The 144,179-nt window shown below is 44.4% G+C and overlaps 5 protein-coding genes across 7 annotated transcripts; 2 read left to right on the top strand and 3 right to left on the bottom strand.

The window, feature by feature from the left end:
- The first annotated feature begins 34,967 nt into the window (after positions 1–34,967).
- Positions 34,968–37,754, top strand: marcksl1b (MARCKS-like 1b). The gene is made up of 2 exons (XM_055877361.1): positions 34,968–35,247; positions 36,380–37,754. The coding sequence occupies exons 1-2, from the start codon at positions 35,167–35,169 to the stop codon at positions 36,899–36,901; spliced, it is 603 nt and encodes a 200-aa protein (XP_055733336.1). The 5' UTR covers positions 34,968–35,166; the 3' UTR covers positions 36,902–37,754.
- Positions 37,755–41,464: 3,710 nt separating this feature from the next.
- On the top strand, positions 41,465–56,155 carry hdac1 (histone deacetylase 1). The gene is made up of 14 exons (XM_055877362.1): positions 41,465–41,760; positions 43,008–43,120; positions 44,314–44,431; positions 44,972–45,046; positions 45,155–45,293; positions 47,049–47,190; positions 48,566–48,658; positions 48,754–48,862; positions 49,970–50,110; positions 51,772–51,880; positions 51,970–52,100; positions 52,374–52,529; positions 52,862–52,910; positions 53,409–56,155. The coding sequence occupies exons 1-14, from the start codon at positions 41,706–41,708 to the stop codon at positions 53,434–53,436; spliced, it is 1,458 nt and encodes a 485-aa protein (XP_055733337.1). The 5' UTR covers positions 41,465–41,705; the 3' UTR covers positions 53,437–56,155.
- Positions 56,156–57,631: 1,476 nt separating this feature from the next.
- On the bottom strand, positions 57,632–64,253 carry eif3i (eukaryotic translation initiation factor 3, subunit I). Its single transcript, XM_055877360.1, has 10 exons — positions 64,122–64,253; positions 63,462–63,554; positions 63,263–63,350; positions 62,638–62,703; positions 62,327–62,476; positions 61,965–62,092; positions 59,551–59,661; positions 58,849–58,938; positions 58,603–58,769; positions 57,632–58,158 (listed from the first exon to the last, which is right to left on the bottom strand). Exons 1-10 carry the CDS (start codon positions 64,122–64,124, stop codon positions 58,077–58,079), a joined length of 978 nt encoding a protein of 325 aa, XP_055733335.1. The 5' UTR covers positions 64,125–64,253; the 3' UTR covers positions 57,632–58,076.
- Positions 64,254–64,643: 390 nt separating this feature from the next.
- On the bottom strand, positions 64,644–83,285 carry txlna (taxilin alpha). The gene is made up of 12 exons (XM_055877359.1): positions 83,197–83,285; positions 82,291–82,499; positions 73,294–73,716; positions 72,903–72,994; positions 72,033–72,203; positions 69,813–69,878; positions 69,484–69,612; positions 69,000–69,119; positions 68,319–68,393; positions 68,097–68,189; positions 67,912–68,007; positions 64,644–67,476 (listed from the first exon to the last, which is right to left on the bottom strand). The coding sequence occupies exons 2-12, from the start codon at positions 82,487–82,489 to the stop codon at positions 67,165–67,167; spliced, it is 1,776 nt and encodes a 591-aa protein (XP_055733334.1). The 5' UTR covers positions 82,490–82,499; positions 83,197–83,285; the 3' UTR covers positions 64,644–67,164.
- Positions 83,286–84,269: 984 nt separating this feature from the next.
- LOC129820297 (importin subunit alpha-7-like) lies at positions 84,270–115,728 on the bottom strand. Of its 3 annotated transcripts, none has more exons than XR_008754185.1 (12): positions 108,909–109,082; positions 108,298–108,493; positions 107,118–107,212; positions 106,668–106,799; positions 106,482–106,570; positions 106,287–106,386; positions 103,020–103,183; positions 102,715–102,919; positions 99,296–99,423; positions 97,836–98,026; positions 90,325–93,162; positions 84,270–90,236 (listed from the first exon to the last, which is right to left on the bottom strand). XR_008754185.1 is itself a non-coding variant. In XM_055877364.1 (12 exons), the coding sequence occupies exons 1-12, from the start codon at positions 115,605–115,607 to the stop codon at positions 92,975–92,977; spliced, it is 1,626 nt and encodes a 541-aa protein (XP_055733339.1). In that variant the 5' UTR covers positions 115,608–115,728; the 3' UTR covers positions 84,270–92,974. The 3 variants fall into 3 exon arrangements, 2 of the variants coding, with proteins under 2 accessions (XP_055733339.1, XP_055733338.1); XM_055877364.1 differs by adding an exon at positions 115,604–115,728 and having other exon boundaries at positions 84,270–93,162; positions 108,909–109,042; XM_055877363.1 differs by having other exon boundaries at positions 84,270–93,162.
- Positions 115,729–144,179: the final 28,451 nt, after the last annotated feature.

Consider the following 144,179-nt stretch of genomic DNA (forward strand, 5'->3'; position numbering starts at 1 on the left):
CAGATCCTGTCTGGTTGGCGGCTCTGGCAGATCCCGTCTGGTTGGCGGCTCTGGCAGATCCTGTCTGGTTGGCGGCTCTGGCAGATCCTGTCTGGTTGGCGGCTCTGGCAGATCCTGTCGGGTTGGTGGCTCTGGCAGATCCTGACTGACGACTGGCACTAGCGGCTCCTGACTGACTATCGGCTCTGACGGCTCAGGACAGACGGGCGGCTCTAATGGCTCGGGACAGACGGATGGCTCAGACGGCGCTGGGGAGACGGATGGCTCAGACGGCGCTGGGGAGACGGATGGCTCAGACGGCGCTGGGGAGACGGATGGCTCAGATGGCGCTGCGGAGACGGATGGCTCAGACTGCTCCTGTCTGGCGGAAGGCTTTGGCTGCTCCTGTCTGGCGGAAGGCTCTGTAGGCTCATGGCAGACGGGCAGCTTTGCAGGCTCATGGCAGACAGGCAGCTTTGCAGGCTCATGGCAGACAGACAGTTCATGCGCCGTTGGGCAGATGGCAGACTCTGGCCGGCTGAGACGCACTGTAGGCTTGGTGCGTGGTGCCGGAACTGGAGGCACCTGACTGAGGACAAGCACTTCAAGCCTAGTGCGGGGAGCAGGGACAGGGCACACTTACCTCTCGAAGCGCACTATAGGCCTGGTGCGTGGTACCGGACTGAGGGCACACACCTCAGGACGAGTGCGGGGAGAAACAACTGTGTGCACAGGACTTAGGAGACTCACAGGTGGCTTAGTGCGCGGTGCCGGAACTGGAGGCACTGGGCTGGAGACACGCACCATAGGGACTGTGCGTGGAGGAGGAACAGGACACTGAAAACGCACTGGAAGCCTGGTGCGTAGTGTAGGCACTGGTGGTACTGGGCTGGGGCGGGGAGGTAGTGCCGGAAATACCGGACCGTGCAGGCGTACTGGCTCCCTTGAGCACCGAGCCTGCCCAACCTTACCTGGTTGAATGCTCCCCGTCGCCCGACCAGTGCGGGGAGGTGGAATAACCCGCACCGGGCTATGTAGGCGAACCGGGGACACCATGCGTAAAGCTGGTGCCATGTAAGCCGGCCCGAGGAGACGCACTGGAGACCAGACGTGTTGAGCCGGCCTCATGACACCTGGCTCAACGCCCAGTCTAGCCCTACCAGTGCAGGGAGGTGGAATAACCCGCACCGGGTAATGCACACGTACAGGAGACATCATGCGCTCTACTGCGTAACACGGTGTCTGCCCGTACTCCCGCTCTCCACGGTAAGCCTGGGAAGTGGGCGCAGGTCTCCTACCTGCCCTCGGCCCACTACCTCTTAGCCTCCCCCCAATACATTTTTGGGGTCTCCTCTCGGGCTTCCAGCCACGTCTCCTTGCTGCCTCCTCATACCACCGCTCTTGGGCTCTCGCTGCCTCCATCTCCTCACGAGCGCGGCGATATTCCCCAATGTGAGCCCAGTGTCCTTTACCCTCCAATACTTCCTCCCAAATCCATGATTCCTGTGTAGCAGGCCACTGCTCGACTTCATGCCGCTTGGTTCTGGATCGGTGGGTGGTTCTGTTACGGTTTTCCTCCTCCTCTTCATCCGAAGAGGAGGAGCAGGGATTGAACCAAAATGCAGCGGAGTTTGAAGACATGATTTATTAAAGAAAACACGAAAACACGAACTTGACTAATAAACTAACAAAACAACAAACGGTGTAGACAGACCTGGATGACGAACTCACATAAACACGAAGAATGCACGAACAGGGGAAAATAGCCTACACATAAAAATGACGATGAACAAAACAAACCGAACAGTCCCGTATGGTGCGACAGACACAGACACAGGAGACAACCACCCACAACGAACAGTGTGAAACAACCTACCTAAATATGACTCTTAATTAGAGGAACGCCAAACACCTGCCTCTAATTAAGAGCCATACCAGGCAACCCATAAACCAACATAGAAACAGAAAACATAGAATGCCCACCCAAACTCACGTCCTGACCAACTAACACATACAACAAACTAACAGAAATAGGTCAGGAACGTGACACTGGTGCTACTACAATAAACTGGGCTTTCTTTAAATGTTAACCTTTACTCGCTACTCTCTAATTTGAAATGTTCTTATTTTTTACTGAACACAATACATTGATATTATTCACGTTTAGATATATTGTTTCCTAATAAACAGTTTTATTTAATTAAGACCGTGATTGATGTAAGTACTGTATATTGAGTTGCCACAACGTAATTGGTTTAAAGCGTGTTGAGTTTTCCAGAGGATTAGTGCATTCGGTTTCCTTAAACCAGCTGATCTCCAAGGCATTCATAGTCGATAACAAAACATTTTCTGTAAAAAAATCAACGATTAAGACTTGCTTTCCTATTTTCTTTCTTGATTTTTTGGGGGTTTGTTTTGTGCTGTTGTCGGTAGATGCACTTGATTCAGCAGCCCTAGAGCCGGGAAGGCAGAGTGTTCCCATTTTGAACCATGTAATGTGTCTGAAGGTAGAACTCCGCCCACCTGGCAGGCCCAGAGAACAAATCAAGTGCACCTATAAGTCTATCACTGGCCAATCATATACTGTAGCTCAGCTCAACGTTTTTTGCCCAGTTTTTATTGGACTGTTAAAAAGAAGCCTCGAATGCAGCAAAGTTGATACAATGAGAGTTCAAAACGTTTAAAACCATGACTGGAGAGAGACTCGAATGCAGCAAAGTTGATACAATGAGAGTTCAAAACGTTTAAAACCATGACTGGAGAGAGACTCGAATGCAGCAAAGTTGATACAATGAGAGTTCAAAACGTTTAAAACCATGACTGGAGAGAGACTCGAATGCAGCAAAGAGCTGCTGTTTATATGAGTAAATTCATGTTGAAGTTGTTATACAGAACTGTCAACACTTTGTTCAACACATAAAATTCACATTCTTCCTACTTCCACTCACGCTACAACCAGCACTGCAGCTGTAATGAATAGTTTTGCAAAGTTTTTCCATAAACTTGTGTTGTTATTATAAGAGGCTTGTGTCTTTTTTTTATATCAAGGAATATTTATTTTTCTCTGGTCATAGGAGAATCAACATGAGGCAGAAATAATGCGGTGCGACTTGAGTTTCGCCATCAGCTGGAAGACTGTCCCCCTTTTCTCAGCGCAGGGAGAGAGGAGGGACGGTGAGTCGGATGAGAGGCAGCCTCACTGCTGCTCCCTCCCCTCAGACTGACCATCAGCTGGAAGACTGTCCCCCTTTTCTCAGCGCAGGGAGAGAGGAGGGACGGTGAGTCGGATGAGAGGCAGCCTCACTGCTGCTCCCTCCCCTCAGACTGACCATCAGCTGGAAGACTGTCCCCCTTTTCTCAGCGCAGGGAGAGAGGAGGGACGGTGAGTCGGATGAGAGGCAGCCTCACTGCTGCTCCCTCCCCTCAGACTGACCATCAGCTGGAAGACTGTCCCCCTTTTCTCAGCGCAGGGAGAGAGGAGGGACGGTGAGTCGGATGAGAGGCAGCCTCACTGCTGCTCCCTCCCCTCAGACTGACCATCAGCTGGAAGACTGTCCCCCTTTTCTCAGCGCAGGGAGAGAGGAGGGACGGTGAGTCGGATGAGAGGCAGCCTCACTGCTGCTCCCTCCCCTCAGACTGACCATCAGCTGGAAGACTGTCCCCCTTTTCTCAGCGCAGGGAGAGAGGAGGGACGGTGAGTCGGATGACATGCAGCCTCACTGCTGCTCCCTCCCCTCAGACTGACCATCAGCTGGAAGACTTTCCCCCTTTTCTCAGCGGAGGGAGAGAGGAGGGACGGTGAGTCGGATGACAGGCAGCCTCACTGCAGCTCCCTCCCCTCAGACTGACCATCAGCTGGAAGACTTTCCCCCTTTTCTCAGCGGAGGGAGAGAGGAGGGACGGTGAGTCGGATGACAGGCAGCCTCACTGCTGCTCCCTCCCCTCAGACTGACCATCAGCTGGAAGACTTTCCCCCTTTTCTCAGCGGAGGGAGAGAGGAGGGACGGTGAGTCGGATGAGAGGCAGCCTCACTGCTGCTCCCTCCCCTCAGACTGACCATCAGATTCAGGCCATCAGTTCAGTAAAAATAAAAAATAAAAAGTTATTATTTTGCTCACTCAGCTGTGCCTTGTAATACAACACATGATCTATTACCAGGGTGATCATATACCTAATTTAAAAAAGATATCATTTCTAAATGGTCTCAGAAGAACAACATTGGCAGAGCAATTCAAGCAAAGCCAATATGCAGTGATAATGTATTGGGCCTATAGCTTACTGAGCTTAGCCAAAAAGCAGTGATAATGTATCCTACTGCACAAAACTCATTGCTACAGAACTATTTTTAATTGGTTAGTGTTGCGTAAGCTTATGTAAAATTAAAAAAATATATATATATTCTGAGCCATAGATCTCGGCATTTTGACTCAGAAAAGGTTGGTGACCACTGCCTTAAACCATTTGAGTTGCACCTTTCATGTTTAAGTAAGCTTAACTCATTTGTATGTAAGTCAACTTCACTCTAAAGAGTTAAGTTATAATAACATAGTATATTTAAGTAGAGTCGACAACATAATTTAAGTTAGCTTCACTCAATAATGTTATGTTACATTTACATAGTTTTGTCACGCCCTGGCCATAGAGAGGCTTTTATTCTCTATTTTGGTTAGGCCAGAGTGTGACTAGGGTGGGCATTCTAGATTCTTTATTTCTATGTTTTCTTTTTCTTTGTGTTTGGCCGGGTGTGGTTCCCAATCAGAGGCAGCTGTCTATCGTTGTCTCTGATTGGGAATCATACTTAGGCAACCTTTTCCCACCTGTGTTTGTGGGTAGTTGTTTTCTGTATAGTTTAGTTACCTTACAGAACTATTTGTTTGTCTCGTTGTTATTTTTGTTTCAGTGTTCAGTTTAAATAAATATCATGAACACGTACCACGCTGCGCTTTGGGCCACTCCTTCTTCATCAGACGAGCGTAATAACATATATATTTAAGTAAAGTCGACAACTTCATTTAAGTTAGCTTCACTCAATAATGTTATGTTACATTTACATAGTTTATTCAAGTAAGGTTAACAAGAACACTTGTTGTGTTTACTCAAACATTGACAGGACAGTAGACTAAAATTATTCCTTTTTTTTTTTTTATTCAAATGGTTCAAAGCATTCGGTTTCCTCAAATCAGGTGTTACAGTGTGATGTAAACTGTATATGACTCTGTTTATACCCAGCCAGCACAACGTAAACCAGCATGGTTTAAACTTTATTCCACCGTGGCACAACACAGATCACTGTAGTACACCACAGCCCAACCCATCCTATCCCTGGCAGAGCCATACCAACCCAACGTAAACTAGCATGGTTGTAGTCCATCCTACCCCCCGAGGCCCTAGCAGAGCTCTGCCATTAATTCCAGGAGAGGTGTAAACGTAACCTGTATTTATCAGAGAACAACTCTGCTGACAGATGCAGTCAAAGGTAACACCTCAATTCCACAGGGCTTGTATGCCAGGATAATGGGAAATATCTCTTCCTACCCCCCCCCCCCCCCCCCTCACGAAATAAGTGTGTGTGTGTGTGTGTGTGTGTGTGTGTGTGTGTGTGTGTGTGTGTGTGTGTGTGTGTGTGTGTGTGTGTGTGTGTGTGTGTGTGTGTGTGTGTGTGTGTGTGTGTGTGTGTGTGTGTGTGTGTGTGTGTGTGTGTGTGTGTGTGTGTGTGTGTGTGTAAAGCCCTGTGTCATACCATGGACAAACCGTACCTAATAAGTTCTATATTGCCTTAGCAAACAGTCTCTTACATTTAGCTGTGGTCTAATCAGCTTTTAAGGATGGCAAAGAGACCATTATATAGATTAGAGGGTAGTCTTAGCGATGAGGTTATCAGAGGATCACATCAAATTACATTTTATTGGTCACATACACGTGGTTAGCAGATGCGAGTGTAGCGAAATGCTTGTGCTTCTATTTCCAACAGGGCAATTACCCAACAACTACCTAATACACACAAATCTAAAGGGATGAATGAGAATATGTACATATAAATATAGATGAGCGATGGCCGAGCGGCATAGGCAAGATGCAGTAGATGGTATAAAATACAGTATAGACATATGTTATGAGTAATGTAAGATACGTAGACATTATTAAAGTGACTAGTGATTCATTTTATTAAAGGGATCCAGTCTCAATGTGGGCAGCAGCCTCTCTGACTTAGTGAGTGAGTGAGTGAGTGAGTGAGTTAGTGATGGCTGTTTTAGCAGTCTGATGGCCTTTGAGATAGAAGCTGTTTCTCTCGGTCTCAGCTTTTTGATCCATTGTGAAGCCCGTTCCCGTTATCATACGTAAACACAACCATAGCTTTGGCCATATAGTTCAATAGAAGCTTCTGCTTATTAAACGTTGTCTGAGATAGAGGGGCCATTATAAGCTAATTGATAGCCATTTAGAAGGTGAAGAGCGTTAACGACCAAATGACCCAACGTCAACAAAGGTTTGGACCTGAATCGACATGCTGCAAAGTAAACACAAACTAATCGTACAGAAAAAAGACGGTATTTGAAGTTAGTCCTCTCTTTTAAAACACTGTTGGAAGTGAGGTTGTGTTTAATGGTCGGTTACGTAGTCATTAGTACCTTGTACTAGATGTAAGTTCAAGAAAGTTCAATGAGTCTCGGTCTGAGTCTGTGTTAAGTCTCGGTGTGGATACTGTATCTAAAAAGGGACATTTAACAAGGAATTGTTTTAAGGGGCAATGTTGAGGCCCTATCCTAAAATAGCTCCAGACGCAGACAGCCTCCCAGCTACCAATCTGTCGCTACTATTCAGTCACATGACATAACACCCGTCTCTCCCATTGGAAGATAACTAAGAGACACCCTTCCAGAACAGTCTCAATTCATCGGGTCATGGACTCTACAGGGTGTTGAAAGTGTTTCACAGGGATGCTGGCCCATGTTGACTCCAATGCTTCCCACAGTTGTGTCAAGTTGGCTGGATGTTCTTTGGGTGGTGGACCATGGTTGATACACACAGGAAACTGTTGAGCGTGGGAAAACCCAGCAGCATTGCAGTTCTTGATACACTCAAACCGGTGGTACCTACTACCGTACCCCGTTCAAAGGCACTTAAAGTTTTTGTCTTGCCCATTCACTCCCTGAATGTCACACACACAATCCATGTCTCAATTGTCTCAAGGCTTAAAAATCCTTCTTCAACCATCTCCTCCCCTATCATCTACACTGTTGAAGTGGATTTAACAAGTGACACCAGTAAGGGATCATAGCTTTCACTCAGCGTAGAGATGGAGAGAAACACACTCTGAGTGTAGACAACCCATACAGTCGCTCCTTGACATTGTCTCTCAGCCCTCTCCAACTCTTAACTTTGAGACACTGTGAGGACAGACGCTGGGAGATGAGAAGCAAGTACAGGGAGTGAATATTTAATAAATAACAGACATGAAACAAAACACGGACAGTGTTCTGGACAAGGGGAACAAAACAACATTAATGCTGACACTGGGAACAAACTGAGGAACAGACAGATATAGAGGCAATCAATAAAGTGATGGAGTCCAGGTGAGACCAATGAAGCTCTGATGCGCGTAACGAGGGTGACAGGTGTGCGTAATGATGGGAAGCCTGGCGACCTTGAGCGCCAGAGACGGGGGGAGCGTTAGCAGGTGTGACAGATACTTCATTACACTGCAGAGAGTAGAGGTACTGGAGGGATGCTCTCTGTGCCCCTTTCATGATAGATGCTCACAACAGATACCCAGGGTGAACTTTAGTAATCTTTACACACCACAGAGACAATGTCCTTACATAGGATTACACTAACCCAGTTTCAGCATGGATCACATGCTGCCACGTTCCATTTCACTTCAGCCCTACATAAATAATATGCATGTAGGAGGTTCTAAAAATAGCACTGTGACTAATTTAAACCAGGGGTGCTACTTATGACTGCTTCCTGTGTGCAGTGTGCTACTTCCTGTGTCCTAGAGTAACATCTGGGCTGCTTCCTTTTAGACATGAAAACAATCCACTGAGAAGAAACACATCTGTCTTGACTGGAGGACTTCATCAGCAAACCTCTCATCCTTTTTGACTACTGGAATTGTTAAATCGATGATTTCTACATAATATGCCTGTTAGGCTACAGTAGAGAGGGAGGATAAAGATCTCGAATCAACGATAAGAATATGGATAAGCAGATTAGAGCTGATGGGGGGGGGGGGGGATAAGAGGAGAGTCAGACCTAAGGGTGGTGTGGGTGGGTGGTGTGGGTGGGTGGCTGGGTGGGTGTGTGGTGGTGTGGTTGGGTGAGTGTGTGGTGATATGGGTGGGTGTGTGGGTGGTGTGGTGGTGTGGTTGGGTGTGTGGTGGTGTGGTGGTGTGGGTGGGTGGGTGTGTGGTGGTGTGGTGGTGTGGGTGGGTGGGTGTGTGGTGGTGTGGTTGGGTGTGTGGGGTGTGTGGTGGTGTGGTTGGGTGTGTGGTGGTGTGGTGGTGTGGGTGGGTGGGTGGTTGTGTGGTGATGTGGGTGGGTGTGTGGTGTGGTGGTGGTGTGGGTGGGTAGTGTGGATGGGTGGGTGGGTGGTGTGGTTGGGTGTGGTTGGGTGTGTGGTGGTGTGTGTGTGGGTGGGTGGGTGTGTTTCACTAGGACAGCGTGGGCCCACTGGCAGTGCAGCTGCAGCATTAGTGGGTCAGTGTGCCATCAGCAGCCTATTCATTCATCACTATTCTACACACCCGCTCTCTCCCCCCCCCCCCCCCCCCCCCTCCCCCCCCCCCCCCCCCCTCTCTCTCTCTCTCTCTCTCTCTCTCTCTCTCTCTCTCTCTCTCTCTCTCTCTCTCTGTCTCTGTCTCTCTGTCTCTCTCTCTCTCTCTCTCTGTCTGTCTCTCTCTCTCTGTCTCTCTCTCTCTCTCTCTGTCTCTCTCTCTCTCTCTCTGATTCACCATCCTTCCCTCAGTCCCTCTCTGAGTCACCATTAATCCCTCTCTCTATTTTCCTCTTTCATTTTCTGTTTTTAAAGGCGGCAGGAGAATATGCCACCTCCTCGGGGTTTAGGAGGCAGGGGTGTTTGGCTCTGCTGAATGCTCTTACAGGATTGAAAGAAGAAGTGTTTATTTTAGGGTTCTCGCGTGGGCGAACACACACACACACACACACACACACACACACACACACACACACACACACACACACACACACACACACACACACACACACACACACACACACACACAACAGATACTGTGAGGGGAAGTGAGAACCATCTTAGGAAGTCTAAAAGGCACCTTAATATACAGTACCAGTCAAAAGTTTGGACACACATACTCGCTCCAGGGTTTTTCTCTATTTTGACTATTTTCTACATTGTAGAATAATAGTGAAGACATCAATACTATGAAATATCACATATGGAGTAATGTAGTAACCAACAAAGTGTTCAACAAAGAGTGTGCAAACCGTCATCAAGGCAAAGGGTGGCTACTTTGAAGAATCTGAAATAAAAAAATATCTTTTGATTTGTTTAACACTTTGTTTTGGTTACTGCATGATTCCATGTGTTATTTCATAGTTTTGATGTCTTCACAATGTAGAACATAGTAAAATAAAGACAAACCCTTGAATGAGTACGTGTGTCCAAACTTTTGACTGGTACTGTAAATCTGTGTTTGCATGGTAACATGGTGACAAACATAACACACACGCACACATTCACACATTCTTTCAGTGTGCCCTATATGAAACATTCACAGTATTATATTGACTAATATTGGGTCACTGTTACCCGTGATTCTGTCCTGAGTAAAGCTGTTGTCATGGTAATAAGGTCATTGGCATGCTCATATGTCACAAGGGATTTGTTTTGTGCTGACACCATTTACAATGCTCTGTATGTGCCAGGCGCGCGCGCACGTGCGTGCGTGCGTGCGTGTGCGTGCGTGCGTGTGTGTGTGTGCGTGCGTGTGTGTGTGTGTGTGTGTGTGTGTGTGTGTGTGTGTGTGTGTGTGTGTGTGTGTGTGTGTGTGTGTGTGTGTGTGTGTGTGTGTGTGTGTGAGAGAGAGAGAGAGACACACTCTGTGGTTTGTTAGCTCTTTAAGGTGGATTTTTGTAAAGCCTATTGGTCTGACCTGTTTACTCTCTGATTCCCTAATGGTGGGTCTGTGTCCACTTGATCCCTTCCTCCTGTTTGGCAGCCTGAGACTTGCATCCCAAATGGCACCCTATTCCCTATATAGTGCACTACTTTGACCAGGACCCCATGGGCCCCACATAGGGAATAGGGTGCCATCTGGGATGCATTCTAAGTCTGGGCTGAGGCTCAAGTCATTGTTCTGGTGATCTGGGCGGACAGCAAGGGGGAATATTACAATGAAGAATTAGGCTACCGGTAAAACAGCTTAAGATGTGACCCATGGCAGGACCCATTGTGGCCCAGGACCCATTGTGGCTCAGGACCCATTGTGGCCCAGGACCCATTGTGGCTCAGGACCCATTGTGGCCCAGGACCCATTGTGGCTCAGGACCCATTGTGGCTCAGGACCCATTGAGGCTCAGGACCCATTGAGGCTCAGGACCCATTGTGGCTCAGGACCCATTGTGGCCCAGGACCCATTGAGGCTCAGGACCCATTGAGGCTCAGGACCCATTGTGGCCCAGGACCCATTGAGGCTCAGGACCCATTGTGGCCCAGGACCCATTGTGGCTCAAGACCCATTGAGGCTCAGGACCCATTGTGGCTCAGGACCCATTGAGGCTCAGGACCCATTGAGGCTCAGGACCCATTGAGGCTCAGGACCCATTGTGGCTCAGGACCCATTGAGGCTCAGGACCCATTGTGGCTCAGGACCCATTGAGGCTCAGGACCCATTGAGGCTCAGTACCCATTGAGGCTCAGGACCCATTGTGGCTCAGTACCCATTGTGGCTCAGTACCCATTGTGGCTCAGTACCCATTGTGGCTCAGGACCCATTGAAGCTCAGGACCCATTGAGGCTCAGGACCCATTGTGGCTCAGGACCCATTGAGGCTCCGGACCCATTGAGGCTCAGGACCCATTGAGGCTCAGGACCCATTGAGGCTCAGGACCCATTGTGGCTCAGGACCCATTGTGGCCCAGGACCCATTGAGGCTCAGGACCCATTGAGGCTCAGGACCCATTGTGGCCCAGGACCCATTGAGGCTCAGGACCCATTGAGGCTCAGGACCCATTGTGGCTCAGGACCCATTGAGGCTCAGGACACATTGAGGCTCAGGACGCATTGAGGCTCAGGACCCATTGTGGCTCAGGACCCATTGAGGCTGGCCACCTCACAATGCCTTCTGTTGCTGGTGCTTATTGTCTATTTATTGTTTGTTTAATTCATTGTTTGTTTGTAGTTTATCTTTCACTTCCTGTCACTGGGTTCCATGAGGCTCATGTCTGTCACCACCACAAAGTCTTGCTGCCCCAACCACAACCCCTCTCTCTCAATTAAGTTTCAATTTCAATTTAAGGGGCTTTATTGGCATGGGAAACATATGTTTGTTTACATTGCCAAAGCAAGTGAAGTAAACAATAAACAAAAGTCAAATAAACAATAACAAATGAACAGTAAACATTACACTCACAGAAGTTACAAAAGAATAAAGACATTTCAAATGTCATAGTATTTCTGTATACAGTGTTGTAATGATGTGCAAATAGTTAAAGTACAAAAGGGAAAATAAATAAGCATAAATATGGGTTGTATTTACAATGGTGTTTGTTCTTCACTCGTTGACCTTTTCTTGTGGCAACAGGTCACAAATCTTGCTGTTGTGATGGAACTGTGGTATTTCACCCAATCTGAGGGAGATGTGTGTCTCTAATATGGTTATACATCAGGAGGTTAGGAAGTGCAGCTCAGTTTCCACCTCATTTTGTGGGCAGTGAGCACATAGCCTGTCTTCTCTTGAGAGCCATGTCTGCCTACGGCGACCTTTCTCAATAGTAAGGCTATGCTCACTGAGTCTGTACATAGTCAAATCTTTCCTTAATTTTGGGTCAGTCACAGTGGTCAGGTATTCTGTCACTGTGTACTCTCTGTTTAGGGCCAAAGAGCATCCTAGTTTACTCTGTATTTTGTTGATTCTTCCAAAGTGTCAAGTAATTCTCTTTTTGTTTTGTCATGATTTGGTTGGGTCTAATTGTGTTGCTGTCCTGGGGCTCTGTGGGTTGTGTTTCTGTTTGTGAACAGAGCCCCAGGACCAGCTTGCTTAGAGGACTCATTTCTAGATCAATCTCTCTGTAGGTGATGGCTTTGTTATGGAAGGTTTGGGAATCGCTTCCTTTTAGGTGGTTGTAGAATCCAGAAAGGTGGTTGTAGAATCCGGAAATCCCCGAAGTGCGCATTTCTGAGAAGCGCCGAAGTTCCCTCGAGAATCATTGGTGACGAGTGAGACGGTTATTCCTGAGCCTATGCAACTCGGCAGAGCTAGATTGTCACCTAGGGAAAGTTCACGTAGGGTGAGCTCCATCTGTTGTCTTTACTGTGGGGCTGCGGGACATTATATAGCCGCCTGCCCTGTTAAGAGACCTATTTCTTTAGTAGGAACAAGTACTCTGGTAAGCCATCACCCACACTCCTTTTTTTGTGGTACTGCTGTTGGGAGACCAGTCTAAGTCTCTCCGGGTGCTCATTGACACTGAGAGTTTTATGGATGCTACCCTAGTTTATGAATTAGGTATCCCCATCAACTCCTCTCTGTTCCCATGGACGCTAGAGCACTGGACTTCCGCTTCATTGAAGGAGATACCCACAGTACTGTTCCTGTTCATCTGGGGGTTTCAGGAAATCACAGTGAGTCAATACAGCTTCCCCTCATCGATTCCCCTCATGTTCCTGTTGTGTTGGGATTTTCCTGGCTCCAAAAACACAACCCAGTCATGGGCTGGACCACAAATTCCATCCTGGGTTGGAGCCCGTTCTGTTATTCTCATTGCCTTAAAGTGGCTCAGCCTTCCCCGAGACGTCCTCCTCGGGGCTTAACTTCTTGCGACTATAGGGGGTGCTGTTTTCTCATTAGCATAATTAGCATTACAGATTAAACGGCTTCCTACTCAATTCTTGCTCGTACAATATGCATATTATTACTATTATTGGATAGAAAACACTCTCTAGTTTCTATAGCCGTTGGAATTTTGTCTCTGAGTGAAACAGAACTCAATCTACAGCACTTTTCATGATAGGGAGTCAGATTTCAAACATTTTGGCCACTGATCTGGAGTCAGTTTAAAGCTCACTGTAAATGCTATGGAGAAACAGACACTGCTTAGGCCTTCTCAGAATTCTTCAGATGACACTCCTGTAACATCATATTACAACATACATATACAGTTTGTTCGAAAATGTGCATATTTAGCCATAAAAAAACGTGGTTATACAATGAAAATAGTAGCAAAAAAAGCCTGGAAATGTCGGTCGCCATCTTTGAGTGATCTAGTTTAATCAATAGCTAATCATATACTTGACTAAAAAATACAGGGTTGACAGGAATCGAAAGACAAATTAGTTCTTAATGCAATCGCTGATATGCATTTTTTAAATTATCCTTACTTTTCAATACAGGTTGCGCCAAGCGAAGCTATACAAAACAAAATGGCGGCGTAAGCGTTTAACCTGTCTAGGATGAGGGTGCCGCTAGCGGCACTCCCCCCCCACCCCCACTGAAAAACCAGTGCCGCGAAATTCCAAAAAAATATTTTTTTTAAATATTTAACCTGTTGGGGATGGGGGCGCTGTTTAGACTATTTATGCTAATGTGGCTAATTTTTTAAACGGCTTCCCACAAAATCCTTGATCGTACAATATGCATATTATTATTATTATTGGATAGAAAACAGTCTATAGTTTCTATAGGAGTTGAAATTTTGTCTCTAAGTGGAACAGAGCCCATTCTACAGCAATTTCCCTGACATGGAGTCAGATTTGAGAAACGTTGGCCACTTTTCTGAAGTCATTTAAACGGGCACTGTCGTTGCTATGACTATACGGACACTTCTTACGTCTTCCCCTGGATGCCTTTACGTGATGACGATTCCAACGGGCTCGATTGCTCGTTCACAGGCACTACAAATGAAAAAAACCTTTAGCTAGCAAGTCTTTTCTTGCTGCGTAACGCGCGTGGAAGACACCGACCCTCTCCTGTTCCAAGCATTAGTTTAGCCTGTTATATTTCTCCGGTCATCTTTTCACTCGTTATAGGAGTTACAAACATCACAAAGTAGTTAATTTAAAGCGTTTTATAGCAATTTATATCCGTTTAGTGCGATTTTGGGACATTTATTTTTGCAACGATGTGAAAAGTTGGGAACGCTTTTCAGTTCATCCCGAACGTAGTTGACATTTCCACATGGCAAGAGGACAGCTTTCCACCAAAAGACGATTTCTCCCAAGAAAGGATCCTTTGCCCAAGATACTGATGGAAGAACAGCTCAAGGTAGGACATTTTTATTATGATAAATCGTGTTTCTGTCGAAACATTTTAGTGGCTTAGGACGCCATGTTTTTTGACGTAGCTTCGCTTGGCGCAAACTGTATTGAAAAGTAAGGATAAATTAAAAAATGTAATAACGCAATTGTATTAAGAATTAAATTGTCTATCAATCCCTGTCCACCCTATATTTTTTAGTCACGTTTATGAGTATTTATGTATAAGAGTAGATCACTGTCTAAGTGGCGCAAGGACGTTTTCTTTACCAGCTTGTCTACATTTCACATTGTCTAACCATGATTTTGGTGGCTAAATATAAACATTTTCGATCAAACTGTATATGCATGTTGTAATGTGATGTTACAGGAGTGTCATCGGAAGAATTCTGAGAAGGTTAGTGAAAAAATTAATATCTTTTGGCGATGTTGACTTTTATCGCTCACTTTGGCTAGAATCAATGCTGGGCTGCTATGTGCTATGTGCTACGCTAATATAACGATTTATTGTGTTTTCGCTGTAAGACACTTAGAAAATCTGAAATATTGTCTGTATTCACAGGATCTGTGTCTTTCGATTCGTGTATGCTGTGTATTTTTACGAAATGTTTGATGATTAGTAGTTAGGTAAACACGTTGCTCATTGTAATTATTCTAGTCCATTTGTGATGGTGGGTGCAATTGTAAACTATGCCATATACCTGAAATATGCACTTTTTTCTAACAAAACCTATCCCATACCATAAATATGTTATCAGACTGTCATCTAATGAGTTTTTTTGTTGGTTAGGGGCTATAAATATCTTAGTTTAGCCGAATTGGTGATGGCTACTGGTGTTGGTGGACAAATAAAAGATGGTGGAATATGCTAATGTGTTTTTAGGTAATAGATGTACATCTTTACATATTGTGTCTTCCCTGTAAAACATTTTAAAAATCGGAAATGTTGACTGGATTCATAAGATCTGTGTCTTTCATTAGCTGTATTGGACTTTAATGTGTGAAAGTTAAATATTTTAAAAAAATATTTTTTTTGAATTTCGCGGCACTGGTTTTTCAGTGGGGGGGGGGGGGGGTGTGCCGCTAGCGCCACGCTGATCCTAGACAGGTTAACTTTCACACATTAAAGTCCAATACAGCTAATGAAAGACACAGATCTTGTGAATCCAGCCAACATGTCCGATTTTTAAAATGTTTTACAGGGAAGACACAATATGTAAAGATGTACATCTATTACCTAAAAACACATTAGCATAATCCACCATCTTTTATTTGTCCACCAACACCAGTAGCTATCACCAATTCGGCTAAACTAAGATATTTATAGCCCCTAACCAAGAAAAAAACTCATCAGATGACAGTCTGATAACATATTTATGGTATGGGATAGGTTTTGTTAGAAAAAAGTGCATATTTCAGGTAGATGGCATAGGTTACAATTGCACCCACCGTCACAAATGGACTAGAATAACTACATAGAGCAACGTGTTTACCTACTTACTAATCATCAAACATTTCGTAAAAATACACAGCATACACTAATCGAAAGACACAGATCCTGTGAATACAGACAATATTTCAGATTTTCTAAGTGTCTTACAGCGAAAACACAATAAATCGTTATATTAGCATAGCACATAGCACATAGCAGCCCAGCATTGATTCTAGCCAAAGTGAGCGATAACGTCAACATCGCCAAAATATATTAATTTTTTCACTAACCTTCTCAGAATTCTTCAGATGACACTCCTGTAACATCATATTACACAATCCATATAGAGTTTGATCGAAAATGTTTATATTTAGCCACCAAAATCATGGTTAGACAATGTGAAATGTAGCCCAGCTGGTGAGAAAATGTCCGTGCGCCATATTAGACAGTGATCTACTCTTATACATAAATACTCATAAACGTGACTAAAAAATATAGGGTGGACAGGGATTGATAGACAATTTAATTCTTAATACAATCGCGGAATTAAATTTTTTAAATTATCCTTACTTTTCAATACAGTTTGCGCCAAGCGAAGCTACGTCAAAAAACATGGCGTCCTAAGCCACTAACATTTTTCGACAGAAACACGATTTATCATAATAAAAATGTCCTACTTTGAGCTGTTCTTCCATCAGTATCTTGGGCAAAGGATCCTTTCTTGGGTCTAATCGTCTTTTGGTGGAAAGCTGTCCTCTTGCCATGTGGAAATGCCAACTGCGTTCGGGATGAACTGGAAGCGTGCCCAGCAATTCACAGCGTTTCAGAAATAAATGTCCCAAAATCGCACTAAACGGTTATAAATTGCTATAAAACGCTTTAAATTAACTACCTTATGATGTTTTTAACTCCCATAACGAGTAGAAACATGACCAGAGTAATATTACTCCCTCCACTAATGCTTGGAACAAGTGCGGGTCGATGTCCTCCAGGCGCATTACGCAGCAAGAAAAGAGTTCCTAGCTACAGGGTTTTTTAATTTGTAGTGCCTGTGAACGCGCAATCGACCCCATTCAAATCGTCATCACGTAAAGGCATCCAGGGGAAGACGTAAGCAGTGTCCGTATACTATAGCAATAACTGCGGCCTTTTAACTGACTCCAGATCAGGGGCCAAAATTTCTGAAATCTGACTCCATGTCAGGGAAATTGCTGTAGAATGACTTCTGTTCCACTTAGAGACAAAATTTCAACTCCTATGGAAACTATAGACTGTTTTCTATCCAATAATAATAATAATATGCATATTGTACGATCAAGAAGTTTGTGGGAAGCCGTTTCAAAAATTACACGATTAGCATAAATAGTGACAACAGCGCCCCCATCCTCAACAGGTTAACATTTTTCGACAGAAACACGATTTATCATCATAAATTGTTCTTACTGTGAGCTGTTCTTCCATCAGAATCTTGGGCAAAGAATCCTTTATTGGGTCTAATCTTCTTTTGGTCGAAAGATGTCCACTTGTCCGTCGAAATGCCCACTAACGTACGACCGGGACCCCGAAATGTGCCCAGCGCGTCAAAGTGCACAACAAAGCAATGCCTCAAAATCGCACTAAAAGGATATAAATTGCTATACAACGGTTCAAATTAACTACCTTATGATGCTGTTAACACCTATAACGGGTAAAAACATGACCGGAGAAATATTACTGGCTAAACTAACCTTGGAAGGAGGCGAGTCCGATGTCCTTCGCGCAAGGCGCAGGCAGCAAAGGGAAGCTACTTCCGCTATTTGGTGTCTTATAGAGAAACTGATTGCGCAATCGACACCATTCAAAGCGTCATCACGCACTGACATCCAGGGGGAGACGTAAGCCGTGTCTGTTTCTCCATAGCATTTACAGTGAGCTTTAAACTGACTCCAGATCAGTGGCCAAAATGTTTGAAATCTGACTCCCTATCATGAAAAGTGCTGTAGATTGAGTTCTGTTTCACTCAGAGACAAAATTCCAACGGCTATAGAAACTAGAGAATGTTTTCTATCCAATAATAGTAATAATATGCATATTGTACGAGCAAGAATTGAGTAGGAAGCCGTTTAATCTGTAATTCTAATTATGCTAATGAGAAAACAGCACCCCCTATAGTCGCAAGAAGTTAACACGAGTGATAGATGTGCAGATGATGATGTGCAGGTAGAGATACTGGGGTGCAAAAGAGCAAGAGGGTAAGTAATACTATGGGGATGAGGTAGTTGGGTGTACTATTTACAGGTTGGCTGTGTACAGGTACAGTGATCGGTAAGCTGCTCTGACAGCTGATGCTTAAAGTTAGAGAGGGATATATAAGACTCCAGCTTCAGTGATTTTTGCAATTCATTCCAGTGATTGGCAGCAGAGAACTGGAAGGAAAGGCGGCCAAAGGAAGTGTTGGCTTTGGGGATGACCAGTGAGATATACTTGCTTGAGCACGTGCTACGGGTGGGTGTTGCTATGGTGACCAGTGAGCTGAGATAAGGCGGGCCTTTACCTAGCAAAGACTTGTAGATGACCTGGAGCCAGTGGGTTTGGTAACGAATATGAGCAAGGGCCAGTCAGCGAGAGCATACAGGTCGCAGTGGTGGGTAGTATATGGGGCTTTGGTGACAAAACGGATGGCACTGTGATAGACTACATCCAGTTTGCTGAGTAGAGTGTTGGGGGCTATTTTGTAAATGACATCGCCGAAGTCAAGGATCGGTAGGATAGTCAGTTTTACGAGGGTATATTTGGCAGCGTGAGTGAAGGAGGCTTTGTTGCGAAAAAGGAAGGCGATTCTGGATGTAATTTTGGATTGGAGATGCTTAATGTGAGTCTGGAAGGAGAGTTTACAGTCTAACCAGACACCTAGGTATTTGTAGTTGTCCACATATTCTAGGTCAGAACCGTCCAGAGTAGTGAACCCTGGCCTTCATCCGACAACGTTTCTGGTGGGCCACAATGGATCCTGACGCCTCTGTCTTCGTCGTAGCATGCACTGTTTGTGCTCAGAATAAGACTCAGCGGCAAGCTCCGTCTGGTCTCCTTCAGCCACTACCTGTCCCTCATCATCCCTGGTCCCATATTTCCCTGGACTTCGTCACTGGGCTCCCTCCATCTGATGGCAACACCATTCTGACGGTAGTGGACGGTTCTCCAAGGCTGCCCATTTCATTCCCCTCCCCAAACTACCCTCTGCCAAAGAAATGGCCCAGCTCATGGTGCAGCACGTCCCTGGATTCATGGACTCCCGGTGGACATGGTCTCCAACCGGGGTCCTTAGTTCTCGTCTCGGTTATGGAAGGTGTTCTGCACCCTTATTGGGTCGTCGGCCAGCCTGTCTATCGGATTCCATCCCCAAACAACCTTAAGATGCCTCGTCTCAACCAACCCCACTACCTGGAGTCGACAACTGGTCTCAACCAACCCCACTACCTGGAGTCGTCAACTGGTCTCAACCAACCCCACTACCTGGAGTCGACAACTGGTCTCAACCAACCCCACTACCTGGAGTCGATAACTGGTCTCAACCAACCCCACTACCTGGAGTCGACAACTGGTCTCAACCAACCCCACTACCTGGAGTCGTCAACTGGTCTCAACCAACCCCACTACCTGGAGTCGACAACTGGTCTCAGTCACACCCTGATCTGTTTCACCTGTCCTTATCTCCACCCCCCCTCCAGGTGTCACCCATCTTATCCCCTGTGTATTTATACCTGTGTTTTCTGTCTGTGCCAGTTTGTCTTGTGTGCAAAGTCAACCAGTGTTTTTCTCGTAGCTCCTGTTTTTCTCAGTCTCTGTTTTTCTCGTCCTCATGGTTCTGACCCTTGCCTGTCCTGACTCTGTGCCCGCCTGCCTGACCATTCTGCCTGCCCCTGACCTCGAGCCTGCCACCCTGTACCGCTTTGGACTCTGACCTGGTTATGAACTCTTGCCTGTCCCCGACCTGCATTTTGCCTACTCCTTGGACTATAATAAATAGCAGAGCTCAAACCATCTGCCTCCCGTGTCTGTATCTGGGTCTCGCCTTGTGTCGTTATAGTTATGATCCTTTTGATGTCATAGAAGGCCCTTCTTGCCTTCTCTCTCAGATCGTTCCCAACTTTGCGGAAGTTACCTGTGGTGCTGATGTTTATGCCCCTTCATTCTCACTCTCACTCTCACTCACACACAGTTTTGTGATGTGATGCGAAACTTAAAATCTGTTTTACCTCATTTCTACCAGAGCATGTTACATGTGCAACCACAGGAGAAAAAAAAACTCTAGACCACCTTTACGCCACACACCAGAGCATGTTACATGTGCAACCACAGGAGAAAAAAAACTCTAGACCACAAAGCTCTCCCTTGCCTACCATTTGGCAAATCTGACCATAATTCTATCCTCCTGATTCCTGCTTACTAGCAAAAAATTCAAGCAGGAAGTACCAGTAACACGCGCAATATGGAAGTGGTCTGATGACGCAGGAGGCTAAGCTGCAGGACTGTTTTACTAGCACAGACTGGAATATGTTCCAGGATTCATCCGATGGCATTGAGGTGGATACCACATAAGTGCAGAAGCCATGGATTGCATGCAACATCCGCACTGAGTTAAAGGCTAGCTTACCAGACGATCTAAATGCCTTCTATGCTTGTTTCATGGCAAGCAACACTGAATAATGCATGAGAGCACCAGCTGTTCTGGATGAATGTGTAATCTCTGTAGCCGATGTGCCACCGTGCTTCTACATCTGCATTGCTTGCTGTTTGGTGTTTTAGGCTGGGTTTCTGTACAGCACTTTGTGACATCTGCTGATGTAAAAAGGGCTTTATATAAATACATTTGATTGATTGATTAATTGGTTAATGGCTTGTAAGTAAGCATTTCACGGTAAGTTCTACACCTGTTGAGGTTGTGGTGGCAAGAGGAGGGGGTTTAGTATAATGAAGATGTCTGATTAAAGTAAGACAAAAAGTCAAAGTATCTATCTCTCTCTCTCTCTCTCTCTCTCTCTCTCTCTCTCTCTCTATTTCTCTGTTCTTTTCATCAACTCCGTCAGGAGTGACGCCAACATGCATGCGCCCGTACGCGCACACACACACACACACACACACACACACACACACACACACACACACACACACACACACACACACACACACACACACACACACACACACACACACACACACACACACACACACACACACATAAAAACACACAGTTTGTTAATTGAAGTGACGTGGAGAAACATAGTCCATAGAGAATAGCCTTACCTTACCTGCTCTGACAATCTGTTTTTCTCTCCCTGGTTACTTCACAAATGACACCCTTTTCCCTACATGGAGCCCTATATTCCCTGGTGAAAAGTAGGGCAATGTACAGGGACTAGGGTGGCATTTTTTGGGACATATCCCCTGTGGTAAACAAACCATTTGTCTCATTAGCTCATTACTGATAGACACAAGCCATGTTTTCAGTGATAAGACTTAACGGGTAGCAGTGTGTGGCTTGTTATCTAGACAGAGAATGGCGTGTGTGTGCGTGTGTGCGTGCGTGCGTGCGTGCGTGTGTGTGCGTGCGTGCGTGCGTGCGTGCGTGTGTGTGTGTGTGTGTGTGCGTGCGTGTGCGTGTGTGCGTGTGTGTGTGATGCCGCAGTTATCTGACAAGATCTTGATCCACAACCACAGTAAAGTTATATGTAGTTAGATTGAATTTAACATAAAGCCACAAATAACATGCGCTTTTATGCCGTGCACACACACACACACACACACACACACACACGCACACACACACACACACACACACACGAATACACACTCAAACACATACACACACTCACTCACACACTGACCTCTCTCCGAGGAATTTCCTGAGATTCGACAAATGAGAGAACGAGAAAGATAGATTTTTTTTATTTTTTTATAAATAAATCAAACACATGGTTTGCTTACTGGAAGGGATTAGCATTATACTGATGTGTGTAATCTACTCTGTATTCACTGTGGAAAACACCCCCCCCCCCCTCCCCCCCCACCCCCCCACACAGAAAGCCCTCTGTTCTGCTAGAGAGACAGAGCGACAGGGAACAGACCTGCCCTGTAAGACGTATGGAGCAGGGAACTCTGGGCATTGAGGTGGTTTCCAGTTATGTTACTACAGAAAAAAAGGAAGCATAAAATTAGCTCTAATACTTCTGTGGTGCATTATTGGAGATGGATCCCAATCTCCCCCACTTCCTGTCTGGCTCAAACTACCGCTTAGGAATAGATACACTATACGGCGCATTAGGAAAGTATTCAGACCCCTTTGACTTTTTCCACGTTTTATTACGTTACAGCTGTATTCTAAATGGATTAAATAAATAAAAAATGTAAATCCTCATCAATCTACAAACAATAACCCATAATGACAAAGCGAAAACAGGTTTTTAGAATTCTTTTCGTATGTTTTACAACTAAAAACAAAAATACCTTATTTACATAAGTATTCAGACCCTTTGATATGGTTACCATGGCCGAGCAGCCGCACACAAGCCAATGACAAGCGTCGGCTGGAGTGGTGTAAAGCTCGCCGCCATTGGACTCTGGAGCAGTGGAAACGCATTCTCTGGACTGATGAATCACGCTTTCACCATCTGGCAGTCCGATGGGCGAATCTGGGTTTTGGCGGATGCTAGGAAAACGCTACCTGTGCAAATGCATAGTGCCAACTGTGAAAGTTTGACAGAGGAGGGATAATGGTCTTTTTCATGGTTCAAGCTAGGACCCTTAGTTCCAGTGAGGGACAATCTTAACGCTACACATACAATCACATTCTAGATGATTCTGTGCTTCCAACTTTGTGGCAACAGTTTGGGGAAGGCCTGATTCACCGTGACAACGTACCCGTGCACAAAGCGAGGTCCATACAGAAATGGTTGGGATGAATTGGAAGGCCAAATGCGAGCCAGGCCTAATCTCCCAACATCAGCGCCTGACCTCACTAATGCTCTTGTGGCTGAATGGAAGCAAGTCCCCCACAGCAATGTTCCAACATCTAGTGGAAAGCCTTCCCAGAAGAGTGGAGTCTGTTACAGCAGCAAAGGGTGGACCAACTCCATATTAATGCCCATGATTTTGGAATGAAATATTCAACGAGCAGGTGTTTATATGCCTATGATTATGATGAGTTTATAGATGTCAAGATTACCCTCACCAAATTCTAGCCTTAACCTTTGGTGGAGAAACACACAACTATTCATCCCCGACACCCCCACTGTGCTGTTCAACATGTGAGCCTTTGCTCTGACCTCTTGACCCTGGGCTTGACCCCAAGCTTGATCCCGCCAGCGCTCAGAGCTAAAGTCATAATTATTTTCCTTCTGATGTGTATTTGTCTGGTGAGTGACATCTGTTATCTCAGAGACCACAAAACTAGGCCATATGTTTGTTATTGACTCAGAGACCATGAAGCTAGGCCATATGTTTGTTATTGACTCAGAGACCATGAAGCTAGGCCATATGTCTGTAATTGTCTCAGAGACCACAAAACTAGGCCATATGTTTGTTATTGACTCAGAGACCATGAAGCTAGGCCATATGTTTGTTATTGACTCAGAGACCATGAAGCTAGGCCATATGTCTGTAATTGTCTCAGAGACCATGAAGCTAGGCCATATGTTTGTTATGGACTCAGAGACCATGAAGCTAGGCCAAACGTTTGTTATTGTCTCAGAGAACATGAAGCTAGGCCATATGTCTGTAATTGTCTCAGAGACCATGATGGTAGGCCATATGTCTGTAATTGTCTCAGAGACCATGACGCTAGGCCATATGTCTGTAATTGTCTCAGAGACCATGACGCTAGGCCATATGTCTGTAATTGTCTCAGAGACCATGACGCTAGGCCATATGTCTGTAATTGTCTCAGAGACCATGACGCTAGGCCATATGTCTGTAATTGTCTCAGAGACCATGAAGCTAGGCCATATGTCTGTAATTGTCTCAGAGACCATGAAGCTAGGCCATATGTGTCACGCCCTGACCTAAGAGAACCTTTTTAATTCTCTATTTGGTTTGGTCAGGGTGTGATTAGTGTGGGTATTCTAGTTTTCCGTTTTCTATGTTGGCCTGGTATGGTTCCCAATCAGAGGCAGCTGTCTATCGTTGTCTCTGATTGGGTGGATCATATTTAGGCAGCCATTTCCCAACTGTTGTTTGTGGGATCTTGTTTTTGTGTAGCTGCCTGTGAGCAGCCCAGAACGTCACGTTTTGTTTGGTGAGTTTCTTATTTATTAAACATGTGGAATTCTACACGTGCTGCGCCTTGGTCCAATCATTCAAACGATCATGACAATATGTTTGTTATTTTCTCAGAGACCATGAAGCTAGGCCATATGTTTGTTATTGACTCAGAGACCATGAAGCTAGGCCATATGTTTGTTATTGTCTCAGAGACCATGAAGCTAGGCCATATGTTTGTTATTGACTCAGAGACCATGAAGCTAGGCCATATGTTTGTTATTGTCTCAGAGACCATGAAACTAGGCCATATGTTTGTTATTGTCTCAGAGACCATGAAGCTAGGCCATATGTTTGTTATTGTCTCAGAGACCATGAAGCTAGGCCATATGTTTGTTATTGACTCAGAGACCATGAAACTAGGCCATATGTTTGTTATTGACTCAGAGACCATAAAACTAGGCCATATGTTTGTTATTGACTCAGAGACCATGAAACTAGGCCATATGTTTGTTATTGACTCAGAGACCATGAAGCTAGGCCATATGTTTGTTATTGACTCAGAGACCATGAAACTAGGCCATATGTTTGTTATTGTCTCAGAGACCATGAAGCTAGGCCATATCCTGTCTAGGATGAGGGTGCCGCTAGCGGCACTCCCCCCCCCCCCCCCCCCCCCACTGAAAAGGCAGAGCCGCGAAATTCAAAAAATATATTTTTTTTAAATATTTAACTTTCACACATTAAAGTCCAATACAGCTAATGAAAGACACAGATCTTGTGAATCCAGCCAACATGTCCGATTTTTAAAATGTTTTACAGGGAAGACACAATATGTAAAGATGTACATCTATTACCTAAAAACACATTAGCATAATCCACCATCTTTTATTTGTCCACCAACACCAGTAGCTATCACCAATTCGGCTAAACTAAGATATTTATAGCCCCTAACCAAGAAAAAAACTCATCAGATGACAGTCTGATAACATATTTATGGTATGGGATAGGTTTTGTTAGAAAAAAGTGCATATTTCAGGTAGATGGCATAGGTTACAATTGCACCCACCGTCACAAATGGACTAGAATAATTACAATGAGCAACGTGTTTACCTAACTACTAATCATCAAACATTTCGTAAAAATACACAGCATACACTAATCGAAAGACACAGATCCTGTGAATACAGACAATATTTCAGATTTTCTAAGTGTCTTACAGCGAAAACACAATAAATCGTTATATTAGCATAGCACATAGCACATAGCAGCCCAGCATTGATTCTAGCCAAAGTGAGCGATAAAAGTCAACATTGCCAAAATGTATTAATTTTTTCACTAACCTTCTCAGAATTCTTCAGATGACACTCCTGTAACATCATATTACACAATCCATATAGAGTTTGATCGAAAATAATTATATTTAGCCACCAAAATCATGGTTAGACAATGTGAAATGTAGCCAAGCTGGTGAGAAAATGTCCGTGCGCCACTTAGACAGTGATCTACTCTTATACATAAATACTCATAAACGTGACTAAAAAATATAGGGTGGACAGGGATTGATAGACAATTTAATTCTTAACACAATCGCGGAATTACATTTTTAAATTTATCCTTACTTTTCAATACAGTTTGCGCCAAGCGAAGCTACGTCAAAAAACATGGCGTCCTAAGCCACTAACATTTTTCGACAGAAACACGATTTATCATAATAAAAATGTCCTACTTTGAGCTGTTCTTCCATCAGTATCTTGGGCAAAGGATCCTTTCTTGGGAGTAATCATCTTTTGGTGGAAAGCTGTCCTCTTGCCATGTGGAAATGCCAACTGCGTTCGGGATGAACTGGAAGCGTGCCCAGCAATTCACAGCGTTTCAGAAATAAATGTACCAAAATCGCACTAAACGGATATAAATTGCTATAAAACGCTTTAAATTAACTACCTTATGATGTTTTTAACTTCTATAACGAGTAGAAACATGACCCGAGTAATATTACTCCCTCCACTAATGCTTGGAACAGGTGCGGGTTGGTGTCCTCTAGGCGCATGACGCAGCAAGAAAAGAGTGACTAGCCTCAGGGTTTTTTAATTTGTAGTGCCTGTGAACGCGCAATCGACCCCATTCAAATCGTCATCACGTAAAGGCATCCAGGGGAAGACGTAAGCAGTGTCCGTATACTCATAGCAATAACAGTGTCCTTTTAACTGACTCCAGATCAGGGGCCAAAATTTCTGAAATCTGACTCCATGTCAGGGAAATTGCTGTAGAATGGGCTCTGTTCCACTTAGAGACAAAATTTCAACTCCTATAGAAACTATAGACTATTATTATTATTGGATAGAAAACAATATGCATATTGTACGATCAAGGATTTTGTGGGAAGCCGTTTCAAAAATTACACGATTAGCATAAATAGTCACAACAGCGCCCCCATCCTCAACAGGTTTAAGTCTGTAATTGTCTCAGAGACCATGAAGCTAGGCCATATGTTTGTTATTGTCTCAGAGACCATGAAACTAGGCCATATGTCTGTAATTGTCTCAGAGACCATGAAGCTAGGCCATATGTCTGTAATTGTCTCAGAGAACATGAAACTAGGCCATATGTTTGTTATTGTCTCAGAGACCATGAAGCTAGGCCATGCGTTTGTTATTGTCTCAGAGACCATGAAACTAGGCCATGCGTTTGTTATTGTCTCAGAGACCATGAAACTAGGCCATATGTCTGTTTTTGTCTCAGAGACCATGAAGCTAGGCCATATGTCTGTTATTGTCTCAGAGACCATGAAGCTAGGCCATATGTTTGTTATTGACTCAGACACCATGAAGCTAGGCCATATGTTTGTTATGGACTCAGAGACCATGAAACTAGGCCATATGTTTGTTATTGTCTCAGAGACCATGAAACTAGGCCATATGTTTGTTTTTGACTCAGAGACCATGAAGCTAGGCCATATGTTTGTTATTGACTGAGAGACCATGACGCTAGGCCATATGTTTGTTATTGTCTCAGAGACCATGAAGCTAGGCCATATGTTTGTTATTGTCTCAGAGACCATGACGCTAGGCCATATGTTTGTAATTGACTCAGAGACCATGAAACTAGGCCATATGTTTGTTATTGTCTCAAAGACCATGAAGCTAGGCCATATGTTTGTTATTGTCTCAGAGACCATGACGCTAGGCCATATGTTTGTTATTGTCTCAGAGACCATGACGCTAGGCCATATGTTTGTAATTGACTCAGAGACCATGAAACTAGGCCATATGTTTGTAATTGACTCAGAGACCATGAAACTAGGCCATGTGTTTGTTATTGTCTCAGAGACCATGAAGCTAGGCCATATGTTTGTTATTGTCTCAGAGACCATGACGCTAGGCCATATGTTTGTTATTGTCTCAGAGACCATGAAGGTAGGCCATGCGTTTGTTATTGTCTCAGAGACCATGAAACTAGGCCATATGTTTGTTATTGTCTCAGAGACCATGAAGCTAGGCCATGCGTTTGTTATTGTCTCAGAGACCATGAAGCTAGGCCATATGTCTGTAATTGTCTCAGAGACCATGAAGCTAGGCCATATGTCTGTTATTGACTCAGAGACCATGAAACTAGGCCATATGTTTGTTATTGACTCAGAGACCATGAAGCTAGGCCATATGTTTGTAATTGTCTCAGAGACCATGAAACTAGGCCATATGTCTGTAATTGACTCAGAGACCATGAAGCTAGGCCATATGTTTGTTATTGTCTCAGAGACCATGAAGCTAGGCCATATGTCTGTAATTGACTCAGAGACCATGAAGCTAGGCCATATGTCTGTAATTGTCTCAGAGACCATGAAACTAGGCCATATGTCTGTAATTGACTCAGAGACCATGAAATTAGGCCATATGTTTGTTATTGACTCAGAGGAGTTACTGTTAGAGGATGCATAGCTTCTAATTAGTGGCCAATATGAAAGGGGCCCATGTTGATGGGATTCAGAAGATTATCATTGAAAATGTTACTCCATTTTTGCTCAACAAAAAACAACCATAATACTCAAGAGTATTTAGTGGTGTTTACGTGGCATTTGTCTTAAGTTTAGGTTGATTTTTACAGGTTTGGAAACAAAACAAAACTACATTTCTCCCTTTCCATACCACCTTCCCAAGGCTCCTTATCTACTGTCTTTTTCCTTCCTCTCTCCCCCTTGCTACCCCTTCTTTCGCCTGCCAATCCCTCCCTCCTTCTCCCTCCCCCATCTCCCTTACCACCCTTCCTCCCCCTCTCCCTCTCCTTCCTTCCTCACCTCCTTCTCCCTCCCCCTCTCCCTCCATCTCCCTTACCACCCTTCCTCTCCCTCTCCTTCCTTCCCCCGCTCCCTCACCTCCCTCTCCCTCCCCCTCTCCCTCGCTTCCTCCCCCCTCTCCCCATCTCCCTCCCCATCTCCCTCCCTATCTCCCTCTCCCTCCCTCCTCCTAACTTGTGATCCCCATCCGTAGGGTATTACTGCAGATAACTCTCACTGTGTTCAGGCATGACACACACACACACACACACACACACACACACAAACAGACACACAGAGTCATTAACTCCAGGAGAGAGGGGGGGAGAAGGATATGGTTGAAGGAAGGAGAGAGAGAAACCCCACATTCTGGGGGTGGAATACATAGATGGTTAAAAGTAGAGAGGTATAAACCCTGCAGTACTTTGAAATGGGTGAAATATTTAGAGAGGGGATGGTGCAGTAGCCTGACCACCCGCCCACGAGGCTCTGGCCAAACGGCCAGGCCGACTAGCGTTTCCTGTCCACCCGTCCACGAGGCTCTGGCCAAACGGCCAGGCCGACTAGCGTTTCCTGACCACCCGCCCACGAGGCTCTGGCCAAACGGCCAGGCCGACTAGCGTTTCCTGTCCACCCGCCCACGAGGCTCTGGCCAAACGGCCAGGCTGACTGGCGTTTCCTGTCCACCCGTCCACGAGGCTCTGGCCAAACGGCCAGGCCGACTAGCGTTTCCTGTCCACCCGCCCACGAGGCTCTGGCCAAACGGCCAGGCCGACTAGCGTTTCCTGTCCACCCGTCCACGAGGCTCTGGCCAAACGGCCAGGCCGACTAGCGTTTCCTGTCCACCCGTCCACGAGGCTCTGGCCAAACGGCCAGGCCGACTAGCGTTTCCTGTCCACCCGTCCACGAGGCTCTGGCCAAACGGCCAGGCTGACTGGCGTTTCCTGTCCACCCGTCCACGAGGCTCTGGCCAAACGGCCAGGCCGACTAGCGTTTCCTGTCCACCCGTCCACGAGACTCTGGCCAAACGGCCACGCCCACTAGCGTTTCTTCTCCATCTGAGGCTGCATTTGCTTTCCTCCCTGTCGTCTCGTAGAATGTGAACACCTTCTGACCGTTTTGATTGGTCCCAGATACCCCAAGAGGTCAGTGGCACCTTATTTGAGAAGGATGGGTTCGTGGTAATGGCTGGAGTGGAATAAGTGGTATGGTATCAAACACAGTACACCAAGCACATAGTTTCCAGGTGTCTGATGCCATTCCATTCACTCCGTCCCAGTCATTATCATGAGCCGTCCTCCACTCACCAACCTTCACTGCCAGATACTGATGTGTTGGGACAGAACCGGGGAACAGAGCCGTCATTGGCTTTTATCGTCACTGGCTGGACTCAATCAATTTCTAAAATGTCTGTTTCAAACTGAATGTATGTAGCGATTGAGAAGGCAGCGGAATTAAATTCAGGAGGTGTCGTCAGACAGAGTGTACAGACAACCCTTTGACAGCGTTTCAAACCCATGTATGTCTGATACCACAACCACAGAGCTAACGGACACTATGAACTAGCAGGAATATGGAGCCTTAGACAATCTCTACTCGCATGACAAAGGGTGAAAGGTCAGCCTTGCTCTCCCTCCTCTGCATCCAACCCACCTTCACCCCTGTCCAGTTCTAACCTAACCCTTCACCCCAGTCCTGTTCTAACCTAACCCTTCACCCCAGTCCTGTTCTAACCTAACCCTTCACCCCAGTCCTGTTCTAATCTAACCCTTCACCCCTGTCCTGTTCTAACCCTTCACTCTGTCCTGTTCTAACCTAACCCTTCACCCCAGTCCTGTTCTAACCTAACCCTTCACCCCAGTCCTGTTCTAACCTAACCCTTCACCCCTGTCCTGTTCTAACCTAAACCTTCACCCCTGTCCTGTTCTAACCTAACCCTTCACACCAGTCCTGTTCTAACCTAACCCTTCACCCTGTCCTGTTCTAACCTAACCCTTCACCCCAGTCCTGTTCTAACCTAACCCTTCACCCCAGTCCTGTTCTAACCTAACCCTTCACCCCAGTCCTGTTCTAATCTAACCCTTCACCCCTGTCCTGTTCTAACCCTTCACTCTGTCCTGTTCTAACCTAACCCTTCACCCCAGTCCTGTTCTAACCTAACCCTTCACCCCTGTCCTGTTCTAACCTAAACCTTCACCCCTGTCCTGTTCTAACCTAACCCTTCACCCTGTCCTGTTCTAACCTAACCCTTCACCCCAGTCCTGTTCTAACCCGTCACTCTGTCCTGTTCTAACCTAACCCTTCACCCCAGTCCTGTTCTAACCTAACCCTTCACCCTGTCCTGTTCTAACCTAACCCTTCACCCCAGTCCTGTTCTAACCCGTCACTCTGTCCTGTTCTAACCTAACCCTTCACCCCAGTCCTGTTCTAACCTAACCCTTCACCCCAGTCCTGTTCTAACCTAACCCTTCACCCTGTCCTGTTCTAACCTAACTCTTCACCCCTGTCCTGTTCTAACCCGTCACTCTGTCCTGTTCTAACCTAACCCTTCACTCTGTCCTGTTCTAACCTAACCCTTCACCCCTGTCCTGTTCTAACCTAACCCTTCACCCCTGTCCTGTTCTAACCTAACCCTTCACCCCTGTCCTGTTCTAACCTAACCCTTCACTCTGTCCTGTTCTAACCTAACCCTTCACCCCAGTCCTGTTCTAACCTAACCCTTCACCCCTGTCCTGTTCTAACCTAACCCTTCACTCTGTCCTGTTCTAACCTAACCCTTCACCCCAGTCCTGTTCTAACCTAACCCTTCACTGTCCTGATCTAACCCTTCACCCCGGTCCTGTTCTAACCTAACCCTTCACCCTGTCCTGTTCTAACCTAACCCTTCACCCCTGTCCTGTTCTAACCTAACCCTTCACCCCTGTCCTGTTCTAACCTAACCCTTCACCCCTGTCCTGTTCTAACCTAACCCTTCACCCCAGTCCTGTTCTAACCTAACTCTTCACCTCAGTCCTGTTCTAACCTAACCCTTCACCCCTGTCCTGTTCTAACCTAACCCTTTACCCCAGTCCTGTTCTAACCTAACCCTTCACCCCAGTCCTGTTCTAACCTAACTCTTCACCCCAGTCCTGTTCTAACCTAACCCTTCACCCCAGTCCTGTTCTAACCTAACCCTTCACCCCAGTCCTGTTCTAACCTAACTCTTCACCCCAGTCCTGTTCTAACCTAACCCTTCACCCCAGTCCTGTTCTAACCTAACTCTTCACCCCAGTCCTGTTCTAACCTAACCCTTCACTCTGTCCTGTTCTAACCTAACCCTTCACCCCAGTCCTGTTCTAACCTAACTCTTCACCCCAGTCCTGTTCTAACCTAACCCTTCACTCTGTCCTGTTCTAACCTAACCCTTCACCCCAGTCCTGTTCTAACCTAACTCTTCACCCCAGTCCTGTTCTAACCTAACCCTTCACTCTGTCCTGTTCTAACCTAACCCTTCACCCCAGTCCTGTTCTAACCTAACCCTTCACTCTGTCCTGTTCTAACCTAACCCTTCACCCCAGTCCTGTTCTAACCTAACTCTTCACCCCAGTCCTGTTCTAACCTAACCCTTCACCCTGTCCTGTTCTAACCTAATCCTTCACTGTCCTGATCTAACCCGTCACTCTGTCCTGTTCTAACCTAACCCTTCACACCAGTCCTGTTCTAACCTAACCCTTCACTCTGTCCTGTTCTAACCTAACCCTTCACCCCTTTCCTGTTCTAACCTAACCTCTTACCCTTATCCTCAACTGGCCACCAATGTCAACATTTGAATAAGCCCCCCCTCCTCCCCAGCTATCACACATCATCTCTCTTTTCTCATCTCTCTTTTCTCTTCCCTCATTTCTCTCTTTCTTCCCTCATATCTCTCTCTCTCTTCTCTTCCCTCATCTCTCTCTCTCTTCTCTTCCCTCATCTCTCTCTTTATTCCCTCATCTCTCTCTCTCTCTCTCTCTTCTCTTCCCTCATATCTCTCTCTCTTTCTCTTCCCTCATATCTCTCTCTCTTTCTCTTCCCTTATATCTCTCTTTCTTCCCTCATCTCTCTCTCTTCTCTTCCCTCATCTCTCTCTCTCTTCTCTAGCCCTCATCTCTGTCTCTCTTCTCCTCCCTCATATTTTTCTTCTCTTCCCTCATATCTCTCTCTCTTCTCTTCCCTCACATCTCTCTCTCTTCTCTCACATCTCTCTCTTCTCTTCCCTCATCTCTCTCTTCTCTTCCCTCATATCTCTCTCTCTTCTCTTCCCTCATATCTCTCTCTCTTCTCTTCCCTCATATCTCTCTCTCTTCTCTTCCCTCACATCTCTCTCTTCTCTTCCCTCATATCTCTCTCTCTCTCTTCCCACATCTCTCTTCTCTAGCCCTCATCTCTGTCTCTCTTCTCCTCCCTCATATTTTTCTTATCTTCCCTCATATCGCTCTCTCTTCTCTTCCCTCATATCTCTCTCTCTCTTCTCTTCCCTCGTGTACCTCTCTTCTCTTCCCTCATGTACCTATTTTTCTTCTCACCCTTTTCACTTCCCTCTTTCTTTATATATCTCTCTCATCCCCCATCTTTCTATCTTCTTCTCCTCTACCACACTTTTCCATCTCTCTCCATCTCTCTCTCTTTCTCTCCATCTCCCTCCTCTCCATCTCTCTCTCTCTCTCCCTCCCTCTCTCTCTCTCTCTTTCTCTCCATCTCCCTCCTCTCTGTCTCTGTCTTTCTCTCCATCTCCCTCCTCTTTGTCTCTCTCTCCCTATCTCCCTCCCCTCTCTCCCCCCTCTCCCTGGATTCCAACACACTCTGTTCCTGACACAAACAGACAAACAGCTGATTGCTCTCTCTCTCTTTCTGTCTTTCTCCAAATCTCTGTGTGTGTGTAATATAATGTAATGTATGCTTATCTGTGGAGGATTGCATTTCTGTGCCTTCCACCCCCTGACATACACTGTGGTCCCATGACAAAGATGCCCTTTCACATACACAAAAACACACACATAAAAAGACTGGGCCTGACACAGTGATGACAATATTATGTCCCGTGATGCCAATCCTCTTCATCACCATCATCACCACCACCACCACACAAAACACCCCCGCAGAGAATCGAGCTACACAAGGTACAGGAACAGAGAGACATCTGCAGTTACAGTTTAATTTCCAATATTACAGGTAGTTATTACTAGTTACTAATGGAAATCAAGAGTTTTCCTTCTCCTCGTCTTCTCCTCCTCTCCGACCTCACCTGACACACATGCAGCGCTCCAGCTATCATTATTTAACCCCTGATGGTGTTTCTGCCTGGCTCAGCCCATTCTCAGAAATAGATGTGAGAAATTACTCATTTTGCAGTAGGTGACTTGGCATGCCACTCATTCTACAGCCAGACAGTGGAGACTTTATGTCATGGAGAGAAAGGAGAGGGAGGGGGGAGTCCAAGCTACCTCTCTGCTCTTCTTATTCTCTCATTAGAATGAGTCTTGCGTGAAAAAATGGTGTCATAATGTAACATAGCCTACCGTCTATAGGTGAGGCGACCAGGAGCAGGGTTTGAATCAGGTACCCCATAGGCCACCACATCAGGCAGGCATGTGTCTGATGGATTACACAGGTCAATGTTAATCAGGTAATAGATATTGATATGGTTGTGTTTTCCATTGTATACCCCGTGACATCAGCGCTACAATGAATTCAGTGCTATTCGTAAAACATGTGCATTAATCATGCGATCTTTAAAAGGTGATTGGAAGTGGAAGTCTTGAGCACAGCATGGATATATGGGCTGAATATATACGTTGTCTAAACAGCGGTAGAGTGTATGTTTGTGTGGATAAACGGTTGGAATGTGCGTGATGGTCACGTCAAACACGTTGTTGTGGTGATATGTGCTTGTTGTTGTCAGGATAACAGACAAACCTCGTGAGATGTCACGATAGTCAAGTCGTTCGATCTATTCGGGCAAAGTGGCAAGACGTGTTAACGTCTTGCCACTTTGCCCGAATAGATCGAACGACTTTGTGAACTAGTCGTTAGACTAGTTCACAAAGAAATGTACGCGACTAAAACTTACTTTGCCACTATTCTACACAACACTTTAAACTGGTATCATGGTTAAAATGGTTAGTATTATCGAGTTAAACTTTCAAACGTGAACAATTATCGCCATTCAGTAGCTCAAGCCTGTCCAATTGCGGAATATGATGAGGGAGAGAGAATGTTATGTTGGTTGTCACTATTTACCACAAACACACAAAGTCAAAATTGTCTATTTCTTAATTTAAAACATTTATCAAAACAAAAAATAGCTTTAGGTCTTAATTTAAGGTTAGGAATAACGTTAGCAGTGTGGTTAGGGTTAATGTCAGGGTTAGGTTTAAAATCAGATTCTATGAAGAGAAATGAAAGAAATAGGCTGTGGTTTAGCCATAATCATGACTTTGTGGCTGTGGTAACTAGTGGAGACCAGAATGTTGGGGGTCTTCTGAAAAGGGCGGAGAAAACTCCTAAACTGCTGTTGATTGGATATGGTCGTGTGACCACGCCCGTGGGTGGTATCTTGGTCTATCTTCATGCTACGCGTTCAACCAGTGTCGAATCTAGTGGGTATGTTACTACGGGAGTGAGAGGTTCAACTCTGGAGAAAACACCAAGGAAACTAGCAAGGACCCCCCCACAAAATATCTAATTTTGCTATTGGATCCATTACCACTGCCCGGGAGCTGGATTAAATTGAGACAACTTTTTGCTTTAATTCTCTTTGAAAAACACCGAATAACGATGGGTTCCCAAGCGTCCAAGGGAGGGGTAGCTGTGGAGGCGAATGCTGCCGATGTCGCCACCGTCAAAACTAATGGACAGGTATGTAAACGCTCTCTCATCCCTGGACCACACGACACACCCTTCACCGAACTAACTAAACGTATCTTAGAAACGATGTTCTGTTTTTATTATTAGGTTGCAATTAATTTGAAGGTGAGGTTTGTCTGTTCAGATTTGTTTTGGGGGGGGATAAATGTGCACCTTGGTTCAGTCAGAGTGATAAGTGCACAGTTGGTTGGCTTGCTAGACTAACATGGTGTCCAGTGATGATAACTACGGACACTTCATTCAGACGCGGGAGGATCAAATCCAAACGGGTTTGCTGCTAATGCCACGATCTGCTGTTTGAAGATATTTTTTTGGGGAAAAAAAACAAAAAACAAATTAGATAGCTAATTAGCTATTCGGGTTTTGGAACGAGAACAGAGACCACAGGTAAATTGGCTAGCTAATCGAGGTTTTAGCTAGCCGTAATAGCGAACTCGTATGCGTTCCCGTTCCAAGTCCGTGTATTTGATACAAGTTCCATATCAAATGCCACGAGGGGGGGTTTAGAAAGGCATGGGTGCACGTAGGCAAGCTACCCCTCATGCATAAGATATGAGAGCCAATTGGTGAATTATGGATTGAAAAGGAGGGTTTCGGCAGTTGTCAATTTAATTTATGCAGCCCCCTCGGAAACCGGCGAGTCTAGACATGTCTCGATCAGTGACTGTAAACGTTATTTTATAGATAAACATACACAGTCGACATACAATATTATTTTCACCTCACAAAATTACACAGTATAACCAGTATTTTGTTAATTGATCATCGGGTTCATTGGCAGTATTACTACAATTTTTTTTCTTTCATCGATTGGTTCAAGTCTTTGTTGAAAGAGATGGCTCCGTCTGTGTGGTGTCTAGTGGGAGAGCTATGGACCACATGCTCGGTCTGCGTGTCACTGTCGCCGCCTGTCGTTTTCTGGTTGCACTACAAGGCGTCGCCTTTTGATGCAACACACTGGTTTGTTAATGAGCACGACGTTTTGATGAAACATCGCTATAAATCTAAAAATGTTTTTGTTACAGTGTAAACTTCTCATGTAAATTGCATTTTCTTTATTGATTGAATTGCATTTTTTTTAGCCATATGTCTTATTTGGTTCCTTAATCTTTCCCTTCTCTAGGAGAATGGCCATGTCAAGTCCAATGGTGACGCCACAGACACTGCCACTCCAAATGGTTCTGCCGACGCCAAGGAGCCTGAAGCAGGTGCCGGAGGGGACGCCATCGAGCCAGCGCCCGCCGCCGATGGTGAGGCCGCCAAACCAGAAGGTGAGGCCGCTGCCAAGGGTGTCTCCAAGAAGAAGAAGAATTTCTTCCTGAAGAAATCTTTCAACTTCAAGGGCCTGAAACTGAAGAAGACCAAGAAGGAGGAGGCGGCCGCTTCCGCTGAGGAGAAACCTGCAGAGAACGGCGCTGCTGTGTCTACGGAGGAGAAGAAAGCAGAGGAGGGGAAGGAGGAGGTTGTGGCGGCTGCTGCAGAAGCCCCTAAGGCCGAGGAGGTGCAGGCTAAAGCAGAGGAGGAACCTAAGGAGGAGGAGGAGGTGAAGGAGGCTGCTGCACCTGCACCAGAGCCCACCAAACCAACAGAGGAGACCAGCTCGACCCCCGCGGCAGAGGCCCCCTCCCAACAGAATGCAGAGTGATTGTATCTTTACCGACAACAAAGGACTTGTGTGGACTGTTTTTCAAGAGAGAGAGAGAAAATAGTTATAAATATATATTTCTATATATGTGTATATGTATACATATGTATGGATATATGTATATGTAAATATATACACATTTATGTGAGACTCCATTGTGTCACTTTTGTCATTGTAACAAGATGACAGACTAGATTCACTAGTTCACTTCCCTGGTTACGGCGAGACAGGGTCAACCTGGTAGTATTATGTGCTGGTTGCTATGGAACAATGGGATTTATTGGACAACAAAGTTGGAAGACACAGTTATGGATGGGAGTCGAGTTGACCTGTCTTTTCCCCAAAACACCCGACTCAAAAAAAATGATGCGTCCACATGTAGGAATGAACTGGATAGGACAGGACACCAACCCAACCACCACATGAAATGACTATTAATTAAAAAAAAAACAAGAAGAAGAGATCAGAAATTGAAGGAAAAAAAAGACTTGCCAACTTTGTACATTCATATATTTTAACCCTAAATTTGAAGTATTTTGTGGTGTACCTTTTAGAGAACCATTTTAAAGATTCAGAGAAGCTGTGTTTTGTTTGTTTTGAAAGAAGAAACATAAGAAGCAACTTTAGATTTTTATCTTAAAGGGGGGGGGGGGTCTCTTGAGTTTGCTATGTTCAGTGTTGCCGTTTTAAAAGGAAGCAGAGTTGTTGATCTGTCTGGTGTGTGTAAGTCTGACTCTACTTTCATGTCTCTAAATACATTGGGACGGATACTGTTCTTTATTAGGCTAATGTTGACAGATGTTATGGTTTTATTGTAAAGTTGACAATGGTAAATAAATGTTGGTTACCAATACCCTATTTGTATGGAGATGGTTATTTTTTAGGTGGGAATGGTGATTAGTAGTAGTGTGTTGGCTGGGGTAAACAACACACCTGTTTTCTAGTGGTACAGAAACGTTCTTCTAGCTACAAGGTGCTTTATATTTCTAATAATCAATAAGTTAAGAATGTGATTCTTATAAGAACACATTGGTGTGTTTCAGACTTGTCATAGTCTACAGCAGAGAGAACCTCGCATTCTAGCAAAAACCTGACCAAATTACACGTGTCATCAATCACACATAGTAGTAAAACCACTGGTGTGTGTGTGTCCCTACAACCATATCATACATAGATATTCACAACTGTGACAACGAGTGGACCATACCTAATTTGTCATCATTTTGGACAACGGCTACTAAGTATCGGTAAGCGCTGACGGAGTGGAAAGACTACTGCGGACTGTAAAAAACAGTGTGGAAAACTCCCACTAGCCCACGCCTCCATCAATCCAATGTTTTTTTTAGATTTCTAAGATGTAGTGAACAGAACAAGTGCATACTTCTGGAGATGGGTAGAGAATTGGACGACAGCCAATGACCTGACCCTTGCTTGCACCCACATTATCCCTGGGACCTCTGTAGCGCCTGTAGGGACAGCAACTCTCAAGAAGTCATTACTTAGGGCTTATATACTGTACTTCCTCAAATCTTTAACATTTAAGCCCATTTAAGAAATAGCTTCTCAACATTGTTTATTTTACCTCAATAAAGTTAATTCAATTCAAATTGAGCTATAAATCGTTGATCCTGATCAGGGTTGGTTGTAGAGTCAGGGGATGTCCCAAGTGACACCCTATTCCCTATGTAGGGCACTACTTTGGACATGGGGAATAGGGTGCCATATGGGATACGGGCCCACTGACCTAGTTCACATGGTGACATGATGAGTTCAGAGCAGAGTTCATGTTAGTCCTCACAGCCTTCAAACAACGATTAATTATTCAAACACGGATATAGCTCCACATTGGTATGCTTCAGGCATTTGTCACAGATTGCAGAGGCGTTTGTTGAAGTCACAACGCATGTTAATCTAATCATTGAACGGACAATATGTGAATACGTGATTGAGGTCGTTAGGTAGCTTACTACTGTTTAGGTAGCTTACTACTGTGAATGAGGTCGTTAGGTAGCTTACTACTGTTTAGGTAGCTTACTACTGTGAATGAGGTCGTTAGGTAGCTTACTACTGTGAATGAGGTCGTTAGGTAGCTTACTACTGTGAATGAGGTCGTTAGGTAGCTTACTACTGTGAATGAGGTCGTTAGGTAGCTTACTACTGTTTAGGTAGCTTACTACTGTGAATGAGGTCGTTAGGTAGCTTACTACTGTTTAGGTAGCTTACTACTGTGAATGAGGTCGTTAGGTAGCTTACTACTGTTTAGGTAGCTTACTACTGTGAATGAGGTCGTTAGGTAGCTTACTACTGTTTAGGTAGCTTACTACTGTGAATGAGGTCGTTAGGTAGCTTACTACTGTGAATGAGGTCGTTAGGTAGCTTACTACTGTTTAGGTAGCTTACTACTGTGAATGAGGTCGTTAGGTACACTATATATAAAAATGTATGTGGACAACCCTTCAAATTAGTGGATTTGGCTATTTCAGCCACTCCCTTTGCTGACCAGTGTACAAGATTGAGCACACAGCCATGCAATCTCCATAGACAAACATTGGAAGTCAAATGGGCTCACTGAAGAGCTCAGTTTCTTACAACGTGGCACCGTCATAGGATGCCACTTTCCAACAACAGTTCTTCACATTTCTGCCCTGCTAGAGCTGCCCCGGTCAACTGTAAGTGCTGTTATTGTGAAGTGGAAACCTCTAGGAGCAATAACGGCTCAGCCGCAAAGTGGTAGACCACACAAGCTTACAGAACGGGACCGCCAAGTGCTGAATCGCGTTGCTCGTAAAAATCGTCTGTCCTCTGTTGCAACACTCACTACCGAGTTCCAAACTGCTTCTGGAAGCAACATCAGCACAAGAACTGTTCGTCGGGAGCTTCATGAAATGGGTTTCCAGCAGCCGCACACGAGGATAAGATCACCATGCGCAATGCCAAGCGTCGGCTGGAGCGGTGTAAAGCTCACCGCCATTGGACTCTGGAGCAGTGGAAACATGTTCTCTGGAGTGATGAATCACGCTTCAGTATCCGCCAGTCCGTCAGACGAATCTGGGTTTGGCGAATGCCAAGAGAACGCTACCTGCCCCAATGCACAGTGCCAACTGAGAAGTTTGATGGAGGAGGACTAATGGTCTGGGGCTGTTTTTCATGGTTCAAGCCTCTTAGTTCCAGTGAAGGACAATCTTAACGCTACAGCATACAATGACATTCTTGATGATTCTGTGCTTCCAACTCAGTTTGGGAAAGGCCCTTTCCTGACCACAACCCCATCGAACTCCTTTGGAATGAACTGGAACGCCGACTACGAGCCAAGCCTAATCGCCCAACGTCAGTGCCCGGCCTCACTAATGCTCTTATGACTGAATGGAAGCAAGTCCCCCGCAGCAATGTTCCAACATCTAGTGGAATGGCTTCACAGAAGAGTGGAGGCTGTTATAGCAGCAATATTAATGAATGGCCATGATTTTGGAATGAGATGTTCGACGAGAAGGTATCCACATACTTGTATAAGGGTTATTCCACAGGTGTCAAACTCATTCCACGGGGGGCCGAGTGTCTGCGGGTTTTCGCTCTTCCCTTATACTTGATTGATGAATTAACATCACTAATTAGTTAGGAACTCCCCACACCTGGTTGTCTAGGGCTTTATTGAAAGGATAAACCAAAAACCTGCAGACACTAGGCCCTCCGTGGAATGAGTTTGACACCCCTGGGTTATTCTAACAAAGGATAACTAGACTTGTGTTTGTCATCCCGCACTTTAAACAAATTAATGCTTGAGGTGGATTTGATACTATAAGATTCAAGTAATTCAATTACAGTTAAATGAGAGATTTGAAAGGTCTTAATTATTAAAAATATTTTTTTAAATATTTTTAAAATGTACAAAATTCTAAATACTGTAATGGTTGGTAAACAACGAGAAATTGTACACGTTTCTTTTTTACGAGTGGAACATTTTGCACATAGCTAAATATATAACAGATTCTATATGTTTATGCCAGTCAAGTGTTCAGATAATGATCAGTGGATTAAACTCAGTGTCAGGGTAATATTTTTTTTAAAATTGAACCTTTATTTATCCAGGTAGGCGACCACCTTATGCTTGGAACCGTTCCTGGATGTTACAGTAATGATGATTTCAGCACTCATACTGAAGTTCCCCTTTAAGAAGGGCAGGGCAGACAACAGGTATGCTGGTATAGTGCCAGAGATGGTAGGCCTATAGCCAAAAGCTCTGTGAGCAGATTTTGATAAGTAACACACATGTAACACGGAGCAGATTACTTGTTGTAGTACAATGGAACCATCTGGTGGCTAAAAGCTGAACTATTAAAAAATTATGTATGAAAGCTCGTTACTATAGTAGGCTATCATCATCATCCTTTTCATCATATTTTTGCCTGTGTACTTCAGTATCCAGCTCAATGAGAAAAACTATTATTGTGCAAGATCAATATACAGGAATGTGCCGATTATGTGCGAGATCATTAGTGTTGCAGTGTAGGTGGCAACGTTGGCGTTCATCACACAGCAATATGAGGAATGTATATGAGGGTTTATTTATTCAATGTACACTTGAGGGGTGGGGGGGGTATGTTAGCAGCACATAATTGACACCACAAGACCGGTGCACCACAGATAGACGAGTAGAACATCTTTGGGCGCACCATGCAAACAGAGAGAGCGCATCCTTCGCAACAACGCCTTCGAGCAGAGCAGACTTCGGTGATTGGACGAGACGATAGTGAAAAATTACCCGGCGTGGGCACAAAGAACTGTGCGGTGCTAATTGTTGAGTAAAATGGCGCTGTCGTCTGCAGGAGGAACAAAGAAGAAAGTTTGCTATTATTATGATGGTAAAATTTGATGTTATGTAGCTCATTGGTTTCCGGAGTATTATTTGTTGTATCGGCAAGGATTCGGTGGTCGAAAGGCCTATGTCCCCTCTTGAGAGAAGTGCAGTAGGAGAGTTAGCAGCTAGCTAGCTACCGAGTGGGTAGCTTACTATCATTAGCTAGCTTGCTAGTTACCTGGTTAGGAAGAAGACTTTAGTTAGCTAGCCAAAGCAACCTGAGAGTCGTTTTTGTAATGTTGCAATCAGATGAATTGCCAATATCCAGCTAACTAGGAAGTTTAGCATACTCATTTGTGGCAACTTGGCTAGTTAACGTTAGCTCGCTAGCTAAGTTAACTAACGTTAGTAGGCTTATAACCAACTGACTAGCATGCAAAACTAGCTAACGTTAGATGGTTAGTATTTTTAATAAGTATCCTTGAATCACGAACAACCTCTTGATATTTATTTACATTTGACTAGTAAAGTGGGGTTGTCAGTTAAACGTAGCTAGCGGTGTCTGATAGTCAACTTTGGTGTTGAGTAAGTAATGCGCTGTGTCTGTACTATGAAGATTTATACCTCTTTGCAAAGGTTTGATCATTTGATTCGTCATTAAAACTATTATAGATCAGTTGTTTCGTGCTGTGCAGTTACCAGGCTGTATGCCCGATAGTGCTACCCCGCGCTCAAAGCGGCAGGAAGCCTAGCAGTTAAGAGCATTGGGCCAGTAACCGGATGGTCGCTGGTTCGAATCCCAGAACCAACTAGATGACAAATATGCCGATGTTTCCTTGAGCAAGGCACGTAATCCTAATTGCTCCTGTAAATCGTTCTGGATAAGAGGGTCTTCCCGCTCAGCCCAGTCAAAACTGTTCGCTGCTCTGGCACCCCAATGGTGGAACAAACTCCCTCACGACGCCAGGTCAGCGGAGTCAATCACCACCTTCCGGAGACACCTGAAACCCCACCTCTTTAAGGAATACCTAGGATAGGATAAAGTAATCCTTCTAACCCCCCCCCCCCCCCCCCCCCCCCCAAAAAAAAGATTTAGATGCACTATTGTAAAGTGGCTGTTCCACTGGATATATGGTGAATGCACCAATTTGTAAGTCGCTCTGGATAAGAGCGTCTGCTAAATGACTTAAATGTAAATGTCTGCTAAAATGTAAAGCCCAGAGCTACCCTACATCTGGGTTAAGGGAAGGACATATGGTTTGTTGTTTCACTAGTTTGTCTAAAACTCTTGTGTTTCTTTCTTTTCCCCAGGTGACGTGGGTAACTATTACTATGGTCAGGGTCATCCCATGAAACCCCACAGGATCCGTATGACCCACAACCTGCTGCTCAACTATGGACTGTACAGGAAGATGGAGATATACGTGAGTACCACAGCCACAGTGGGCTTAGATATAATTTTTTTCTTCGCTAGATTAGTTTGATATTTATGGTATAAATACATGTATTCAACAGCACTGTTGAATAATCGTTTCAGATTGGCTAAAATGTTGTGAAGTTGTTAGGTTAGATTACTCGTTGGTTATTACTGCATTGTCGGAACTAGAAGCACAAGCGTTTCGCTACACTCGCATTAATAACATCTGCTAACCATGTGTATGTGACAAATAAAATTAGATTTGAAAATGGCATTCTAAATTGGCCATTTACAGCCAGATAACGTGACAGTTGGAAAAGCTATCGGGACATCATGCAATCATGATGCAGTATGTGCATACAAATGCAGGCAGTACTTGCTACAAAGGTACAGAAAGCTAAACCGACAACCACACGAACTGAAATTAGATGCAGGTCCAACGAGGGGGGGGGGGGAACGTAGCTAGCATTTATTTGTTTTTGCAGAGACATGTATTTTTTGTCCTGTTCTTCTGGTAGCAGAGGTTGCCTGTGTAGCCGTAGCTGGTTGGCTGGCTAGCCGCAAACAAGGGATAATAACAACGTTGACACTGAGCATGGCAGCGGCACCTAAAGAACCAAAGATTGGGTCACGTCTGTAAATATCGAACAAACGACTGGGTCGCGTCTCTAACAACCCAAATATGAATTAACTTTTTAAAAATGGATGTCAACCCCCCCTCAAATGGATCTATCGGTAAATGTGTGCTTTCATATTGATTTATTTGTCAACTGTTGTATCAGCGGGAGAAACACCTCCATTCTGTAACATTACATTACCTGGGTAAATTAACTCCACAAAGGGACCCGGCTCCTCTTTGTAACGCTGCGTCTTCCATTGTTTCCAAGGTGATGTACAGAATGTGGGTGTTTTTATCACTTCGACGTTATATAGAACTGACGCTGATAGGACTGGACTCTTTCTTCAACACGGAACATGACTTTTCAACACATGTCTGAAGTAACATCCTGTATAGTTGAGCTGGCCTCTAAACTTTTATAATAAGTCTAAATGGATAGTTGTGGACTACAAGTTTTCTGACCACCCATATGTTTGGTTATTGAAAAATATATTGATCTAAACTGAAATCGGGCAAATGTTTTAGCAACGAGGTAATGGATTTTATTTTTTTTATACATATTGCATCCTTCTGACCTCTAGAGACCCCACAAGGCCAACGGAGAGGAGATGACCAAGTACCACAGTGACGACTACATCAAGTTCCTGCGTTCCATCCGGCCAGACAACATGTCAGAACACAGCAAGCAGATGCAGAGATGTGAGTAGCAGACAGTGGTTTTCCCCTGGCATTGCTCAGGCGGGGTGCATTTTTAAAAGGGATATTTCACGCCCGAAACCATAGATTAGCATACCTTGTAATATCTTATTTTTGTCATGTTTTCATATGGGCTAATGTTGAGCTGAGTCTAGTCTATACTCCACACTCACATCTGTTATGAAGGTTACAGCTTTATGCATCGGAACAAACCTGCAGGCAGCGGCATTGAGGCGGTTTCCATTTTAAAGTTGCATGCTCTACCAACTGAGCTACAGAGGACCACCGTGTGTGTAGTGGACAAGTACACACTTCAGGAAAAAAGTGTAGAGAATTGAGATGCATAGCCAGCAGAAGGGGCTCCAACCAGCCCAAACATTGACATCTATTTGACCAAACCATAGATGTCTATAATGTGCTATACTGTGCTCTACTCTACTGTACTATACTGTATAGAGTGAGGCAGGTAGCCTAGCAGTTAAGAGCATTGGGCCAATCAAACATCTCAAATGAATGACTTCTATCCTTGCTGCTCTCTAACAGTTAATGTGGGAGAGGACTGCCCAGTGTTTGACGGCCTGTTTGAGTTCTGTCAGCTTTCAACGGGAGGCTCTGTCGGTAAGTCTAGTCTCTTTCTCCGTCTGCGTTACTGACTTCGCTTGCCTATCTACCTCCCTCACTTCCTATATTGACTGTCTCGCTCTTCCCTCCTCCCTCTGTGTGTAGCGGGGGCAGTGAAGCTGAACAAACAGCAGACGGACATCGCCGTCAACTGGGCCGGAGGACTCCATCACGCCAAGAAGTCTGAGGCCTCTGGGTTCTGCTACGTCAACGACATAGTCCTCGCCATCCTGGAGCTGCTCAAGTAAGAGCCCTGTGTGTGGTAACTCCCGCCAACTCCCGTCATCCCGGCGGGCCCGTCTTCTTGTCTGTGTCTTTCTCCTCTTTCACTTCTGAGGAAAGACAGTAGAGGTCGACCGATTTTAAGATTTTTCAACTCCGATACCGATTTATTGGAGGACCAAAAAAAGCCGATACCGATAAATCGACCAACTTTTATATATATATTTAGTATTGACAATTACAACAATACTGAATGAACAATGAACACTTATTTGAACTTAATATAATACATCAAATCTATTTATTCTCAAATAAATAATGGAACATGTTCAATTTGGTTTAAATAATGCAAAAACTAGGTGTTGGAGAAGAAAGTAAAAGTGCAATATGTGCCATGTAAAAAAAGCTAACGTTTAAGTTCCTTGCTCAGAACATGAGAACATATGAAAGCTGGTGGTTCCTTTTAACATGAGTCTTCAATATTCCCAGGTAAGAAGTTTTAGGTTGTAGTTATTATATGAATTATGATGCGTCAACTATTTCTCTCTACCATTTTGTACTTCATATACCTTTGACAATTCGATGTTCTTATAGGAACTATAGTATTGCCAGCCTAATCCCGGGAGTTGATAGGCTTGAAGTCATAAACAGCGCTGTGCTTCAAGCATTGCAAAGAGCTGCTGGCAAACGCAGTAATGTGCTGTTTGAATGAATGCTTACGAGCCTGCTGCTACCTACCACCGCTCAGACTGCTCTATCAAATCATAGACTTAATTATAATAAACACACAGAAATATGAGCCTTAGGTCATTAATATGGTCAAATCCGGAAACTATCAATCCGTAAACTAAATGTTTATTCTTTGAGTGAAATACGGAACCGCTCCATATTTTATCGAACGGGTGGCAATCCTAAGTCTAAATATTGCTATTACATTGCACAACCTTCAATGTTATGTCATAATTATGTAAAATTCTGGAAAATTAATTACGTTTTTTGTTAGGAATAAATGGTCTTCACACAGTTCGCAACGAGCCAGGCGGCCCAAACTGCTGCATATACCATGACTCTGCTTGCACTGAATGCAAGAGATGTGACACAATTTCCCAAGTTAATATTGCCTGCTAATATGCATTTCTTTTAACTAAATATGCAGGTTTAAAAATATATACTTCTGTGTATTGATTTTAAGAAAGGCATTGATGTTTATGGTTAGGTACATTGGTGCAATGATTGTGCTTTTTTTCGTGAATGTGCTTTTGTGAAATCATCACCTGTTTGGCGAAGTTGAAGTAGGCTGTAATTCGACGATAAATTAACAGGCACCGCATTGATTATATGCAACGCAGGACAAGCTAGTAAACCTAGTAATATCATCAACCATGTGTTAACTAGTGATTATGTTAAGATTGTTTTTTATAAGATACATTTAATGCTAGCTAGCAACTTACCTTGGCCCCTTGTTGCACTCGCGTAACAGGTGGTCAGCCTGCCACGCAGTCTCCTCGGAGTTCAATATAATCGGCTTCCAAAAAGGCAGATTACCGATTGTTATGAACTTGAAATCGGCCCTAATTAATCGGTCAGCCTCTAAAAGACAGAATGGTGACGTGTCCTTGGCTAGTAATGGTGTGTGTTTCTTGTTGAAATGAATAGTCCCCAGGCTCTGATGGGAAACCTAGATATGAGTGTATTAATTTCATTGTCTTGTCCTATCAGGTAATATGAATCTAATGTAGATATTGTATGTAATGAGTTGTCTCGTCTGTCCTATCAGGTACCACCAGAGGGTGTTGTACATAGACATCGACATTCACCATGGAGACGGAGTGGAAGAGGCTTTCTTCACCACAGACCGGGTCATGACTGTCTCCTTCCACAAGTATGGAGAATACTTCCCTGGTACAGGAGACCTGAGGGTGAGTCTGAGTGTTGGGAGGATACTTCCCTGGTACAGGAGACCTGAGGGTGAGTCTGAGTGTTGGGAGGATACTTCCCTGGGACAGGAGACCTGAGGGTGAGTCTGAGTGTTGGGAGAATACTCCCCTGGTACAGGAGACCTGAGGGTGAGTCTGAGTGTTGGGAGAATACTCCCCTGGTACAGGAGACCTGAGGGTGAGTCTGAGTGTTGGGAGGATACTTCCCTGGGACAGGAGACCTGAGGGTGAGTCTGAGTGTTGGGAGAATACTCCCCTGGTACAGGAGACCTGAGGGTGAGTCTGAGTGTTGGGAGGATACTCCCCTGGTACAGGAGACCTGAGGGTGAGTCTGAGTGTTGGGAGAATACTCCCCTGGTACAGGAGACCTGAGGGTGAGTCTGAGTGTTGGGAGAATACTCCCCTGGTACAGGAGACCTGAGGGTGAGTCTGAGTGTTGGGAGAATACTTCCCTGGTACAGGAGACCTGAGGGTGAGTCTGAGTGGAAGAAGGGAAGAAAAAAAATAGGGGGAATCAGAAATAAGCAAAGTACATTTCAGTGTGTGTGACTACACTCCCCTTTCAGTGTGTTTCAGTGTGTGTGACTACACTCCCCTTTCAGTGTGTGTGACTACACTCCCCTTTCAGTGTGTGTGACTACACTCCCGTTTCAGTGTGTGTTCCGATGTGTGTGACTACACTCCCCTTTCAGTGTGTGACTACACTCCCCTTTCAGTGTGTGACTACACTCCCCTTTCAGTGTGTGACTACACTCCCCTTTCAGTGTGTGACTACACTCCCCTTTCAGTGTGTGTGACTACACTCCCGTTTCAGTGTGTGTTCCGATGTGTGTGACTACACTCCCCTTTCAGTGTGTGACTACACTCCCCTTTCAGTGTGTGACTACACTCCCCTTTCAGTGTGTGACTACACTCCCCTTTCAGTGTGTGTGACTACACTCCCCTTTCAGTGTGTGACTACACTCCCCTTTCAGTGTGTGACTACACTCCCCTTTCAGTGTGTGACTACACTCCCCTTTCAGTGTGTGACTACACTCCCCTTTCAGTGTGTGTGACTACACTCCCCTTTCAGTGTGTGACTACACTCCCCTTTCAGTGTGTGACTACACTCCCCTTTCAGTGTGTGACTACACTCCCCTTTCAGTGTGTGACTACACTCCCCTTTCAGTGTGTGACTACACTCCCCTTTCAGTGTGTGTGACTACACTCCCCTTTCAGTGTGTGTGACTACACTCCCCTTTCAGTGTGTGTTCCGGTGTGTGTGACTACACTCTTGTTCGGTGTGTGTGTTGGATTGTCAACCTACATTTGAGTAATTTTGTATTCCAGTATGTACAATGACGTATGTGTGTTTTAGGACATTGGAGCAGGGAAGGGGAAGTACTATGCTGTAAACTACCCTCTCAGAGACGGCATCGACGACGAGTCTTATGAAGCCATCTTCAAACCTGTAAGTCATCAAATGGATTCTACCTTTTTTGTGCGTTTCTCTCTTCTTCTTTTTTTTTTATACATTTCTCTTTTTATTTGTGTGTGTGTTGCTAGGTGATGGCTAAAGTGATGGAGATGTTCCAACCCAGTGCTGTAGTGTTACAGTGTGGAGCGGACTCTCTCTCAGGAGACAGACTGGGCTGCTTCAACCTTACCATCAAAGGTAACGCGAAGGAGGGCTGTCTTTCAGGGCTCTGACGGTCCTGGGATTTTAAGATGACTGTTTTGTTGGTCAGCCCAAAAGATAGAGCTTAGCACAGGCCTCTTAAGAGGGGAAAACCCTGGTTGTCTGCTGGGAGACATTGTACAGTGCATTTCAGGAAAGTATTCAGACCCCTTCCCTTTAACCACAGTTTGTTACGTTACAGCCTTATTCTAAAATGGATTCCGCCCCCCCCCCCCCGGTCAATCTACACACGACACCCCATAATGACCAAACGAACGGGTTTTTAGAAAAATGTAGCAAATTTATTAAAAATAAGAAACAGATACCTTATTTACATGAAGTAGTCAGACCCTTTTCAATGAGACTTGTAATTTAGCTCAGGTAAAAGGCACATGACAGCCCACTTGGAGTTTGCCTCAAGGTCATTATGGGGAATTGTGTGTAGATTTGACAAAAAAACAATTGAATCCATTTTAGAATAAGGCTGTAATGTAACAATGTGAAGGTATGAATACATTCCTGAATGCGCTGTACCTTTCAGCAGGACAATAACCTAAAACACGAGGCCAAATATACACAGGAGTTGCTTACCAAGACGACATTGAATGTTCCTGAGTGGCTTAGTTACAGTTTTGACTGAAATCGGCTTGAACATCTATGGCAAGACTTAAATGGCTGTCTAGTAATTATCAACAATCAACTTGACAGAGCTTGAAGACTTAAAAAAAAAATATATATATATACATACATACACACACACACACACACACACACACACACACACACACACACACACACACACACACACACACACACACACACACACACACACACACACACAAAATTTGTACAATCCAGGTGTGGAAAGCTCTTAGAGATTTACCCAGTGACTCACAGCTGTAATCACTTCCAACGGTTATTATAACGTGTATTGACTCAGGGGTGTGAATACTTATGTAAATGAGATTTCATTTACATTATATTTGCAAACATGTTTTCACTTTGTCATGGGGGTGTGTGTGTGTGTGGGGGGGGGGGTGAGAAACACAACAATGTGGAATAAGTCGAGGGGTATGAATAATTTCTTACGACGCTGTGTTTCAGGTCATGCTAAGTGTGTTGAGTACATGAAGAGTTTCAACCTGCCTCTGTTGATGTTGGGAGGTGGAGGTTATACCATCCGTAACGTGGCCCGCTGCTGGACCTACGAGACCGCCGTGGCTCTGGACAGCACCATACCTAACGGTACGTACACACACAGCACCGTACCTAACGGTACGTAGACACACAGCACCATACCTAACGGTACGTAGACACACAGCACCATACCTAACGGTACGTACACACACAGCACCGTACCTAACGGTACGTACACACACAGCACCATACCTAACGGTACGTACACACACGGCGCCATACCTAACGGTACGTACACACACAGCACCATACCTAACGGGACGTACACACACAGCACCATACCTAACGGGACGTACACACACGGCGCCATACCTAACGGTACGTACACACACAGCGCCATACCTAACGGTACGTACACACACAGCACCATACCTAACGGGACGTACACACACGGCACCATACCTAACGGTACGTACACACACAGCGCCATACCTAACGGTACGTACACACACAGCGCCATACCTAACGGTACGTACACACACAGCGCCATACCTAACGGTACGTAGACACACAGCACCATACCTAACGGTACGTATACACACAGCACCATACCTAACGGTACGTACACACACAGCACCATACCTAACGGTACGTACACACACAGCGCCATACCTAACGGTACGTACACACACAGCGCCATACCTAACGGTACGTACACACACAGCGCCATACCTAACGGTACGTACACACACAGCGCCGTACCTAACGGTACGTACACACACAGCACCATACCTAACGGTACGTACACACACGGCGCCATACCTAACGGTACGTACACACACAGCGCCATACCTAACGGTACGTACACACACAGCGCCGTACCTAACGGTACGTACACACACAGCGCCATACCTAACGGTACGTACACACACAGCGCCATACCTAACGGTACGTACACACACAGCGCCTTACCTAACGGTACGTACACACACAGCGCCGTACCTAACGGTACGTACACACACAGCGCCGTACCCAGCGAGACGTAGACGCGCACGGCGCCGCACCCAGCGAGACGTAGACGCGCACGGCGCCGCACCCAGCGAGACGTAGACGCGCACGGCGCCGCACCCAGCGGGACGTAGACGCGCACGGCGCCGCACCCAGCGGGACGTAGACGCGCACGGCGCCGCACCCAGCGGGACGTAGACGCGCACGGCGCCGCACCCAGCGGGACGTAGACGCGCACGGCGCCGCACCCAGCGGGACGTAGACGCGCACGGCGCCGCACCCAGCGGGACGTAGACGCGCACGGCGCCGCACCCAGCGGGACGTAGACGCGCACGGCGCCGCACCCAGCGGGACGTAGACGCGCACGGCGCCGCACCCAGCGGGACGTAGACGCGCACGGCGCCGCACCCAACGTGGCCCGCTGCTGGACCTACGAGACCGCCGTGGCTCTGGACAGCACCATACCTAACGGTACCCAACGGGACGCAGGCGCGCGGCGCCGTACCTAAAGCTACAGACACGCAGTAAATAACAATCTATGTCCTCTGACCTGAGAGGTAATTGTTACATGTTGTGAATTGACAAAGTCCTACAGAAAGATATCTTTTGTTTTACTTGAAACAGTATGTCAGACTTTGTTTAGTCTGAATTTACACCTCTTGACTTCTCGCCATATTAAAGATCTCTGTTCGTGTGTTACTTTGATTTAACCTGTTAGGTAGTTTTACAACACCCTAGTGATCTCTCTCTCGTCCTGTTAGAGCTGCCGTACAACGACTACTTTGAGTACTTTGGCCCTGACTTCAAGCTCCACATCAGCCCGTCTAACATGACCAACCAGAACACCAATGATTACCTGGAGAAGATCAAGTAAGTTACAAAGATATATATATATATACAGACAGACAGACAGACAGACAGACTGTGGTACACACACTACCGTCTCTCTCCCTCCCCAGACAGAGGTTGTTTGAGAACCTGCGCATGCTGCCCCACGCCCCGGGAGTCCAGATACAGGCCATCCCAGAAGACGCTCCACACCCGGACTCTGGAGACGAGGAGGACGAGGACCCTGACAAACGCATCTCCAGTAACTATTGTTTCAGTCAGGGCCCATGATAAGAGGATGGTTTAGTGTTTCTGTCAGGGCCCATGATAAGAGGATGGTTTAGTGTTTCAGTCAGGGCCCATGATAAGAGGATGGTTTAGTGTTTCAGTCAGGGCCCATGATAAGAGGATGGTTGTGTTTCAGTCAGGGCCCATGATAAGAGGATGGTTTTGTGTTTCAGTCAGGGCCCACGATAAGAGGATGGTTTTGTGTTTCAGTCAGGGCCCACGATAAGAGGATGGTTTTGTGTTTCAGTCAGGGCCCATGATAAGAGGATAGCCTGTGAAGAAGAGTTCTCTGACTCTGAGGATGAGGGACAGGGAGGAGGGGGAAGGAGGAATGCTGCCAACCAGAAGAAGACCAAACGAGTCAAGACTGAGGAGGAGAAAGGGGAGACGGAGGAGAAGAAAGGTAAAGTAAACCTCACACACCTCCGTGACTGGCCCGGGCCACTGGGCGTAACACCTCCGTGACTGGCCCGGGCCACTGGGCGTAACACCTCCGTGACTGGCCCGGGCCACTGGGCGTAACACCTCCGTGACTGGCCCGGGCCACTGGGCGTAACACCTCCGTGACTGGCCCGGGCCACTGGGCGTAACACCTCCGTGACTGGCCCGGGCCACTGGGCGTAACACCTCCGTGACTGGCCCGGGCCACTGGGCGTAACACCTCCGTGACTGGCCCGGGCCACTGGGCGTAACACCTCCGTGACTGGCCCGGGCCACTCTTTTTGTTTTCCCCAGAAGTGAAAGAGGAGGATAAAGAGGCCGAAGAGAAGATGGACACAACAGGGTGAGGAGTGACCACATGGAATATAACATCTAGGAACATCCAGTCTAATGGATCCAGTCTTAGCCCAGTCTAATGGATCCAGTCTTAGCCCAGTCTAATGGATCCAGTCTTAGCCCAGTCTAATGGATCCAGTCTTAGCCCAGTCTAATGGATCCAGTCTTAGCCCAGTCTAATGGATCCAGTCTTAGCCCAGTCTAATGGATCCAGTCTTAGCCCAGTCTAATGGATCCAGTCTTAGCCCAGTCTAATGGATCCAGTCTTAGCCCAGTCTAATGGATCCAGTCTTAGCCCAGTCTAATGGATCCAGTCTTAGCCCAGTCTAATGGATCCAGTCTTAGCCCAGTCTAATGGATCCAGTCTTAGCCCAGTCTAATGGATCCAGTCTTAGCCCAGTCTAATGGATCCAGTCTTAGCCCAGTCTAATGGATCCAGTCTTAGCCCAGTCTAATGGATCCGGTCTTAGCCCATTCAACTAATGTTTCTTCATTTCACCACCAGGCCAAAAGAAGAAACTAAGACGTGTTGAAGCATCAGATATACATGGGTTTCCAGTTGTGTGTGTGTGTGCGCACACACGCATCAACCAAAATGGACTGTAAATTATTCTCTTAATGCTGTTTTAGTATTTCCTCACACGCGGTAAAATCTTTTGGGCTTTGTCAGTGTTGAAATGCAAGATGTTTTAAAAATATTTTTTACTCACATCTCTACCACATTTCTTTTTTTTTCTTCTTCTGAACCACGTGTTCCTGTTCTGGCACCTCAACACCACCTGAGATCCTGAAGCAGTTAGGGACATGGTCCTGTTGTGGAGCCCGCTTCAGATTCTCAGGTGGTGTTGAGGGGGAAAAGGGGATACATAGTTGTACGAAAGGTTGCTGGATCGAATCCCCGAGCGGACAAGGTAAAAATCTGTCATTCTGCCCCTGAGCAAGGCACTTGACCCGCTGTTTCCCGGGCATCGAAAACTTCGATTTAAGGCAGCCCCCCCCCCCCCCACCTCAGCCCCCCCTCACCTCAGAGGGGTTTGTGTTAAATGTGGAAGACACATTTCAGTTGAATACATTCAGTTGTACAACTAAGTATCTCCCTCAACATCACCTGAGAATCTGTCAGGATTCAATCCAAGGCATGTTTATAGTGCACTGTTCTCTTAAGTCTTTTTAAATGCAATTTACGCTGGAGCTGATACCGTGAATGTGATCTCCGCCACTCTAGGGGGAAGAAAATGTCTTTACAGAAACTTCATTTTCTGATGCGCTGCTTTTTAACGCACCTTGGATTGAATCGCGGCCTTAGTTCCTCCATCTTCACTGACCTGAGGTAACATAAGTGAAAGCCAATCCCCCTGACAGACACCTGTCATACCACTTTCACCTATCCATCTGGACTGATCCAAGAACTCAACAAGAGTTGAAAAGGAATCCACTTTCCACTGCAGACATTACCCTTTTGAACAATAGTCATTCACAAGTCACCAGCCCTATTCTACTGGAAGTTATTTTGAATCACGGATCAACATACACTGAGTGTACAAAACATTTTTAAAGCTGCTATATGTAACTTGTTGGGTGACCTTGACCCAATTGAAATGTGTGTGTTATAGATCTGTCATTCTTTATTGAAAGGAAGTAGATCTGTTCTGTCTTATTTCTATGCTTCCTTTTTAAGTTTTTGTTTTGAAGCTCCTTTGTTTTTATAAATCAGCTTCAAACTGCTGACAATACAATTGTTTATTTATTATGGAAAAGATGGTACAATATACATGTTTTGTCAAACTGAAATTAGAAACTATTAGAATTTTATCAACCAGGAAATGGCAGAGTGATTTCTGCATAGTACAGCTTTTTAAGAACACTTTCCTAATATTGAGTTTCACCCACGGTCCTTTCGCCCTCCGAACAGCCTCAATTCATCAGGGCATGGACTCTACAAGGTGTTCGAAAGTGTTCCACAGGGATGCTGGCCCATGTTGACTCCAATGCTTCCCACAGTTGTCAAGTTGGCTGGCTTTGCTTGGTGGATGTTTCTTGATACACACAGGAAACTGCTGAGTGTGAAAAGCAGCGCTGCAGTTCTTGACTCAAACCGGTGCACCTGTCACCTACTACCGTACCCCGTTCAAAGGCACTTGGATTGTGTGTGTGTGTGTGAGGGTGAATGGGCAAGACAAAAGATTTGTCTGTTTAAAAATCCTTCTTTAACCTGTCTCCCCTTCATCTATGCGGATTTAACAAGTGACATCTATGTTTATTTAACTAGGCAAGTCAGTTAAGAACAAATTCTTATTTACAATGACGGCGAAACCCTGACGACGCTGGGCCAATTGTGTGCCGCCCAATCGCAGCTGAATCTGATACAGCTTGGAATCGAACCGGGGACTGTAGTGATGCCTCTTTCACTGAAATGCAGTGCCTAGTGCCATTCGGGAGCCCAACTAAAGGATTTCTTTCAGCTGTTTTCACCTGGTCAGTCTGTCATGAAGAGATGTTCATGTTTTATATACTATACATTCTGCTTTACTCTGTTCCCTGGGTTGGTTTCTCTCAGACGACTGTACGCTCCACACTCCTTTTACCTCATTTTAGATTTCTAAAAGGAAATGTTTTTTTTTTAGGTCATCGGGTATGTTGAAGGTTCAAGGGTGAGGTCCCCCCCCCCCCCCTGAGTACAGCTCCAAGATCAGCTGTAGACATTTAGTAAATAAAATACTAAACTGACCCAAGTGATCAGTGTGTAAGGGGCAACTTCACACTACACCGTTGGGAACCGGCTCATGTTTTAAGCCCTTGGTATTTTGTACTGTAATAGGTGAGAATATGGTGTTTACAAATGTGTGTAACTTGTTTTATAATGGAAAAAATAATTGATTTTGTGCTTGGTTGTTTTTCTTAATACATTTGAAATCTGTCCTTTTATTTTATAAAGAACTTCTAAAGGCACTAATTTGGTTGTCTGTAGAGATTTGATGTCCAGGCTTCTTTCAGATTATGGTTATCCAAGTCTAGTGGGGGAAATGACTTCTCACTTGTTAGTTTCCTACAGCGCATGTCTTTATTTACTGTCAATTTCACACGAGCTTGGTTTCCATCCAATTGGTGACCAGATTCTCTTGCAAATATTTTTTTAAACCTGCTTAGAAACAATGTGTGCACTTTCCCCATAAGTCTACGTGACATCAGTGCACAACTTCAGCGGTTAAAATTCCCCATGTACTGAATACAAATAAATGGGTTTCCATCTAACTACGGATGGTTTTGTCGTGAATCTGCCCTCTAAACAGGCTACCTACTGTTGAAGTCAGAAGTTTCACAATATCTGACATTTAATCCTAGTAAAAATTCAGTTTTAGGTAAGTTAGGATCACCACTTTATTTTAAAAATGTGAAATGTAAGAATAATAGCAGAGAATTATTTATTTCAGCTTTTATTTCTTTCATCACATTCCAAGGGGGTCAGAAGTTTACATACACTCAAATAGTATTTGTTAACATTGCCTTTATATTGTTTAACTTGGGTCAAACATTTCGGGTAGCCTTCCACAAGCTTCCTACAATAAATTGGGTGAAATTTGGCCCATTCCTCCTGACAGAGCTGGTGTAACTGAGTCAGGTTTGTAGGTCTCCTTGCTCACACATGCTTTTTCAGTTCTGCCTACTCCAATACCTTGACTTTGTTGTCCTTAAGCCATTTTGGCACAACTTTGGAAGTATGCTTGGGGTCATTGTCCATTTGCGACCAAGCTTTAACTTCCTGACGGATGTCCTGGAAAATAAAAAAAGTACGATCTTTGTCCCCATGTGCAGTTGCCAACCGTAGTCTGGCTATTTTATGACGGGTTTGGAGCAGTGGCTTCTTACCTGCTGAGCGGCCTTTCAGGTTATGTCGATATAGGACTAGTTTTACTGTGAATATAGATACTGTTTTTGTACATGTTTCGTCCAGCATCTTCACAAGGTCCTTTGCTGTTCTGGGATTGATTTGCACCAAAGCACGTTCATCTCTAGGAGACAAAGTGTCTCCTTCCTGTGTGGTTCCACGGAGTTTGTACAGATGAACGTGGTGCGTTTGGAAACTGCTCCCAAGGATGAACCAGACTTGTGGAGGTCTACAGTTTTTTTGTGGAGGTTTTTGCTTGAAATCAGCCAAGAGGCACCAAGTTTGGAATGTCAATTAGCCTATCAGAAGCTTCTAAAGCCATGACATTTTCTGGAATTTTCCAAGCTGTTTAAAGGCAGTCAACTGACCCATTGTGATAGTGAATTAATCTGTATGTGGGGAAATTACTTGTGCCATGCAAAGTAGACTTCCAAAACGAGTTTGTTCACAAGAAATGTGGAGTGGTTAATGAGTTTTAATGACTCCAACCGAAGTATGTAAACTTCCAATTATGGACAAGAGCTAGATTATTTGTCAAACAGCAAGCATCGATAATGTCATCAGAGCAAGACCCTTGATATTTATCGGAAAGGCGCATCAAGTTCATAGGCGACATATTAAGTACAAGCCGGGAAAGCGTGTGGTTAGTGGGAGGACCACATGTTAACTTAATATTCGCCCATGAAGGTATTTCTCACAATTCTTCAAACAGATCCAACATATACTTAACTTGGATGGAAACCTGGTTTATCCCCATTTTCAGGTTTGGATAGTACCCTTACAAGTAATCAGATTACACAAAACAAATAAACATTACTACACAGACAAGCCCTGCAATAAACTAATTTAGCTCAAAATCCATTTATTTGTTTAATCAGTTTAAATACACTGGAATAGTGGTGAGGGCAAAACAAAGGGTACATTTGTTTTTTGCTTTGTATACTGTCGGCCATGTCGATCCAAACATTCCAGGCTATTTATTAGTGATATCAGGATTATGATGACCAGCCAAAATAATTCTCAGAGGCCTAAAGTCTCCTCTCCCTCCCCCACCACTAGGGGGTGCATCTCAATCGTCTTCAGTGGCTTCTCCATCACAGATTTAAAAACCACTGAACAAGTAACAAACAATTCCTGGTAGTCATCCACCACCATTATTGCTGTCCCTTATCCTGCGTTCTCAGATCAGGAGAGGAGGCTACTACAGAATATTGAGATGCGCCGCCTGGTGTCCTTCCCGTAGCGTGTTATCAGTTAAAGAAGAGAGTATCGCTGCTGGTCTCCTGTTTACGCCTCCAGCTCGAAGTCAAAGTACTGGGGGTCAAAGTGATGGATCCTCGTATAGCCGTCCTCTCCTCCACTGGCATAGCTAAAGACAAGAGGCAAAAAGAGAGGTTTGTTTTCCAGAGACACTGGTCAGAGTTGGGACAGCTGGTTTTAGTGTGACATTACATGACTGAGTTCCAAAATGGACCCCAAAACTTTTACTTGCATTACAACGAGAGCTGAGAATGATCACCATATAGGTAACGATAACCAAGTAAATAAAGATTTGTCTATCATTAAGTATTATATGGCAACTAATTTCCATCACAATGCTTGCTTAGCAAGTACCACTTCCCAGCCCATAAAGCTCCAACCCAGAACCTCTGCCCTGGAAACACACAACCGTCCCCACGAAGCATCTTACCATAAACTAGCTATTCAGCAGCGCGAGTGGAGACTCTTAGGTTGAGGACTGCGTTACACATCCCATCTGCTACACTTAGATGGATAATCAAGTTCTGTTCTTTAGTGCCTTTTGGGACCTTACCTCTTGCCGTCCGGGTGGAACGCCACGCAGTTGATGGGTCCGAAGTGACCCTTGACCCTGCCAAACTCCTCTTCGTAAGCTGCGTGGAAGAACCTGGCCTCGAACTTGCCGATCCTGGTGGAGGTGGTGGTGACCTCCATGGCCTCTTGACCTCCTCCCATCACCACCTACAACACAGGGATTAAAGGTCAGCTCTGGTGCTGCAGAAATGTTCTCTGGCATAAGTGGTTGTCTGGTGTGTCTTACGTGGTCCATGATGGGGGAGATGGCAGCAGAGTTGACGGGTCTCTCTGTCTTGAAGGACTTGATGTGATCAAGAGTTGTAGAGTCAAATAGCTGTGGGGTAGAAAGACAGGTCAGACAGTACTTATAGGCAGTCAGCTGTTGAACTGAACTAGTTAAGAAGCCTGTTACAGGATTTGTGTTTAATGACTAAAATATGTATACATTTGACTTAGTATTATAACTCAAATGCTAAATGTTATGTGTTCCTTGTTAGAAAGAATGGGTTTATCTTCAGACAGGCTAGAATGATGTCTCTACCCAGGGAGGGGAAAGACCTTGGGTTGGTGGCAGATAGTTTAACAGGTGGCAGACAGTAATGAGAACTCTAACTATACTGCCATTGTATCCGAGAGGAGGATGGACATTAAAACCTATGACATCATCTTTATTATATAACCTGATGTAAAATGTATTATGATCAGTACTCTCGAGAATAAACGCTATTGATTGATTGAAAGACTGGTTTCTGTCCATTTGGCTGATAATTCTTACATATTCTTATTTATGGGCAGAGTGTTTTAATTGAATTGGTTGATAAACAGGAATCAAAATTCCTTTAACAAAACCCCAGTCCATCACTCTTCCTCTTGTCTCCAACCCCCCACCTCTTCAACCCCCCCCACCCCCTCCACCTCTCTCCACTGGGCGGTCATCCCTGGATACCTTAGAGGAGCAGTCTTTAGAGGCTGTGATGACCATGGTCAGATCAACAGAGGTCTGGATGTCGTTGATCTGTTTGTTGTGCTCCTTCACCTTCTTCAGCACCTCTCCAGACTGCAACACACGTCAGAGACAATACTGTCAGTATAATGATGTCCTACATGAACTAGATTATCCACTTCTCTGTCTTCAATAAATGTGTCAAACTTTATCACATGCGCCGAATATAACGTGTAGACTTTACCGTGAAATGCTTTACTTACAAGCCCTTAACAGTGCAGTTCAATTAGAGTTAAGAAAATATTAACCAAATACACAAAGTAGCACAATAAAATAACAAGGCTATATACAGGGGGTACCGGTACAGAGTCAATGTGGAGGCTATATACAGGGGGTACCGGTACAGAGTCAATGTGGAGGCTATATACAGGGGGTACCGGTACAGAGTCAATGTGGAGGCTATATACAGGGGGTACCGGTACAGAGTCAATGTGGAGGCCATATACAGGGGGTACCGGTACAGAGTCAATGTGAAGGCTATATACAGGGTGTTACGGTACAGAGTCAATGTGGAGGCTATATACAGGGGGTACCGGTACAGAGTCAATGTGGAGGGTATATACAGGGGGTACCGGTACAGAGTCAATGTGGAGGCTATATACAGGGGGTACCGGTACAGAGTCAATGTGGAGGCTATATACAGGGGGTACCGGTACCGAATCAATGTGGAGGCTATATACAGGGGGCTACGGTACAGAGTCAATGTGGAGGCTACATACAGGGGGTACCGGTACCGAGTCAATGTGGAGGCTATATACAGGGGGTACCAGTACAGAGTCAATGTGGAGGCTATATACAGGGGGTACCGGTACCGAGTCAATGTGGAGGCTATATACAGGGGGTACCGGTACCGAGTCAATGTGTAGGTTATATACAGGGGGTACCGAGTCAGTGTGGAGGCTGTATACAGGGGGTACCAGTACCGAATCAAAACAAAATGAAGGGGGGGGAGTCCAACGTAAATAATCCGGTGGCCATTTGATTAATTGTTCAGTAGTCTTACGGCTTGGGGGTAGAAGCTGTTAAGGAGCCTTTTGGTCCCAGACTTGGCGCTTGGGTACCGCTTGCCGTGCGGTAGCAGAAAAAACAGTCTGACTTCGGTGACTGGAGTCTCTGACAATTCCTGGGGCTTTCCTCTGACACCGCCTAGTATATAAGTCCTGGATGGTAGGAAGCTTGGCCCCACACACCACCCTCTGTAGTGCCTTACGGTCAGATGCCGAGCAGTTACCATATCAGGCGGTGATGCAACCGGTCAGGATGCTCTCGATGGTGCAGCTGTAGAACTTTGAGGATCTGGGGACCCATTCCAAATCTTTTCAGTCTCCTGAGGGGGAAAAGGTGTTGTCGTGCCTTCTTTACAACTATCTTGGTGTGTTTGGACCATGATAGTTTGTTGGTGATGTGGATAACAAAGAACTTGAAACTACTTAACTCTCGACCCACTCCACTAAAGACCTGTCGATGTTAATGGCAGGTTGAACAGGCCCCCTTTTCATGATCAGCCCCTTTGTCTTGCTCACATTGAGGGAGAGGTTGTAGTCTTGGCACCACACTGCCAGGTCTCTCACCTCCCTATAGGCTGTCTCATCGTTGTCGGTGATCAGGCCTACCACCGTTGTGTCGTCAGCAAACTTAACGGTGTTGGAGTCATGTTTGGCCACGCAGTCGTGGGTGAACTGGGAGTGCAGGAGGGGACTAAGCACGCACCCCTGAGGGGCCCCCGTTTTGAGGATCAGCGTAGCAGACGTGTTGTTACCTACCCTTACCACCGGGGGGGGGGGGGCATCAGGAAGTCCAGGATCCAGTTGCAGAGTGAGTTTTTAGTCCCAGGGTCCTTAGCTTAGTGATGAGCTTTGAGGGCACTATGGTGTTGAACGCTGAGCTGTAGTCAATGAATAGCATTCTCACATAGGTGTTCCTTTTGACCAGGTGGGAAAGAGCAGTATGGAGTGTGATTGCGACTTTTCTGGATTTGTATGCAAATTGAAGTGGGTCTAGGGTATCCGGGAGGATGCTGTTGATGTGAGCCATGACCAGCCTTTCAAAGCACTTCATGGCTGAGTGAGTCATTTAGGCAGATTACCTTCGACTATGGTTGTCTGCTTGAAACATGTAGGTATTACAGACTCGGCCAGGGAGAAGTTGAAAATGTCAGTGAAGACACTTGCCAGTTGGTCCGTGCATGCTCTGAGTACACGTCCTGGTAATCCGTCTGGCCCTGCGGCTTTGTGAATGTTGACCTGTTTAAAGGTCATGCTCACATCGGCTACCGAGAGCGTTCTCACAATCATCCAGAACAGCTGGTGCTCTCATGCATGCGTCAGTGTTGTGTGTTAATGTGTCAGTGTGTGCACCTTGGCGCTGAACTGGTTGATCTCCCCGTTCTCATGACCAGCGATAACAAACTCTCCCAGAGGCCCCCACACAGCACTGGTGATCTTAGACTCAGCGCAGGGCACCGTCAGGTACGGCTGGTTGTCCTCTACAGAGAGAGCGAGAGACAGGGACAGAGAGAGGTAGGGAGACAGTGGGAAAGATAGGGAGAAACATCCTCAGACAACTGATGGCTGTGAAACCAGATATATACATGCTGATCTAAAGGACGCCCCAGAAAGCCTAAGGCAAGGGAAAGTTATCACAATGTTGCGTTCACCTTTACCTGCAAACAAAAGTTTCTATCCTGATGTAATACTAATCTGAAGTGTACACTACTTACCAATCTGCTGGGGGTCCCGGAGATCGAAGTAGTTGAGGAAACACTGGTAGCCCATCTGCTTGTCTGTAGAGAACATGATGATGTTGCCACTGAAGTCAAAGCCACAGGTCCTCACAGCCGAGCTGGTGTTCAACATGGCCAGCTGTTTACCTGGGAGAGAGAGGGGTCATATCACACACACAGTTGCATCACAAACCAGGAAGTTGTTCCAACAAACCTCAGTCTCATACATCCATGCGCTAACACACATACAGGTATCCCATCCAAGCACTGAAAGTAGTTATTTTGTTTTCTCTCACACACCCACGTACCAGTCTCACAGTCCCATAGTCTACAGCTGTTGTCTGCCGATCCTGTCAGCACGTTCTTGGTGTCCCCTGAGAGCATAGTTAAGGACAACCAACAATCCTACTGCCTACCCCTTGTATATTCATGTTGCCCATAACAAGGAACCTAAACAAAACCCCAACACTCAATGCTAGAGGTGTCACTACAGACCCCGGTTCAATTCCAGGCTGTATCACAACTGGCCTTGATTGGAAGTCTCATAGGGCGGCGCACAATTGGCCCAGCGTCGTCCTGGTTTGGCCGACATTGTAAATATGAATTTATTTTTAACTGACTTGCCTAGTTAACAAGAAAACCCTTCTAGAAACATCATATACACCCTAAACAAAACCCCAACACTCAATGACCCTTCTAGAAACGTAACATCACCTGGACCTTTATTTAAAGCTTTTATCAAACTGTCCCTTTTCTTTGATGGTCCAGCACCATCCTCAGACAAATGTTTGAATTTTTGTGCGTGAAATTCTCATTTTTGGAAAAATGGCTTCAAATAAAGTTTAAAATCTTGCTCATTTGACATGATGGCCATAATAATGGTAAACTGCACCATGGTGTGCATGGCTGTTAGAGGTCTTGAGTAAAGGATACAGTCACAGTCCACACACCACAAAGCTCCAGTGTGTCCATTGTATGTTCCAAGCCTCTCCCCGTTCACAGAGTACCACACGTTCGCTACCTGTGAAGAAAGCGCGCACACAATGTGAATTGTTCAACTTACTGGTGGATGAGTGATATATTTTCTACATACATTGACATTCTTCTGCGTTGTGTATAATTTCTTATTTACCGTGTCTTTGGCCACAGAGAATATCAAGTCTCCCTCTCGGTTGTATTTGATCTGTGTGATAGACCTCTCATGGCCCTGTAGCAAGATGGGTTTCTGCAGGGAACAAGAATCAGGTATGTTAGTTAACTGCACAGCCAGTTTAATATAGCCAGCTTGCTAACTAAACCAGTATTTAAGAGACGAGACTGACAAGACGACGAAGATAGCTGGCTAGCTAGCTAGTATCTAAATCTTCTAAACTATTGAGAATGGGAGTCACTTGCTACCTAGCTATGTGCTAACGGGTGGTTCATTGACTGTATGGATGGGGCAATCAAACATATGGGACAACCAAATACATTTAACTTATTAGCATTGTGCATAACATCGACAATGTTGGGGATGACCAGCATCATAAAATCAACCAACAGGCGCCACATGTTCGATGTACTTGCCAGCTTGTATTATTATACGAACATCAGCTAGATATACTGACAATACATCATCCTTTTCATGCTAAATAGCTCGCTATAATGACAACGCATCATCCTCTTTATGCTAGCGAGCTAGCTTGATGGTGGCTATCTGGTTAGCATAAACCGCGGACATTCTAAACAATTTAACTTAAGTTCAGCACATATGGCTAATCAAATTTAAGCAGTTCTAATATGATATACTCACCATCGCCGAAGCTTTACACTGGTCGCTTTATCCGTTGTAATCGTTATGTGCCGCCACAAAAAACGAGAAAGGATGAGGACTCGTGTTGTACGGCGCCGGGGCGAAGGCGGAAAAGGAGTGATAGTACTTCCGTGTCAAGCAGTGAACCCTGAACGTTCTAAAAGGCGCGTTTTTCGCAGGCTAAGAGTGCCCCTTAGTGTCCATTTTAGATATTCACTGGGATAAACTATTAAAGGATGTAAAGCATTGGAAATACTCACAAGTCATTGAAAAAGTTGAAAAAGCGGTAGACTGCAGTGAATTGTACATTGTTGCAAAAATAAAGAGGTATTGGCTCAGTGGTCTTAGGCACTGCATCTCAGCGTCACTACAGACCCTGGTTCGATTCCAGGCTGTATCACAACTGGCTGTGATTGAATTTGTTCTTAACTGACTTGCCTAGTTAAAGGTTAATTAAATATAAAAAAATGGTCAACAGTCTCATAGTACTTGCAAAGGGTGGGTAGAAATAATGACCAATGATCACAACATGTACATATTTTAATTAGCAAGACATTAAGTATACAGGGTAAGAAAAATACATGAAAATAAAAATGGGGAAAAACCCAAAATAAGAGAAACCATCTTGGGTTCTAAATCAACATGGATGAATCTCTAAAACCCAGTGAAGCTCAAGAAAGTTAGTCACTTTTATTATCTAATAAAGAAAAGTATTGCATTCCTCAAACGGTAGCCCCCAGAGCCAGACCAACGCTACAAACTAAAACATGGAAGACTAGAACGCTAACATGGATACAGTCTTCCAGAAATAATTAATGTACTTTCATTGCAATAAAGCCATGCTTCTTCCAACATAACTCAGATGGTGAAAATAAAAAAAACTCAGAACATAAAAACAGAAATGTCTTCCTTTTTCAAAGAGTATGGGGAACACACTGACTGCACCACAGCATATACACGTTGTGTCAACACTACACAGTACAGAGAAAAGAAGCAGTTGTTTTGTGACACGGTATAAATAGAAGGAAGAATTTTGCAATTAACCACTGAGGTTCAGGTTCTTGCAACAAAAATGTGAGTTTCTATTGGAGAAATTCAGGTTGGTCCCTCCCCGTTGTATTCTGTTTGCTAACATTTGGTTCCTAGTGAACACACCCCAGGCCAGTGCACATCTAAGGGAGTTGATAATACGTTCTCAGTTAAGAGCTTCTCAAATCAAACTGACACAGAACTAGATAACAATGCTAAGGTTGCATAGAAATATCTGTTTAAAACATGTTTTACTTGACCTGATTCTACCAAACTATCCAAGTTGAGTTACAATCTTGTTGAGATATGCATTCTCAAAACACACACAGACAGAATAGCGAATGCATCATGGGTAGCCACCTTTGTCAGTACATTTCAATATCCGTTTCAGTGGAATCTATACATCTTAACCATAAATGATCATGTTGGCAAAGACAGCCAGCATGAAAACGTTAAAACAACATTTCACATTGGATCCAATGTTGTAGAATGAAATTGAAAAAGCACCTAATACGAGTGTGGAATGGATACTTGCATATTGTGGGAATGAGGAGGAACATCAAAATGGTCAATGAATGCTTAAAAAAAGAGGATCAATTAAGAAAAGAAAAATACAGATTTATATATAGTGGTGTTTTGACACTTCCTTAGATATACAACTGTTACTTTTGTATCAAACAAATACAGTGTACAAACTCTGCTGTGCTGTCTTTGCAACAGAGGTCCAAAGTACAGTATGATACAAAGCAGAGTTGGTCAATTCCAAATTTTCCTATTTGAAAAGTATTGATGATAACTGAACGGAATTAAACCCAACCCTGATATAAAGAAGCAACCCAAAACCCAACGAAAGAACAAGGCGATTTTTTCTAATCTTGAGGTGTATTCATTTGTACAAACCGTAACAAATACATTTAGCAATGAAAACAATTTTCTTATTGGGCAAATTCAGCAAGGTCCCTCCTCGTTTCGCCCCCATTTGCTTCCGGTTGGTTCTTATTGAATAAACCCCCTGGTCTAAGAGCATTTTGTGTGGATTCAACGATTCATAAAGAATATCTACACCATCCCTTTAAGTGTTATGATGCTCTGGACCTAAACAAGGACGTCTAAAATGGAATGAAAGTGACCTTTTGCAAGATATCCCCAACCTAGATATATACACTCTGCTCTCTGTACCGAAGGAAAGGTCAGGTGATTCCTACATGCGCTAGCTATGCTTTCAGTGTGCTCAACTTCAACAAAAAAAACAAGAGAAAAAAGCGATAAAGCCTAAAATTCAAGTCCAACTGTGGCCCTACATTTGCAGATTCACTGTATCTTAACCTCTTTATGACTAACACAGACACACAAGAAAAAGAGGGACCGATGGAGACACACACACAGAAAATAATCTTCTGTTCCAACATCTTTACTGTAGATCTACCTTCCTAAGCAGCCAGCAGCAACACTTTGACGGTGTCCCAAATACCACCCTATTCCAGCAGGGCTCTGGTCAAAAGTAGTGCACTATATAGGGAATAGGGTGCCATAGGGCTCTGGTCAAAAGTAGTGCACTATATAGGGAATAGGGTGCCATTTGGGATGAGACCTTTCTTTAGCTTGCTTTGCCTCGCATAAAAGCTGTGATTTCCATGAGCATTGTGTACTAGAGTTCTCAAAGAAAAATTAAAAAAGACCAAAACACACAGGATGAAGAACCTTCAATAATCTTCCCTGATTGACACCACCATCATCATCACCTTCAACTCTCCAGGAGGCACCAGAGTAGGTAGAAGCTGCTAACTGACTACAGATCCAGGGTCAGATTTTCTTGCACCGCCCTATTGGTTTTTAGATGGATGTAAGGGAATTTGATCCTAGATCTGTGGTTAGTGGACAACTTTAACTCTGGGGGAAATCATACAGACCCACACTCTTAACTCCCACATTAATAGTGGCTTGGCTTGCAGGCTGGTAGTTGGTAATCGGTTGGTGAAGGGGAGACTGAGCGGTGTTGCCCAAGCAAGAGGTCTCATTCCTGGGCAGTGAGGGTGGCTGCACAGGCCTGGTTCTCAGTGTCCAACTCTGGGCCGCAGTGGCAGCCGTGGGAGCAGGGTATTGGAGAGCTAGGGGTGGTGGTGTCAGGGTCTGGGCTGGGCTCCTGGGAGTCTGTGGGGGGTAGGGAAGGGGATTCAGCCCCTGGGCTGTTGTCCCCGGGGCCGGTGCTCAGGCCCTGAACCTTCTTGCTGAGTTCGTTGCGTTCGTTCTGCAGCGCCCGGCAAAGCTTTTCCAACTTCCCTACCTTCCCCTGGAGGCTGTCAAACTCACGGTCCTGTAGAGTTTTCTACAGAAGACACAGATACACAAACTTACACTGAGTGTACAACACATTAAGAACACCTGCTCTCCCCATGACATTTCACCTGGATTCACCTGGTCAGTCTATGATCCCTTATTGATGTCACTTGTTAAATCCACTTCAAATCAGTGTAGATAAAAGGGAAGAGACAGGTTGAAGAAGGATTTTTAAGCCTTGAGACAATTGAGAATGTGTGCCATTCAGAGGGTGAATGAGCAAGACAAAATATTTAAGTGCTGGGTTATGGTTGTAGGTGCCAGGCGCACCAGGTTGTGTCAAGAACTACAACGCTGCTGGGATTTTGGCGCTCAACAGTTTCCTGTGTGTATCAAGAACGGTCCTAATGTTTTGTACACTCCCAACAAAACACACACACAAATAAATAGACAATCCCCATTCAGTGAGTAAAATCCAGCCTACCTCCTCAGCCATGTTCAGCAGGGCCTTGTTGCTGCTCTCCCACCTGGAGCGATACATGGTAGTCTCCTTCTCCAGCTTCTTGATCTTCTTCGTCATCTACGGACACACACAGGACACATGACCACGGACTACAACCAAGACGGACCATCTTCTGAGATCTCTGCTGATGTGTGACAGACACTCACCTTCTCCATCTCCTGCTTGAAGGTGGTGAACACCTCGTTGCTCTTGGACAGAGTAGTCTGGAACTCCTCAAACTTCTCGGTGTATAAGGACAGCTGGATGGGCAGACAGGAGAGGATGGAGGGGAAACAGGGAAAGGTCAGTTCACCACATTAACTTCCCAGCTGGTTGTTTACCACAGCTAGATGCATCCACTCTGTCCCGAGAGCGTTCTAGATAGATACCTGTTGTTTGAGATGGACCTCCTGCTGCTTCATCAGCTCACACATCCTCTGAGACTCGACCGCTTCCTTCAACAGCTGGAGAGACAACAGGAGACCAAAATAAAGAGTTGTGGTTTTGATTTAAGCAATAAGGCACGAGGGGGCGTTGCGTCGTGGCTAAGAAAAACCCTTAGCCGTGGTATATTGGCCAGTTAACAATGCCACTTAATATAATGTATATGTATATACTGTACTCTATATCATCTACTGCATCTTGCCATCTTTATGTAATACATGTATCACTAGCCACTTTAAACTATGCCACTTTATGTTTACATACCCTACATTACTCATCTCATATGTATATACTGTACTCTATACCATCTACTGCATCTTGCCTATGCCGTTCTGTACCATCACTCATTCATATATCTTTATGTACATATTCTTTATCCCTTTACACTTGTGTGTATAAGGTAGTAGTTGTGGAATTGTTAGGTTAGATTGCCTTATTGCAATGATAAACTGGTTACCAATGTAATTAGAGCAGTAAAAATACATGTTGTCATACCGGTGGTATACTTTCAGCCAATCAGCAGTCAGGGCTCGAACCACCCAGTTTCTAATCCCACATGATTTAGTCATTGAGTTGAACATGTTGACAAGAGTGTTACCAAACAACCATATTCTACTGTTACTCACAAAGTCCTTCTCTCTGTGATGGCGGTCCTCTGACTCCAGGAGCAGTTCCTGAGCCTGTTGTAGCTTAGCATCCACCAACTGTTGCTGCAGGTCCTTATGCTTGAACACCTTGTCAATGTGCTGAGAGGGGACAGGGGATTAATACTCACATGTCCAGAACATTATGCAGTTGCACCTCCTGTGTGCTTTAGTTGTGCAAGTAAATGTCCATGTCCTTCCTGGCACAAAGCTGCAGCCCTCCTGTCTGCTCCTTACTCTCCACTCTAAACCACACTCCAACCCATACTCTCCCCCACTCCAACCCATACTCTCCCCCACTCCAACCCATACTCTCCCCCACTCCAACCCATACTCTCCCCCACTCCAACCCATACTCTCCCCCACTCCAACCCATACTCTCCCCCACTCCAACCCATACTCTCCCCCACTCCAACCCATACTCTCCCCCACTCCAACCCATACTCTCCCCCACTCCAAAACACACCTCCTCTCGTAGTTCATACTGCTGGATGAGTTTCTTGAGCTTCTCTGCCAGCTCAGAGTTCTCCAGTCTCAGACTGGCATTCCTCTCGTTATGCTGCTCCATCTGGGCCTGGATGTCATTCAGTGTCACCTGAGAACACACACACACAGGAAGTAGAGGTTGTTACATCATTATAGACAACCAGGAAGTGTTTAATTCTTGGGTGAAAGTCAGAAGTATTTCCTTGATTCTTGGCCTACTTCTCAACACTGATTGGAGAAGATCGTGGCAATAAATCAAGGAAAGACTAGAGATTCATCCCTTCTTTACACACAACGCTAGTGGCTCACCTGGAAGTGTGATGTCACCACCTTCCTCTTCTCCTCCTCCACGCGTGCACGCTGTGTCCCATCCTCCTGCAAGAGCAAGTTAGGTTAAAAAGGCACAGCTCCACTGTTGTTCACTTCATAAATCATAAAAAAAAAAAAACGTTTTGGTTCACAAAGATATGGTCCTAGCAATCAGAGAACAATAAGACTCATCTTCTAGTTTTTGGAATGTGTGGGTGCGTTGGAGAAGATCACTTTTGTCAAGTCGTTGAGCATCACTGGTTACCGCCTTTCAAGGGGTGTTGCTTTATGGGGATAAAATTGTCAGACTTGCGCCTATAACGTCGACTGCATGAACTTGACAAATATCATGGTGATCAAAAGTCATTAAGTTCATTGTAGTCGACAGTTGCTATTCGCCAACTTAATCCTGCAGCCAATCCCCTGCATAGTGGGAGGCTCTACAGTCAACCAATCATTAGGCTGATTCTTCGCTGTTGAGACAGGTGTTTTGCGGGTACTATTTAATAAAGCTGCCAGTTGGACTTGTGAAGCGTCTTTTTCTCAAACGAGACACTAATGTACTTGTCCTCTTGCTCAGTTGTGCACCGGGGCCTCCCACTCCTCTTTCTATTCTGGTTAGAGCCAGTTTACTCTGTTCTGTGAAAGGAGTAGTACACAGCGTTGTACGAGATCTGCAGTTTCCTGGCAATTTCTCGCATGGAATAGCCTTCATTTCTCAGAACAAGAATATACTGACGAGTTTCAGAAGGTCTTTGTTTCTGGCCATTTTGAGCCTGTTATCGAACTCAAATGCTGATGCTCCAGATACTCAACTAGTGTAAAGAAGGCCAGTTTTATTGCTTCTTTAAAAATCAGGACAGTTTTCAGCTGTGCTAACATAATTGCAAAAGGGTTTTCTAATGATCAATTAGCCTTTTAAAATGATAAACTTGGATTAGCTAACACAACTTGTCATTGGAACACAGGAGTGATGGTTGCTGATAATGGCCTTCTGTACGTTTATGTAGATATTCCATTAAATCAGCCGTGTCCAGCTACAATAGTCATTTACAACATTAAAAGTGTCTACACATTATTTAGGATCAATTTGATGTTATTTTAAAAATGGACAAAAAGTTTTTTTTTCTTCTCAAAAACAATAATATTTCTAAGTGACCCCAAACTTTTGAAGTGTAAATTAATGTGATATTTAACACTCTTTATCACTAATTGATTATACAATTTACAAACATGATTCCAGTTTGTGAGTCTATGATTTGGGGGTTGGAGACATGTGTATTTTGACATTATCAAGAACATATTTTTTAAGCAATGGCAACACTGCCATGTTGATCTGACCCTTTGTTGGAAAACCACATTGGTGTCCAACTTTCGGCCGTCGCAAATGCACCTCCCCCGACTTGTCTGCAGTCGGTTGCTTTAGACTTACTGCTCAAAGGAGGGCCTATGTGAGCGCCGCCCTCTCTGTCTGAACTATGACCGATTCACACTGTGCTGGCCTGAATACAGACTTGCGCCACACTGTGCTGGCCTGAATACAGACTTGCGCCACACTGTGCTGGCCCGTCCTTTCCAGCAGTGTTAAAACAATAATGGTGGCCAGCACATTCAAGCTCAGCCCCGTTTGGCTCAGTAGTTCATCATCCTTTACCTCAGGGATCATTACCTAGATTCAAGCATCATCCTTTACCTCAGGGATCATTACCTAGATTCAATCACCCTTTACCTCAGGGATCATTACCTAGATTCAGTCATCACCCTTTACCTCAGGGATCATTACCTAGATTCAGTCATCATCCTTTACCTCAGGGATCATTACCTAGATTCAATCATCATCCTTTACCTCAGGGATCATTACCTAGATTCAGGCAAGGGTCAATTTTTTTTATTGAGCAGATGGTCAAGGGAACTTAATTTAGAATAATTTGTAGACTGCAAATTGAATGCAAGAAGCCCAAACAGATATTTGACTAAAACATAATAATTTCATACCTTGCTTATTATATTTGTATACGATCAGATCTCTATTATGCGTGGGAATACTTTGGAACAGATATCCAAAATTAGAAACTTTGCTGGTGTTTTTACAGTCTTATGTTCAACAACAAAATAAAAACACTTTTTTTTTTCTTCAGCTCAGTAAAATTTGGGGCCCCAAATAATATCACCAGCGGCCAAATTCAACCTGTGGGCCACCAGTTGGGGATTCCTGCCAACCTTGAGTGTGCGGTTGTGTCTCTGCAGCTCCCTACAGAGTGACTCCAGTTTGCTGCGTGCCAGGATGGCCTTGCTGTGTTCCTTCTTCAGGTGGTCAGTCTCCTGCACCAGCTGAGACTGTTTCTTCTGCAGGACACGCATTTGCTTCTGACTGTTCCGCTGCTCCTCCAGCTGAACAGCACACACAGAAATAACAATTTAATTCATAAAAAAATACTATTAAAATGTTGAACTAATAAAAAAAAAAAACGTATTAAAACTCCAGTACACTTAAATGAAAAGCTATTGATAAAATAGCTACAATGAGACAAATGGAAACAAACAAGGCTGCCAAGGGAAGCTGGGTGTCAGCCATGTCCTTGTCCAGTAAAGACCCTCCATGAGCCAGCCTCTCGCCCCCTCTGGGCTCCCTTCCCTCCATCAGCCAGCCCCCTCTCCCCCCCTGGGCTCCCTCCCATCCATCAGCCAGCCTCTCTTCCATCAGCCACACCCAGAAAATGACTTATAAACACATAAGCCTGTCACACATACACCCCCTTGATCAGTTACATACACAGCTGCAATCTGTCACGTAGTCACACCTCACATGTTATGGACACACAGGACAGACCTACACTGCCTCACACATTCATGAATCAGCAATAAATCCACGACTCATTCCCACATGGAAGGTCAGCCTAAGTTGAGCCGCCCTGGCCATGATGACCAGACAGACAGACAAAGGAGACAGACTACTTCTGGCTGATACACAGATGGAGGTTTGATATAAGAGGGTTGCTAGCATGCTAAAATCAAACAAATAAAAAAGTTAATTTACGAAACCAACAGCCTTTGAGCCACACCAGAGTCTTTATGAGAGTAACTACTTACCAGATCAGCATACTTCTTACAGAGGCCTGCCAGTTTCTCCTCTGGTGTACTCAGAGTATTCAGGGTCTGCATCAGCAGGGTGATCTCTTTACCTGCAACACACAGGAGGGGGGAAGACATTCAATGCAACACCACCTCATCACAACAGGGACCCAGCAACACACAAGGGGAAGCTGTCCAGTCCTAAACCCCTAGCCACCACCTGTATGACTAAAGGAATCTGATGGATGACAGCTAGATATATTAGTGACCAATATGGATGGGTAAGAGCTCCATAGCGTTCTTCAGGAGCAGGGTTGGAGGCCACCGACCTACACCCAGATCAACAACAAGCACCTAGGAATACGCTCTAGGGATTGATTTCAGACAGAGCAACAGAAGCAGTCCTTACCCAGACCCTTCACCTTCTTCTTCTCCTGAGTCTTTACTTTCTCCTTCTCCGCCCCGCCGGCATTCACTTTGACATCCTCTGGCTTCACGTCCAGCTCCTTCTCATTGGCCAGGCCGTTGAGCACAGGGCCGTGTGATTGGCCGTTGGGCAGGTTAACCCCGTCCTCCCCGTTGTCCTCCAGGCAGTAGGTGTTGAGGATGTCCTCCAGCTGGCGGCTCAGCTCCTCAGCCATGTCACACTGAGACGACACCCCCTCCACTACAGTAGAGACTGGGACGGGTAAAGGGTCTGCTATAGTAGAGACTGGGACAGGGTCTGCTATAGTAGAGACTGGGACTGGGACGAAAGCAGGCTCTTCTACAGGTGGAACTGCGGGGAGAGCTGCAGACTCTGCTGTTTTGGGAACGGCAGACACCTCAGCCACTAGACACAGAAGGGAAGGAAAAATATATGTTATTAAAACACTAGCTAAGGTGTACCGGCTGTATGGAAGCATTAAATTATCACCTTCACAATGTATGGCTATGCTGCTGCCATAGTTGTGATACTTTGCAGTCCTGCCTATGTGTACTAGGGTTGAAGGGTGGGAAGCCGGTTACTGAGATTTACCACCCAAAACCACTCCCTTTACCCAGGAGAAATAACTGAGAATTATTTAAAATGAACAGCATGGCGTGAAATGGAACCGTTAAATGTTATGCAAAGTCTAAATCTGGCTTCTCTACGGCCTCCGCATGATGAATCATCAACGCGCCGGGTGGAGGGACAGGCAGCCCGCCTCCGGGTGGAGGGACAGGCAGCCCGCCTCCGGGTGGAGGGACAGGCAGCCCGCCTCCGGGTGGAGGGACAGGCAGCCCGCCTCCGGGTGGAGGGACAGGCAGCCCGCCTCCGGGTGGAGGGACAGGCAGCCCGCCTCCGGGTGGAGGGACAGGCAGCCCGCCTCCGGGTGGAGGGACAGGCAGCCCGCCTCCGGGTGGAGGGACAGGCAGCCCGCCTCCGGGTGGAGGGACAGGCAGCCCGCCTCCGGGTGGAGGGACAGGCAGCCCGCCTCCGGGTGGAGGGACAGGCAGCCCGCCTCCGGGTGGAGGGACAGGCAGCCCGCCTCCGGGTGGAGGGACAGGCAGCCCGCCTCCGGGTGGAGGGACAGGCAGCCCGCCTCCGGGTGGAGGGACAGGCAGCCTTGCGAGCACTCTCGCAGTCTCTCTCCATAAACCTCATTAAAACAGCATTCAAAATACAGATTTTTGTGAATTCATATATATATCCTACCCCTTTCAGGTAATAAATTCAATGCAGTATTAGCCTTATATTTAGTTAATTAATGATGGGTTAGGCAAAATAAGCTTGTAACTTAGCCTGTAGCCCCTGTGTCTTGAGCAATACACACACCTATGCTCCACTGGCCTCTCCTTAAAAAAAACTTCCTTATCTCTTGGGGTCCCGTGCAGGAAAAGTTAGACTAGAATAGCTTGCTGGAAATTATTGTTTGTAGCGTTTCTTCTATCAAAAGACTAATCGAAGAGGGACGCAAGCTCGTTTGCTGAATCTTAAATACAGCAGCAAACAGAACTCACAGGTAGTTTGAAAGAGCTAACGCGCAAGGGTGGTAGGCTATAGCAGTTATTAATTCAGACCCATAACCATTCAGATGGTGGTAGACTATAGCAGTTATTAATTCAGACCCATTCAGATGGTGGTAGGCTATAGCAGTTATTAATTCAGACCCATTCAGATGGTGGTAGACTATAGCAGTTATTAATTCAGACCCATAACCATTCAGATGGTGGTAGGCTATAGCAGTTATTAATTCAGACCCATAACCATTCAGATGGTGGTAGACTATAGCAGTTATTAATTCAGACCTATAACCATTCAGATGGTGGTAGACTACAGCAGTTATTAATTCAGACCCATAACCATTCAGATGGTGGTAGACTGTAGCAGTTATTAATTCAGACCCATTCAGATGGTGGTAGGCTATAGCAGTTATTAATTCAGACCCATTCAGATGGTGGTAGACTATAGCAGTTATTAATTCAGACCCATTCAGATGGTGGTAGACTATAGCAGTTATTAATTCAGACCCATTCAGATGGTGGTAGACTATAGCAGTTATTAATTCAGACCCATTCAGATGGTGGTAGACTATAGCAGTTATTAATTCAGACCCATTCAGATGGTGGTAGGCTATAGCAGTTATTAATTCAGACCCATTCAGATGGTGGTAGACTATAGCAGTTATTAATTTAGACCCATTCAGATGGTGGTAGACTATAGCAGTTATTAATTCAGACCCATTCAGATGGTGGTAGACTATAACAGTTATTAATTCAGACCCATAACCATTCAGATGGTGGTAGACTATAGCAGTTATTAATTCAGATCCATAACCATTCAGATGGTGGTAGACTATAACAGTTATTAATTCAGACCCATAACCATTCAGATGGTGGTAGACTATAGCAGTTATTTATTCAGACCCATAACCATTCAGATGGTGGTAGACTATAGCAGTTATTAATTCAGACCCATTCAGATGGTGGTAGACTATAGCAGTTATTAATTCAGACCCATTCAGATGGTGGTAGACTATAACAGTTATTAATTCAGACCCATAACCATTCAGATGGTGGTAGACTATAGCAGTTATTAATTCAGACCCATTCAGATGGTGGTAGACTATAACAGTTACTAATTCAGACCCATAAACATTCAGATGGTGGTAGCCTATAACAGTTATTAATTCAGACCCATAACCATTCAGATGGTGGTAGACTATAGCAGTTATTTATTCAGACCCATAACCATTCAGATGGTGGTAGACTATAGCAGTTATTAATTCAGACCCATTCAGATGGTGGTAGACTATAACAGTTATTAATTCAGACCCATAACCATTCAGATGGTGGTAGACTATAGCAGTTATTAATTCAGACCCATTCAGATGGTGGTAGACTATAGCAGTTATTTATTCAGACCCATAACCATTCAGATGGTGGTAGACTATAGCAGTTATTTATTCAGACCCATAACCATTCAGATGGTGGTAGACTATAACAGTTATTAATTCAGACCCATAACCATTCAGATGGTGGTAGGCTATAGCAGTTATTAATTCAGACCCATAACCATTCAGATGGTGGTAGACTATAGCAGTTATTAATTCAGACCCATTCAGATGGTGGTAGGCTATAGCAGTTATTAATTAAGACCCATAACCATTCAGATGGTGGTAGACTATATCAGTTATTAATTCAGACCCATAACCATTCAGATGGTGGTAGACTATAGCAGTTATTAATTCAGACCCATTCAGATGGTGGTAGACTATAGCAGTTATTAATTCAGACCCATAACCATTCAGATGGTGGTAGACTATAGCAGTTATTAATTCAGACCCATTCAGATGGTGGTAGGCTATAGCAGTTATTAATTCAGACCCATTCAGATGGTGGTAGACTATAGCAGTTATTAATTCAGACCCATAACCATTCAGATGGTGGTAGACTATAGCAGTTATTAATTCAGACCCATTCAGATGGTGGTAGGCTATAGCAGTTATTAATTCAGACCCATAACCATTCAGATGGTGGTAGGCTATAGCAGTTATTAATTCAGACCCATTCAGATGGTGGTAGACTATAACAGTTATTAATTCAGACCCATAACCATTCAGATGGTGGTAGACTATAGCAGTTATTAATTCAGAACCATTCAGATGGTGGTAGGCTATAGCAGTTATTAATTCAGACCCATTCAGATGGTGGTAGACTATAGCAGTTATTAATTCAGACCCATTCAGATGGTGGTAGACTATAGCAGTTATTAATTCAGACCCATAACCATTCAGATGGTGGTAGGCTATAGCAGTTATTAATTCAGACCCATTCAGATGGTGGTAGGCTATAGCAGTTATTAATTCAGACCCATTCAGATGGTGGTAGACTATAGCAGTTATTAATTCAGACCCATTCAGATGGTGGTAGACTATAGCAGTTATTAATTCAGACCCATTCAGATGGTGGTAGACTATAGCAGTTATTAATTCAGACCCATTCAGATGGTGGTAGGCTATAGCAGTTATTAATTCAGACCCATTCAGATGGTGGTAGACTATAGCAGTTATTAATTTAGACCCATTCAGATGGTGGTAGACTATAGCAGTTATTAATTCAGACCCATTCAGATGGTGGTAGACTATAACAGTTATTAATTCAGACCCATAACCATTCAGATGGTGGTAGACTATAGCAGTTATTAATTCAGATCCATAACCATTCAGATGGTGGTAGACTATAACAGTTATTAATTCAGACCCATAACCATTCAGATGGTGGTAGACTATAGCAGTTATTTATTCAGACCCATAACCATTCAGATGGTGGTAGACTATAACAGTTATTAATTCAGACCCATAACCATTCAGATGGTGGTAGACTATAGCAGTTATTAATTCAGACCCATAACCATTCAGATGGTGGTAGACTATAGCAGTTATTAATTCAGACCCATTCAGATGGTGGTAGACTATAGCAGTTATTAATTCAGACCCATTCAGATGGTGGTAGACTATAGCAGTTATTTATTCAGACCCATAACCATTCAGATGGTGGTAGACTATAGCAGTTATTTATTCAGACCCATAACCATTCAGATGGTGGTAGACTATAACAGTTATTAATTCAGACCCATAACCATTCAGATGGTGGTAGGCTATAGCAGTTATTAATTCAGACCCATAACCATTCAGATGGTGGTAGACTATAGCAGTTATTAATTCAGACCCATTCAGATGGTGGTAGGCTATAGCAGTTATTAATTCAGACCCATAACCATTCAGATGGTGGTAGACTATAGCAGTTATTAATTCAGACCCATAACCATTCAGATGGTGGTAGACTATAGCAGTTATTAATTCAGACCCATTCAGATGGTGGTAGACTATAGCAGTTATTAATTCAGACCCATAACCATTCAGATGGTGGTAGACTATAGCAGTTATTAATTCAGACCCATTCAGATGGTGGTAGGCTATAGCAGTTATTAATTCAGACCCATTCAGATGGTGGTAGACTATAGCAGTTATTAATTCAGACCCATAACCATTCAGATGGTGGTAGACTATAGCAGTTATTAATTCAGACCCATTCAGATGGTGGTAGGCTATAGCAGTTATTAATTCAGACCCATAACCATTCAGATGGTGGTAGGCTATAGCAGTTATTAATTCAGACCCATTCAGATGGTGGTAGACTATAAAAGTTATTAATTCAGACCCATAACCATTCAGATGGTGGTAGACTATAGCAGTTATTAATTCAGAACCATTCAGATGGTGGTAGACTATAACAGTTATTAATTCAGACCCATAACCATTCAGATGGTGGTAGGCCATAGCAGTTATTAATTCAGACCCATTCAGATGGTGGTAGGCTATAGCAGTTACTAATTCAGACCCATAACCATTCAGATGGTGGTAGACTATAGCAGTTATTAATTCAGACCCATAACCATTCAGATGGTGGTAGACTATAGCAGTTATTAATTCAGACCCATTCAGATGGTGGTAGACTATAGCAGTTATTAATTCAGACCCATTCAGATGGTGGTAGGCTATAGCAGTTATTAATTCAGACCCATTCAGATGGTGGTAGACTATAGCAGTTATTAATTCAGACCCATTCAGATGGTGGTAGACTATAGCAGTTATTAATTCAGACCCATAACCATTCAGATGGTGGTAGACTATAGCAGTTATTAATTCAGACCCATTCAGATGGTGGTAGGCTATAGCAGTTATTAATTCAGACCCATAACCATTCAGATGGTGGTAGGCTATAGCAGTTATTAATTCAGACCCATAACCATTCAGATGGTGGTAGGCTATAGCAGTTATTAATTCAGACCCATTCAGATGGTGGTAGACTATACCAGTTATTAATTCAGACCCATTCAGATGGTGGTAGACTATAGCAGTTATTAATTCAGACCCATTCAGATGGTGGTAGACTATAGCAGTTATTAATTCAGACCCATAACCATTCAGATGGTGGTAGACTATAGCAGTTATTAATTCAGACCCATAACCATTCAGATGGTGGTAGACTATAGCAGTTATTAATTCAGACCCATTCAGATGGTGGTAGGCTATAGCAGTTATTAATTCAGACCCATTCAGATGGTGGTAGACTATAGCAGTTATTAATTCAGACCCATTCAGATGGTGGTAGACTATAGCAGTTATTAATTCAGACCCATTCAGATGGTGGTAGACTATAGCAGTTATTAATTCAGACCCATTCAGATGGTGGTAGACTATAGCAGTTATTAATTCAGAACCATTCAGATGGTGGTAGACTATAGCAGTTATTAATTCAGACCCATTCAGATGGTGGTAGACTATAGCAGTTATTAATTCAGACCCATTCAGATGGTGGTAGACTATAGCAGTTATTAATTCAGACCCATTCAGATGGTGGTAGACTACAGCAGTTATTAATTCAGACCCATAACCATTCAGATGGTGGTAGGCTATAGCAGTTATTAATTCAGACCCATAACCATTCAGATGGTGGTAGACTATAACAGTTATTAATTCAGACCCATTCAGATGGTGGTAGACTATAACAGTTATTAATTCAGACGGCGGTAGGCTATAGCAGTTATTAATTCAGACCCATAACCATTCAGATGGTGGTAGACTATAGCAGTTATTAATTCAGACCCATTCAGATGGTGGTAGGCTATAGCAGTTATTAATTCAGACCCATTCAGATGGTGGTAGGCTTTAGCAGTTATTAATTCAGACCCATTCAGATGGTGGTAGGCTATAACAGTTATTAATTCAGACCCATTCAGATGGTGGTAGACTATAACAGTTATTAATTCAGACCCATAACCATTCAGATGGTGGTAGACTATAACAGTTATTAATTCAGACCCATAACCATTCAGATGGTGGTAGACTATAACAGTTATTAATTCAGACCCATAACCATTCAGATGGTGGTAGACTATAGCAGTTATTAATTCAGACCCATTCAGATGGTGGTAGGCTATAGCAGTTATTAATTCAGACCCATAACCATTCAGATGGTGGTAGACTATTGCAGTTATTAATTCAGACCCATTCAGATGGTGGTAGACTATAGCAGTTATTAATTCAGACCCATTCAGATGGTGGTAGACTATAGCAGTTATTAATTCAGACCCATTCAGATGGTGGTGGACTATAGCAGTTATTAATTCAGAACCATTCAGATGGTGGTAGGCTATAGCAGTTATTAATTCAGACCCATTCAGATGGTGGTAGGCTTTAGCAGTTATTAATTCAGACCCATTCAGATGGTGGTAGGCTATAACAGTTATTAATTCAGACCCATTCAGATGGTGGTAGACTATAACAGTTATTAATTCAGACCCATAACCATTCAGATGGTGGTAGACTATAGCAGTTATTAATTCAGACCCATTCAGCTGGTGGTAGGCTATAGCAGTTATTAATTCAGACCCATAACCATTCAGATGGTGGTAGACTATAGCAGTTATTAATTCAGACCTATAACCATTCAGATGGTGGTAGACTACAGCAGTTATTAATTCAGACCCATTCAGATGGTGGTAGACTATAGCAGTTATTAATTCAGACCCATAACCATTCAGATGGTGGTAGACTAACAGTTATTAATTCAGACCCATAACCATTCAGATGGTGGTAGACTATAACAGTTATTAATTCAGACCCATAACCATTCAGATGGTGGTAGACTATAGCAGTTATTAATTCAGACCCATAACCATTCAATATTCGTGAAGAGAAGTGTAAACATCCTGCATCTTATTCTGGTGCTATAATTATTCAAAGATGTCATTAGAATGATGACGATAAGGACAAAGAAACACTTTCATTTAACATTTAAAGTCAGGAAGGAAGCAACAATAGATAGAGAAAGAAGTTGGCTAATAACAGGGGAACTATTATTAAAGATATATATATACACACACAAGCCAGCCTACTAACTATACAAATAGGCCCTATGATATTTCAAAATGAAAAACAAATTCGCTAGCCTATACTTGTAACTTTGGGTGGGGCAGAAATTGGCCCAGCATCGTCCGGGATAAGGGATTTTTTTTGTACCTTTATTTACAAGTCAGTTAAGAACAAATTCTTATTTACGATGATGGCCTACCCCGGCCAAACCTGGACGACGCTGGGGCCAATTGTGCAAAGCCCTACGGGACTCCGAATCACAGCCGGATGTGATGCAGCCTGGATTCGTACCAGGTACGGGCCAATTTGAAAATAAGAATGTGTTCTTAACTGACTTGGCCAGTTAAATAAAGGTTCAATTAAAAAAACGTATGTAGGTCGCATGTGCTGCACCAGAATCATGTTCTCTCCCTGCTTTATCACGGTTTGAAGGACCTGTGTAATTCCAGTCCCTACAATACAGTTCACACTCAAAAAGATGAACCTACTGAAGCTAGTTTCATTTATTTACCCAAGAGAGCTCAGATCTAGCCACATCTATGGGCTTTTATGTTTTTCTGTATTGGATAACAGCACAATCATTTGGGCTTGGGCTCATTAAATGTCTAATGTAGGGCTGATAAAAATGTATTTAATGTATGGCTCGTCAGGCTCAGCTAGCATCAGGCTCGAACTTTCAATCAGAAAAGTGATTTATTCTCAGGATGGAACATTTGTAAAATAGAGTGAAAATATTAAATCCTAAAGTCTAAATAAGAATTCAGTGTCATGAGCATAAGGTTCCTAGCTCAATAGACATGGAGTTAAGTTAATTATTTTAATACTGCAGAACATGACACTGTGGCTGAAAGATGTGATAGCTACTCAAAACTATAGTGACAAGTAGCCAACCCTGTCAAAAGATGTTTACCATAAACATTGAAAATTAGTGCATTTGACTAGTGTTATTAGTTCCATCACATCAGTGACAACCAGTGTCACCTAGGACACTGTGCTAACTTTACCTGAACTTTCAGCCCCATCAATCTGTGAAGGTCTGTCTGGCTCTGGCTCTTTAGGGCAGACACTATCTTTAACGCATTTTGGGCTACTGGTGTCTGTAACGTCTTTTGCCGCTGTGCTTCCCTCCATCTCTCCAGTGCCCGGTGGTGGAGCCGCGTCACTGCCCTGCGTGGCCGACTCTTCCGTGTCCTGTTTCTTCATGATGAAATGGCTGAAACATATTATAAAAAAAATTTCATCGATCATTATGTTTGTATAAGGAAAAATTTAACTGTGCCGTGTCTGTTACAGATCCGAATATTCAAATGTTCTCTGGCTATTATAAAACACATGTTGCACCTGCACTTGAGAAAAGCAAGAAAAGTAACTGCCAAACGTCAATGGGGATGTGTCACTGAAGTCGAGTTGAACCTTTAAGTTAGCTAGCTTTCGGTCAGTTGGTCACCAGTAATCACGCTAATACTAATGTAAAACGAATCTGAAATGGCGAACGACAGCTAACTAACGTTAGCTAGCTAAGTTTCCAGCATAGCAACGAATAAATGTGGACGAAGTTACATTTTCAAAACGGCCAAATCTAGCTAGCTATATGCTAACTAGTAGAAGAGTTGACAATTTTGGAAAGTCATCAACTCACTAGTTTTGTCTAGCAAGTGAAACAATACGCCTTCTATTAGCAACCAAACACATAACTTAGCTACTAGAAAGTGAAACTAGTTTAACAAATGACAGTGCCGTTTAGAAGAGTTCGCAAGCTAGCTAAGTTCGCTAGTTAGCATTTTGCTTTCTAGCTTGGCTCTACGCTAGGAAACAAACCAAAGAAACACGACACCTCATATAGCACAGTCATTATTCATACTTGGGATAAGCTTTAGGTACTTTATTAGAAAATAAAAATGACGGTTTACCTTCTTCCAACTCTATAAATAAACGTCTCTGTTGCCTGCTGCTTTTCCCCCTACCAACCAAGACAGGAAATACACAATGCACAACGGAAGTGGGCATATAACCATTGCGGGAAAGTGGAATATGTCGATCAAACGCCCGACTCAGAACTACAAAAACTGTTATTCACGGTTTCTATACTGAACAAAAATATAAACGCAACATGCAACAATTTGAACAGCTTTACTGAATTACAGTTCATTTAAGGAAATCAGTTAATTTAAATAAATTCATAAATCCCTAATCTATCGATTTCACATGACTGGGCAGGGGTGCAGCCATGGGTGGGCCAAGAAGGGCATAGGCCCACCCACTTGGGAGCCAGCCCAGACAATCTGAATGATTTTTTCTTCTTTATTACAGACAGAAATACTCATCAATTTCATCAGCTGTCCGGGTGGCTGGTCTCAGATGATACCCTAGGTGAAGAAGCCAGATGTGGAGGTCCTGGGCTGGCGTGGTTATACATAGTCTGCGGTTGTGATGCCGGTTGGACATACTGCCAAATTCTCTAAAATGACATTAGAGGTGGCTTATGGTAGAGAAATTAACATTATATTCTCTCGCAACAGCTATGGTGGACATTCGCAGTCAGCATGCCAATTGCACTCTCCCTCAAAACTGGAGACATCTGTGGCATTGTGTTGTGTGACAAAACTGCACAATTTAGAGTGGCCTTTTATTGTCCCCAGCGCAAGGTGCACCCGTGTAATGATCATGCTGTTTAATCAGCTTCTTGATATGCAACACCTGGCAGGTGGATCGATTATTTTAGCAAAGGAGAAACATTTATTAAACAGGGATGTAAACAAATTTGTGCACAACATTTGAGAGAAGTAAGCTTTTTGTGAGTATGGAACATCTCTGGGATATTTTATTTCAGCTCATGAAACATGGGACCAAAACACTTTACATGTTGCGTTTATATTTTTGTTCAGTGTAGTTTCTTCTCACACATACAGCAGCAAATTGCATTCACCTTTTGGTATCTTTTTGTCATTCAAAACATGTTCAAGCAATGGAAAAACAACAGACATTAAAAGGGTTGCAACATTTGTTTTAATATTTTAATATTTTACAGTTTCCATTTACTTTTTTTCACTTGTATACATTTCCAATATTTGTTAATGCATTTTTTGTTTTGTTTATGTATTCCTGTTTGTGTCATGTTCTGTTGAAGTGTATCAGTTTCTAGTCACTCATTCATACCGTGGGTCAAGTCAAGTCACAGTATAAGATGGTTTATCGTTAGAAAAAAAAAAAAAAAAAAAAGGGGGAAAAATGAAAAAATATTTGTTTAGAAATAAATACATTGCAAAGGATAAATGAGAGATTCAAAGAGTATACATCAAGACTGGTCAGTTATGACATATGAAAAATACTTTACAAACATGTCGCATTGTAAACAATTGTAGAATAGATAGCATTATTTATTTGACAAAGCTGAGCACTAAGGCGTGGCTTGGGATTTTCGGGAGATATATCCATTTACAGGATCTAGGATGCACGACAAGAAAAGTCCCATTTAAATGTTATCTTTATTATTTTTCAAATCTTTGCCTAGGGGTAGGAGTTATTCCTGACCATAGAGCCTGACAGGGAAACACTTTGGCAAATAACTACAACCCAGTAGGCCCTCCCAAATTGCACCCTATTCCACATATAGTGCACTACTTTTGACCATGGCCAATAGGTTTCTGGTCAAAAGTAGTGCATTATATAGGGCCCTCAAACTCAACTCTGGACCTCGAAGCCAGTTTCACTGCACTATTTCATTGTTCCCTTCTAATCAGGGACCGATTTAGACCTGGGACACCAGATGTGTGAAATTAATTATCAAGTAGAAGAGAAAATACCCCTGCTATAGGGTATATAGTGCCATTTGGGACATTGATATTTTAGTAAATAAATAGTTTAACACTTTCTTCTTAAAACTGGTTAAGAGCTTGTAAGCATTTCACTGTAAGATCTACACCTGGGGTATTGGACGCATGTCTCAAATAACATTTGATTTTCTTCTGGTCAGGAAAAACCTCCTGTCCCTTTACTATTGCCATATGAAGCATTTCAGCACTTTGCAGAAATCATTACACGTGTGTATGATTCATTCAGCTCTGGTAATTGCACGGAAGAGGGAGAAGGAAGGGAAGAAGGTTCTGTCCCAAATGACAGTCTATTCCCTATTTAATACACTACTTTTCACCAGAGCCCCATGGACCCCTGTTCTAAAAGTAGTGCATTAGATAGGGAATAGGATGCACTTTTGGAAGCAGTCTTAAATGAATCCCTGGGGACGGCTGACTTTTAGAGAATATTCTATTGCCGCTCTGGTTGGTAGGTAGGTTGTTCATTCTCAGCCAAGGACGTAGCTTCTGATTCATTGTGCTAAATCAAGAGATAGCTGAAAGTTGTCTCTGGACAAGTGATTGGTTGATTGAGTGACTGGGTCTGGACAGCCAATAATAATTATATACCCTCCATATCCAAGTCAATATACATGCAATGACAAAGCACCACAAAGTCAAAAAAATAAATAAAAAATGAGTCGTCTCCATTTTGAATTAGCTGTTAGTTGTTTGTGGGTAGATGGGTTACTCATTGTGTGGCTGTTAGCTGTTTGTGGGTAGATGGGTCGTGCCAACATGGAAGTTCAAGTTGAGCAGACCGTTCAGCAGGGCACAACAGTTTGGAACATTAAGATAGAAATATGCTATGTAGAACAAACATGCCTCTAAAATGTAGAATAATGAATCACATTCTCTCCATTTGTGGCTTTTCTATCTGCAACGTTTAATGTTTTTCTACTGAACGTGGCCTTGTATTGGCCTGCTATAACTGACCTGAACCTGGGCTCGGAGCTTTTCCAGACCATATTACCCGACTAAGGAAAAACTCAGGGACCTAATGTGCAATGCAGTCTGTTTTCAGCTTAAAATTAGACTTGATGGCTCTGCCTTTCTCTAATCAAACCCATGTCTGGACTGGCGGTCCTGCATTTGCTTCAGCGTGAGGTCTGAACAGTGAAAACAACATGTTCAAATGGAAGAAAAGAGCATCATTATTCACTTAGACAGATCACCATGATAGAATAAAATACATGTTATTCTTTTTTTTCGACGATTAAATTATTCCTCTGTTCTGACTCAATCCCACAGTTTTTTGTTGTGCAAAAGCAGTAAAGAATGCCACTTGTTTAGAGAAACCACGGCAAGTCATGGAACTAGAAGATAAGAAAAATACAGCAACAGTATCTTGCACTACAAACGTGCACATTCAAGGAAAAAAAAGATTATGATCACTAAGTCAAAAGACGTTTAATCAACCTCAAGTCTTTCGTTGGTCAGGATTGGCACTTCAGTGAATAGGAGTGCATTTTCATTTTTCACAATTAGAAATATATATTTAATCCACTGATTTGTTTAATATCTTACTATTCTGGTAGTCTTTGTTGATAGACTGGACACAAAAGTAGACCCGAAAAACCAAAAAACAAAGACTACTAATATATAAATGCTGCTTCACATGTTAGTGATGTAGAGAAATTTATTAGGTAATGTTTCATTATTTTCTAGATTTATTTAGTCTCAAATGTCTGTTTGGAGGTCACTTGTTCCGTGGACAACCATTTCCCTTTAGACAACCATGGTGCATAGAATCCTAAAATAGCTTGTAGTCTATGACCATTACTAGCTGCTCTATGTCAGATCAATGCCAAGCTTAGTCTCTTACCAAATTTGAATACATTTTGCATGTCAAGCAAAGCACAACGTGTCCAAAACCACGAGTCACCATCATTGCAGACCACGAATCATCCTCATTGCAGACCACGAATCATCCTCATTGCAAACCACGAATCATCCTCATTGCAGACCACGAATCATCCTCATTGCAGACCACGAATCATCCTCATTGCAAACCACGAATCATCCTCATTGCAAACCACGAATCATCCTCATTGCAAACCACGAATCATCCTCATTGCAAACCACGAATCATCCTCATTGCAGACCACGAATCATCCTCATTGCAGACCACGAATCATCCTCATCATTACAGAGTTGAACATATAATACGGTAAGACATTGCATAAAGTCATGGCTCTCAACCTCACAGGCTCAACCTACCGAGACATCACATCAGGTAGGACAGTATAACCATAAGGGAATGACTTGCTATATAAACAGGTGCAATGACAAGGGTCCTCTCATAGCTTGCATATTTAGTCACCCCCCCAAAATGAGGATATCCTGCTGCGTTACAGATATCCTTCCAAAAAGACACTTCAGACTTTGAGAAAAGTTTGAAATAAAACATACAGCTTTTAACCCCATCGTCCACATTCATTTTTCTGGTACCAAACAATCCAAAAAAAATGCTACTATTCCGATGTTGTTTAACCCAGACGGTTCAACTCCACAAGGGGAAATGGGGGATCCACAGAACAAGTTGCTACCAGACTCCGATGGGAACATAATCATTGAACATTTGTCTCCTCCCTCACAACTGCTGTCAGTGAAAAGGTCACACTACCAGACTTTGGATCCATAAGCTCCACTGAACCCATAGATACTGATCTGAGTTCAGCTTTAACTGCCCCCCCCCCCCAATTGATATTTAAGGTTATGATTGAAGGTAAGCTGATCCTAGATCTGTGTCTAAGGGCATAACATCAAACCATCTTCAGTCAGTGTAGCAGTGAAGGGAGAAAATAGGTTCCCCTAATATCAGGAAATACACCACGCACTTCCTCAAGAAAATAACAGAAATGTCACAGTATCTCAGATATTCTTTAAGGAGGTATGAAATGATGCTGTGAATGTGATCGTTTCACTTTAATAATCCTTTGTGTGTCATACCTTCCATCTCCAGTATTAATCTAATCATTTCAAAGAGCATTGCACTGTGGGTGGGTGCACTATTTAATAAAACATGTTTTCTAAGTGCATAACTTCAAAAGTGCCTAAAAAGGAAGTGGCAAAACGATGCAAGAAAACCTTGAATGAACATACTGCATCGAAAACCAAACCTGTAGAAATAGAACACAGAAAAAGAAAACACATGATCATTCAAAAAAAAAAAAAAATCAAAAAAGTGGATTATGGAAGTTGTTGTTGAACACTTGTCCGTGTGTACAGTGTACTGTCTGCTGGTGTTGTATGCATGAAGTGTGTGTGCAAATGCATCTCTTTACTAGAATTTCTGCGGTTAGGTTCATCACGGTCTAAATTAAAAGACGTATCCCTTGCCAAACCCTGGTTGTCGTTAGATCTATGATTTCATCTCAAATGACACCCTGTCTGATATAGAGGCTCCCTAGGTGGCTCCTGTCAAAAACGAGTGTACGAAGAGGAATAGTGCCGTTTAAAATGCACCCTATGAAGGACAGAGAATAATACCCATCAATACCTAGTACATATCCCCATACCAATGATACCTGGTACTTATCCCCATGATACCTGGTACTTATCCCCATGATACCTGGTACTTATCCCCATGATACCTGGTACATATCACTATACCAATGATACCTGGTACAATGATGCCTAGTACTTATCCCCATGATGCCTAGTACTTACCATCATCACAATGACACCTAGTACTTATCCCCAACACAATGACACCTAGTACTTATCCCCAACACAATGACACCTAGTACTTATCCCCAACACAATGACTCCTAGTACTTATCCCCATCACAATGATTCCTAGTACTTATCCCCATCACAATGATTCCTAGTACTTATCCCCATCACAATGATTCCTAGTACTTATCCCCATCACAATGATTCCTAGTACTTATCCCCATCACAATGATTCCTAGTACTTATCCCCATCACAATGATTCCTAGTACTTATCCCCATCACAATGATTCCTAGTACTTATCCCCATCACAATGATTCCTAGTACTTATCCGCATCACAATGATTCCTAGTACTTATCCCCATCACAATGATTCCTAGTACTTATCCCCATCACAATGATTCCTAGTACTTATCCCCATCACAATGATTCCTAGTACTTATCCCCATCACAATGATTCCTAGTACTTATCCGCATCACAATGATTCCTAGTACTTATCCGCATCACAGTGACAAATAGTACTTATCACATTCACAATGGCCGATGCAACGTTACAAGTTGTCATTCCCATTTCTTTCCAACACGGCAGAGTTGCAAAATTACGGTACCTTTTCTCAAATTCCCGTTTCACAGAAATCCTGGTTGGAGGATTCAACAGCAGAACGCAAAAACAACTGATATCAGTTGTAACCCTACACACAATCACCACACTATTACCTCACCGCCAACTAGACAATAGATGGTATTACCTCACCGCCAACTAGACAATAGATGGTATTACCTCACCGCCAACTGGGTAATAGATGGCATTACCTCACCGCCAACTGGGTAATAGATGGCATTACCTCACCGCCAACTAGCCAATAGATGGCATTACCTCACCGCCAACTAGCCAATAGATGGCATTACCTCACCGCCAACTAGCCAATAGATGGCATTACCTCACCGCCAACTAGCCAATAGATGGCATTACCTCACCGCCAACTAGCCAATAGATGGCATTACCTCACCGCCAACTAGCCAATAGATGGCATTACCTCACCGCCAACTAGCCAATAGATGGCATTACCTCACCGCCAACTAGCCAATAGATGGCATTACCTCACCGCCAACTAGCCAATAGATGGCATTACCTCACCGCCAACTAGCCAATAGATGGCATTACCTCACCGCCAACTAGCCAATAGATGGTATTACCTCACCGCCAACAAGACAATAGATGGTATTACCTCACCGCCAACTAGACAATAGGTGGTATTACCTCACCGCCAACTAGACAATAGGTGGTATTACCTCACCGCCAACTAGACAATAAGTGGTATTACCTCACCGCCAAATAGACAATAGGTGGTATTACCTCACCGCCAACTAGACAACAGATGGTATTACCTCACCGCCAACTAGACAATAGATGGTATTACCTCACCGCCAACTAGCCAATAGATGGCATTACCTCACCGCCAACTAGCCAATAGATGGTATTACCTCACCGCCAACAGATGGTATTACCTCACCGCCAACTAGACAATAGATGGTATTACCTCACCGCCAACAGATGGTATTACCTCACCGCCAACTAGACAATAGATGGTATTGCCTCAACGCCACTAATATGTGATAACTGTCCCCTGAACTATACCATCTAATATGTGATAAACTCTGTCCCCTGTACTTTCTCTTGTCAATGGAACATTAAATTCTTATATAGTTAGATTTTCTAAGACCTAAATTACAGCACTCTCTTCAGCCTCCCCTCTTCCTCCTCCTCTCCCCCCCGCACCCTCTTCTCTCACACGAGAGGTGTGTACTACCAGGTGTGTACTACCAGGTGTTTGGCAAAGGGATACTACGTGACAGTAGGTAAGGCAATAGAAACACCATGCAAATCCTACCACAGACACACCGGGGGGGGCAGCAACACCTCATCACATTCCAGGGCCTAGTACAACTCAGCCAGCACAAACATATATTTACACCAGGGCCAAGTCCCAAATGGCACACTATATATTACACAGCTTTTGGCCAGAGCCCATAGAGTCAGAAGTAGTGCACTATATAGGGAATAGTGTGCCATTTGGAATGCATGCCAGGCTCCTATGGAACGCATCCCAGGGGTCAGAGAAATCCAAAAGAAAAACTAAAAAGCCCAAATCCTAACCGGACATGGAAGTGAGTAACTTCAATATTTTTGCATAAATCTGATGTTGCCATCTGACTAAGGTTTGACTGAGTTACGTGTGTTTTTCAAGTAAGGAATCATCCCTAATCCCTAAATAAGAGAAACAATCCCTTGAAAGCCAAAATGGAGATCTTACATCTTGTCTGTATTTATATATAAAAATAAGTTTGGTTTGGATAATCACATATTCTCGTGCTGTGGCTAGCGTAGGCCCCGCCCCCCAGCGGTGTGCTGTTTAAACAGTTAGAATCACGTCATAATTCAAAACGTATCGTTAATGAAGAACACGGCACAAATATTATATTGCTAGTTATATCAAGCTCGGATCAAGCTAATAACCTAGGTGACTTTATATATCTTTCAATATCCCCACACACACACACCTATAGTCCCTTACCCCTCGCAGACCCCCCCCCCAGTCAACACCCTCCCTTAGCCCAGACGTTTACCTGATTTTACGATTCAGATCCCAACATGCTCCTCCACAAGCACAAAACTAAAAAGTTCAACAAAAGACAAAATACATTGTAGAGAAAGGATTCAGTTAGTTCGAGAAGGGGAGAACCTTGGCTCTCCACTTCAAACCATAGTTCTAGAATTCTTAAGAATCTCCAGAATTGCTTAGTGGAACCCTGTATGTCCGATATAGAAAGAAACCAATATGAATGAGGGTTTGGCCTCTGAGTTGAGAATACATCCAGATTGTTTTATTGTTAACAGTAAAGAGGCCATTCTTCTGTCTTGGGACACTTCAGTCTTCAGGTGGTGCATGTAGATGCAATACGTTTTAGAACAGGTCAGAGAGAAAAACAGGGCTGACAAAAGCTAAAACGAGGGGGAAACAGATAAGGACGAGGAAGATAATTGTCATAAAGGAAAAGGGTAAAAATTAAATAAACACACCTCCCACTGGTCAGGTTTGACCTATCAAACCCCTACATGCCGAAGAAGGACATCCCTATGGGCAGACAGGAAGCACTAATAACCAAACCAAATCAAACCACCGTTACGGTCAGAAGAATCAGGGTATCAACAGTACTGGCGGTGTATCTGTTATTGTGTCTGTGCATGTTAAACCTGGACTGGACCAAACCTTGGCCCTGGTTGGGTGATCACTGATCTGGGAAGAGCTTTGTTTTATCATCAGGTCAAGTGGGTTGTGTTCAGCTCTCCTATTGGCTCTACAGCCGAGACGTGGCATTCCGTTAGAAGTGTCTGATCTGTTAGGGTAGGTAAAGCCAGCTCAAAGATTGGGAATATAGGTTGGATAGTTAAATCTGTAAGCCTTCCGTGGGAAAGGAGGGAGAGGACAACATTCTACCTTCCGTGGGAAAGGAGGGAGAGGACAATGCTCTACCTTCCGTGGGAAAGGAGGGAGAGGACAATGCTCTACCTTCCGTAGGAAAGGAGGGAGAGGACAACATTCTACCTTCCGTGGGAAAGGAGGGAGAGGACAACGCTCTACCTTCCGTGGGAAAAGAGGGAGAGGACAATGCTCTACCTTCCGTGGGAAAAGAGGGAGAGGACAATGCTCTACCTTCCGTGGGAAAGGAGGGAGAGGACAATGCTCTACCTTCCGTAGGAAAAGAGGGAGAGGACAATGCTCTACCTTCCGTGGGAAAGGAGGGAGAGGACAATGCTCTACCTTCCGTAGGAAAAGAGGGAGAGGACAACGCTCTACCTTCCGTGGGGGTGGAGGATATAAGGTGGATAAGGTCATTGCTTCACGGGTGAGGGGGGGGGGGGGGGGGGGTCACCACCACCCTTCATCTGTTGGGGCTAAAACTTGCCCTTTGGCTCAGGCTGGGTATAGAGGATGAGGCAATGGTTGGACATGGAGGGTGGAGGGGACTGATTATACCCCAAATTCCTCCATGGGGTGAAGATAAGGGGGTGGATGTTTTATCTGAAACTCCTCCATGGGTATGAGTGACGGTTGTTTAAGATGAACCAGATGAGAACCAGAGGACAGGGAGGGCGTTATAGCTGGAAGCCCTCCATGGGTGCCTCCTGCTGGGGAAAGAGGAACTGCTGATTGGCCTGGTCCACCGGAGGAGCCAGGCTCTGGTCCTCCTCCTCCACTCCAAAGTAGTGCTCTATCAGATCAAAGGCCTTCTGGTAGATCTCTTGGTTCTCATGACTCTGAAGAAACTCGATCTTATCCAGACCTGGAGATGGAGAGAGATGATCTAGTCATACACATGGTAGATTATGCAAGTGTGTGTCCTGTATGTATGTCCTGTGTGTGTGTCCGTCCGTGTGTGTGTGTGTCCTGTATGTAAACTCAGCAAAAAAAACAAAAAAAAGAAATGTCCCTTTTTCAGGACCCTGTCTTTCAAAGATAATTCGTAAAAATCCAAATAACTTCACAGATCTTCATTGTAAAGGGTTTAAACACTGTTTCCCATGCTTGTTCAATGACAAATAAACAATTAATGAACATGCACCTGTGGAACGGTCGTTAAGACACTAACAGCTTACAGACGGTAGACAATTAAGGTCACAGTTATGAAAACTTAGGACACTAAAGAGGCCTTTCTATTGACCCTGAAAAACACCTAAAGAAAGATGCCCAGGGTCCCTGCTCATCTGCGTGAACGTGCTTTAGGCATGCTGCAAGGAGGCATGAGGACTGCAGATGTGGCCAGGGCAATAAATTGCAATGTCCGTACTGTGAGACGCCTAGGACAGCGCTACAGGGAGACAGGATGGACAGCTAATCGTCCTCGCAGTGGCAGACCACGTAACAACACCTGCACAGGATCGGTACATCTGAACATCACACCTGCGGGACAGGTACAGGATGGCAACAACAACTGCCCGAGTTACACCAGGAACGCACAATCCCTCCATCAGAGCTCAGACTGTCCGCAATAGGCTGAGAGAGGCTGGACTGAGGGCTTGTAGGCCTGTTGTAAGGCAGGTCCTCACCAGACATCACCGGCAACAACGTCGCCTATGGGCACAAACCCACCGTCGCTGGACCAGACTGGACTGGCAAAAAGTGCTCTTCACTGACGAGTCGCGGTTTTGTCTCACCAGGAGTTATCGTCGAAGGAATGAGCGTTACACCGAAGCCTGTATACTGGAGCGGGATCGATTTGGAGGTGGAGGGTCCGTCATGGTCTGGGGCGGTGTGTCACAGCGTCATCGGACTGAGCTTGTTGTCATTGCAGGCAATCTCAACACTGTGCGTTACAGGGAAGACATCCTCCTCCCTCATGTGGTACCCTTCCTGCAGGCTCATCCAGACATGACACATGACAATGCCACCAGCCATACTGCTCGTTCTGTGCGTGATTTCCTGCAAGACAGGAATGTCAGTGTTCTGCCATGGCCAGCGAAGAGCCCGGATCTCAATCCCATTGAGTACGTCTGGGACCTGTTGGATCGGGGGTGAGGGCTACGTCAATTCCCCCCCAGAAATGTCTGGGAGCTTGCAGGTACCTTGCTGGAAGAGTGGGGTAACATCTCACAGCAAGAACTGGCAAATCTGGTGCAGTCCATGAGGAGGAGATGCACTGCAGTACTTAATGCAGCTGGTGGCCACACCAGACACCGACTGTTACTTTTGATTTTGACACCCCCTTTGTTCAGGGACACATTATTCCATTTCTGTTAGCCACATGTCTGTGGAACTTGTTCAGCTTGTGTCTCAGTTGTTGAATCTTATGTAAACACAAATATTTACACATGTTAAGTTTTGTTGAGCAGTTGACAGTGAGAGGACATTTCTTTTTTTGCTGAGTTTATGTATGTGTGTGTCCTGTATGTGTGTGTGTGTGTGTGTCCTGTATGTGTGTGTGTGTCCTGTATGTATGTATGTATGTATGTATGTATGTATGTGTGTATGTGTGTATGTGTGTGTGTGTGTATGTGTGTGTGTGTGTGTGTGTGTATATACTATATGAAGGTGTTTGTATATAATAACAGTGCATTGAGAAAGTATTCAGACCCCTTGACGTTTTCCACATTGTGTTACAGCCTTATTATAAAATAGATTAAATACAATAATTCACACAATACCCCATAATGACAAAGCAGAAACAGGTTTATATTAATGTTTGCAAATGTATATTAAAAAAAGAGAAACACCTTATTTACATAAGTATTCAGACCTGTTGCTATGAGACTCAAAATTGAGCTCAGGTACATCCTGTTTCCATGATAATCCTTGAGATGTTTCTACAATTTGATTGGAGTCCACCTGTGATAAATTCAATTGACTGGACATGATTTAGAAAGGCACACACCTGTCTATATAAAGGTCCTACAGTTGACAGTGCATGTCAGAGAAAAAAACCAAGCCAGGAGGTCGAAGGAATTGTGCGTAGAGCTCCGAGACAGGATTGTGTTGAGGCACAGATCTGGGGAAGGGTACCAAAATGAACCATCAGATCCTCCTCTCCACCCTCTCTGAGTTGGGCATCTCCGGCGCGGCCCACGCTTGGATTGCGTCCTACCTGACAGGTCGCTCCTACCAGGTGGCGTGGCGAGAATCTGTCTCCTCACCACGCGCTCTCACCACTGGTGTCCCCCAGGGCTCTGTTCTAGGCCCTCTCCTATTCTCGCTATACACCAAGTCACTTGGCTCTGTCATAACCTCACATGGTCTCTCCTATCATTGTTATGCAGACGACACACAATTAATCTTCTCCTTTCCCCCTTCTGATGACCAGGTGGCGAATCGCATCTCTGCATGTCTGGCAGACATATCAGTGTGGATGACGGATCACCACCTCAAGCTGAACCTCGGCAAGACGGAGCTGCTCTTCCTCCCGGGGAAGGACTGCCCGTTCCATGATCTCGCCATCACGGTTGACAACTCCATTGTGTCCTCCTCCCAGAGCGCTAAGAACCTTGGCGTGATCCTGGACAACACCCTGTCGTTCTCAACTAACATCAAGGCGGTGACCCGTTCCTGTAGGTTCATGCTCTACAACATTCGCAGAGTACGACCCTGCCTCACGCAGGAAGCGGCGCAGGTCCTAATCCAGGCACTTGTCATCTCCCGTCTGGATTACTGCAACTCGCTGTTGGCTGGGCTCCCTGCCTGTGCCATTAAACCCCTACAACTCATCCAGAACGCCGCAGCCCGTCTGGTGTTCAACTTTCCCAAGTTCTCTCACGTCACCCCGCTCCTCCGCTCTCTCCACTGGCTTCCAGTTGAAGCTCGCATCCGCTACAAGACCATGGTGCTTGCCTACGGAGCTGTGAGGGGAACGGCACCTCAGTACCTTCAGGCTCTGATCAGGCCCTACACCCAAACAAGGGCACTGCGTTCATCCACCTCTGGCCTGCTCGCCTCCCTACCACTGAGGAAGTACAGTTCCCGCTCAGCCCAGTCAAAACTGTTCGCTGCTCTGGCACCCCAATGGTGGAACAAACTCCCTCACGACGCCAGGACAGCGGAGTCAATCACCACCTTCCGGAGACACCTGAAACCCCACCTCTTCAAGGAATACCTATAATAGGATAAAGCAATCCTTCTGCCCCCCCCCCCCCCCCCTTAAAAGATTTAGATGCACTATTGTAAAGTGGCTGTTCCACTGGATGTCATAAGGTGAATGCACCAATTTGTAAGTCGCTCTGGATAAGAGCGTCTGCTAAATGACTTAAATGTAAATGTAAAATATTTCTGCAGCATTCAAGGTCCCCAAGAACACAGTGGCCTCCATCATTCTTAAATGGAAGAAGTCTGACACCACCAAGACTCTTCTTAGAGCTGGCCGCCCAGACAAACTGAGCAATCGGGGAGAATGGCCTTGGTCAGGGAGGTGACCAAGATCCCAATGGTTACTCTGACAGAGCTCCAGAGTTCCATTCCGGAGATGGGAGAACCTTCTAGAAGGACAACCATCTCTGCAGCACTCCACCAATCAGGCCTTTATGGTAGAGTGACCAGACGGAAGCCACTCCTCAGTAAAAGGCACATGACAGCCCGCTTGGAGTTTGCCAAAAGGCACCTAAATGACTTTCAGACCATGAGAAACAAGATTCTCTGGTCTGATGAAACCAAGATTGAACTCTGGCCTGAATGCCAAGCGTCACATCTGGAGGAAACCTGGCACGATCCCTAAGGTGAAGAATGGTGGTGGCAGCATCCCTACGGTGAAGCATGGTGATTGCAGCATCATGCTGTGGGGATGTTTTTCAGCGGCAGGGACAGGGAGACTAGTCAGGATCGAGGGAAAGATGAACAGAGCAAAGAACAGAGAACCTTGATGAAAACCTGCACCAGAGTGCTCAGTACCTCAGACTGGGACAAAGGTTCACCTTCCAACAGGACAATGACCCGAAGCACACAGCCAAGACAACGTAGGAGTGGCTTCGGGACAAGTCTCCTAATGTCCTTGAGTGGCCCAGCCAGAGTCCGGACTTGAACCCGATCGAACATCTCTAGAAACCTGAAAATAGCTGTGCAGCGACGCTCCCCATCCAACCTGACAGAGCTTGAGAGGATCTGCAGAGAAGAATGGGAGAAACTCCCCAAATACAGGTGTTGCAAGCTTGTAGCATAATATCCAAGAAGACTAAAGGCTGTAATCGTTGCCAAAGGTGCCTCAACAAAGTACTGAGTGATGGGTCTGAATACTTATATAAATGTGATATTTCAGTAAAAAAAAAATATATATATATATATATATATTTGCTAAAATGTCTGAACTGTTTTTTTTTGCTTTGTCATTATGGGGTACTGTGTGTAGATTGAGGGTTAAAAAAAAAAAACTAAATAAAAAATGTGGAAAAAGTCAAGGGGTCTGAATACTTTCCAAATGCACTGTACGTACAATAGGCCTCTAAGAGAGAGCAGTAGGGGTTGATGTTTGTATATACATACCATAGGCCTCCTCTATGAGAGAGCAGTAGGGGTTGATGCCGGTACCACTGGGTCCTGCATCCTGCTTGGCCTCTTGGTCTCCCAGTCTCAGAATGTTCTCCAGACCGTTCAGAGACACCTGGACTATCTTACTGTCCATCACCGTCAACAGGTCACACAGAGGCTTGATACAGCCCAGGTTCACCAGGTACCTAGAGAGAGAGAGAAAGGGATAGAAAGAAAATACAGATTTAAAACACAAAAAGAGAGAGGGAGAAGGAGAAAGAGAGATGCATTGAACCCTCAAAGAAAAATAGGGAGGAGACAAAGTGTGTCGTCGAAGAAAGAGAGGAGAAAGCGAGAGAAAGAGAAACCTAAGTAATAAATATGGAATGTGTTTGGTTACAATCCAGCCGCTTGCCAAATGCAGCGGCCTTGAAACAGGAGTGTTATTGTCTCGTGACATTCCAGGGAAAAAGAACTGCAAAGAAACTCAATAGGGGACAAATAGCTCCCAGCCAGGCCTCAGACACATGCAAGTTCAGCAAATGTAGCTCCTGTCTGATATCACCGGGACAACGGGGGAATTTAAGGATGCACACCGTGGAAAAACAGCTGAGCCTGGAATCTCAGACCACACGAGTAGGAGAGAAAAACTAACAATCCACCTCTTCTTAACCCCTCCCCCTTTCCTATTCCGACATCGCTAGGGTTCTTGACCCCTCCCCCTTTCCTATTCTGACATCACTAGGGTTCTTGACCCCTCCCCCTTTCCTATTCTGACATCACTAGGGTTCTTGACCCCTCCCCCTTTCCTATTCTGACATCACCAGGGTTCTTGACCCCTCCCCCTATCCTATTCTGACATCACTAGGGTTCTTGACCCCTCCCCCTTTCCTATTCTGACATCACTAGGGTTCTTGACCCCTCCCTCTTTCCTATTCTGACATCACTAGGGTTCTTGACCCCTCCCTCTTTCCTATTCTGACATCACTAGGGTTCTTGACCCCTCCCTCTTTCCTATTCTGACATCACTAGGGTTCTTGACCCCTCCCTCTTTCCTATTCTGACATCACTAGGGTTCTTGACCCCTCCCTCTTTCCTATTCTGACATCACTAGGGTTCTTGACCCCTCCCATGGTCAAATTTCTGATCTGAAAGGACTATAGGTGAAAGCAATAACAGTTCAATACCAAAACAACCCCAGCCACCTCTTTCCTAGTTCTACCCTTCTATCTACACTATAATTATACCAGATGTCCTGTTGAAAGGTGTGTGTCATATCTCATCTGTCCTGGTGTGTGTCATATCTCATCTGTCCTGGTGTGTGTCATATCTCATCTGTCCTGGTGTGTGTCATATCTCATCTGTCCTTGTGTGTCATATCTCATCTGTCCTGGTGTGTGTCATATCTCATCTGTCCTGATGAGAGGTGTGTGTCATATCTTATCTGTTCTGGTGAGGTGGGTGTGGCTTTATACCTGATCTGTTCAGGCATTCCTCCAGAGGTGGCGTTAGTGATGGCCCAGGCTGCTTCCTTCCTGGTTCTAAACTCCGCCTTCTGCAGGATGTCGATCAGCACAGGGAAGATGTTGGCGTCAATCACCGTCTAGTAGAGCAGAGGGGCAACACGAGAGGAGGAGGAGGAGGAGGGGCAACACGAGAGGAGGAGGAGGAGGGGCAACACGAGAGGAGGAGAGGGGCAACACGAGAGGAGGAGAGGGGCAACACGAGAGGAGGAGAGGGGCAACACGAGAGGAGGAGAGGAGCAACACGAGAGGAGGAGAGGGGCAACACGAGAGGAGGAGGAGAGGAGCAACACGAGAGGAGGAGAGGGGCAACACGAGAGGAGGAGAGGGGCAACACGAGAGGAGGAGAGGAGCAACACGAGAGGAGGAGAGGAGCAACACGAGAGGAGGAGAGGAGCAACACGAGAGGAGGAGGAGGGGCAACACGAGAGGAGGAGGAGAGGAGCAACACGAGAGGAGGAGAGGGGCAACACGAGAGGAGGAGAGGGGCAACACGAGAGGAGGAGAGGAGCAACACGAGAGGAGGAGAGGAGCAACACGAGAGGAGGAGAGGAGCAACACGAGAGGAGGAGGGGCAACACGAGAGGAGGAGAGGGGCAACACGAGAGGAGGAGAGGGGCAACACGAGAGGAGGAGAGGGGCAACACGAGAGGAGGAGAGGGGCAACACGAGAGGAGGAGAGGGGCAACACGAGAGGAGGAGAGGGGCAACACGAGAGGAGGAGAGGGGCAACACGAGAGGAGGAGAGGGGCAACACGAGAGGAGGAGAGGGGCAACACGAGAGGAGGAGAGGGGCAACACGAGAGGAGGAGAGGGGCAACACGAGAGGAGGAGAGGGGCAACACGAGAGGAGGAGAGGGGCAACACGAGAGGAGGAGAGGGGCAACACGAGAGGAGGAGAGGGGCAACACGAGAGGAGGAGAGGGGCAACACGAGAGGAGGAGAGGGGCAACACGAGAGGAGGAGAGGGGCAACACGAGAGGAGGAGAGGGGCAACACGAGAGGAGGAGAGGGGCAACACGAGAGGAGGAGAGGGGCAACACGAGAGGAGGAGAGGGGCAACACGAGAGGAGGAGAGGGGCAACACGAGAGGAGGAGAGGGGCAACACGAGAGGAGGAGAGGGGCAACACGAGAGGAGGAGAGGGGCAACACGAGAGGAGGAGAGGAGCAACACGAGAGGAGGAGAGGAGCAACACGAGAGGAGGAGAGGGGCAACACGAGAGGAGGAGAGGGGCAACACGAGAGGAGGAGAGGGGCAACACGAGAGGAGGAGAGGAGCAACACGAGAGGAGGAGAGGGGCAACACGAGAGGAGGAGAGGGGCAACACGAGAGGAGGAGAGGGGCAACACGAGAGGAGGAGAGGAGCAACACGAGAGGAGGAGAGGAGCAACACGAGAGGAGGAGAGGGGCAACACGAGAGGAGGAGAGGGGCAACACGAGAGGAGGAGAGGGGCAACACGAGAGGAGGAGAGGGGCAACATGAGGAGCAACACGAGAGGAGGAAGACAAGGAGGAAGACGAGAGGAGGAACAGAGAAAAGTAGTAGATAGAAAGATAAGAGATGTCTTAAACTGAAGAGCAGCACAAACCATTTCCTTTATTCAAACTAAAAAGACTAAAGAAAATACCTAGTACCTAGGTCTTGAAGATCTCTTTGGATCTGTATAGTCTCTGAACTGTACCAGTCTGTGTTATGCATCTGTAACTGTATGTGAACACCTGCTCGTTGGACATCTGTACAACATGTTGTAGCTAGGTAACGCGTGTCAGATATCTCGCGCTCTACACCACGCTGCTACAGTAGGAATACAGACGGTACACAACCATTTGTCACAAATGTCTAATAGCGTTTTGTCATTCTCTTAGACAATACCGCTTGGTGGAGTTAGTTCTACGTGGGGAGAAGATAGGCACAGGACACTGAATCCCCGTGCCTGTATGTGTTGTTGGGGCCATTTGAGCTATTAATCCCTATAAGCAGTGTTGGAAATAGTACTCAATTACATACTTGAGTAAAAATATACACTTCATGACCAACAGTATGTGGACACCTGCTCGTCGAACATCTCATTCCAATATCATGGGCATTAATATGGAGTTGGTCCCCCCTTTGCTGCTATAACAGCCTCCACTCTTCTGGGAAGGCTTTCCACTAGATGTTGGAACATTGCTGCGGGGGACTTGCTTCCATTCAACCACAAAAGCATGAGTGATGTCGGGCACTGATGTTGGGAGATTAGGTCTTGCTCGCAGTCAGCATCCAATTCAACCCAAAGGTGTTCGATGAGGTTAGCGCTCTGTGCAGGCCAGTCAAGTTCGTCCACACCGATCTCAACAAACCATTTCTGTATGGACCTTGCTTTGTGCACGAGGGCATTGTCATGCTGAACCAGGAAAGGGCCTTCAAAAAACTGTTGCCAATGTTGGAAGCACAGAGTTGTCTGGAACGTCATTGTATGCTGTAGCGTTAAGATTTCCCTTCACTTGAACTAAGGGGCCTAGTCCGAACCATGAAAAACAGCCCCAGAGCATTAATCTTCCATCAAACTTTAGTTGGCACTATGCATTGGGGTATCCATATTTGTCCGTCGGACTTCCAGATGGTGAAGCGTGATTCATCACTCCAGAGAATGCGTTTCCACTACTTCAGAGTCCAACGGCGGCGAGCTTGACACCACTCCAGCCGACGATTGGCATTGCGCATGGTGATCTTAGGCTTGTGTGCGGCTGCTCGGCCATGGAAACCCATTTCATGAAGCTCCCGACTAACAGTTCCTGTGCTGATGTTGCTTCCAGAGGCAGTTTGGAACTCAGTAGTGAGTGTTGCAACCGAGGACAGGCAATTTTTTTCACGCTACACGCTTCAGCGGTCCTGTTCTGTGAGCTTGTGTGGACTACCACTTCGCGGGCAAACCGTTGTTGCTCCTAGACATTTCCACTTCACAATAACAGCACTTACAGTTGACCGGGGGCAGCTCTAGCAGGGCAGAAATGTTACGCAATTACTTGTTGGAAAGGTGGCATCCTATGACTGCGACACGTTAAAAGTCACTGAACTTTGTGCTTGATTCTATACACCTGTAAGCAACGGGTGTGGCTGAAATAGCCGAATCCACTAATATGAAGGAGTATCCCCATACTTTTGGCAATGTCATGTACAACTATCATGAACATGTCTGTTTATTTGTATGGTACCGGTAGAGTCCGTATGTCTGTCTGTGTGTAAAGTCTGGACATCACCTGTATCTGAGCCCTGTTGCCAGCTGTGATGTTTATCTGTAGTGTCTGTCTGTGTGTAAAGTCTGGACATCACCTGTATCTGAGCCCTGTTGCCAGCTGTGATGTTTATCTGTAGTGTCCGGACCTCACCTGTATCTGAGCCCTGTTGCCAGCTGTGATGTTGGAGACAGTCCAGCAGGCTTCTTTCCGGATGGACTCTTTAGGACTACTCAGCAGGTGGAGCAGACAGGGCAGGGCTGAACAGTTCAACACCACCTGTGTCTGAATGTCGTCTCCAGTAACGATGTTCCCCACTGCTCTCAGAGCAGGAGACGCCACCTTGTAGTCTGTGTGCCTGACAGAGAGAACATTCAAAAGTTACTACGCTGAGGCCCCTGAAGTCTGCATACACACCAGCAGCTCAACGAGGCGCCTGCAGTAAAAAAAAAACTCACATGAGCAGCTCTACGAGGCGCCTGCAGACGCCGGAGTCGATGACAGCCTGGATCTTCTCGTTGGGTCCATCAGAGAGGTAGGACAGAGCCCAGCAGGCGTCTGCTAACAGATCTGAATCACTGCTGAACAACAGTCTAGACAGGACCTGCAGACAGGGGGACACCTGGGGGGGGGGGACAGACAGGGGGACAGTTAGTGTATTCTATCAGAGAGGTAGGACAGAGCCCAGCAGGCGTCTGCTAACAGATCTGAATCACTGCTAGACAGGACCTGCTAACAGGGAGACACCTGGGGGACAGCCAGGCAGGGGGACAGCCAGGCAGGGGGACACCTGGGGGATCTAGACACATAAAACCTGGGTGACAGGGGAACAGACAGTGGGACTACCCTTTCGTAGGCCCAATTTCTACATTTGGTTGTGCATCAGCAGTCACTCAATTAGCCCATGGCAGCAATTTTTGGGAGGAGGATTGCTAAGTTAGTCTCTACATGCTCTCTAGCAGCTAATCTAAACTTGTAGTAAGTATGGTCAAACTACCAACCGTGGTGGGGCCCATTGATGCTCAGTTATATTAATAACAGCAAACATTTGCCTCAATCCCATGGCAAAACGTGTAGAATTGCAGCTGACTTGCTTTAAACAGAAACATTTTCTCTGCGCCCCAGAATTGCAGGAAATTAACTTAATGTTTTAAAAACATAGCTGTGACGAGGGGGGCCGCTAAAATGTTATGCTCGCGGGGGACCCTAAGCACACAGAAAACATAGGAGTGGCTTCGGGACAAGTCTCTGAATGTCCTTGAGTGGCCCAGCCAGAGCCTGGACTTGAACACGATCGAACATCTCTAGAGAGACCTGAAAATAGCTGTGCAGCAACGCTCCCCATCCAACCTGACAGAGCTTGAGAGGATCTGCAGAGAAGAATGGGAGAAACTCCCCAAATACAGGTGTGCCAACCTTTTAGCATCATACCCAAGAAGACTTGAGGCTGTAATCGCTGTCAAAGGTACTTCAACAAAGTACTGAGTAAAGGGTCTGAATACTTATGTAAATGTGATATCTGTTAATTTGTTATATACATTTGCAAATCTGTTTTTGCTTTGTCATTATGGGGTATTGTGTGTAGATTGATGAGGGAAATAAACTATTTAATACATTTCAGAATGAGGCTGTAACATAACAAAATGTGGAAAAAGTCAAAGGGTCTGAATACTTTGAAGGCACTGTATATCTTTATTCTGAGTCCGTTAATGTTGTGTCAACAGGAAAATGCCACATGTCCTCTCCAACATGACATTTCTTCATTTGTTGATTAATATTTCTAAGTAATATCCTAAATAATAATTAAATGCCAGGATAATAAAAGTATAAATGGCATGTTTCAAATAGGTTTAATTAAAAAGCATAGCCATGTAAACAAGTGTACAAACAGAATTGTGACCTCCCCTCATGCTCTAAAATCGGATATTCTCATTCTGATATGACATCACACCTCTGAACTCTGATATCCTCATTCTGATATGACATCACACCTCTGAACTCTGATATCCTCATTCTGATATGACATCAGTCTGAACTCTGATATCCTCATTCTGATATGACATCACACCTCTGAACTCTGATATCCTCATTCTGATATGACATCACAGTCTGAACTCTGATATCCTCATTCTGATCTCTGATATCCTCATTCTGATATGACATCAGTCTGAACTCTGATATCCTCATTCTGATATGACATCACACCTCTGAACTCTGATATCCTCATTCTGATATGACATCACAGTCTGAACTCTGATATCCTCATTCTGATCTCTGATATCCTCATTCTGATATGACATCAGTCTGAACTCTGATATCCTCATTCTGATATGACATCACGCTGTGCACTCTGATATTCTCTTTGTAAAATGCATAGGGATGCATTCTGTGCTAAGTCAATGATTTCGATAAGAGAAACCGATACTCGAACACATCCTCTCTCCTTTAGCACTACTGATAGGGCTGAATACTCTGCCCTCTCTGACCCTGTAACATCCCATTACTGTAAGGGAAAGGTGACAGGCAAAGGAACCATCTAAGTGTATTGGGACACCGCCAAGAGCAGATCCTTCACCTTGAGTGAATCTGAAGTAGTTTTAAAATGGCTTCCTGTCCCTCTTCTATTAATGCCAATAGAGAAACAGAATTGAAAGAGCACGATAACACTTTAGCCGATTGACAGATTGACAGGGTGAGAGAAACTCCTGCCTCGTCACGTACCGTCCCCTGGTCACATGCTCAGTCTCTGAGTCACTGAGGCTTTTCTGTGTTCTGGCTGGCCAGAGTCACTAGCAGATAAAACCCATCAGCTAGCTAGCTAGCTAACAGACGGGCATAACACAGCATTACAGACAAGCTCCATTGAACCCAGACTGAGTCAAATGGACACCTCATCACCTACATTAGTGCACCACTTGTGATCAGGGCCTATAGGCGTCCGGATGCCAAAAGACTGACTTTATCTAGCTAACGGTTATGGCTCAGAACTCAATGAGCCACTTGCTTTCAACTCCAAGCTGTTAACCTACTTATTTATTTGAGCTAGCTGTTACAGTTTAGATTCAAGGAGCTGTGAATGTAGCAGTATACACACTAAATAGAGGTTATATATTGCTTTTTTTTGTGTTGTAAAAAAATAAAAAAATAAAACAAGAGTGGTTGTGGTTATGGGAGCACACACATCAAACAGAGGTATTCATATTACTAAGCAGACATATGGAATTGTTTTAAGATGGTGCTTACATATGGAATTGTTTTAAGATGGTGCTTACATATGGAATTGTTTTAAGATGGCCATACCATGGACCATTTAGCCATTTGATTTAGAATTTTAAGACCCCTTTAGACAAGTGCCGTGACAATTGTTAAGGGGGGGGGGGGGGGGTCGTAGTGCAAAACGGAACACATCATCGTGTTCGTGACAATCTCCCCTTTCCACATAAGTTTGTAGCGGTCGGACAGTGTCTCAGATACCTGAGGCCATATTCATACAGCGTCTCGGAGATCTGGGGCCTTATCCATACAGCGTCTCGGAGATCTGGGGCCTTATTCATACAGCGTCTCGGAGGACCAGTATTCAGAGTCGTACAGTAGGAATGCTGATCTAGGATCAGGTCCCCCCCCTGTCCATGTAATTTTATTAATTACGATCTAAACGGCAACACTGATCTTAGAGCAGCACTCCTACCGCGAAGACGTTAAATGAATATAGGGTTGGGTGTTACCTTCTCAAATACCGGTGGGGGGCTCTTCCCCCTGCACAGGTTAGACAGAGCCCACACTGCATTCCTGGTCATGCTCAGTCTGGTGGATTTAGTCAGAAGCCTGGAGAGGAACCGGGGAGAGGAACCATGAGCTATCTTTATAACATCAGAGGACTCGAGACATAAACAGTAGTATGTGTTTGTGTGTCTGCTCACATTAATAATGGTGGCAGGATATTACAGTTGAGTACGTAGTCTCTGCACACTGGACTGTCCCCTGCTATGTTACCCAAAGCCCATACCGCCTGGGACAGAGGAGAACGGAGAGAGAGAGAGAAACTAGGTATAAATTATAGACGGTCTTGTAATACACTTTTCCCATGACTGGAGTCGGGCCTTTACCTGTTCCTGAACATCTTCAAAGTCCGAGTTGAGTAGTTCTATAAAGATGGGTACTGCTCCTGCCTCGATTACTATGTTAGTCTGCATGGAAGTACCTGATGCTATGTTGGTCAGGGCCCAGGCTGCCTCAAACTACACACACACACACACACACACACACACACACACACACACACACACACACACACACACACACACACACACACACACACACACACACACACACACACACACACACACACACACACACACACACAGAAACTTTATTAATGACACATTGGTATTGATAATAAAACTTCATGATACATAAAACATACAATGACAGAAATGTTATTATAGATCACAATAATTGACAGATATCCACATGACCATCATCCATTTTTTCCAGTCTGGGTTAACGTTTAATATTTTACCAATAAAAACTGTTTCCTAATATTTCAAAGGTCTCACCTGTAATGTGCAGTTGACGCTCCTCTTCAGGAACTCTACAAACCTCTCTACAATGCCTGGGGTGTTGATGACCTCGTCAATAGGTGGATTGGGTTCTGGAACAGATCAGACAGAATATATGAGTAATAGTGTAACAATTAGCACCATAGACTCAACCTTTACCACCCTAGAGGGAGGTAGCTGAATCATCTGAGTTAGTGCTGGGCTTGGAGCAAAAGCCTGTAGACCGAGGGCCCAGCGGCCTGAGGGTCCCCAGGAGGGCCCGGCGGCCTGAGGGTCCCCACGAGGGCCCGGCGGCCTGAGGGTCCCCACGAGGGCCCGGCGGCCTGAGGGTCCCCACGAGGGCCCGGCGGCCTGAGGGTCCCCACGAGGGCCCGGCGGCCTGAGGGTCCCCACGAGGGCCCGGCGGCCTGAGGGTCCCCACGAGGGCCCGGCGGCCTGAGGGTCCCCACGAGGGCCCGGCGGCCTGAGGGTCCCCACGAGGGCCCGGCGGCCTGAGGGTCCCCACGAGGGCCCGGCGGCCTGAGGGTCCCCACGAGGGCCCGGCGGCCTGAGGGTCCCCACGAGGGCCCGGCGGCCTGAGGGTCCCCACGAGGGCCCGGCGGCCTGAGGGTCCCCACGAGGGCCCGGCGGCCTGAGGGTCCCCACGAGGGCCCGGCGGCCTGAGGGTCCCCACGAGGGCCCGGCGGCCTGAGGGTCCCCACGAGGGCCCGGCGGCCTGAGGGTCCCCACGAGGGCCCGGCGGCCTGAGGGTCCCCACGAGGGCCCGGCGGCCTGAGGGTCCCCACGAGGGCCCGGCGGCCTGAGGGTCCCCACGAGGGCCCGGCGGCCTGAGGGTCCCCACGAGGGCCCGGCGGCCTGAGGGTCCCCACGAGGGCCCGGCGGCCTGAGGGTCCCCAGGAGGGCCCGGCGGCCTGAGGGTCCCCACGAGGGCCCGGCGGCCTGAGGGTCCCCACGAGGGCCCGGCGGCCTGAGGGTCCCCACGAGGGCCCAGCGGCCTGAGGGTCCCCACGAGGGCCCAGCGGCCTGAGGGTCCCCAGGAGGGCCAGCAGGACTGAGGGTCCCCACGAGGGCCCAGCGGCCTGAGGGTCCCCAGGAGGGCCAGCAGGACTAGGTGTGCACGGCCATACGCAAACAGGTTACAGAATAACTTGATGATATTCACTGAACAGCCTGGTACCTTTGGACAGTAGTTTCCTGAATGACTGTGTTGTAGTGAGTTGGAGCTCTGGGTCCTCTGAGAAGAGCATCTCCACCAAGTCTTTAGTTAGGACTCCTTCCTCCGTGGCTGTAGAGGTGACATACGAGTCGACCAGCGGACTCTCAAACATGACTCCTTCCTCGTTCAACATGTCAACGTTTCTCCTCTTGAACAGCTGCCAAATACATGAGAGAAACAACACAGCACTGTGGCCCTTTTATGTTGCTATAGTTTCTGCTTCCTGAGCTAGGTGCCCTCCTCTCTCCTGTTTAGACACGAGCAGTGGGCTAAGTTTTATAGGCTAGGTGTTGTACAGGTGGGTTATGTTGTGTACCTGTCTCCTGTTTAGACACTAGCAGTGGGCTAGGCGTTATAGGCTAGGCGTTATAGGCTAGGTCCTATACAGGTGGGTTATGTTGTGTACCTGTCTCCTGTTTAGACACTAGCAGTGGGCTAGGCGTTATAGGCTAGGCGTTATAGGCTAGGTCCTATACAGGTAGGTTATGTTGTGTACCTGTCTCCTGTTTAGACACTAGCAGTGGGCTAGGCGTTATAGGCTAGGTCCTATACAGGTGGGTTAGGTTCTCTACCTGTTGCTCTCGTTTCTGCTTCCTCAGCTGGATACCCTCCTCCTCTCTCCTGCGCCTCATCTCCTCCACATTCAGGGCTTTGTTCTTGTAACTGTTCATCCTGTGGTTATCCTTCGCTGGACTGGCTGACGGCTCTGAAACACACACAATCATCTTCATTACAAATCATCTCTACTAATCCAATCTTTTACAGTACTTATTACAAAGTTTGTCATAGAACGGTTAGGCATTCAACAAAATGAAGATAAGCAACAGTCGGCAGAAAAAAAAAGGAAAAAAAAATCACTGCCAAGAGAAGGAACACATTTTCCAAGGCACCAGACTCTTCCAGGGATGTCAATGTGTGTGTGTGTGTCTCAGACCCCAGGGAGTGATACCGCTTGGTGATGACACAGGGGTACATGAGCCCCAGTATAACAAGCTCCCGGGCCACATAGTTAAAAATACACTGGAGCATATGCTGTGCAGTACACACAGTTATGCAAACTCAGTCTTACATGCAGCCTACTGTCTCTGACTATCCACTCACAAACCTAATAAACACACAGCAAAAACACACACAAATGCACGCACACACACAAATGCACGCACACACACACACAAATGCACGCACACACACACACAAATGCACGCACACACACACACAAATGCACGCACACACACACACAAATGCACGCACACACACACACAAATGCACGCACACACACACACAGCACGCACGCACACACAGCACGCACGCACACACACACAAATCCATGCTTTTCACAGACAAAGCTCTACTCTCCAGCAGTGAGCTGTCAGACAGAACAACCATATTTATTCAGGTGATTTAATTGCAGAGTTAGCAGGAAGCGTCTGAACTGCCAGCCGCCTGTCAGCCGGCCAAACTGCCACCGACTCAGCATTTGTGCTATCATGGCACGCGAAGCAGCCAGACTGGGCACCAGACCCGCGTCACCAGAACCAGCCAGGTTGACCCAGCCAGGCTGACCCACGTCACCAGAAACGGCCAGACTGGGTACCAGACCAGAGTCAACAGAACCAGCCAGGCTGAGATGCGTCACCCGGAACCAGCCAGACTGGGTACCAGACCCGCGTCAACAGAACCAGCCAGGTTGACCCAGCCAGGCTGACCCGCGTCACCAGAACCGGCCAGACTGGGCACCATGGAGTGTGCTTGTAACGTCACAGGCGAAGTGCATGGCCACGTACACATGGCCTTATTTCTATTACAGCATATTGGATGACTGTTATTCATATTCTGCTCCCCCAGTTCAATGTAACATCAATAGGTTTAGGATACTACATGCTACTATAATTTTCCCTATACCCATCGTGAGGATGCTACAACCAAGCCTATAAATGAAAGTATACAACTTAAGTGCACACACTCTCTCCTTGCGCACACACGCCTTTTCAGTTCTGCCCACATTCATGGGATTGAGGTCAGGGCTTTATGATGCAGACTCCAATACCTTGCCTTTGTTGTCCTTAAGCTATTTTGCCACAACTTTGTAAGTATGCTTGGGGTCTTTGTCCATTTGGAAGACCCATTTGCGACCAAGCTTTAACTTCCTGACTGATGTCTTGAGATACTGCTTCAATATATCCACATAATTTTCCCTCCTCATAATGCCATCTATTTTGTGAAGTGCGCCAGACCCTCCTGCAGCAAAGCACCCCCACAACATGCTGCCGCCACCCCCATGCTTCACGGTTGGGATGGTGTTCTTTGGCTTGCAAGCCTCCCCCTTTTTCCTCCAAACATAACGTTGGTCATTATGGCCAAACAGTTCTATTTTTGTTTCATCAGACCAGAGGACATTTCTCCAAAAAGTACGATCTTTGTCCCCATGTGCAATTGCAAACCGTAGTCTTTCCAAAGTAATTTTCTGTTGTTCTGGGATTGATTTTCACCAAAGTATGTTAATCTCTAGGAGAAAGAATGCGTCTCCTTCCTGAGCGGTATGACGGCTGCGTGGTTCCATGGTGTTTATACTTGCGTACTATTGTTTGTACAGATGAAAGTGGTACCTTCAGGCGTTTGGAAATTGCTCCCAAGGATGAATCAGACTTGTGGAAGTCTACAAATTTTTTTCTGATGTCTTGGCTGATTTCTTTAGATTTCTCCCATGATGCCAAGCAAAGAGGCACTGGGTTTGAAGGTAGGCCTTGAACAACATCCACAGGTACACCTCAGAATTGACTCAAATTATGTCAATTAGCCTATCGGAAGCTTCTAAAGCCATGACATCATGTTCTGGAATTTTCCAAGCTGTTTAAAGAAGGCACAGTCAACTTAGTGTATGTAAACTTCAGTAGTAGCCTAGAGCAAACTGTGTATAAATCCTTTCAAACTAGTTAACAAATTTCTCCTAGTTAGCTAAACCCCACGTGGTAGCAAAAACTATCTTGAGCCTGCTAACTGAGTGTTAATTCACCTGTTTCTATACACGTTTCATTTTAAAACATTTATCTTACAAAGGAGTTGTTTAATCTAAGTGATTAACTATTTATCTGTACATGGAATTGTATTTGTTGTTTTTTTACTCATTTTTTTCTCATCTTTACAGGAAAATGCCACGTGCACCATCTGATGTGTGGAGACATTTCACTGCAGCTAATGTAGAAGGAAAAGCTTTGTACATTTGCAAATACTGTGCCAAATCATATGCGAAGAAAGCAACAAAGATGCAGAATCATCTGGCCAAGTGCATAAAGTTCCTTCAGCACTCACAACAAGCAACCTCTGACAAAAGTCCCTCTACTTCTATTTAAGGTGAAAATGATGAATCAGACACCTTATCGATAACAACAGCTCATGGTCCTTCTGGAATCAGAAGTTCTTTTGACTCAATGGAGAAACGTAGTCAGAGAAATGCTGATGAATGTCTTGCTCAAGCTGTGTATGCAACTGGTTCACCTCTGATGCTCGCAGGCAATGTGTATTGGAAGAGATTTCTGAATGTTCTTCTCCCAGCATACACCCCTCCAACCAGACATGCTTCATCTACTCATTAGCTGGATGCAGAGCTCAAGTGAAGGTCAAGCAAATTATAGAGAAAGCAGACTGTATTGCAATCATCTCTAATGGGTAGTCGAATGTTCATGGGCAAGGAATAATTAACTACATCTTCACCCCTCAACCAGTATTCTACAAGAGCACAGACACAAGGGACAACAGAGACACCGGTCTCTACATTGCAGATGAGCTGAAGGCAGTCATCCATGACCTTGGACCACAGAAGGTATTTGCACTGGTGACAGACAATGCTGCAAACATGAAGGCTGCTTGGTCTAAAGTGGAGGAGTCCTACCCTCACATCGCACCCATTGGCTGTGCTGCTCATGCATTGAATCTGCTCCTCAAGAATATCATGGCACTGAAAACAATGGATACACTCTACAAGAGAGCCAAGGAAATGGTTAGGTATGGGAAGGGTCATCAAGTTATAGCAGCAATCTACCTCACCAAGCAAAGTGAGAAGAATAAGAGCACCACATTGAAGCTGCCCAGCAACACCCTTTGGGGTGGTGTTGTCATCATGTTTGACAGTCTCCTGGAGGGGAAGGAGTCTCTCCAAGAAATGGCCATATCACAGTCTGCCGAAATAGACAGCCCCATCAAGAGGATCCTCCTGGATGATGTATTTTGGGAGAGAGTGGTAAGCAGCCTGAAACTCCTGAAACCTATAGCAGTAGCCATTGCACGGATTGAGGGAGACAATGCCATCCAGTCTGATGTTCAGACTCTGCTTGCAGATGTAAGAGAATAAATCCGTACTGCCCTGCCCACTTCACTGTTGCTCCAAGCAGAGGAAACTGCGGTTCTGAAATACATCAAAAAGCGTGAAGACTTCTGCCTGAAGCCCATACACGCTGCAACGTACATGTTGGACCCCAAGTATGCTGGCAAGAGCATCCTGTCTGGTGCAGAGATCAACAAGGCCTATGGTGTCATCACTACCGTGTATCGCCACCTTGGCCTGTATGAGGGCAAGGTTCTTGGCAGTCTGGCAAAGTACACTTCCAAGCAGGGCTTTGGGATGGAGATGCAATATGGCAGTCGTGCCAACATATCTCATCAGCCACCTGGTGGAAGGGACTTTGTGGATCTGAGGCTCTTTCCCCTGTTGCCTCCATCATCCTCCAAATCACACCAACATCAGCCACCTCAGAGCGCAACTGGTCCTTGTTTGGGAACACACACACCAAAGCACGCAACAGGCTGACCAATACAAGGGTTGAAAAATTGGTGGTCATCTGGGCAAGTTTGAAGCTTTTTGAGCCTTACAACGAGCCATCCTCAACAAGGTTGGAAAGTGACAGTGAAGATGAGGCCTCAGAGTCTGATGTTCAAGAGGTGGACATTGAGGAGGTCCAGGGAGAAGACATGGAAGCTTGAGAGGAAGACAACCAAAGCTTTAGTTTCTAGACTATAATTTTACAGATGTTGAAAACGTTTTTGGGAGATGCGATGGATCATTCAATAATCCCTTTTGTTGTTCAGTGAAATCATCCCACGTGAAGAGTCAACTCATGTAAATTTAAATTCGTAAACAATTTTAAAAATGTTTATTTCTATTGGAAGGATTTAATCATTTGCAATTATGTCTACTTATGATAAGGTAAAGGGTTTATGTTTGTCTCCATATGATATGGTAAATATATCCAATGTAAAAAAAAATAACATCTACATTTAAATGGTATTAATATTAATTTGCATATATTTCCATTAATTCCTATATATATATATTCCCTTTAATTCCCACAGGAAGTTTCCACCTCTGAATATTCCCCAAAATGTGCAACCCTACCCAAGGCTGAAAAATGGCAAAAGAGCTGAAAAATGGCAAAAGAACGTTGGCTAAGCTGAAACACTAGTGCGAGCCAATAGCAAATGAATGGAATGGAACGTTCGCAGAGCCTATTTTGACTGGAGTGAAGCTTAGAATTCCATTTCGCCTAAAATGGCACCAAAAAACATATCCCTTTTTATTTTACCACTACAATGTGTTCTTGGGACGAAATTGAAAAATAACTTGTGTAGAAAGTAAACATCAGCACCTCGTGCATATGTCTGCATAACGATGAAGTAGGGGAAAAAGTTTAATATTTCACAATTTCTGGTCTAGCGATCGATGACATCAGAGTACGCTGCCCAACCTTATGTAATTTGAAAGAGGAGATTATCCTGATTAAAATGGTGTCCGACTTGTAAAAAAAAAAATCTAAATATAAACATTACGAGATATTTGGAGAAATATACCAGCATGCCTCTCCATAGGAAAACAATGGGGGGAGCTCAGCATTCCAAGGGCAAAAGGTATTTCGGGGCTAGCGTTTGACAACGGAGTATGCTGCACAACCTTACATAATTAGGAAGAGGAGATTCTCATGTTTAAAATGGTGTACAATTTGAAAACTATCTAAATATACACATTGTGAGATATTTGGCAAAATAAACAGACATACCTATATTCCCCTATAGTAAACAATGGGACGACCTCAGAGTTCCATGAGCAATTTTTTGTTGTCGTTTACATTTTTACTACCAGCAACGTGGGCAGGTCTCATTGCCATCAATAGCAAAACAGGCATTGTGACGTAGAACAAATAAAATGAGAATAGAACGTTCGGAACACAATAGAACTAAGAGGAGCTGGCAGGGTGAAAAATGCCCTAAAATATGGCCTGTTTTCCATGATTACTTCAAAACTATCAACTGAGACGTTTGGTAATATTATAAAACTGGGCTCCACAGCAGATGCAATTAACTAGTTATCAGAAGAAAAAAAGCATTGTTAAAAATGTCATGTGCACAGTCTACCCAGAGGAGGACGGCCTCTAGTTGTCCTCCAGCTACACCATGGTGCTACCCTAGAGTGCTTTTGAAGCTACCGTAGCCCTTCATTGCAAAACAGTGTTTTAATTAATGATTTGGTGATGTATATATATTTACTATAGTTTAAACTAAAAAAAAAAGTTTAACTTTAATGTTTCACTATTTGTATGAAATTCACTGCGGAGTATGGTCCGCCCATGAGGAGCCTCCGCTGTTTAATGTGCATTCCCAGTGGGCGGTAATACAGTCGGAAATTCAACAGAGTATGATAGCTTTTGCTAACGATAAGTTAGTTCAGTTATGAACCTCAAGTTGTAGCAACGTTAAGGCTTAGATAACTAACTGGTTAGCGTTACCCTAGCTTAGTTAACTTGTCAATAAAACAATGCTTATGTGACCCGCCCTAGTTAACTCTCAGTAGGTGTCAATATGAAAGTAACAGGGATATGACTGGTTGCTCATTTCAGTAAGTAACTCGCCAACAAGTTAAATTGACCGGCGTTAACATGTTTTGCTAGTTATCTAACAACCTGCGTACTACTGGCTTCCATATTAACCTGGTAAGACAGCAAAAAGCTAACTACCTAACGTGAGCAGGCGATGCATGTAACGTTAGTTGGCGTTCGCTTCTGAAATTGCCACCTTGTGTCATTTGTAGACTTTCTTGAAGGACACATCGTGTAAACGACCTAGATAATACTGTACCAGTAGAGGTTGCAATGTGTAGGTGAAAACAATAACAATAGCTTGTTAGCTAGTGGGGGATTTGACAACCATGTATTCGAACGCGCAGTATTCTCTAGTCCCGTGTATGAACCATACGGTCTAGAAACACAACATTATAACTCACCCATTTGATCTTAAATGACAGTTACTTCTTGTGTTTAGAGATAAATAAATTGTAATCCTCTTCCTCGGTTTGCTTTCCAGAATTTGCTCCTCACAAACAATATGTCGTCGGAGAAATACGGAAGGCGAGAGATGTCAAATTTAATACCACAGTTTCCCACGGACGCTAGTGGGCGCAAATACGGCGCTAATGAAGTGATTGCACAATACATTGTCACAAATTATATCAGTGGAATGTTCTTCTGATATAATTTGATAAAGATGTCCAAATGCACAAACATATTGCAATATCCACCTCTCTCTCTCTCTCTCTCTCTCTCTCTCTCTCTCTCTCTCTCTCTCTCTCTCTCTCTCTCTCTCTCTCTCTCTCTCTCTCTCTCTCTCTCTCTCTCTCTCTCTCTCTCTCTCTCTCTCTCTCTCTCTCTCTCTCTCTCTCTCTCTCTCTCTCTCTCTCTCTCTCTCTCTCTCAGTTCAATTCAAGGGGCTTTATTGACATGGGAAACCTATGTTTACATTGTCAAAGCAAGTGAAATAGATAATAAACAAAAGTGAAATAAACAATATAAAATCAACAGTAAACATTACACTCACAAAAGGTCCAAATGAATAGAGACATATTACAGCTATAAATAGTGTTGTAATGATGTGCAAATAGTCTCTCTCTCTCTCTCTCTCTCTCTCTCTCTCTCTCTCTCTCTCTCTCTCTCTCTCTCTCTCTCTCTCTCTCTCTCTCTCTCTCTCTCTCTCTCTCTCTCTCTCTCTCTCTCTCTCTCTCTCTCTCTCTCTCGCTCTCTCTCTCAAATTCAGTTCAAAGGAACTTCATCGGCATAGGAAACGAGTGTTTACATTGCCAAAGGAAATGAAATAAACAATAAACAAAAGAGAGAAGACACAAAACATCAACAAAAAACTCTCTCTCTTTGGCCTTGAAAGATCTCTCTCTCAATTTCAATTCAATTCAGTAGTAGTTGACCAGTCTCAACCTGACAGAAAAGTCACATGGTATGGTATGGCATGGTCTCTCTCGCTTTGTCTCTTTTTCCCGAACAAGTTGTGGTGAATTACTGCTCTCGTTTGTCCTATGATGTCCTGCTGGGGCCTCCACAGAGAGGCGCAGTACATAAAACCACCCGCAGGGGGCAGTGTAGCATAAGCAGTGAACTAACAGGATGGAAAATCAACTGTTTCTTTGATCAAATCCAGGGCTACAGTTGACATGCTTGTCTTCACTGTGAGTAAGGTGAAAAGCCCGTGTGACCGATCAGGCGAATGACAGCTAGATCCAATCAGATTGCTATATCATGTGATGTGGTTAGCTGGTTTTAAAATACAGACTCTATTCAGGCATCGTGAGAGCTGGATTGCGTCTGCAATGTAGTAAAACGGGACGTTTTGGATAAAGTAGACCCCTGCCTTGTGGCGGATCCATTTGTGGTTTCAAGGTGGGTGAAAACAGAGTTGGGGGCCGTGGAATCGGTGACGGTAACCAGAAGTGGTCCTGTGATAATTGTTTGTGTTTCTGCTGGTCAGAGGCAGCAGGCGATGCGGGCAAGTGATGTAAATTGTTTTGCTCTCAAGAAAAAAAGCATTATTGAAAGGAGTGATTACTGGGGTAGTGGTAAATGTGAAAGCTGACCAACTGAAGGGGAAGATTCCCGGTGTTTGTGATGCTCGTGGTTTGGTGCGACGCAGGCAGGGTGGCATGAGTGGTGAAACAGAAGAGTTGTCTGTTCATTCGTCAGACAAAGTGATGTTAGGATAGATAAGTTATCCTATACGAGCTTTTGTGCCATATAAATGTACGTTGTTACAGGTGTCAAGCATATGGGCACGTGGCAGCAGTGTGTAGGAGGGAGGTTCCTAGGTGTGAGAAGTGTGCAGAAGGACATGAGACAAAGGAATGTGTAGCATAGGGGAAGTAGTGGTATGTGTTAATTGTAGGGATGACCATGGCGCTGGGGATCAGAAACGTCCCGTGCGAGAGAGGCAGATTGAGGTTTCCAGGGTTAGAGTAGAGCAGAAGTTGTCATATGCTGAGGCAGTGAAGAAAGTAGAGGAAGATGGGTCAAGGGGGAGGGATCCAGAGAGGAGTGGTATGAGTAGTAGATCTGTACCAGAACAGAGGGATAGGCCAACAAGTGATATATGTTTCGGTAAGATTGGATTTTTAGCATTTATAGCAATGGTTATCAACTGTACTGCAGGGAAGGAACGTAAGTCACAGAAAATAGAGGTTGTGCTGGCAGCTGCAGAGAGGTATTTGTGTATGCGAGATTTGATGTCAGAGGAGTTACAGGGTGTGTTAAGTGTTGGTGTCCCATCCTTTCAGGCTGTTGTCCTGAAGTAGGACTAAGTAGATTTTTTATTTATTTATTTTTATTTAACCTTTATTTAACCAGGTAGGCAAATTGAGAACACGTTCTCATTTACAATTGCGACCTGGCCAAGATAAAGCAAAGCAGTTCGACACATACAACAACACATAGTTACACATGGAGTAAAAACAAACATATAGTCAATAATACAGTGAAAAAAAAAATAAGTCTATATACAATGTGAGCAAGTGAGGTGAGATAAGGGAGGTGAAGGCAAACAGATATATGTATAGATAAATAAAAATATAAAAAGGCCATGGAGGCGAAGTGAGTACAACACAGCAAGTAAAATAAAAACTAAAAAAACACTGGAATGGTTGGTTTGCATTGGAAGAAAGTGCAAAGTAGAGACAGAAATAATGGGGTGCAAAGGAGCAAAATAAATTAATAAATAAATACAGTAGGTAAAGAGGTAGTTGTTTGGGCTAAATTGTAGATGGGTTATGTACAGGTGCAGTAATCTATGAGCTGCTCTGACAGCTGGTGCTTAAAGCTAGTGAGGGAGATAGGTGTTTCCAGTTTCAGAGATTTTTGTAGTTCGCTCCAGTCATTGGCAGCAGAGAACTGGAAGGAGAGGCGTCCAAAGGAAGAATTGGTTTTGGGGGTGACTAGAGAGATATACCTGCTGGAGCGCGTGCTACAGGTAGGTGCTGCTATGGTGACCAGCGAGCTGAGATAAGGGGGGACTTTACCTAGCAGGGTCTTGTAGATGACCTGGAACCAGTGGGTTTGGCGACGAGTATGAAGCGAGGGCCAGCCAACGAGAGTGTACAGGTCGCAGTGGTGGGTAGTATATGGGGCTTTGGTGACAAAACGGATGGCACTGTGATAGACTGCATCCAATTTATTGAGTAGGGTTTTGGAGGCTATTTTGTAAATGACATCACCGAAGTCGAGGATTGGTAGGATGGTCAGTTTTACAAGGGTATGTTTGGCAGCATGAGTAAAGGATGCTTTGTTGCGGAATAGGAAGCCAATTCTAGATTTGACTTTGGATTGGAGATGTTTGATGTGGGTCTGGAAGGAGAGTTTACAGTCTAACCAGACACCTAGGTATTTGTAGTTGTCCACATATTCTAAGTCAGAGCCGTCCAAAGTAGTGATGTTGGACAGGCGGGCAGGAGCAGGCAGCGATCGGTTGAAGAGCATGCATTTGGTTTTACTTGTATTTAAGAGCAGTTGGAGGCCACGGAAGGAGAGTTGTATGGCATTGAAGCTCGCCTGGAGGGTTGTTAACACAGTGTCAAAAGAAGGGCCAGAAGTATACAGAATAGTGTCGTCTGCGTAGAGGTGGATCAGAGAATCACCAGCAGCAAGAGCGACATCATTGATGTAAACAGAGAAGAGAGTCGGTCCAAGAATTGAACCCTGTGGCACCCCCATAGAGACTGCCAGAGGCCCGGACAACAGACCCTCCGATTTGACACACTGAACTCTATCAGAGAAGTAGTTGGTGAACCAGGCGAGGCAATCATTTGAGAAACCAAGGCTGTCGAGTCTGCCAATGAGGATGTGGTGATTGACAGAGTCAAAAGCCTTGGCCAGGTCAATGAATACGGCTGCACAGTATTGTTTCCTATCGATGGCGGTTACGATATCGTTTATGACCTTGAGCGTGGCTGAGGTGCACCCATGACCAGCTCTGAAACCAGATTGCATAGCGGAGAAGGTGTGGTGTGATTCGAAATGGTCGGTAATCTGTTTGTTGACTTGGCTTTCGAAGACCTTAGAAAGGCAGGGTAGGATAGATATAGGTCTGTAGCAGTTAGGGTCAAGGGTGTCCCCCCCTTTGAAGAGGGGGATAACCGCAGCTGCTTTCCAATCTTTGGGGATCTCAGACGACACGAAAGAGAGGTTGAAGAGGCTAGTAATAGGGGTGGCAACAATTTCAGCAGATAGTTTTAGAAAGAAAGGGTCCAGATTATCTAGCCCGGCTGATTTGTAAGGGTCCAGATTTTGCAGCTCATTAAGAACATCAGCTGACTGTATTTGGGAGAAAGAGAAATGGGGAAGGCTTGGGCGAGTAGCAGAGGGGAGGGCAGTGCTGTTGTCCGGGGTAGGGGTAGCCAGGTGGAAAGCATGGCCAGCCGTAGAAAAATGCTTATTGAAATTCTCAATTATAGTGGATTTGTCGGTGGTGACAGTGTTTCCTATCTTCAGAGCGGTTGGAAGCTGGGAGGAGGTGTTCTTATTCTCCATGGACTTTACGGTGTCCCAGAACTTTTTTGAATTTGTGTTGCAGGAAGCAAATTTCTGCTTGAAAAAGCTAGCCTTGGCTGTTCTAACTGCCTGTGTATATTGGTTTCTGGCTTCCCTGAAAAGTTGCATATCACGGGGGCTGTTCGATGCTAATGCAGAACGCCATAGGATGTTTTTCTGATGGTTAAGGGCAGTCAGGTCAGGAGAGAACCAAGGGCTATATCTGTTCCTGGTTCTAAATTTTTTGAATGGGGCATGCTTATTCAAGATGGTGAGGAAGGCATTTTTAAAAAATGACCAGGCATCCTCTACTGACGGGATGAGATCAATATCCTTCCAGGATATCCCGGCCAGGTCGATTAGGAAGGCCTGCTCGCTGAAGTGTTTCAGGGAGCGTTTGACAGTGATGAGTGGAGGTCGTTTGACCGCTGACCCATTACGGATGCAGGCAATGAGGCAGTGATCGCTGAGATCTTGGTTGAAAACAGCAGAGGTGTATTTGGAGGGCAAGTTTGTTAGGATGATATCTATGAGGGTACCCGTGTTTACGGAATTGGGGTGGTACCTGGTAGGTTCATTGATAATTTGTGTGAGATTGAGGGCATCAAGCTTAGATTGTAGGGTGGCTGGGGTGTTGAGCATGTTCAAATTTAGGTCACCTAGCAGCACGAGCTCTGAAGATAGATGGGGGGCAATCAGTTCACATATAGTGTCCAGAGCACAGCTGGGGGCAGAGGGTGGTCTATAGCAGGCGGCAACGGTGAGAGACTTGTTTTTAGAGAGGTGGATTTTTAAAAGTAGAAGTTCAAATTGTTTGGGAACAGACCTGGATAGTATAACAGAACTCTGCAGGCAGTCTTTGCAGTAGATTGCAACACCGCCCCCTTTGGCCGTTCTATCTTGTCTGAAAATATTGTAATTGGGGATAAAAATGTCTGAATTTTTGGTGGTCTTTCTAAGCCAGGATTCAGACACGGCTAAAACATCCGGGTTGGTAGAGTGTGCTAAAGCAGTGAACAAAACAAACTTAGGGAGGAGGCTTCTAATGTTAACATGCATGAAGCCAAGGCTATTACGGTTACAGAAGTCATCAAAAGAGAGCGCCTGGGGAATAGGAGTGGAGCCAGGTACTGCAGGGCCTGGATTCACCTCTACATCACCAGAGGAACAGAGGAGAAGTAGGATAATGGTACGGCTAAAAGCTATGAGAATTGGTCGCCTAGAGCTACTAGAGCAGAGAGTAAAAGGAAGTTTCTGGGGGCGATAAAATAGTTTAAAGGAATAATGTACAGACAAAGGTATGGTAGGATGTGAATACAGTGGAGGTAAACCTAGGTATTGAGTGATGATGAGAGAGATCTTGTCTCTAGAAACATCATTGAAACCAGGTGATATCATCGCATATGTGGGTGGTGGAACTGATAGGTTGGATATGGTATAGAGAGCAGGGCTAGAATCTCTACAGTGAAATAAGCCAATAAACACTAACCAGAACAGCAATGGACAAGGCATATTTACATTAAGGAGAGGCATGCTTAATCGAGTGATCAGTAAGGGTCCAGTGAGTAGAGGTTGGTTGGGGTCGTGGCGATCCAGACAGCTGGCCGGGTATATGGCTATCGGTAGCAGCATAGGATGGAGGTCTGTTTGTAGATACCTCGTGCGTTTCCGTCGGTAGGTTCCGTGTAGTGGGGTTTTGTTCAGATAGCAGCCGATAGGACAGCTAACGATTAGCGGGCCTCAGGTGAGCGTTCAGGTAACGTCGGGACGGATTTGCCGGTTGGATACATCCCTCGGGCAGATAACGTCGGCAGTCAGTCGTGAAGGCCCGGTGGGGTTCCGTATCTGCAGCAGCAACAAAAGAAACGGGTCCGGATGGTGATGGAACTCCTCAGCTGGCTAGCTCCAGCATGATTTGAGTTTGCTCCGGGGTCGACGTAAGCCAATAGTCACACGGTATGCAGCTAGCTAGCTGCGAAATCAAGGTGCAAGTGTCCAGAGCCTGCGGTTGGAATCCGGGGAAACTGGGAGAAAAAAAGTCCCGGAATGCTCCGGTCCGAGTCGCGTTGCACAAAAGTGCCGGTAGATTATCGAATAGCTGATGACCGCAAAACGTGGGCAGCTGAAACACCAACTCTAGCCAGCAAACCGGCTAATTTCGGGGCAGCTATAGATTAGCTTCTGGCTAGCTATCGGAGTAGCTTCTGGTTAGCTTTCAGGCTAGCTTCTGAATTAGCCCCTGGCTATCTTCCACGATGGATTTTCAGATTGAGGTAAATAATACTTATTGTAATTGGTGAAGCGGGTTGCAGGAAAGCTTTTGTAGTTGAGTTCTTGGATAATAAAATAAATAAAAGATATGTGAAGAAAAGGTGTAAATATATATATAAACAGGACACGACACGACAATACGGAAAAAGACGTCTGAACTGCTAAGCCACCTTGGACTAGATTGAAATTGTGGAGTATGGTGTTTATTATTATTATATATTTTTTATATATATATTTGTGTATGTAGTATTAGGTGTTAGGGTAGTTTAAAAAAATAAATATATTCCAGCAAAGTTCGAGGTAGTTATACTCCAGTTTACTAGGTGGCGGTAATGCAACATTTATTGGATGCCAACCGCTGTTAAACCGTTAAATCGAAGAAGAAGATGCGCACTTGCTGCATAACTATGTGAACGTCACCAGCTCAACGATCTCTAAACAGTCCACGGCGGTGAGTTGTCTAGGCCTACTGGTAAGCGATACAAAGGCTGCGTTTTCAAACTCAAAGTAGACAGCCTTCGGCCCTAAACCCTCAGCTCTTGAATTACGTTTTACATCATCACATCCGAGTGTACCTTAAATGTCCTTTGCCCGAGTGAGGGAGAGTGATGATCGGAGAGGCAATGTCCTCGGGGGAAATCTTGAAGTTGAGCTTAAATACAACCAACTTAAAGCTATTAATGTAACGTAATCTAGTAAGCTAACGTATCTAGCTAGCACTCCTGTCAGGTAGCTAGTTACAGTTACTCATAGTCGGCTAGCTAGTTTTATAGTTTGGTAATTTATTCCAATACATTTCAGACTTACAAAAAATATGTTTATGAATCTAGCAACGTTTTATAGGCTCCTCAATACAAGACTACGCCAATTTGCCAACCCTAAAATCAATGTACATACACGACCGTTCAAAAGTTTGGGGTCATTTAGAAAGGTCCTTGTTTTTGAAAGAAAAGCACATTTATTGTCCAGTCAAATAACATAAAATTGATCAGAAATACAGTGTAGACATTTTTAATGTTGTAAATGACTATTGTAGCTAGCTAAAAAAAAGTGCAAAAAACATTCACCTGATGTTTACAAGAACATTCTCAGAACACATTTCATCTGTTCTTTTAAAGGTTACCAGAATGTTTCTTTAGGTTGTGGGAACCTTGTAGGGATATGACAAGAGATTCCCAAAACACTAAAACATTCCAGTTCTACTGACATTCAGATAGTGTTGGTATCAGGGTGCACAAAAGACTCCTTTGATGTTGCAAGAACGTTGACTGAACAGCCTGTCTGAATTCTTTAAAAAGGTTCCCAGAACATTTATTAGGTTGTGGGAGTTAGGTTCCTTAGTAAAACACCAAATATGCTTAGTTGTGATGACGTTCCGATGACGTTGATAGAATGGTGACACAACACCTGGTCTTAGTTCTTCAACGGCTGCCAGAACATGGCATTAGGTTATGTGAGTTGTCGGGGATGTTGCAACACTATTCTTGTGTTATTCACATAGGCACAATTTCCCATAAAGTCTGTTTTTATGACGTAAATAGCATATTTGTTTTAGGTTTTATATAAAAATTACATTGATGTTCACACGCAAACTACATTTTACCTTGTCATGGAGGTCCTCAGAACATGTCAAGAACATGTTATATTTAAGTTTTACCTAATATTACCACAACAATGTCAGATTGCAAATTTGTAGCTCCTTAATTTATTTCATAGGACATTTCAACAGCAAGTAATCATACAAATACAACCATATTTTTTTTAATTTTTTTTACACTTCATATATTGACAATCTGCACATGTGGGGTTTAGAGTCTACAACGTGTGGTTCCCAAGCCAGGGCTTTTATTCGCTGGCACACCAGGGAAGCTCTCTTATCTTGTAGCCATGGCGGTATGTTCAATCAGGAAGTCCCCGCTTCCTTTTTATTCTTCTTAGACATAACTAATCCATATCTGATCTAGGATAACTATGACTGCTCATCTAGGATAACTATGACTGCTCATCTAGGATAACTATGACTGCTCATCTAGGATAACTATGACTGCTCATCTAGGATAACTATGACTGCTCATCTAGGATAACTATGACTGCTCATCTAGGATAACTATGACTGCTCATCTAGGATAACTATGACTGCTCATCTAGGATAACTATGACTGCTCATCTAGGATAACTATGACTGCTCATCTAGGATAACTATGACTGCTCATCTAGGATAACTATGACTGCTCATCTAGGATAACTATGACTGCTCATCTAGGATAACTATGACTGCTCATCTAGGATAACTATGACTGCTCATCAGGGATAACTATGACTGCTCATCTAGGATAACTATGACTGCTCATCTAGGATAACTATGACTGCTCATCTAGGATAACTATGACTGCTCATCTAGGATAACTATGACTGCTCATCTAGGATAACTATGACTGCTCATCTAGGATAACTATGACTGCTCATCTAGGATAACTATGACTGCTCATCTAGGATAACTATGACTGCTCATCTAGGATAACTATGACTGCTCATCTAGGATAACTATGACTGCTCATCTAGGATAACTATGACTGCTCATCTAGGATAACTATGACTGCTCATCTAGGATAACTATGACTGCTCATCTAGGATAACTATGACTGCTCATCTAGGATAACTATGACTGCTCATCTAGGATAACTATGACTGCTCATCTAGGATAACTATGACTGCTCATCTAGGATAACTATGACTGCTCATCTAGGATAACTATGACTGCTCATCTAGGATAACTATGACTGCTCATCTGGGATAACTATGACTGCTCATCAGGGATAACTATGACTGCTCATCTAGGATAACTATGACTGCTCATCTAGGATAACTATGACTGCTCATCAGGGATAACTATGACTGCTCATCAGGGATAACTATGACTGCTCATCAGGGATAACTATGACTGCTCATCAGGGATAACTATGACTGCTCATCAGGGATAACTATGACTGCTCATCAGGGATAACTATGACTGCTCATCAGGGATAACTATGACTGCTCATCAGGGATAACTATGACTGCTCATCTAGGAAAACTATGACTGCTCATCTAGGATAAGTATTTCAAGCATCTCAAAGTAGGAATTATATGTGGTGATTTTAAAAAGATGTTCAGCATTTCTGCCCATTTTATACATTTGGACAAAATAAATACATCCTCTCTTTTAGTAGATTAGAACTGAGCCTCAATTATTTGGGATTGAACCTGCAATCTTCAGCTCTGCAGTCATTAACCCTCTGCACCACCAGGAGATAATTGTGATATTGCATTATATATGTATTTTTTTTCTTTCTCTAATATGGTCAATTAGGACACAGAACACAATTTCTGAGTTATTTTTCAATGTTCCCATCCTCTTCATATTTTATTTAACCAGGAAAAGCCCATTGAGATCCAGAGTCTCTTTTTCAAGGGAGACCTGGCCAAGAAGACACCAACAATCAATACATTACAGAATTAGAACATACTACAATACAACATGATCCAGCCTAAAAAAAAGCAATTACACTCCTCTGTAACAGAGTCTCCCGTCAATATTTTAAATTCATTCAGTGGCACTAACATATCTAGATGAAGCATGGATTGTAGACTCTTCAATGCCTCTGGTGCACAAGAAGAGAAGGCAGTCTTACCTAATAGTGTGAATGCCCTGGGGACTTTAAGTAGCAACCACCTAGCAGACCGGGTATGGTAACTGCTGGTGGTGAAGGAGACCAGACTACAGAGGTAAAGAGGGAGTTTACCCAAAAGGGCTTTGTAGATGAACACATACACATGTAGCTTTCTGTGCACATACTAGTGAGGTCCAACCTACCATTTGGTACAAGGTGCAATGGTGGGTGAGTGACTTGGCATTTGTAATAAAGCACAAGGATGAATGATAAACAGAGTCCAGTCTCTGTAAGGCAGAGGAGGCTGCATGATAAACAGAGTCCAGTCTCTGTGGGGTGAGTAATTGAAAATGCATATATCAATACTAGACACCTTAAAGATGATGTGTACCAAAGATCTTTGTCCTATCTTTATGTTAACATACTTCACTAACCTTTTGTTTGGGACCTTTGATGCAGCAATCCTTTTCTCATGGTGCAACCAGGAAGTAAACAGCTCTGGTCATGTCACAATTTACACTGAACATGTGACACTGCACATCTTTCATTGAGACCCTTTATTATTTCAATATTTGCTGGAAATGCATTGATACGTCATTCAGTAACATTTATAGAGCCTTATAACTGGAAATGCATTGATACGTCATTCAGTAACATTTATAGAGCCTTATAACTGGAAATGCATTGATACGTCATTCAGTAACATTTATAGAGCCTTATAACTGGAAATGCATTGATACGTCATTCAGTACCATTTATAGAGCCTTATAACTGGAAATGCATTGGTACGTCATTCAGTACCATTTATAGAGCCTTATAACTGGAAATGCATTGATACGTCATTCAGTAACATTTATAGAGCCTTATAACTGGAAATGCATTGATACGTCATTCAGTAACATTTATAGAGCCTTATAACTGGAAATGCATTGATACGTCATTCAGTAACATTTATAGAGCCTTATAACTGGAAATGCATTGATACGTCATTCAGTTACATGTTTAGAGCCTTAACTGGAAATGCATTGATACGTCATTCAGTTACATGTTTAGAGCCTTATAACTGGAAATGCATTGATACGTCATTCAGTAACATTTATAGAGCCTTATAACTGGAAATGTTTTGGTACGTCATTCAGTTACATGTTTAGAGACTTATAACTAGAAATGCATTGATACGTCATTCAGTAACATTTATAGAGCCTTATAACTGGAAATGCATTGATACGTCATTCAGTAACATTTATAGAGCCTTATAACTGGAAATGTTTTTTACAGTCACTATTGTGGTTGATGGGATTGAATAAATTAATCTCAAGACAGGTAGACATGTGATTGTCTGCATATAACATATTGTGTTCTGTCAGAAAGATATCTTCCTAAACCAATTTACTGACCATTCACTGAGACTAAATGTTACTGAGTCTAGCTAGCAACAATTAATGGTCAACTGAATCAAATGCCTTTGATAAATCCACTAACAGAGCAGCACAATGTTGCTTTTTTATCAAGTGCACTGGTTGAAACAACGTTTAGGGTTAGATTTGAACAGATTCCTTTCTTTGCAAATTGAACGAGTGGAAATACAAAATCGATCGTGCATGCTATATTGACTTTTTAGGATATGAAAAATGATTTTATCTAACAAAACGACACTTCATGTTATCTCTGGGACCCTTTGGATGATAAATCAGAGGTGAATTTATCAAACCTATCGCGGTGAAAAAAGTGTTTCGTTGTTAGGAGCTCTCCTCAAACAATAGCATGGTGTTTTTTGGCAGTAATAGCTACTGTAAATTGGACAGTGCAGTTATATTAACAAGAATTTAAGCTTTCAGCCGATATAAGACACTTATATGTACAAACATTTGTTGTTTCTCTAAAATCTGAGATCATGACACAAGGCGCTGCATGATTTACAACTGTCCTGTTGACGGGACGCCTAACTTTAAACATCAGCTATCTGAGCAGCTAACCGATCGCTGCAGCAGTACATAGCCCATCTGTAAATAGCCCACCCAATCTACCTACCTCATCCCCATATTGATTTTATTTACTTTTCTGCTCTTTTGTACACCAGTATTTCTATTTGCACATCACCATCTGCTAATTTATCACTCCAGTGTTAATTTGCTAAATTGTAATTACTTCGCTACTTTGGCCTATTTATTGCCTTACCTCGTCACGCCATATACTTCTTTTTCTATTGTGTTATTGACTGTACGCTTGTTCATTCCATGTGTAACTCTGTGTTGTTGTTTGTCTCACTGCTTACATTTATAGACCAGACCTGGTTAAATAAAGGTGAAATAAAAAAAATGTAATAAAAAAGATCACAAATTAACGATCTGAAGGAGGCACAGTCAACAGGAATATTTGTATGTCTAGCTTTAGGACTGTATTAAATGAGGACTATATTAAATGTTCCCGTCCTCTTCATATGCGGTTTACTTTTAAATAATCTATTTTTCAGCGGAGATCTAGTCCAACAGCAGCAGGGGGAACAAAGTTTCAGACAAAACAACTAACACAACATTGAACAAAACTATAGCCACATACAATACAACATATCTTTTGTGATGTCCCCCAGATCGTTCTCACCAGACTCGTCCCACAACCCAATGAAACATTCTGAGAACCTTTAAATAACTTATTACATTCTAGGAACATTCTTGCAACATCAAGCAAACGTTTTATACAAACATTCTATAATCATCACCACGACTGGACAGTTTTTTGTGTTATGAGAACATTTGCTGCAACCATAACGAATATAACGCGAAACTTCAAAGAACCGATTTTGGTTTGTTGTGTAGTTACCGTAGTAGCTTACAGTAAGTCTGCAATGGTGGTCTGATATGGAGGGGGAAAGAGAATAGAGATAATAGCCTATTTTATTTCAAAATGTCTGCTTATATGTGACAAGCAGGGTGTAACGATTTTCCTCTTCGTCTGAGGAGGAGTAGGAAATATCGGACCAATGTGCAGCGTGGTAAGTGTCCATAATCTGATTTTTAATAAATCAACTGAACACTGAATAAAATAACAAGAGCACAAACAAACAACCGAACCAGTTCTGTATGGTGAAACACAGACACAGAAAACAACTACCCACAATCCATAGTGGGAAAACAGGCTACCTAAGTATGATTCTTAATCAGAGACAACGATCGACACCTGCCTCTGATTGAGAACCACACTAGGCCAAACACATAGAAATATAACGTACAGAACAAAACATAGAAAAACAACATAGAATGCCCACCACCCCAACTCACGCCCTGAACCAAACTAAAATAAAGACGTAAACAAAGGAACTAAGGTCAGAACGTGACACAGAGATGTGGTTGTTTTCTGTAGCGTGACACTGTAGCTAAAGCCACAGCATGACCAGTAGGTGGCACAGTAGGCGGCACAGTAGGTGGCACAGTAGGTGGCCTGATCTGAAATACACAGAATATTAAATTGCATCTTGTTTAAAGGTGTCAATCTTTCCCAAACCCTTGATTGTGGGAGAAAAAAACTTCCAGGGCAGTGGAAAGGTTTGGATGACTCTATTGGAGGGTTGCCCATACCCATCTTGAAGAGTAGCACAATACAACTCTGTCCTGTTTCTACATCATGTCTCTAACAGCTTATTTCATTATAACACATTATTGCGCAATCCCGCCTCAACCCCCCCCCCCCGGGGTAAATACCACAACAAAAACTCCCCCATGTACTTAAATCATGATTTTAAACGATTGGTTGAAATCTGCTCGACCAAAAACGAAACTAATCATGTTACATATTGGTTAATCACGTTAAGAAGAAACGAATCAACTGCTTCATACAGGATAATTGCACAATTATATGAACAGTCTAAAACATTTTGCTTGGTGGTGCGTTCTTGAACACAGCCTGTGGTATAATCTCCTAATTCAATTACACCCAGTATGCTAATAGAACTACTTTGCTGAAATGCATCTTGGGGGAACGACCGGCTCATATGCAGGAGAGGGAGAGAATATCTGAAAAGTTCCGCTCAGATCGCTTTGTGTGTCTTTAATAAAGGGAGAGAGATTTAAGGCCATGGGGAAGGGAGGGTGTGGGGGGAGGGGGTGTGTGATGTAGGTGTGGGGGGAAGGGGGTGTGTGAGGTAGGTGTGGAGGGAAGGGGGTGTGTGAGGTAGGTGTGGAGGGAAGGGGGTGTGTGAGGTAGGTGTGGGGGGAAGGGGATGTGAGGTAGGTGTGGAGGGAAGGAGTGTGGGGGGGAGAGGGTGTGTGAGGTAGGTGTGGGGGGGAAGGGGGTGTGTGAGGTAGGTGTCACTCTGTTGAGAAATGGTCTTCAGAATCAGAAATTATGCTACAGGACTGCTTTGCTAGTGTTGATTTAAATATGTTTTGGGACTGGGCGGGGGGTTGAAAAGGTTTGGCATGGGCTCTCAAATCCTCATTGAGAGCATCTGGGCCGGCTGCATCACTGCTTGGTATGGCAATAGCACCGGCTTGGAACGCATGGCGCTACATATGGTGGTGTGGACAGCCCAGTACATCACTGAGCTCCCTGCCATCCAGGACCTCTATATCAGGCGGTGTGAAAGGAAGGCTTGGAAAATCGTTAAACTTCAGCCACCCAAGCCATAGACTGTTCTCTCTGCTTCCGCACGGCAAGCGGTACCGGTGCATCAAATCTGATACTAACAGGCTTCTGAACAGCTTCTATCCCCATTTCATAAGACTGCTAAATAGCTAACAAGATGGCTACATGGACTGAGTTGACCTTTTGTATTTTATTTACATTTTATTTTCTCTATGCACACTCACAGAGCTCTACACACTATTCATACTGATACTCCAACACACATAGTGGCACACTGACTCTACACACACCCACAGTCTCAATCATACTGTATATACGCTGCTGCTTCTCTGTTAATCATATGTGACCGACCGCCTTGATTCGGTCTTATGTAGCAACATTATAATTTTTTAGATTTGTGGTTCAAACCGCCGTGTCTTTGTCAGACGCAGAGTAGGTGAACGAATGATCTCCGCATGTGTAGTTTCCGCTTGCATAGTTCCCACAGTGAAGCATGGAGGAGGAGGTGTGATGGTGTGGGGGTGCTTTGCTGACAGTCAGTGATTTCTTTAGAATTCAAAGCACACTTTACCAGCATGGCTACCAGGACATTCTGCAGCGATACGCCATCCCATCTGGTTTGCGCTTAGTGGGACTATCATTTGTTTTTCAACAGAACAATGACCCAACACACCTCCAGGCTGTGTTAGGTCTATTTGACCAAGAAGGAGAGTGATGGAGTGCTGCATCACATGACCTGGCCTCCACAATCACCTGACCCCTCGACCCAATTGAAATGGTTTGGGATGAGTTGGACCGCAGAGTGAAGGAAAAACAGTCATCCACTTTCATTAAATAAGATGTCCTGTGTCGTTTCCATTTTGTTTGTACAGCTTTCTTGGCCCGTTGTCAAGTTACTCTGGTTCACATTGTCTCATTCATTTTCAGAGTCAGAGAGAGTCAGGGTGATACGATCGTCCTCATGACAGTAGTCCATCAAATCAAATGTTATTTAGCAGATGTTATTGCGGGTGTAGGGAAATTCTTGTGTTTCTAGCTCCAACAGAGCAGTAATATCTAATAATTCGCAACAATACACACAACCTAAATGTAAAAGAATGGAATTAAGGCATTTATCAATATTAGGATGAGCAATGTCAGACATGCATAGAGTAAAATACAGTGGAATAGAATACAGTTTATACATATGAGATGAGTAAAGCAAACATTTGTAAAGGTTCCATTATTCAAGTGGCCAGTGATTTCAAGTCTTTGTACCGTATATGGGGCAGCAGCCTCTAAGGTGCAGGGTTTTGTTACTGGGTGGAAGCCACCTTGTGATGGCTGTCTAACAGTCTGATGGCCTTGAGATAGAAGCTGTTTTTCAGTCTCTCGGTCCCTGCTTTGATGCACCTGTACTGACCTCGCCTTCTGGATGATAGCGGGGTGAACAGGCAGTGGCTCGGGTGGTTGTTGTCCTTGATTATCTTTTTGTCCTTCCTGTGACATCAGGTGCTGTAGGTGTCATGGAGGGCAGGTAGTTTGCCCCCAGTGATGCGTTGGGCAGACCGCACCACCCTCTGGAGAGCCCTGTGGTTGCGGGTGGTCCAGTTTCCGTACCAGGCAATGATACAGTCCAACAGGATGCTCTCAATTGTGCATCTGTAAATGTTTGAGAGTTTTTGGTGACAAGGCACATTTCTTCAGCCTCCTGAGGTTGAAGAGGGGCCATTGCGCCTTCTTCACCACACTGTCTGTGTGGGTGGACCATTTCAGATCGTCAGTGATGTGTACGCCATCACAACTTTTTCCCACTGACCTTTGTCGGTAATGCCTGATAAATTCAGGTCAGCAATGTTATTGAGAGCAGGGGCAACATAAATGATTTGTAGTTCACCATAGCTAACGTTATATCTTTAGAAAAAACTGCAGTAGAAAGGATTATCTACACATACCTCTATCGATCCAGTATCCCTCCACATTGGAAATATGGTACTGGAACTGACCTTGTGTGTGTGTGTGTGTGTGTGTGTGTATTGTATGCTTACTTAATTTATCATGTTCTTCATATTTCTATATCATGTGTTTTTGTTCTTCCTTGTTATTTTTAGTATTACATGTTGATTGATTACTGTATTGTTGGGGTTAGAGCTAGCAAGAAAGGCATTTCACTGTGCATGTGACATTAAATCTCTCTCTCTCTTCACATCTCTATCTCTCTTCACCTCTCTCTCTCTCTCGCTCCTCCTCTCTCTCTCTCTTCGCCTCTCTTTCCGTTTCTCTTTCTCTCATTCTCTCTCTCCTCCAGGTGGTAGAATAGATAAGTAATGTTGAGTAAGTGATTTTAGAATATTCTCCCACATCGTTCAATCATTTCCCGAGACTGAACAGGAACTATCTGACTGATATCAGAAACCACTGAACGTTTGGATCTCCCCACATTGGATAGAGTCCAATATCCACACCATTACTGGGCCTGAAACGGTCACAAGTCAATGGGTACGTCTCAAATGACACCCTATTCCCTATGAAGTGCAAAGCCCAATATGCCTTGGTCAAAAGTAGTGCACTAGGGAATAGCGTGCTATTAGAAGATGAAGCTAGAGATGAACAGAGACATAGAATTCAGCAAAATATCCTCCATGTTGGCACTAATCATTCCATGACATTCTAACGTTCTAACGTTCAATCTAACCACAGTGTTATGAAGTCTATTGTGTTGGAACACTGTGGACACATTCTAATATTCTTTCTAAATACAATGTTATGTTATTGAACATTTGCATCCATCGTACATCGTCCTTCAGCGTCCCTGACAGGAACAAAATGGAATCCAGTCTCTTCTGTTCTATGTACACTACAGTTCAAAAGTTTGTGGTCAGTTAGAAATGTGCTTGTTTCTGAAGGAGAAGTAAACTTTTGGTCCATTAAAATAACATAAAATTAAATCAGAAATACAGTGTAGACATTGTTAATGTTGTAAATTACTATTGTAGCTGGAAACAGATGATTTTTAATGGAATATCTACATAGGCGTACAGAGGCTCATTATCAGCAACCATCACTCCTGTGTTCCAATGGCACGTTGTGTTAGCTAATCCAAGTTTATCATTTTAAAAGGCTAATTGATCATTAGACAACCCTTTTGAAATAATGTTAGCACAGCTGAAAACTGTGGTCCTGATTTAAAGAAGCAATAAAACTGGCCTTCTTTAGACTAGTTGAGTATTTGGAGCATCAGCATTTGTGGGTTTGATTACAGGCTCAAAATGGCTAGAAACAAAGACCTTTCTTCTGAAACTGGTCAGTCTTTTCTTGTTAGTGTAGAAGCGTAGTGTAGAAGCGACTCCGGGATGCTGGCCTTCTAGGCAGAGTTGCAAAGAAAAGGCCATTTCTCAGACTGGCCAATAAAAAGAAGAACAGACACTGGACAGAGGAAGATTGGAAAAAAGTGTTATGGACAGACAAATCTAAGTTTGAGGTGTTCGGATCACAAACTTTTGAACGGTAGTGTATTTACTGTATAATGATGATAGTACATGGTGGTAATATCCTCAGAAGATGTTGGATATGGAGACTGAAGTCTCAATAGGGACTGAATGTGGGAAACTACTTGCAATTAATACGGTATCCATATTCGGAAAGCCTCAGAGTAATCAATATGGTATCCATATTAGGAAAGACAGTGATGTTTCACTTGTAACCACTATAAAATACATAATAAAAAAAGGAAAAGCCTTACATGCTGACCACACCACTCGGGTCGCATGCGCGAGCGTTGCTAAATAAATGTACACAGACATTTTATTCAATTATTGCACCCACACTGCTCGAGCGTCTGCGTAGCCTGGCGCTAAAATACAACTAGATTCTATTTGTGATGCTTGACCTGAAGTCCCGCCTCTTCCGTCTCCTCATTGGTTTTTAGGAGCATGTACCCACTTGGGTGATTGAAAGATGGACTGAAGTCCACAGTCCAGACCAGTTGGTGGTGGTAATGCACCTTAATGTTGGTTGCCAACCGCCATATAAAGTCCAACGAAAGAAGAAGAAGACTGAAGGAGGAGAGATTTCTAGAAACACACTTTTACCCTTTTATCTGTGGATTATTATCAGAGTAGAGGACCTTGTGCATTTCAGGTAAAATAACAACCCAATGTTTATATCCCAGGACAAATTAGTTAGCAACAGCTAGCTAGCTAAATTGCCATAAATGTTTAATGCTTTTCGACCTGTCCCCAAATTAATATACACTGCTCAAAAAAATAAAGGGAACACTTAAACAACACAATGTAACTCCAAGTCAATGACACTTCTGTGAAATCAAACTGTCCACTTAGGAAGCAACACTGATTGACAATAAATTGCACATGCTGTTGTGCAAATGGAATAGACAAAAGGTGGAAATTATAGGCAATTAGCAAGACACCCTCAATAAAGGAGTGATTCTGCAGGTGGTGACCACAGACCACTTCTCAGTTCCTATGCTTCCTGGCTGATGTTTTGGTCACTTTTGAATGCTGGCGGTGCTCTCACTCTAGTGGTAGCATGAGACGGAGTCTACAACCCACACAAGTGGCTCAGGTAGTGCAGCTCATCCAGGATGGCACATCAATGCGACCTGTGGCAAGAAGGTTTGCTGTGTCTGTCAGCGTAGTGTCCAGAGCATGGAGGCGCTACCAGGAGACAGGCCAGTACATCAGGAGACGTGGAGGAGGCCGTAGGAGGGCAACAACCCAGCAGCAGGACCGCTACCTTCGCCTTTGTGCAAGGAGTAGCACTGCCGGAGCCCTGCAAAATGACCTCCAGCAGGCCACAAATGTGCATGTGTCAGCATATGGTCTCACAGGGGCTCTGAGGATCTCATCTCGGTACCTAATGGCAGTCAGGCTACCTCTGGCGAGCACATGGAGGGCTGTGCGGCCACACAAAGAAATGCCACCCCACACCATGACTGACCCACCGCCAAACCGGTCATGCTGGAGGATGTTGCAGGCAGCAGAACGTTCTCCACGGCGTCTCCAGACTCTGTCACGTCTGTCACGTGCTCATGTGCTCAGTGTGAACCTGCTTTCATCTGTGAAGAGCACAGGGCGCCAGTGCCGAATTTGCCCATATTGGTGTTCTCTGGCAAATGCCAAACGTCCTGCACGGTGTTGGGCTGTAAGCACAACCCCCACCTGTGGACGTCGGGCCCTCATACCACCCTCATAGAGTCTGTTTCTGACCGTTTGAGCAGACACATGCACATTTGTGGCCTGCTGGAGGTCATTTTGCAGGGCTCTGGCAGTGCTACTCCTTGCACAAAGGCGGAGGTAGCGGTCCTGCTGCTGGATTGTTGCCCTCCTACGACCTCCTCCACGTCTCCTGATGTACTGGCCTGTCTCCTGGTAGCGCCTCCATGCTCTGGACACTACGCTGACAGACACAGCAAACCTTCTTGCCACAGGTCGCATTGATGTGCCATCCTGGATGAGCTGCACTACCTGAGCCACTTGTGTGGGTTGTAGACTCCGTCTCATGCTACCACTAGAGTGAGAGCACCGCCAGCATTCAAAAGTGACCAAAACATCAGCCAGGAAGCATAGGAACTGAGAAGTGGTCTGTGGTCACCACCTGCAGAATCACTCCTTTATTGAGGGTGTCTTGCTAATTGCCAATTATTTCCACCTTTTGTCTATTCCATTTGCACAACAGCATGTGCAATTTATTGTCAATCAGTGTTGCTTCCTAAGTGGACAGTTTTATTTCACAGACGTGTGATTGACTTGGAGTTACATTATGTTGTTTAAGTGTTCCCTTTATTTTTTTGAGCAGTGTAGTTGGCTCAGAGTTCGTTTTGATTTTTCAACCATGGTGTCCTGATCGAGTCTGGTGTGGGTGGGACAAAATCAACACGCAAGCGTTCTGGTCAGCATGTCAGAGTCCTTATGAGTAAGCTAACACCAGCCCATTGTGACTCTGAGGTTGTCCTAATATGGACACCGTAACTTCCAACATAATCTTGTGTCCGAGGGGCTGTGTCCCAAATGGCACTTTTCCCTATATAGTGCACTATTTTTAACCAGGGCCCATAAATTTGGCAAAAGTAGTGCACTATATAGGGAATAGGGTGCCATTTGGAAAGCAACTAGGGACTCGCGTCAAGGATCCCTTAGGAACAGTACTCGATGAATTTCACAGATCAATATGATACAATTATTGTACACAGACAGTAATTGATGAACACGTGCACTGGAGAGACGTGCCTCTCTGGTCTCTCAAATCTCTCCCCCCACTTACAAGACAATTATAACTCGATCAAACAGACTCAATAGCAACTTTTGAAGTCAAAAATATTTTATTTACCTGTGGTGGGAAAAAAAGGCTTTATGGTGAGAGGACAGACAAAATTAACACAGAATTTTTTTTTATTCGGGTTAATTAGGATATCAGTGACCATACAACAACCAGCATCGTCAGTAATGTCCTGGCAGTAGGACATGACATTCAGACATCCAATTTCCTCTTGATGTTTATGAAATGGCTTATAGACAGCAAGCTGTGGTGGTGACTGTAATCCTCAACATACAAGCTCTTTCGTGTAGCTTTACATTTACAGCCTGTCATCCTTAACAGCTTGTCAAATCCATAAAGCCCTTCAGCGTTAACGGTATACAGACATGTGATCCATATAAATTCAAATCTGGACCTCAAAGCCAGTTCCACTGCTTTTTTCCCCCATTCTTCCCCTCTAATAAGGGACTGATTGAAACACCAAGTGGGTGCAATTATTTCTCAGGTAGAATAGAAAACCAGCAGTACTTTGGACCTCGTAGGGTCTGGTTTGAATGCCCCTGGTATAGGGTAATCACTCACAACCTAATAGTTACCGGCACCATGCTTCATAACCAACAGTGCTAAATTAAAATTGGACATGTATCTCGAATGGCACCCTATTACCTATATAGTGCACTACTTTTGCCCAGAGCCCAGAGCCCATAGCCCAGAGCCCATAGAGTTCTGGTAAAAAGTAGTGCACTATGTAGGGAATAGGGTGCCATTTGGGAAACAGCAATAATCTTGGTCATATTTCATACAGGAGTTTCACATTAACACTGGATCCTTATTATAATTGAAGGAGAGCAGTGATGGAGTTGGGCATCAATTCTTACCACTGGAACCAGAGGATGGTGTCCTCCTGGACGGATTGTTGTTTTTCCCTTTCCTTGGTGCGATCGGAAAAGAGCACTAGCTTATGTTCCCATTACCAATGTCGGTTGAAGTACCACGAACATGTTGTCTCAGCTGAACGTGTTGCCACTGTTCCTAGATAAAGCTAATCTCCGCTCCTTTCTGGGGTTTGCCAGCAACTGCCGAAGGTTCATAGCAGATTTTGCCAAGATAGCAGCACCCCTCCATTGAATGGTGGCCCAGCTGAGCCCCCCCCCCCCCCCCTCTCAAGAGCAGGGGGAGGCTCAGGCCTATTACCTTTGCTAGTAGAGGGCTCAAACCCACTGAGCAGAACATGGATAACTACAGCTCCATGAAACATGAGCTCCTTGGCCTTAAGTGGGCGGGTTCAGAGAGTGGGCGGGTTCAGAGAGCGGGCGGGTTCAGAGAGCGGGCGGGTTCAGAGAGCGGGCGGGTTCAGAGAGTGGGCGGGTACAGAAAGGTTCAGAGAGGACTTGCTCGGGGCTCCTTGTACAGTAGTCACTGATAATAACCCTTTGTGTCATCTGAACAAGGCAAAACTAGGTGCAATTGAGCAGCGGTGGGCCTCCCAGCTGGCCTCTTTGACCTCACTCTTATTAAGTATTGCCTTGGATCCAGGAATGGGAATGTCCCAGTACACAGCAAATAATGGAAAGTCATTACAGTTACTATTATTTGACTCGAAAAAGCAGATGTAACTCTTTTTGTAATTAAGTGACTGCTACCACTAGAGTCTGAGGTAAAACAGAGTTAATTCGAATAGGGTGTTTTATAAGTATTGCTAGTCAATGTGATCCCACCCACAGATTAGGAGTTAAATTTAGATTTTTCTGCCATGGATATTTTCTTCCTCGCATTCACCTCAGGCTGGCACTGACATAAGTTGTCTTTGCATTTAGGTAAGTAATATGGTTTTGAAATTCATATTTGGCCTAAGTAAACCATTTAGACTGGCGACAGTGGCATATCCGTATCATTTATCATTAGCTAGTTCCAAGCCAAATATTTAGCATTACCTAGCAGTCGATTGGTATAGCCTTTTTTTTTTACCAAGCCAGGCTTGGCGCCATTCTCAAAATATAGCTAATCATTTTAGCTCAGTTTGACAGAATGGAATTATTATTTTTTTACTTTTATTTAACTAGGCAAGTCAGTTAAGAACAAATTCTTATTTTCAATGACAGCCTAGGAACAGTGGGTTAACTGCCTGTTCAGGGGCTGAACGACAGATTTGTACATTGTCAGGGGATTTGAACTTGCAAGCTTTCGCTATCAGGGTAACTTAGCTAGCTACGGCAGTTAGCTAATGTTACCTAGCTAGCTAACAGCTAACGTTAGCTAGCTTGGCCATCTACAGTAGTTAGCTAAAGTCTGCAAACAATTTATTTTATTTTTATTTCACCTTTGTTTAACCAGGTAGGTCAGTTGAGAACAAGTTCTCATTTGGGCGGCAGGTAGCCTAGAGGTTAGAGCGTTGGACTTGTAACCGAAAGGTTGCAAGATTGAATCCCTGAGCTGACAAGGTAAAAATATGTCGTTCTGCCCCTGAACAAGGTGGTTAACCCACTGTTCCTAGGCCATCATTGAAAATATGAATTTGTTCTTAACTGACTTGCCTAATTTAATAAAGGTCAAATAAAAAACAACTGCCTCGTGTTTACTAGCTACGGAATCTAGAGTCAAACGTGGTGCGATCCTCGTGTGTACTAGCTAGCTACGGAATCTAGAGTCAAACGTGGTGCGATCCTCGTGTGTACTAGCTAGCTATGGAATCTAGAGTCAAACGTGGTGCGATCCTCGTGTGTACTAGCTAGCTACGGAATCTAGAGTCAAATGTGTTTACTAGCTACGGAATCTAGAGTCAAACGTGGTGCGATCCTCGTGTGTACTAGCTAGCTACGGAATCTAAAGTCAAATGTGTTTACTAGCTACGGAATCTAGAGTCAAACGTGGTGCGATCCTCGTGTGTACTAGCTAGCTACGGAATCTAAAGTCAAATGTGTTTACTAGCTATGGAATCTAGAGTCAAACGTGGCGCTTGCCTCATGACCTCGGTTGTCAGTTGAAAGGTGTTTCCTTCGACACATTGGTGCATTGCTGGCTTCTGGGTTAAGCGGGCGGGTGTTAAGGAGCGCGGTTTGGTGGGTCATGTTTCGGAGAACGCATGAGTCGACCTTTGCCTCTCTCGGGCCAGTTGGGAATTGCAGCAATGAGACGATCGGCAATTGGATATCACGAATTTGGGGAGATAAAAAAAAATACTTTCAGGTGAGAGTTTTGGTTCCCCCCCGGAGGACAGGGAACGGTGCACATCCCTGTTCATGCCGTTGGCTGTGTTGATAAGCTAACTTCTGTGTCTTTCTTTGTGCATGTTTTACCGCTTACTCGCATAAACGACAGCCATGTAAGACAATGATTTGTGTTTCAGTGACGTGTTTTATGCAGTTTGCAAGAGGCGTTCAATGCTGTTACAGACTCGGCATTGATTCCATAATGGATGTGTAGGCCGGGAAAGAGTACGGCTTACCAACTGTAATTGGAATTAAATCAATTAGATGAGGTTGTGTATTTTAAGTTAAAGTTTTGATATCATTGTGTAAATGAACCATGGTTGTAATTAATGCTGGTGTTGTTCATGAATCTGAAGAGGCCTTTCCCTGCTCTTACTGTAGCTTAAGTTGGTGTCCCCTACGTTATGCAGGGCTAATATACACCTAGCATTTGGTTTGGTACAGCGAGGGCTAATATACACCTAGCATTTGGATTGGTACAGCGGGGGGTAATATACACCTAGCATTTGGTTTGGTACAGCGGGTGCTAATATACACCTAGCATTTGGATTGGTACAGCGGGGGCTAATATACACCTAGCATTTGGTTTGGTACAGCGGGTGCTAATATACACCTAGCATTTGGATTGGTACAGCGGGGGCTAATATACACCTAGCATTTGGATTGGTACAGCGAAGGCTAATATACACCTCGCTTTCTGCCTATCCAACCTCAGAAACAATTTTTCACTTTTGAATTTCAATGTACAGTATGTATCATACGTAGAGAGTGAACAGTGCCCAGACGAGACAACTTTTTCTGAGCCAGGCGAAATCACGCATCAGTGTCATTATCATTGCTATATCCAAGTACATGCCAATAGAAAAAAATCTAAAACTAACTAAAATGCTAGGGTACTGTCATTCCTTGTGGAATGTTTGACGTGACTGACTTAGCCCAAGTTGGTTAGCTAGCAAGTGAAAAGAACGTTATTCAGCCTGCATAGCAACTAATATGATGGATATACTGACAAGATACAGTACATGTCTTTCCACCCTAACAAATGGGAGACATTGTCCATAAAGTCTATTCTTTATTTGGATTTGTCGAAACATCTCATTATTGTAATCCTTTTTTGAATATTTGAGGGTTGTTGATGTCAACCGCCTGTATTCAATGGAGAGAGATGCTATGCTACTAGCTTCGTCCCATGAATATGCATAGCCATCTCGTGGCAACTTGAAGTGTTTTTCTCAAAGTTGCCGGGATGTTACGTGTCCTACTTATACCAGTACATTCGTAACAACTTGAGCATTGTGAAACTTCTGTTCGATAAAATAAACCTCACAAATTCCACACTCTCTCATGGCCTATAAACCTCCATGCTTGGTGGGCAAACAACGAAAAAAACTTAACCTCCTGGAGGGAGACTGATTTTCTGCCGAGTTGGGCCTTTCTCTTCCTCTTACTTTCTGATAGAAACCATTTTGTTTACAACGGATGACCAGTTATTTTCCATAGACGGGTTGGCTGACAACGTCACAAAAATGATGCACGGGCATCGATGTAGCCAGAAGGTGTGCTTTTGTTATCATTCTACCTGGAAATACAACAGCCACAGGACAACTTTGTTTGGAGGTCGTAAAGGACCATTCGCCAAAATTGAAGAGATATAGCTAGCTAACAACCTCCTTTTCCATGTGGGAAAAAATGGTGGGCATAAACTTGCTAGCTACGTTAGCTAGCTAGCTGGGATTTTCGAAAAGGAATCTGCCTCCCGGTAGAAGCTTCTCCCAAGTGGGTGTGACAACTACTCCCATTGCCTGCTCCACTGCTGCTTGGATTCCACCTGGCGATCTGTTCACCGTCTGCCCTGGCCTGTCTCCCCCTGTCTGGTACAGGTACCCCCGCCACACTCCCCTCTCTCACCTCCAGCACACACATGTTCTGTTGGGGCGAGTGACTCTGAACTTACAATGGCTATATATTATATATTTTTCTTGTGCTTTTTGCCATTTGTCTCATGACTCCTGGTTGCTTGTTGATTATAAACATGCTTGTTTACCCGACCATGTGTAACCAGTGTGAAATGGCTAGCTAGTTTGCGGGGTGCACGCTAATAGCGTTTCAAATCGGTTACGTCACTCGCTCTGAGACCTTGAAGTAGATGTTTCCCGCGGCTGTTGTGGAGCGATGGGTAACGATGCTTCAAGGGTGGCTGTCGTCAATGTGTGCAGATGGTCCCGGGTTCGAGCCCAGGTAGGGGTGAGGAGAGGCACGGAAGCTAAACTGTTACATTGATGCTGTTAACACAGATCACTGGTTGCTGTGAAAAAGGGGTGTGTGTGAAATGGCTAGCTAGTTAGTGGGGTGTGCTAATAGTGTTTCAATCAGTGATGTCACTTGCTCTGGGACCTTGAAGTAGTTGTTTCCCTTGCTCTGCGAGGCCCGCGGCTTTTGTGGCGCAATTGGTAATGATGCTTTGAGGGTGGCTGGTTCGAGCCCAGGTAGGGGCGAGGAGAGGGACGGAAGCTAAACTCTTACACTTGTTTGTTCCCACACTCGGGAGTTTGACTCTATTGGTTACAGAATCTTGGCCTCCCATCCTATTCTAACCACCTCTCGCAAATGTTGTATTCATGTTACCTGATGAAATTGCTGTACATTATTATATTGTTGCCATCTGAATCACACGGTTAAGAAAGATTGTTTTGAACACTGATGTTTACCTTTCTGGTTATAACCTTTTTCGACAAGACAGATCTTCCAAAGACGGTGGAGTGGCAATCTTTACCAAGGAAGACTTTCAGTGCTCGGTTGTCTCCACCAAGTTTTGTTGACTGTTGCTGGGTGTCATCGGCCACCATCAGCACCAGCCTGTACCCTACGCTTTCTCCTGGCCCCTTACACTAAATCTGAATTTGTCCTGCTTGGTGACCTAAACCGGGACATGCTTAAACCACCTGACCAAGTTCTAAAGCAATAGGACTCCCTAAATATTTCTCAGATTATTACCGATCCCTCAAGGTATGACTGCAAAAACACCCAGAAAAGGCTACTCTCCTCAATATTATTCTCACAAATAATCCTGATAGGTATCAGTCTGGTGTTTTCTGTTATAACCTTAGTGATCACTGTTTTACACGTAGTCCTGGACTAGAAAGAGTTCTGACTGGAACATTTCCATTGATCACGCACTTTAGTCCAGGACTAGGCTTAATCTATGTCCGGGAAAACCTCCCCATAATGCAACCAGTGTTAGGATTCACCCCAAACATCTGAAGGCTTCCAGACTGTCTGTTTTCTCATTGTTGTGGACAGGATATCCACCAACATAATAGATTATGCAATATCTCAAACAGTCGTGTGATTTGTGGAATGGGATGATGCCTTAAATGAAACAACCCGTGTACATTGTCAAGTACATTAATGGGGTAAATCTACTCTAAGAGTATGTATTAGGCTGTTTGAGAGAAAGTACAGACGATCAGTAAAGCTGCAGTACTCTAGCAGTAGTCAAGCTGCTTATGCTAAAAAGCCTTGTTAGTGCATGGGTCAAATTAGCTTTTGAATTTCATGTTGTTTTTTTATCTTTTTCGGCTTCAGACAAAAGATAATATTTCACTTAAAACATATTTATATTAATATAAAAAAACATATCAAAAGTAATTTGGTAAAATGTAAAGGAGTAAAAGGTAAGTTACTTCCTTCAGAAATGAGAACAAGTACAGCCCACAGAGAGTAACTAGAACAGTACTAGTTCTCACAGAGAGTAACTAGTAACTAGAACAGTACTAGTTCCTCCAGACAGTAACTAGTAACTTTGAACAGTACTAGTTCCTCCAGACAGTAACTAGTAACTTTGAACAGTACTAGTTCCTCCAGACAGTAACTAGTAACTAGAACAGTTCTAGTTCCTCGAGACAGTAACTAGTAACTTTGAACAGTACTAGTTCCTCCAGACAGTAACTAGTAACTTTGAACAGTACTAGTTCCTCCAGACAGTAACTAGTAACTTTGAACAGTACTAGTTCCTCCAGACAGTAACTAGTAACTTT

Source organism: Salvelinus fontinalis, chromosome 22 (genome assembly GCF_029448725.1).
Source record: "Salvelinus fontinalis isolate EN_2023a chromosome 22, ASM2944872v1, whole genome shotgun sequence".
In the NCBI taxonomy this organism is placed as follows: domain Eukaryota; kingdom Metazoa; phylum Chordata; class Actinopteri; order Salmoniformes; family Salmonidae; genus Salvelinus; species Salvelinus fontinalis.

Coding starts and splice junctions, on each gene's coding strand:
- txlna (XM_055877359.1), bottom strand. CDS start 82,489: ATGAAGAAACAGGACACGGAAGAGTCGGCCACGCAGGGCAGTGACGCG. Junction 73,717..82,290: donor TGATGGGGCTGAAAGTTCAG/GTAAAGTTAGCA, acceptor TTCTGTGTCTAG/TGGCTGAGGTGTCTGCCGTT. Junction 69,879..72,032: donor GACACAACCGCACACTCAAG/GTTGGCAGGAAT, acceptor TTGCTCTTGCAG/GAGGATGGGACACAGCGTGC.
- LOC129820297 (XM_055877363.1), bottom strand. CDS start 109,067: ATGAAGATGATTGTGTGTGTTTCAGAGCCGTCAGCCAGTCCAGCGAAG. Junction 102,920..103,019: donor CGCCTCGTAGAGCTGCTCAT/GTGAGTTTTTTT, acceptor TCTCTCTGTCAG/GCACACAGACTACAAGGTGG. Junction 93,163..97,835: donor TCTCATAGAGGAGGCCTATG/GTATGTATATAC, acceptor CTCCATCTCCAG/GTCTGGATAAGATCGAGTTT.
- eif3i (XM_055877360.1), bottom strand. Junction 62,477..62,637: donor ACTATGGGACTGTGAGACTG/GTACGTGGGTGT, acceptor TCTCTCTCCCAG/GTAAACAGCTGGCCATGTTG. Junction 58,939..59,550: donor CTAAAGACTGCTCCTCTAAG/GTATCCAGGGAT, acceptor TCTACCCCACAG/CTATTTGACTCTACAACTCT.
- hdac1 (XM_055877362.1), top strand. CDS start 41,706: ATGGCGCTGTCGTCTGCAGGAGGAACAAAGAAGAAAGTTTGCTATTAT. Junction 45,047..45,154: donor TTCAACGGGAGGCTCTGTCG/GTAAGTCTAGTC, acceptor CTCTGTGTGTAG/CGGGGGCAGTGAAGCTGAAC. Junction 52,911..53,408: donor GAGAAGATGGACACAACAGG/GTGAGGAGTGAC, acceptor TTTCACCACCAG/GCCAAAAGAAGAAACTAAGA.
- marcksl1b (XM_055877361.1), top strand. CDS start 35,167: ATGGGTTCCCAAGCGTCCAAGGGAGGGGTAGCTGTGGAGGCGAATGCT. Junction 35,248..36,379: donor CCGTCAAAACTAATGGACAG/GTATGTAAACGC, acceptor TCCCTTCTCTAG/GAGAATGGCCATGTCAAGTC.